Source organism: Phalacrocorax aristotelis, chromosome 8, assembly GCF_949628215.1.
Source record: "Phalacrocorax aristotelis chromosome 8, bGulAri2.1, whole genome shotgun sequence".
In the NCBI taxonomy this organism is placed as follows: domain Eukaryota; kingdom Metazoa; phylum Chordata; class Aves; order Suliformes; family Phalacrocoracidae; genus Phalacrocorax; species Phalacrocorax aristotelis.
This window is the reverse complement of record NC_134283.1, coordinates 20,445,703-20,550,175: the sequence shown is the minus strand read 5'-3', so window position 1 is coordinate 20,550,175 and position 104,473 is coordinate 20,445,703. Positions and strand designations below refer to the sequence as shown.

General features: G+C 38.2%; 1 protein-coding gene across 4 annotated transcripts; it reads right to left on the bottom strand.

The window, feature by feature from the left end:
• Positions 1 to 18,714: 18,714 nt before the first annotated feature.
• NFATC3 (nuclear factor of activated T cells 3) lies at positions 18,715 to 93,591 on the bottom strand. Of its 4 annotated transcripts, XM_075101661.1 has the most exons (12): positions 93,344 to 93,591; positions 75,672 to 76,803; positions 64,319 to 64,481; positions 48,660 to 48,859; positions 47,318 to 47,490; positions 46,466 to 46,606; positions 43,969 to 44,024; positions 43,241 to 43,367; positions 40,357 to 41,406; positions 31,307 to 31,408; positions 22,454 to 22,526; positions 19,911 to 22,244 (listed from the first exon to the last, which is right to left on the bottom strand). In XM_075101661.1, exons 1-12 carry the CDS (start codon positions 93,444 to 93,446, stop codon positions 22,238 to 22,240), a joined length of 3,327 nt encoding a protein of 1,108 aa, XP_074957762.1. In that variant the 5' UTR covers positions 93,447 to 93,591; the 3' UTR covers positions 19,911 to 22,237. The 4 variants fall into 4 exon arrangements, with proteins under 4 accessions (XP_074957761.1, XP_074957763.1, XP_074957762.1 ...); XM_075101660.1 differs by lacking the exon at positions 22,454 to 22,526 and having other exon boundaries at positions 18,715 to 22,244; XM_075101658.1 differs by lacking the exons at positions 19,911 to 22,244; positions 22,454 to 22,526 and adding an exon at positions 25,140 to 25,472.
• Between the last annotated feature and the right edge of the window lie 10,882 nt (positions 93,592 to 104,473).

Sequence of the window (104,473 nt, the reverse complement as noted above, 5' to 3'; positions counted from 1 at the left end):
GTTGCTGTGGGGTTTATGTGGCTCAGCTGTGAGGGGCAGCCTGCCCTGAGGCCAGGAGGAGGGGTTGCTGTGAGGCAGAAGTATTTTGAATATTGGAGACTTCAGGTGTGGCAGGTAGTTTCTGGACGTTAAGGTGTGCTTACAAATCACACCTTAGGTGGGTTCCTGGAAGCTGTGTGCACCAGAAAGGATGTCAATTCGGAGCTGCTTACCTCCTGTTTGGCAGCAGAGGCTGTATAGCTGATGGGCTGCCTTTCAAACTCAAGAGTTCTCTTTCACAAATGGAATGTGAATGCTTGCATCACACCTCTTTGAATGATGGCTTACATCACTGGAGAAGGCTGGTAACTTGTGGTAAGGCATAAAGGTTTGGTTTTTTTTCCTCTTTGATGTATGCGTTTATTTATTGCAATTGAATTTTTAGACCGTGCTGTGCTGTGGAAGCCTTATCAAAGGGATTGCTGTCTTTATATGTATGTGGTTTAATGGAATAAGAAAAATAAATATAGAAAGCATTAGGCTTTTATTGTTTCACTGAAGAAATGAAGTTTGGGAAAGAACAGTGATGTGGCTGTTACTGTTGTTGAAGAACACTCATCAGCCACGAAACTTGTTTCTCAAAAAGAAGCTTATTCTGTGCTCACAATCAGTAAAATGCTTCACCTGCACTTGTGTTGCTGTATTATATAATTGAAGAACAGAATTAGCGTTGTTTGTATTTCATCTCATAGTTTCATGCTTCTGATGGTGCTAGTTTGGAGATGATACCTTTAATCATGTATTTCGGCTCTAATTCTCTTGATACTGATAGATTTACCTAGAAATTTTTTATATGTTGGTCATCCATGGGTTGTTCCTCCCCAGTTTAGAGAGAAGATAGCTTATTCTTACTACTTTGTTTGAGATAAGGTGAGAGTGAGGAGTTTGAAATGGCCATTCTCTTTTTCAATAGTTGCAGCTGTGCTTTCAGATCAGGTGTTCTGTGTTGGGATTTCTTCATCTGCAGAGTAGACTTGCACTAGACAGTCTAGTGGGTTTTGCTAGTTTATATGAATTAAGATATTTTCAACAAAATTTATTGATGAAACTCAATTACTGATTTTTTTAAAGAAAAAAAAGCCTTTCAACACCTTCCTTTTTAAAATAGTATTTGTTTCATTTCAGTTAGTTAAAACTAATCACAAGGCTCGCTGTTTAACCAGTTGCATCCTGTTTTGTATAGATCTGTGTTTGACAAAGTCCATGGTAATGAGTTTTAAGTCTACAACTTACAGTATCTTCTAAAACATGATGAGATCTCAAGATAACCTGAAATGCTCTAAAGCATAAAACTCTCCTGATCTGTGCCAAGGTTTGCCTGTAGTCAATTCAAAAATTTGCCTTTTTAAATCCACTTATTATATGGGTTTTTAAACAGCAAACACAAAACAAACCAGAGGCCTCCTGAATTATTTTTTCTTTTTATATAATTAGGGGAGGTCCACTATATTATTGAACTGGATATGCAGTTGGAAATGTAAATATTCAAATAAAGATAATGGTATATTAATCTAGACCTGCCAGTTGCCATTCCTTATACTAGTGTGTTGTTATACTCCTTTCTTATTTTATTTTATATATTTGATGATTCTTTTTAAAATCTAGCTATTTGCTGTTGTTTTCTGTGTGCTTGCTGATAATAAAAAGTAGAGTTTAAATAAAATGCTTTCCATTCTGTAAATATTATTAAAGTACTGTTCAAATTCTGGCTATTTAATGTTAGCTGTGTCTTTGAAAGAATGTGTTTTGCTGTAGTTTTTTTGTTTGGGTTTTTTTTTTGTGTTTTTTTTTTTTTTTAAATAATCTTTACATAGTGGCAGGAGTAGGAGCTTTTGGATTTGTCAGGAGCATCAGTGGATTTTTATTTCGGTATTGTAATTCTGTTAAACTTTTGGTTTGGCATTTACTGCCTACACTAATCTCTGCTACCAGTAGATGTCCCCTTTCGATCACTGTTTGCAAGCGGTGTGCTTGCAGTACAAACGTCTGAAGGCCTGTGAGTTTTGTTGTTAGCAGCTGCAGTGGAAGCTTCTGACTACTAATGCCAGTGAATAATGACATCCATTAACCTTAAAATCGGAGGTCACTATGCTTCCATTAAACAGTTGATTTAAAAAAAAAAAAAGTTCTTTTTTTTTTTTGTATTTTCAATGTCTTCCATGTAGAATGATGTGTTCGTTGATACTTGATAGGGTTATTTTGAAATGTACAAATTTATTTCAAATTGTGAAAATTACAGTAGTATCTGACTTTATTCAGTTGGAATAAAAATTGCTCTACAACAAGAAATCCTTAAAATATCTGACAGAAATCCAGTGGAAGAGGAGTGCTTTAAGTGTGACCCAAATGTAAACGTAATGCTTTAGAACATAAGAAACTGTGGGACCAAGAAATGAAAGCAAAATGACTCTTTAGTCTTCTAGCTGTAAGAAAGAAAAAAAATATATATCCATAGCATAAAGTTAAGGGTTTACAACCAATTAAATTTCACAGCAAAAAAATAATTGCAGCTTAAGTTGTCCATGCATTTGGTTGCGATGGCGCTCTGCTCCCAGTTGGTAGATCTGAGCATGGTGTTTATGCTTTGCCGATTGATTTACGTGCTCTTGGCCTTGTGGCTGGTTCTTGGTTTCCTTGTGCGGTATAATGGCCTCAATATTGACAGGGTTTCTCTTTGAGAGGTGGTGACTTTCTCAAGCTGCTTGCTCAGCTTCTCATTGCTGGGGGTTTAAACTACTCCTGGCAGAGAGCAAATTTACTGTTCTTGCTGGTTTGAATCCTGTTCCCACCCAACTCCAGATCCACGGCTGCTGGATATCCTGGCACGGTAGCCAGCTATACAGGGATGCCAATACTTGCCCTCTTCCTGATGGTGCCTTTGCAGAGCAGGCTGTGCATATGCTCAGAGGGAGCCAGAGCTCAGAGTGAGGAAAACCAGACTTGACACTTACTTTGCCCCTCCATCTAAGGCCCATGTCTGATGTTCTGAATTGCCCCATATGTGTTAATTGCCCCTTGTAAAGAAAAAGCTGATGATGTAGGCTTGGTTTCATTTTCAGCCTTTCCCCCACCCCTCAGGTCATTTCCCTTGGTCGTGTTGAACACTATGAATTGACAATCTTCTGAAATTCTTTTTGTAGAGTATCTCATGCATGTTAATCAGATTACAGTGCATACGTAGTATGGAAAGAGGTATCATAAAAAAGGGGAGGGTTTTCTAATGTTTAGTGTTAGATCTTCTTGTTGCTCTAGCACTTGCCACGTTTTAGGACTGCCTCATTTGTTCCAGAGAGAATTCTGTGGAGTTAGGAATGATTGAGGGGGCAGAGTTTGTATACTAATAGTTCCGCTATTTAAAAAATTAAACAAACACTCTGTCTCATAACCCTTAACCTTCAAACACGTGAGTTGTCTTTGAAGATTTTTGTTGCTTTGAAGCATTCCCTGTATTGAGTGTCATGACATTTCCCACACAGTTCAAGAATAAGTGAGGTATTTTTAACTCCTTTAAAATGTGAATGTAGCAATAGATCTATAAGGAAAAGATCATTAGCTCTCAAAGTGAGGAGCTGATAAAATAAACTTGTGTTTAATTAAAAAAAATACAATAAGCTCATTTTCAACATGTTTTTAAGAGAAAGCATGTAAAACCCTAATTTTTGATGTTAGAAATTCTAGTTTTAAAATGCTGGGGTGTTTTTCCTTTCCTTTTTTTCTTTTCCTTCTTCCTGTAAGTGTAATGAGTATTTATTTTACTCAGACATCTGACCCTGCACTGAGAATGTTGAGGTAGCAGAATGTACAAAGGAAAGGTCAGAAACAAGGGAGTGTTTAGAGAAAAGTTAGCAAGGTTTGAGCCAATATGATAAAAAAATTTAGACTTCTGAGAATGCAACCCGCCTTGTGTCAAAAGCCTGTGAACTTTCAACAGGGCCTTTTACTGCTTGTAGACCTTCAAGGACATTCTTCCCTTGTTGAGCAATAAGTAAAAATGTGAACAACATCATGTTGTGTTGCTTTTATTTTGGGAAAGCGGCTTTTACAATAGACCTGATAAGCATACAATTGTTTTGGTTTATATCAATCTCTTGTGCTGGTCCCTACCTTCTGGCTTGGCTGTTACAGCATTGTAGCTTTTGAAAGTTCTGTTGTTGTGGCTGTTTGGTTTTTTTGGTTAATTGTCACCTGTTACCAGCACTTAATTTTCTGCTTGCTAGAGGTGGGAGAAAAGCTAATGTGCTACTGTCTTGGAAGTGACCCTTTTAAAGTAACTTAGGATGCTGGAAGTTCATGCAAATGTAGCTTTTTAAAATATATATCCATGTCCAAAAACCTTCAAATTCTTTACTCTGGGTGCTTTCAAACGGATAAGACTAAAGTATGCAAGACCAAAATGAAGGAAACATCGTTATATTTCTTCCTGCCATCGTCCACAAGAACAGAATAGCGGTGGAAGGAAGCCACATCAGAATAACTGAGGAGAGGAAGAGTGAAATGTATGATGGTATTTTGGGGAGGGGGAAACTTACAGAAATTTTCTTCTAGAAGCTCTGAAAAGCTGTGAATAGGTTTGTTGGAAAAATCTCTCTGATATGTGCAATGTAGTATCAGTAGAATTTAGCTTTCTTTGCTGCATTGAAAGATAGCACTTATGGGCTCATCAAGAAGAGTAAGATCTTTTCTTGCCATTTTGTCTACTATTTTGTTGTTAGAGATCTGTCTTTATAGGTCCAGGTGTGTACTGCCTTCATCGTGGATGGCAGATACACAGAGACCTGCTGTGGGAGGAAAGTAAAGGTGTGCTGCAACAGAACAGCAGAAAAGCAGGCAAGGAACAAGTGCTTCCTCATCTCTAGTCAAGGCATGAGAGATTAAGTGAGGAAAGGACAGTTTGAGTCTCATCTTGAGTGTAACTTTTGTTGCTACAACTTAATCCAATGAATTCTTATTTAAACATGCTCTGAAAATAAGGATCTTGTTCCTGCTGTGTCTGTCTTTTGTTTGATGCAATGCAGTCCTTGCGCAATCATGAATTTTACTGTGAAAATCCACGCAAACTACACTGAATATTAGCTGCAGTAATAGCATTAATTTAAAATGTCTTTGAAAAGGTAAGGACTTCCTTTTTTGAAAATCAATGCAGAAACTTAAAAATACGATCAATTTTGCTTTTTACTGACACTGAAGTAATCTATGCCTGAGGAATATAAGGTGTAAGATCACTTACCATGCTGTATGTTTTGTGTGTGGTATTTACCTCTTAAATCCTTCTAAAATGACTTGCCAGAAGTCAAATACATTGTATTCCTGATGGGATCTGGAGTGTGGGTTAGGTGATGATCTGCAGGCCATAAGTAGATATGTCCTAAACAAGCAGTAAAAAATTGGAATTATACATGTTAGTGCTCCTGTGAATAACAGACAGTTTCTCTCACTTGTGGGGAGGAAAAGACTTATAAGGATGGCAGCTTCCATTTTTTTCCAATGAAATGTGACTTCTGCTTGTCTCCGAAATTTAAGCTTTTTGCTCAGTTAAAAGGTATTTGTGACTGAGAGATAACAGCATGTCAGTGTTTTTTATTAGAGTAACCTGAACTTACTTTGTAAGAAGCAAGTCCCCAGAAAATAAAGGATTCTGAATTTCAGAATTTTCAGGTTGTGGGGACAGTTTTGGAGCTGGTCTGGGAAAGAAAGTGAATTTTAATGCCCTGGGCCTTAGCGCTGATGATGGCATCAAAGAGAGTCAGTGCACTAACAACAGAGGAAACTGAATGCAGTGAAGGCAATGTTTTGGGGTTGGTGTCCTCCCGCCATTCTGTTCACTGGCACCAGGACATCATCCAATTGTGTTTTTGTTGGTGTTTGTTTGGGTTTTTTTTGTTTTTTATGTTTGGGTTGTTGGGTTTTTGTGTGTGTGGTTTATTTTTTTGGGGGGGTGGGAGGCATGTTGTTTGGGGGTTTTTTGTGTGTGTTTTATTTGTTTGTTTTTTAAAATGTAGCCACTCTGAGGAAACAGCACAGTGATGATTTAGTGTAGTAACTTGCAACTAAAGTGGGCCTGAAGACCTTCCAACTACAGGGCAAGTTCAGTTTTGGATATTGTGGCTTTCAGAGGGTTTGTAATGACTAGACTATTTTGGCTAGTAGCATAGAGATTAACATTGCCCTTCTAAGGATTATGATTTTCTGACCTGTTTTGAACAGGAAAAGCAGGTTGGAAATATGCTGAGGAGGCAGCCTGCAGTATTAGCCAATGCTGTGGATAGGATGGGATGAGCTGGAGGCAGAGAGTATTACTGCTGGTGAACTGTTCTTGGGATAATTCTGGATGGACCAGAGAAGGAGCAGTGAAGGTGGGGGAAAAAAAAAAACCAACAATCAAAGCTCTTTGTAGATTTAACTAAACAAGTTGAGAGCTGGGTAGCTCTGGAACTGCCAGCAACACAGCCTCAGCAGCACTGAGTGCAGTTATGTGAAAAAGCTGGACAAGTAGGGCTGCAGTTAACAGCCCAGAGGTCTTTCTGCTCATGTTGCTAGTCTCACAAAATCACAACTGATTATAAAATGATGGACTCTAAATTTCTTGAAACTATTAAGATAAAAAGCAGGAGAAAGGTTGCTGGTTACAATTGCAGTTTGTTCATTGCACATCTGTCTTTGAGCATAAATGGAGGTTTAGCCTCTAGATGTAGAATAGAAAATTGGATTTGAAATTGGAACAAAGAGCCAAGGTGCAGCTTTTCTTATGCCAGCACCTCAGTTTTCATCCCTGCAGAACAAGGCCTATTTAGCAAGAGGGAATATATAATATTTGTATTGATGTCACTGTAAAAAACACATAACTTTGAGGTGCAATTATGGAACTGGTAATGAAGCAGATACCCTTGGATCTTCGAACCCTTGAATTTGTAGCTCTGGCATTTGAGTCAGAAATTCTTCAGAAAAGCTATTACTGATTCAATTAGTAACTTCTGAATTCTATTTAGCAAGCACAGTATGTCTCCAGAAATTCTTCTCATTCCTATGTATTGTAAACAATTTCAGAAATATTCAGTTTCATATTAGCTATAGGCGTAAAATTTGTGAAGTATACAGGAAAAATATGGTTGCTGTTTAACAGACTATGCCACTAAAAATTGAACTCCACAAACTCTTTGTGTAAGAGGGCTTGCATTTTTTCTTGAATGCTCAAAACCACTGCCCTCCCTGCCCTCACTTGAATGTTTTTCTCTATTGTTCAGAGTACCCATGGAAAATAAGACTCCGTGGTTTATAATTCATTTTTATTTTTTACCCACATAAACCATAGGGGGTTTTGTGAATTTTCATATTAAAAACACTCCATCCTTAGTCCCCCAAATCAACAGCGGACCACTGATACCCAAGAGATCAGTTTTTCAGTACCTTTCTTGATGCAAGTAGCACACAGCGCTTTGCAGACCCATGTTGTTGAAGTAGTAGTGTGAGTGAGTAGGCATGCTGTGCAGGATGGTAACTAGTATGGCAGTCTGCTTCACTGGAAGATACAATGTTGGAGAGAATACCACTTATCCCCTCTCCTCTCTTAAATAGGTTCTGCTATTGTGCTTTAGAAATTATATAAAGTTTCATGCTTGCTGCCCTTCAATCACTCCAAATTTCATAGATTTACAACAAGATGTTTTTCATGAATGACAAATAAAATCTAAGATCTGAAACTCAACCATCACTGCTTCTTCACCAATGGCAAGGTTTGCAAATAGGTGACCATGTATAATATGGAAAATAATCCAAAATATTGCCTTTCATTGTGGTGGCTTTGCAGTGCTAAAAGGAGTGAAGCATGGTAGGTTTGTTTGGGTTTTTGAATATGAAAAACAAAGTGGCAATGTATACCAAGGGTGATATAATAATATTAGTGTGAAAGGAAGGCTTTTGTCTGACCTTTCGATGCTCATGAGTAACTCCTCAAATTCTGTTTCCAGAATGCCTTGTGGCACAGCCTAGACTGTGTTTCAGATCTAAGGGTCTTTTCTCTGGCCTGTTCTTTGTATATTCCCTCTTCCAAATGTACACCACTTCTGCATGGTGGACACTTTGCAACCTCTTCATAGCAGGGATTTAGATTGAGTTCTCTTGTGTGATTTCCTGGAACCTTTCTCTGACTGGATTGCACAAGTAGTCTCGGCCAGCAATCTGCCCAAAGCAACAGCCATCGCTGTCCCGGTATCCTCTGATATTCCCTTCATTTGTGAAAGGAACTCATCTAGTTTTGGCTACATTTGGGTATATTTGAAGCATGATGTTAACATTTAGTTTAAAATTATCTTTGTTTATATACTTTATTTTCACATAGTATTTCAACACTGAATAAGATCGGTCGGTAGTATGATTTTTTTTTTTAATCCCCTCTTTTCCCACAATTGTTCATCCTGTCATTTAGAGCACAAAGAAATAACCTTTTATTTTTTTAAAAAAAGTTATTTTTCCAGTTGAATGCAGTAAATGCAGTCCATTTCAGGCCAGTAGTCAAACCACACATATAGCCTTTTGATTCAAATGTATTAAAGTATTGAAGATAATGTTCTCTTGATAATGCTTCATGATGGGAAAGCATTCCTCTGTCTTAAAAAGTGGCTCTGCATTTATCTCACTGCAGTGTTTCCTAAAAGATTGCTAATGTGCGGCTTTATAAATAAGCCTTTCTGCACTGGTGTAAGAGTAATTTAATGGACACTTCTGGGAGGACATGCTGATGGGAAGATATTTATAGGAAGTATCAAGGGGTGTCTGACAAACTGAGGTGCATGTCTTGGCTTTTAAGTCAGAGCTCAGAGCAGAGAGGAGGGCGTTGATGCTGGTGAATATAGAGTTTGCTGCTGTGCAGTGTGAGCACACTTTGTGCCTACTGTTCCCAGCCCACCCACCATGTTCTGAGAAAAGCTCAGCTCTTCAACTGTTGTAAACACTGCTCCAGCTGTGTGAGGCCAGTGGAGTGGCTACAGTAGTTGCTGGAAGGCCAACCAAGGCCAGCCTTCATTATGCAGTCTTTTTAGAGAAAATTTAAAAATGTTCCCAACACTGAGTAAACAGATTTCCTTTTAACCCTACTGTAGCAGGAAGCCCTTTTCCTAAAGGACAAGTCTTTTAACTTGTGGAATGGCTTCTCTTCTGAAAAGTCCTTGTGGAATCATCAGTCTTACCTCCCCAAGCCTATGAATCCAGTCCCATTGGCCAAGTATCTTGTCTCTTACAGAGGGAGATTTCTCCATGCCAAATTCTGCAATATTGTTTAGACAAATAAGGCTGTAGAGGGGTTGTTTTTCCCCACTTAATTTTGAGACATGCACTGTGGTAAATTTTGGGATACCAGGAATCTGTTCTGTAAGATTTAATGCTGCCTTTTATAAATACACCTTCATCTGTCCTCCTCTTTAATTGTGTGTTTTGTGAAAACAACCAGTTCTGTAATACTATCTTTCAGGTAGTACCTTTTGTGACGGGGGAGACTGAAGACTCTTAGCAGTTGTTTAGCATGGCTGGTGTTTGAGGCAATTGTTTCATGTGGTTTGGATGGTCTGTACTGTTGTAGGAACAAGAGAGGGACACTGAATTAACTATTTGTATATAAATTATAGATTACTTTTAAATTAATGAAACTGAGAAGAGAAGCATGTGCTAAAAGTTCCTAGGATTCATCAACCACCATCTGTTACTTAAATGATTTTGATGTTGGGGCATAAATAAGGCACTAGGTGAACCACAGTATCCTTCAGTAATAGCAGAATTTTGGAGCTGAAAAGGAATACTGTAAATATGAAATAATAGGAACAGAAAGGAGTGAGATAACACAAACAGCCCTAGCCAAAGAGCTGGCAGGAGGCATTACTGCCATTGCAGATGTACGTCACAGATAAGACAAGCACTTGACTAGCAGTATCCTGTCCCCCTCCCCCCATGTTTGCTGCTTAGCAGCTTACTTTCTTCATGAGTACAGTGAGAGCTGGGGACCTGTTTTGAGTGCATCATCTGAACCTGTCTAATCATGGCTTTTGAACTGGGGCTCCTAACTAGGAAGATCTGTATCACTAGGCCCTTCTCTTCTCCTCCCAAGTGGAATCTATTATGGATTCCCTAAGTGGCATGGAGGGCAATTATCCTTCCATCAGCACCCTAAATTTCCTCTGGTTTGGGACTGACTTTAAATGGTAAATCTCTCTGGGAGTGGGGAGGGAAATCATTGATAAAGCTGTGAATAGTGAAAAGTTTGAGTTATGGGAAAGATCAGTGATTGATATGTGGTATGTTGCGAAATACTGAGACTAAAAAGTGCATATCATAACTGAAAGACTCTAAAATGCTTTACATACATGACCTGAAATGTGAACCAAAATGTGTACCAAGATCTGGGAACTGGGAATCACAGTACTTAACAGAGGTTTTATGTTATCTCTGTGGGACATAGTGGAAAATAACTTGATGGAATTCAAATGATGATTGCTTAAGAAAAGATTTACCTTAGTGACCTGCACAAGCTCAGACAATTATGTAGTACCTACTTGAAACTCATCTGTATTTCAGCTAGCTATGATATTTATTTCTTGACTTCCTATGATTAATATTAACTACTTGCTGCATTCCAGCTGAGTGGAGGTTGTCTTCTTGGCCACTAACATGGATTTTTGGCATTTAACTATCTCGTAATAGAAAGTGAGTTAAAACCAAAATTATAGCACAAATTGTCTGTGATACAGTGATACTGAAAAATTAGTATGCCCTAAGACATGTTTGTCTATTTTACCAATGCTTAATCAATGCTGTGATGTTCTGCCCCCTGTGAGCCTTGGGTTTCAAGCATGTACCCAAAAACTGATTGCCCAGCAGAATGCCTCCAGTATGGCCAACACTTACCAGAAGTTATTTCTGCTTGTCTGGCAAGTGTGCTGCCAGCTCTTCCCCGAGCCGTGCCTTTGGAGTTGGGAGCCTGCTCTGTTACTCTTTCAACTGAGTCGGTGAAGTACTGGGTAGCTGGGTCATTTGCTAAAGTGTCTTGACCTCTCAGTTTAAAGATTCGCCAGGTGTTAGGGTAAGGAATGCCTTGCTGTTACCCAGATTACTTTAACTAGCATGATTTAAGTGTGATTTAGATTGTGAATACAGCATTCAGTTGTATTGCTCAGAGCAAGCAGGTTTGTCGTTGGGGTGTGTTTTGTTGTTTTTTTTTTTTTTTTTTAAGTAAAAGACATAGGTGTAGAAATAAATAAACAACCCATCCTGTGTTTAATTTAGTTGTGTTTATACTATGTGAGAAAGGTATCCTTTTGTGCAGTAAACAGCTTTGCTCTTTCCCCTTCTGATAAGAGGTACTTAAGGGTCTTCAACCTTTTTGGTGGGGCATCTTTAGCTTTTATAGCCATTATTCCCTTTCAAGTCTTCTTGAGGACTTATACCAGTTTAACTTCTCCTGCTGCTCCCCCTTCTTCCAGATCTTAGTTGTTTCTTGAGTAGGAGACACTTGGGCCACCCTCTTAGTTAGAATAAAGGCTGTTTCCCTTCCATATCTATGTAAATTTTTCCACATATTAAGCATCAGTCCTTTTACTAAACTGCTTAGGTTTTGTCTTAGTGAGGTGTTATAGTCTCTCCTCACCCTTGGATGGGTACTGCCCCTTGCTGCAGAACACAGTTTCACTGAGGCCCTGTGTTCTGTGCCAGTCTGCACACTGAAAACAGCACGCTGTAGTTACACAGAGATTATTACTGACTCTTGATAGAGACCAGCCACCACTCAACACACAGGGGTAGCAGGTTTCCAACCTTTTTCCTCTTTGTAGGCTTCCTAGCACTTTCTCATTTTAAAAGCAAGTCTCGACTGAACTCTTCTGCTTTGTTCTCCTCAGCCCTGTGATTACGCATATGTGACTGCCATACTAGGTGTGGTAACAGAAATTTGGATTTTGCTTTCAGTTGGAGACATTGTGTCTTGTTTAGCTGTCGTTCCATTAGCATCTTCTGGGAAGGGCCATTTTCTATTGCTGGTTATAGTCAGAAAAAGGTATAAGGTAGTCCAGTCCTTAGTTAAATAAAGTAGAAGCAGCAGTGGCTTTACTGGAGCATGGTACAGAGGGACACTATAGAAGCTGTGAACCTCCTGATTAGCTCTGTTTTGTTCAGCTGTTTTCCTCATTGACCTTTCTGCATGTGAGATTTAATCTCCCATTCTTGCTTGCTTATGTTTATTTTGTGGGAGTCATGCTGAGAACAAAGTGACTCAAAATAGACAACGGGGAGAGATAATTCAAACTGGGTATGATCCTAAACCGCCTTTCCCATTGCAAATAAAAAACTAAAGCTGGTGTGCCGTTACATTTATGCCCAATGTCTGTGCCTGTGGAAAGCTCACAAAGTATAAGCTGGAATCAGGTATGTGTTTCATGAGTGCTCACACCTCATTGCTAGACAAAAGAGGCTCCAGAGAAGTGTCCTGAAAACTAAAAAGATGAGTAGTGTCTAACAGCTTGTGAACTTCTTACTCTTGACTTTTCTTGGAAGGAATTAAAGTAGCAGGCATAAAGATGGGATTTGTACATTGATTAAATGTTGTAGCAACCTGACCCCTGCTCCAGCTGCCATTTGCCTTCAAAACAAATAAACAAAAAAAACCCAAAACCCAAAGTAATCCTAAAAAAGTCAGTATACTGTTGAGAATAGACAACTTGATTGTATCTATCTGACTCAACAGAGTGCCAGCAAAACCAAATGAAGGTTTGAAGGTGGATGCTGGTTTTAACCAATTTGAGAAACACTTCCAGAACAGCTCAAACGAGCTCCACATATTTCAATAATGAGATTTCTTTGTTCTTTTTTTCCTCCCCTTCTTTCCCCTTATCACCACTGAGCATTTTTTATGTTGCATGATATCCAGTTCTGATTCTGCTTGCCTGCACCCATCCACAGCAGACTCCCACTACCTGCAAAGTGGCCTTCAGTGATGCATGAGCTACCCAAGTGTATTTTGGATGGAAGAAACACAATGTAGCTTAAAAATGATCTTACAAGCTGAGTGGAAAGATAGAATTGCCCTTTTCATATTTGCTACTTTGTTTATGAAAGGCTTAGTCACTGTTTCAATATTTAATGTCACTCTGTATTGTGCTGTATTTAAGCCCTGTCCTTCCAACTAAATGGGATTTTTTGTTACAGTTGATAGAATTCCATTTTACTTAGCTAGTGCCATCTTTGAACTGCTAAGAGTTCATGTACTGTTGCAAAAAGTCTTGAGCATAGTGTAATATATGTGCAAGTGATATAAAGCAACGAAGGCAGAGACCCTGGAGGGGGGAATCCAGGAGGGAAGGCAAAAATGGCACAGAAAAATTGAACAATAAACACTAGTACACACCCTGCTTAGCCAGTGGTATGTTTAACTCTTGCTTATCTAAAGGGTGTTTTACACAGCTGAACTGCTAACTAAAAAGTATTGCTAAGAATTTTGTGAGACATTTCTGCTTTCTGCTATGAAGTAGGAGGTGAGGTTACACTTTTGTAGTAGCAGAAGGCTGCAGTTGGAGACAGACCTGCTCGGTAACCGAAATATTTTTTTTTCTTCTGTATTCCTCTTTCTAACTAAGGAAACCTTATTGGTCTGCAGTGTCATTTCAGCAGCTGGATTACTTCCAAAGGGTGTTTAGGCTCAGGCAATCAGCGTTTTAGATTCTCAGTGACACTCTGCTGACAGCCACAAAATGTATGTGTCTCTGTCTCTCCAAACCACGATGTCATTTAGCCCAGTATTTGGCCAGGGCTGGATTGCTTGTTTCCTTCATTGTTTGTGCAACTTTTCCATTATAATTTCTATCAGTGATGAGGTCAGATGGCAATGATGACATTCTTGGCATAGCTTCTTTTTTTTCATATCCTTAAAAAATAATCCCATAGTAGCACTTAATTTGGTTTCAGTATTGCCTTATTTGTCCTATTGGCTTGATGACTTGTACTCCTCATCCAGCTACTGTGACTACAGCCAGGCAAATGTCACAGGGCGGTATTTGCTGTTACTTGAATAAAGTGATCCTTGACCTCTCCTATTCGCTTTCTGTTGAAGATTTTATAAGCAAATTTTTATTCCTGGTAAGGGAAGAAGCGGTGGGAACATGGGATTGCACAAATGTATGTATCAGCAAAACAGTAAGTGTCCCAATTTGTGCAGCTAGAGACAGGAACAGTTACTACAAGAACTCAGGACAATCACCCAGCACAGGCCTGAACAGCAACTGTTCTAAGTAGCAGGCAGGTGTAAGGATTAATGTCTTATGAGCAACAAGTATGGACGGAGACACTGCATAAAAAGCACAGAGTATACATGTTGACTTAATGGCAGTTAAACTGGAAATCTGCGCATTTGTTGTTTCTGATTTCTGAATGGTTGCACCTTTATTATGATGCTTTCCTTACAGTGCCAGACCTTAAAACTACAACATAATCCATTAAATCACAGAAAACCAGTGCTTTGGAGAAAGCTGTGCAGCAGCTTTGAAGGCACTTACTCAAATGACAGAAGACAGGAAAAATCTGTTCTTACAGCATACTCGCAGAATCTCCTACTTGAAAACAGTGACATCCTGACTTCTGAAAGTTTGTCTTGTCCTTTTCCAGCACATTGTAAGAAAGACTTGGCTGGTGGATGCACCAGGGAGTTCATGGAATATTTACAAACAGATCCTTTTATTGCAGCGAGGAGAAATTTATGATGCATGTAAGAGGACTGGGTGAATGCTCTGCTATTCTGCATTGTGCGTGTTTCTTGCAGTGCTGTTACCACCTTGCAGAGAATCCATCGTGCCTTTTGTACCAAGCTATATTAAATTTAGGAAGGCAACCCTGACCTTTCATGTCTGGTCCTGAAAAAAAAAAGACTCAATACCAGATGAAATCCTGAAAGCTGATGTCAGCATTCAAGCCAGTGCTATGCTAGCTTTACTCTTGCTACTTGCAGAAGATCTAGTAGGTTAAGAAGTTTGGTTTAGGAACTTGTATATTTGGTACTAGATGCTACAGTTAAGGTGTTGAGGTGCTTATTGTTTTTTAAAACTACCTGTTTTCTTACAAACACTCGCCTTCCCAGCTGACAAGACTTTCAAGTCTGTTTCTCTGCTTTTTATTAAAGGACAGAAGACCTTTCCAAGTCATCAGTCATTTCTCATTCCACTGACAAAAGAACTTCTAAAAGTAGTTGCTCCCTTTTCCCTCCAACTTATTTCATGTGATAGCACTGATTATCCAACACTGCATTCCCAAGCAATATTTTCATGAATGTCTGAGTCCTGTTTAGATGCATCGCTTTTCTTTGAAAATTGACACATTGATCACAAATTACAGAAAAGAGCAGACTGGCTAGAGGTCAGGTGGATAGGAAAGAGTATGGGTGGGTGGGAGGATAGAACTGCGTCAGTACTAGAAACAAAAGCAGAGTCTGATTATTAAGACTGGCGGGGGACTAAACCTCAATCAAACACTCAAAAGTAGCATCTGGGGTTCAAATACTCACTGTCAATTCTGTGCATTATGAACTATGAGACTTATTTGTTGGCATGGAACTTTTTGATGCAAGGGGCAGAACCTCTTTGATCACAGCTGCTCTTCATTACTCTCAGACTGTCTTGCCTATATGATTTTCAGGCCCTTCAGCCCACATTCCCCACCCTCTTACCAAGAGAATCAGTTTGTCCAACTTTCAGGAATTTTCCATCTTTTTGATTTCTTCCAGACCCAACTTCCATTTGTTGCCTTTCATCTTTGTGGATAACACAGATCCTACATGTATAAGTGTTTATTGTCAATATATTTGTCTTTATTTGCTTTGTCACAGTGAACCTTTCTGTAAGAAATGTTGAATGGCAACATCGTCTCTTGAAATAAAGCTGCAAGGGCTGCAGTCTGCAGGCATCAAATGAGATTTGAGAAAGATTTGAGAAAGATCTGTATCTGTGTTTTCTAGATGTCACAAAACCTACTTTTAACAATATTGGGTTTGTTAATTAATGACCTTGCACCAGAAGGTGGCCTTGCTGGAAAAAAAACCAAACAGTGACTCTCTAAGGCTGTTTGTTCTTTGCTTATTTGCTCTGCTCACTCAGTTTTATTATTTTCCTCTTAAATGCTTGTGTTTTGTTATCACCATGTATATGCAACTGGGTTTCTGAGAGATGCTCCAAGTGTTTCTTTATGGAAGGGTTACCTCTTTCTGCAGTGTATTAAGAGGTCAGGGCTAAATTATGAACTGTGCACAGAAGGTAACAGGCTAAGCTATGCACAGGCAGCTTGATGTGACTTCTGCTTGGCTTATTTAGGCATGAGCTATCGAAGTTTTCTTGTATCTTTGACTGTATGCATTTCTTTGTGGTATACATCTATTGCACCAACACTTAACTAGGTATTTTTATGAATAAAGGTGTCAAATGAGAGATGTTGTACAAGGGCTTGCTTTTTTTTTTTTTTTTTTTGAGGGAGAGCCCTCATAATGGAAGCACAGACTGAAAACACGCTCCCAGCTTTTACCAGCAGATGTCACAACAGTGACAGTAAGGAAGAGGTAAAGGGTTTTTTGGGGTAGTGTTTTCAGTTTCCAGACAATATTTAAAGCTAATAAACAGTAATTAATAAACCAACAAAAAATCTTCATTCTGAATTTGCAGAAACAGCTCAGAGACCTTGTATAGCTTGAATTTTCTAGCAGATCAATCTTTTCTAGAACAAAAATTCATGGTACATACAAGCCTTTGCAAAGCAAGTATACTATATCTATTGCTTCACTGGTAACGAAGGTAACAATATGTTATTGTAAAATAATAGAGAAGCTTCATTTCTTAGAGAATATTGGCAAATGACAATGTGTTTTGTGTGCTAAGAATGACTGATAAACATCCTTTTTAGGAGGCAGAATAAAGTTCAGTGGTAACTTCCATCAACAGAGAAGTCTGTATACAAAACTAGGCATGAATTTAAATATATTAGAAGCCCTTCTTTTCCATGTTGGACTGAGTCTATGCTTTTAATGGCCTTTCACATACCTTCGTACTTTAATCACTACAGCAGTGGCTAGTTATTGAATATTATTCTTGTGAACTAATTAAAGCCAAGGCTGGGGGGAAGGGGAGACCATTTGTAAAAGATCTCAATCCTCACCTAATTCACTACAGTGGAGCAAGTGCTGGATTCAAAGCATGGAGTGGTATTTTCAGTTAGGCTGGGGGAGATGGCAGGGAGAGGAACACAAGTCTGGAAACAAGCTGAGGGAAGCAGATAGCACAAGTAATGCTGTGGAATATTGTAAGGATATACTAGCTACAATAATAGAATTAAAAGGCCTTGATTTCTGCCAGCACTTCCGTTGGGTTTGGGTCCTTAAATGAACAGAAACCTCTGACTGCTTTTCTAAAGGAACTGACTCTAGCAAGACATTTCTGCTCTCTGATTACCTGAAATTATAAGACAGTGTTTTGTGAGGTAGCAGTGATGTTTTCACAATGCCTGGAATAAAGTCTCCTCTCTGCTGTATACAGCAGATGCGGGTGTCAGTGTGAGTGCTGAGGGTTAGCCACGCGCAGACTGAAATGGCTGGGCGTGAGTGCATCTCCTGTTGTCTCTCCCATCCTAGCAATCTTAGTGAATCAGCCTTCAGCCTGTTTGCATCAGAAAGGAGACCTGACAGTAAAGTATACGCAGTCAATCCATGGATTATTACTAGTGTTGGCATATACTGGGTAATCATACTAGAAGACATGCGGAACAGCTTTCAAACTCTTTGTACTATTTTTAGTAGAACTCGGATATAATTACTTTGCATTCAGTTACTGGCACTGTAGCTACCCCTTTCTGCTATATTTATAGATAAAAACATTGGCCAAGACATGTGCTCTAAATAAGAGGCTAATCCTGAACTGCCCCATGTTCTCACCATGCAGTGTGAGCAGAGCAGGGGATCACTGTGTGATTGCTGCTCCTGTTCTCCCTCAGGCAGGCGTGCATTGCTAGCCACAGGCCAGAGCTTTTGCTTCAGCATTGAGTTTGGAATGCTTGTGTACCTTAATACACCTACGGATTCCTGTAACAAAACTGTAAGGGAGATAAAAATTTGTATTTCATCTCTGTGATATTAGTGCTACTGAAAATATTTTTAAGTCCTGAATCTACTGTACTGTTCCCAATGGCATTTCCCTCAGTACTACTTGATCAGCCAAGATTTGGAAAATACTTCAGGCTGTAGGAATTTTACACCTATTTCTAAAAGAGTTTAACTTGCATCTTGCCTATGATAGTATCCTTTCAGGAATGGTTACAGTTTATTATGTACTCCCTGAATAATAATTTCTGTTACAACTTCTCAAAATAATCTTGTGATTGTCTAACTGAAACAATAATACTTGCAAACAGGAAATCACTAGTTATTGTGCAAACTGATACTCTGTCGGCACTGCTGATCATTCATTACGTATGTACAGGCTCACTGCTGCTGGATTAAAGTTGAGCCCCAAGCTTCTATCACGTCGCTTCAAAATCACTGCTCTTCTAGGGGGAATATTAGAAGCCCCTCACTTCATATCTCACAACTGAGCGTAGCTGTTTACCACTGCATTGCAAGTAGGGAGTTTCTTCCCGCTCTCATTTGGGTCTGTGATTTAAATAAATGACAACACATTTGCGTTCTTTTTATTTATTTGAACACTACGATTTAAGAGCCTAAATACAAGTTCTTCCCTTTATTTCTGCAAGTAGCACTGCAACCATAACTTACAAAAATGTTTAAAATACAAAATGTACATGAAATTACAATACAAGGCTCTGTAAACATCTAGAACTTAATCTTTTTATGCCCCACGTTTTTAAATATAAAACTTCAATTTGAATGATTATCTGAACCTCAAGGAATGACATCCATTATGAGTATCAAAAATAGAGTTTCAAAGCTTTGTATCAGAACAAAACTGTCATGTTATTTTCATTCTTTGGTTTAAAAAGGATGGCAGTTCTCCTGATAACATGAAAGTTTTACTACAGAAATTCAGATTTCTAGTTTATGGTAATTTCAGAAATCACGCACACACCCCAACACGCCCCGCGCCCGCCCAACCCCCCCCCCCACCCCGGATTAATATACTACCCCTTAATCTTTTGTTTTTAACATTGATCTTTGACCCTCCTTATAGAAAAGCTACCTCATCATTAAGGCTTTCCTTCAGGATAATCTAAATTATTAAAAAGTTTTGGGAAAAGTACTCGGGAAGGAGAAAGGACTGAAGGGCAAGGAAGTGGATGCCAACAGAAGATCAACAGTTGTTGGGTTCTGTTTAATTAAATTTGCATAGTCCAATAGAGATTGTGTGCTTTTTCTATCCTAAAATTATAAAAGATTAACAGTCTTTACCTACGTTATCACACAAGCTAAAATAAAATTAAGACCCCTGTATTGAAGCTTTTACAAGGCAAATACAAAACTGCTTTAGTATCCAAAGCTATATTTTTTTAATTTCATTTTTAAATAGGAAAGCGTCTCTATGTCTACAGGCATCAAGGTATTTAAAGGCATCAGAAAATTTAGTGCATAGCAACTCTGGATTGTTTGGGCTCCTATATTTTAGGTACAGTGTGAATTCCAGCTACTTGGAGAACTTGCAAGGAGAGTCTGTACCAGTAGGATAAAGGAGCATAAATCTCATACAGTATGAAAAGCTTTCAAGTCAGAATTCTCCTACAAACAACAGTTAAAGCAAAAGACCCAATACATGAATGGAAACTGGAACATGCCCTGCCACCAGCACACAGTCTGAAGACAATTACATAGTTTGTAGTTTTTGTTGGGGGTTTTTTGTTTGGGTGGTTTTTTTTTTGTTTTTCTAAGTGTTAAAAATGTGAGTAGATGTACTTCTGAGCATGTGAATCCTTTTCTAGGGTCTTGAATGTAAAGGAGTAGAGGACAGAGTAAAGCACCATCGCTGAGGGCGAATTACGATATCACACTTTTCAGATTACAGCCCTGCCAATTTTCTTTTGCAAATTTAAAGATTTGTGCCATTGAACGATACATTCACAAAAAGGATGCTTAAGACTCCAGCATGCACATAGTGGCCTTGCATTACGTTGTTTGAAATAACTATGAAACATCAAGACAGTAGCCTTAGGCTGTACTCTTAAAAGGAAGTACATGATAAAGAGTTATGATTTCACCCGCTTAACGTATGGTCTCTTTAAAACGTTCATGATTCAGCTCTTACAAAGATGCGATTATAGCTACTTTCATTGTATTGCTTGGGCGCTGACTTAAATTCAGATGTTATATTTTGCCTGCAAAAGGCTCAATGGAAAGTTTTCCCCATGGTTGTCTGCCAAAATGCAACATCAGTAGACTCTCTTTACTCTTACAGGTATTATAATTCAGAAATGGTATCCTCTTTAAGATCATTTAATTGTGATTTTAGGAGTTTGTAGTAATTTTCTACAGAAAGAGGCACATTCTCCACATGTATTAAACCATTGAAATGTCCACAATTGTCTTAATTGTCTTGTTTCAGCGCAAATACACTGTCTGTATTTAAGATCTTTTGAGTGTATTTCCTCTTAAGTTTCATTAGAGTATCATGGCTCACCCAAATGAGGAACTAAAACCAACATCTTAAACATTTTGAGGTTCTGATTTCTGAACTTATTTTGCTGACTGTTGTACCCTGTATGTTCCATATCAGAAAGCTTTGTAAACGACAGTGTCTTCTGCGGGAGGGAAATGTTTGCGGCCTAAGCAGGCAGTTTCAGATCCTCTCCTAGACTTCTAATCATAGAGGCCTGAGGTTTTTAATAACTATGTAAACAGATTGTTTCAAACATATCAGATTATGTGGGTAAGGGAAACGCATCCTTTGAGCAGAGCATAAGGTTTACTGCTGCTATGAATCTTCTGTATTTCTTTGGTAGCATCTGCTTCAAAGGTTTACAATTAAATATGGGCAAATTATACTACCTAATTACTAATTTTAGCAAACTGATGTTTATAAGGAGCCTAAATTTAAGGACCGGTAATTATCATCTCCTTAGGACTTCCAAGTGGCATGGTCACGTGTACAGATACAGATGTGATTAAATGATTTATTGCATGGAAAACTTGAATGCCACTGAACTGGTGATTTCAAAACCATATTCTGTAGGGATAACAGGAACACTTAGATCCTCAGCACATACTAAAATTTCTCCTGTATTTAACATGGCTTTGATGTTGCTGTTCTTTAATTTAAAATCCTACTGCTCAAATTTGATTACAAATATAACTTTCTAAGAAAAAGCGATTTCAAGAGGAGCCTGTGCTAATAAAGAACAGGAAGATTATCCACAAAGTTATAAAAGTTAAATTTTGGAATGTCATTTTTATCCCAACACTTTCATGATGGAATGGTCTTTTTGCAGCCTATCAAGTAACATTTTCAGTTTATAAACAAGTGCAGATCTATATTTGGCTTTGCTTCCTATGAATCTAAGAAAGAAAACACTACAGTATTTGTATACACAATGGCTTCCATGGCATTGGCTTCAGACGACAGGTATGATTTGCCACTGGAAGATCATATTAAAAAAAATTAAACAATAGAAGCTTTAAAGGCTTTCCAAAATGACCAAAAGGTGTTACAAATCGTCAGTTACAAACTATACTATCTCTAAGGGAAAGCAGCACACTGAAGATGTGTATTAAATCTTTTTCCACATTCAGTACTGTGAATATTATAAGAGCAAACTAACATCTCCACACATCTGAAGCACTTACAATATAAAAGTATTCTATTTAAATGCAAAAAGCAAAGCTTGTTTGTAACTTTAAAACAGTTAAAATATCTGGTGTAGGTTTTGTGTGTCCATTTTATGAAGTCTCTTTACACCATCTGAGGAACTATAATTAAAATTGCTCTGTCTCTACATCAAAAATGTAACCCACTAAAAGGGCTTTGCAAGGATCCACTGTTCCAGTTCATAAAGGCCACAGAGTTGGAAGCACAGTAGAGTCTAAAGAGAAAGAGGATGAAGAAATAAGTTTTCATGGATGTTGAGTTGTAAGCTTATCTGTTACTGGATTCCATCAGGTATTCTTGTCTCCAGAGAACCAGGACACGTAGGTGCTGACTGGCTGGCCACTGCTGTTCCATGTGACACCGAGATCTGTGACATATCTCTTCCTATGATCTCATTCACTAAAAAAAAAAAAAAAAAAAAGTGACTGTTCTTATGCTTTCCAAAAGGCAGAACTCATCAGGGTATCTCTTTTTAAAAGAAACATTTCAGTGCTAAGCCTTGATGCAGTTAAGTAACAGAGGATGAATGAGGAACCTAACTCAACTAACAGTTAAGCAAGGGAAAATAAAAAGTCCTAGTTTCTCTTATTATTACACTTTGCACTTACCATAATCCATGTTGGAGAATCCCAAAAACACTTGGAGAAAATAAGCACGTACATATTCCTGACAACCAGGTAACTGAAAGGCACGGCATAGGTCAGTTTAGTCCAGATCTCCCCACAGAACTCCTGTTCAAGAGTGTTACAGGCCCAACAAACAACTCTAATAATGCTTGGCTCTTTCAAGCTACTTGCAGAACTTTCTCAGAACTTCGATCTGGGTTAATACAATATTCTTTTTAGTACTAGACACCCCTTTAATCGGCAAGTTTTCTGAATACTTGCATTTCTGAAACTGCAGTAACAAAATATTCCTTAGCTGTCAATCAACTTTTCTGTAGTGAAGAATTAACACTGACTGACATGCAGGTCATGTCAGTTTGTGTGTCAAATTCAGCAAAGATTAGTCAACTAATACTGCTTCCAAGTGAGGGGCACCACTGTGAATGTGATGAAGTAGCAGTTAATTGATAAACAAATGACAATTTTTGAGTGTTACTCTAAAGCGTAGATAACTGATTGCAGTACTGCTGAGTTTGGAAGATGACAAAAATAATTATTTTAATGGATAAGCATAAATGCAGTGATAGAAATGTCTCTTTTACAAAATGAGCAATGGTAAGTTTAAGAAAATTCAATAATATTCTAAGTGGAGAAGAAAAACGTCACATTAAATAGTAACAGCAAGTTTTAGATAAACATTAGATCATTACCAAAATATAAATTCTTATTTAATAATTAGAAGAGGCAGTCAATTGTGTTGTTTCCCATGATGGAGTGGCAGTAGGTATATGGTATCTCTTATTCAGCAAGACTTTGATTATGCTGAATCATAGTAATAAAAGAAAAGCCTCTGACATTAGTTTGTTTTGGACCTGCTATAAACAGGCATTTCCTGGGATCCTTTTGCTGAGTAAGGACTGTTCCAGTAACAATAAGAACTTCTTGTCTTGCTAGTAAGCTGCTTCTGTTGAAGATCTTAACAGATTTGGAACCTAGGCTTTTGTTCTTTCGTTCTCCGTTGCGTAACTACACAACAATATTGATAAACTTCACCACCCTTAATGCTTCCTTAGTTTTCCGTAGTAGGATTTAGCGTCCTACTAACCATTCCTGTCTGGTACAAGTATAACAAAATCAATCTACAGGTAGTGTAAATTGCTCTTCACAGAGTATGCAACAGTCTGAGCTTTGCCTTTTGCTGCAGCAGTAGCATAAGTGGGTCTGAAAGAAAATGTAATATTGTGAATGCTCTGAAGTATGTATAATGTATATAAAATCCAAATCTGAAAACAATTTTTGTCTATATTCTTTCAGTCTACTTAGGAAAGCTTTACAATCACCTTTTGTCACATACCTATATGTAACCATGGAGGAGGTATTTGTTATCTGGAATTCAATCAATGGCAATGGTATTCCCTTGCATCGACTGTGTGGAAAAATACACATTATGGCAGCCCAAAGGTTAAAACAGATCAGATGAGCTATGTAATAACCAATTACCTTGAGCACTGCAAGACTTGCAATTTATTTGGCTTCAAAAAAATATTTAATTCAGGGAATTTAACTGGCACTATGACACTGAAACTGTGACTGCAGGTGGGATACTTTTTCAAGTACTTTTATTATGCCAACAGAATGCATAATTAAACAGCTAAGAATACTTTTTTTAAAACAAAATGTAGGTGTTCACTTATAAGCACTCTGCTCCATTGGATTCCATCAGGGCACTATTTGCTTGCTTTACCTACAGGCCCTGTAACAGCTATTATCTATTGTATGCTACTGAACAGTTGCTTTGTGCAAATCCAATATTGCAGTTGTTCAGTACTACTAAAACTTTGAGCAGTACAACAAAAAGCAACATAGCTAATACCTTTTACATTGTGAAATGATTAGATGGGTACTTTAAGTTTTGATAGCTGACATGTATCTGTACTGGCAACATCAGAACAAACTGGTCTACACTGTTGCACCGGTTCGTAATTCTCACAGGCTGTGTTGAGCACGCATGCAGCCACATGGCACTAAATTTTCCTTAAATCGCATTACACTGAATACAGTAGCTGGTCATGTGGTGTTTTATTTGCCAAAGTTCTGCATAATTCAGTATGTAGAATAATATTAAATTAAAGCTACAGGTTAGCGGTTTGTTTGTTTGTTTGTTTTTTAAATAATCATCAGTTTGTTTAAAAGAGGCTGTTTTATGGCCCTGTTGTACCTTCCATTTTGCTGTTGGAGAACTTGTTTGGCAACATTTTTAGCATGTGATCAATATGGATTTATCTGGTTTATACGGACTTACATTAGAAACACCTACCATTTCTAAGGGAAATACAGTACCTTGTCTTTTTCCCAACAGAAAATTCTAGTGAAGTTGTTTTATTTGCCACAGTGATTTTGTTAGGATTGGTAATTTTTAAACCCAACCAGTATTCAAGTGAGTGTGGTTGGTTTTTCATTTGTTTGTTTTGTTTAAATAAGAAATATCTAAATCAGTGTTTTGTCAGAATGCCATGCAGGCCTAAATAAAAGGCCAGAATCCTTTTTACGCTGTGTCTGGCAAAGGTGTTCTTTCATTTTTTTGCAGACCACAGCCTCCCAACTAACACATTTTCCTATTTTATACTTTGCAAGAGTGCCTGTTTCAGCCGTCTGGAAATCTGTAAGCAGCAAATGGATGGGGGAAGCCTGCAGACTCTGGAATGTTGATTTAGATTATGTACAGATGATGGTAAAAATGCTTCAAAGAAAGCACAGCCTCCAGCAGCCAGCAGCTGAGATCAAAGTGCTCTAACCTTTTGTGGTGCAGTGGTCTGGTTGCCAGGTTTGAGAAAACTGGGCCAGTAACAGGCTAAGCGAGGCAGGCCTGCTGCCTGACCAGCTCTGCCCACCATGCTTGTGAGCGCCAGAAGAGGTGATGGGGACAGTGGGGAGTACCGATCCAGTATGCAGGCTAGTAGATGGAGGAACAGGCATTTAAACCAGGAAAGCAGTTTTCTAGAGAAGGCTGGTCTTTTAAAGCCTGAAAAAAACATTGTAAAGAAGCAACAATGACTATTTACCAACATTAGGTAGCCTGGAAGTCCTTTGGAACAGCTCTCTGAAGAGATGTACAACTTAACTTTAAGGCAGCAAATGAGATGCCTGCACATATCTAAATTAGGAAGCATTGGAGCTTTATATGAAGGTGGCGTGGTATAAATTAAAGAAGTTTAAAATGTAAATCATATACTCAGTAAGAAGAGTTAAAATCCTGTGTAGAAATGTACAAGACTGAAGGTGAAAGCATATGGTGTTTTCCTTTTTGTATTAATTTGTGATGGAGAAAATTGTATTCGTTTAAAGGTAAAAACAGAAATCCAAAGGTTAGTATGTTACTTTCCTCCACACAGGGTCAATCACAGAACATTTAGTGGTCTGTGATTAAAACTAAAAACTTATTTTGTGAGCATAAATAGAAGTTTTTCTATAACGTTGTTGAGCAAAATCCAAGTTTTTAAGTGACAAATTGGGTAAGGAAGTCAATTATCAACAGTCCTGAGAAAGGACAGAGCTCAGGCTACACTGATGATGCTGTACAAACAAAAAAAAACTTTACTTCCAGAAGAATGCTTTACCCCGCCTTTCCTATTTTTGACTATGGGGTGCATGGGCTATATGCTGTCCTAGAAATACAGCTAGAAAGATTTCATGTACTGTTTAGCTTAACCTTAAAAGCCAACCAGTTAGCAACTAGATACTGGGAAGCCAAGATGCATGGCTTTTTTAGTTACATACACTTGTGTTTTAATACAATTTCCTTTCTTCAGCAAAAGTTGCTAAGGGTAGGCTGCAGAGCTTGCTCCGGGTTGAGTTAATACAGATCTCAAGTTTGTTTTTAAGGTTCTCTATATCTGCCAGGTTAATTTGTGTCGTGTAGTTTATGCTGCTGTTGTCTCTTTGAACGGAGCCAATCCCATGAGACTTAAGGTGGAAGTAAACAGTTATGTGAATGGGACCTTGACTCTTTCAGTCTACTACCTCCTTCCCCCCGCCCCCCATATTAAATCACTACCTGTTTGGTGCCAGGTGTTTTGACTGCTAATCCCATACCTCTACTGTCAAGAGAGGTAGTGTAGACAGAGGTACTGTCAACTGGACCTCTACTGTCAAGAGACAAGGAACCAGAAATATTTTACATACTGAATAATTGCAGAGATCCAGCCAATGTATAGAAATGTGGCGGATTCCTCCACTACAAAAATGATAACTGCATTTTGAAAACTTGTTTGTCAGGTATGGCGTGGATCAAAATGCAGTACAGCCTTATTTATTTACTTGTTTTTTAAAATCATTTCTATTTCACAGCCTGATTTAACACCCTTCCCCTGTCTATTTAATGGACCTATTTGGCAGTTATCCCAGATTTCAGAATTTCAGCTGTTACTTTATTTGCAATTGTTTCACCTTTTTCTTCCCTAGTATTTATCCATAGTGTAATCCATCTGGAAAATTTATACTAATAGTGCAGAACAGAATTTAATATTTTAGACAGAAAGTCTTCTGCTACAAACAGATTAGACTGGACCTGTCAACAGCGGTAACGCTGCAGTACTGTATGGCAAACTTGTGTGGTGGCTTTTTTTGTTGTTGGGGTGGGTGGTTTTTTTGTTTTTGTTCTTCACCCTCTGTGCGGCATCGAAAAAAGATGAACATGCTGCATTGAAAAAGCACTGAAAGGCAGCTGGAGACTCAAGACCCTATAACCTTTCAAAAAATAAATGAAGCAGCATACTAACATCAATACCAGTGGAACAGAGTAGCAGATAACTAGCTCTGACTTTTGGATCTGCTGTCAAGCTCGTGAAACAAGAGCAACCACATATTCTGTTTTACTGCATTGTTCCCACTGTTTTAATTTCACATAGTGTTCTGTTTGCTTTTTAAGTCCCTTCTGACTGCACACATGAAAGATAGCTGAACCACTGAGAGTGGCAGAACACTGGGCCACAGTCCCTTCCCCCCTCCCCTGCCCTTATCCTTTAGGCTGAAGGTCACTATCCTTTAGGCCTCTGGGTCACTGAAGCCTGGCACTGCAACAGCTGATAAAGTCATTGCTCCAGCTGTTGGCTCCATGAAGAGCCAGACTGTTCATGAAGATCTCCTCAAACTGTTGCAATCTGCAATGCAGAGTTTTAAGATAAACTAAAATTAGGTTGAACAGCTCAGCCATTTGTGCAGGGGTAGCAATCTTATCAGCTGTTCCAACAGAGATGCATCCTGTGAGCAGGTATTGTCCAACCTCTCAGGAGAAATTCTCACGTACAAAAAGTTATCCATGTTAGTCAACTTGAACAGAACAAAGATCTTGTGTTATAAAGCATGACAACATCATGAAAGCTGGTGCTTTTAATAATTGCTGAGTGTTTTGGATAAACTAAAAAAAGAAATTTACAAACTGAGAGTAACAAGCTCTTAAGAGGACGTTGTGCTTTGGTGTATTTCTAAGATCTATGCTTTTCCCCCCACTGGTTTGTTTAACCAATTCTACAATGTCACCATAACATTCTCTCACTGTGAGACAGGTCCATAATTTGTCAACCTGTACCACCTTACTGAATATTTTATCTAGAATAAAAACATTTACATGTAGCATGATCTCCAAAATAGACGTTTGAAGTTGTAACATCAGAAATAAAGGCATTATCTTTTCAAATTGAATGCCAACCAAATACTAGTGTGCTTCTAAATTGCTCTGTACTTAATCCCTGATCTCTGTGAATGCTGAGGCAAGTCCACATTATTCCAAGACAGTAAGTTCCAAAACTTAACTACATATAGCTGTGGCAATCCTTTTTACGTGTGTTAAACTCACTACATGATTACTTGGTGGACACTTTTAAAATTTTCTCTCTCAAGAAGTATTTTCCATTAGCTCTTTGGGTGGCACCATTCATTTTATTATTCTTAGTACATGCTCCTCATTCATTTTTCTGGCTGGACAGTCCGAGCTGATTCAACATAACTGCTGTTCCATATCTTTGCTCATGCTAGCTGTCCTTAAGCAAAACACCCCACAAAATATATGTGCATCTAATTCTCTTGTGACATCAGGGACAAGATGTGGGCACATAACAGATCTGTCCAGTAGCATTTGTTCATTCTCTGCTGGTTTCTTAAATATTCCTAGCATTTACTCAACCATTTAAGACGACTTTTAACAGTACTGAGCAAGTTCTCATAGAATTATCCATTCTAAATTCAAGATGGCTTTAAATGAGAATTGACGCTGTATGTATGGAATTAGGGCAGGCTTTTTTTTACTTCCCTTACCCTAATTTCCACTTCTTTAACTAACTGATTTTCTTTAATCACAAGGTCTTCCTGTAGAGGTTTCTAGACAGTTTTCATTTTTCACTACTCAGAACAGCTGAGCAGCAGCACCACATTTGCCAACTTCCAGTCCTTGGCTCCAAATCAGATTTTAGCAAGGGGTTATACATTACAGTTCAACTGTTGCTTACTCTTTCGGAGCTGTTGCCTGGCATGTCATCTAGTCAAGATGAATTGTCACTGTCTGTTCATCTGTTTGTTCTGAAACCTTTTTACTGACACTTCAACCTGAGACAGGTCCTGCAACAACTTCCTTTTTCAAAGCACTTTATTCCTCAACTGTGAACATTAACACATAATTTTTCTGAGTTCATTTATCTGACTTTAACTGAATTCCGGACTTGTCATCTGTTGGCCAGGTTTCACATTTACCCTAATAATTTTTCATGTTCTTTTGTTGTCTGCATTTGGAAGCAGCTTGTAGTCTCTCTCACTGCAGAGTAGTTGTACACTTAACCTGAACCTTCCTAAATAGTTTGCACGCTGTTGGCAACTACTTTACCCTTCTGACCACCTCTTTTTTCTTAAGTAAGTTTTATTGTTTTCCTATAGTTCCTCATTAGAAGTTTGTCACTGCCTGTAATGCTGAAACTGCTACAAAATAGATTTCTTAATTTTCTTCTTTTTTTTTTTTAAGCAGTTCCTGTACTCTCCTCTGGACCAAATAAAGAGATATTTGCCCTTGTGGGTTCTTCTCATGACTTAGTGCTCCATGAAGCAGTCATCACACTTACCCGTTCTGTAAAGCATGACTCAAGTATTCCATTAGTGTATTTCCTGCCTTTGCAGATTGTCTGATCTCCTGCAGCACACTATAGTTATGGTTGCTCTCCTGTTCAGTGGTATAATTTAGAGACTATACTCTTCCTAATTTAAGCCTGAAAATTAAATCTGTAAGCAGTCTGTACTACTGTTTGATACAGTTAGCTTGGCTGATTTGACACTAAGCAGTCTTCAAGGTACAGAACCATTCTGCTAACTTTCCTGCATCTCTTGCATTAGTACCACACTATCTTTCTTATAGCAAATACATAAAATACCCATTATTTTAATTAAAACAAAACAAAACAGAACGAAACGCACTGGGCTTCCCAATGGTACTTCTCAGATGCTGGCATTTGTGTGTAAGCATATTTCTCTCTGGGTCTGGTTTTCTGTTTGTGTGCCCTTTTTAAAACAGCCCTGTTTGCATACATTTCTCAATTCTAAGTTTGGGGTTTGCCAACCTGTGTGTCACTCTTTTAGGTGATGATACTGATATTTGGGGGTTATTTTGTTTTTTAAATTGAGTTTTCATTTTTCTAGAACTCCTGCTCTTCAACAATTATTCTGTACCTACCGGATTCTGAGTTGCACAGGATATAGTCTAGAACATCTAAATAATCTAAGCCATAACTGGAATTTTACCAATCAATTCACTGTTTCAAAGTACAGAAATGTCAACTTAGCATACAGCGTCCTTCCCCCAGTTTTGCCATTCTCAGTAGTACCTACTTACCTTACAAATAACATTTTGATATGTAAGGAAAGCAGAACTAAGTCAGTTTTTTGAAAGACCAACATTGTGATTTATTTTAGTTTCATGGGCAAACTTAAGATCAGTCTACCCAATAATTGTGTGGGAGTTTTACTGAGGCTAAACACAGAGCTTGGTTCCTTTGCTGTTGACAATCCCAGATCTACTGTACACTGACAGGTATTCCCTTTTAAAAATCTATGGGAAAGTAAAACATGTCATATACGTGTGTGGCTGTATATATATATAGTGTGTCTGTATTTATATATATATATAAATAAAAAAGGGACAGTATAGTTCTTTGGCATTTTAGACACATTTGTAATAAAGTGAAAAACACTGAAGAATGAGTATAAAAATAAACAGGACCAACATACCATGTGTCAATTTCTAACATTGTTACTATTTAAGAGTCATAGTGCATAATTATCTTGTTTATATGTGAAATAAAAAAGCTGAAAGCACCTTAAAGTAAATCGAGACAATCTTTCCCAATTATAGTGTACATTCAGCTAGAATCTATTTATGAATCTGTATTCCTAATGCTTAGACTGGCAGTGTCTGCCACTATATTCCATCTACTTACATTGATATTGCTTCATCTTTTTTAAAAAAAGGAGAAACATTCTAAATTTCTCATAGTTAACTCATCTGGCCACTCTACAGCCTTGACTGTATTTGGCTCAAGATTTTTACATCCTTTTCTGCTGTTTTACTAGATCCTACAGCACTCAGGAAGTTCTGTGGCAGCTATATATACTTTAAGTGGAGGTTTTCACTGAATGAGTGCACACCTGGTTCACAACTTCTGAACCTCCAACTATTTCAGAATACGCAGGTGTCCAAATACAGCAATATTAAGTATTACATAGTGCTTTTCACTTGTCATGTTAAGACTATTAAAACACTTTCCCCTTTCCTTCGTGCTCCAATTTCAAACATTGAAGCATTTCAGTACGCAGACTCACCCTCTAGATTTTCCACATAGGAGTTGGACATGAGTGCTGAATGTTGAGTCCATTTCTCTGTTGAACCTGATGGCTGGTATTCCAGGTCAGAGATAAAACTGTCTGTGTCAGAGAAGAAGACAGACATAACTACTGACTGGACTAAACCAAAAAGTTACAGTTCACTCAACCAGGAAGTGACTTCCAGTTTTCTTTTAACAGCGCTAAATTTAAATACCCAGTTTCATTCACAACTACTACATAGGTTGACATAAGTAACTATTTATAAATTATCAGAGTGCCTACTAAAACCAGTATCACTTATCTTGTATATTTAGTTACTTTTCAGTTAGCAGCCAGAGCCATAAAGGTAACGGTTAATATTTTTGCATGTCTGCCTAGCTGTATCATCATGAATTTTATACCCCATAAACTTTACTTTAGTATTCGTGTTAGTTTAGAACATTCCTCCTGCAATTTTCTGACTCTGCTTTACTTACTGAATTCAAATTAGAAGTGCTTATGCCCTTGACAGCTCCTCTGCTGAGCAAGGTAGGCAAAAGAGTACTAGTGAATAAAAGCTTTATTTTTTTCCCCTGTCCTTTAAACAAAGCAGACTGTTGCTGTGAACAGCTGTTAGCTTCTCCTTAGCTCATCAGACTATCTGAACGTTTTGCCCAAGGTGCTGATCTGCAAGTCAGGCCACACACAGTTTCAAGTGCCAGAAAACTAAGTATTATCTTGGTATATGTGGCTCCATCAGACCAAGGCAACGTGAGAAACCAAGGAGGAAGTAGAGAAATGTATTCCACTGAACTGTTTTTCCTGGAGGAAAAATGAATGTAGAACAGCGTATTTACTACTTAACCAACAAGCGCCTGTTTATTCAGTTGTGATTAGCAACTATGCTGAGCTTACAACAGTATACTGGGTTGGGTTCGGTTTTTTCTGCTCAAGACATTGTTGCAAGTTTAGTAAATTAGGCTTTAATACAATTAGCAAAATTAGTCTGGAAATGGCTAATTTGCGCCTTCTGGATAGAGCCACACATTTGCTTTGCCAGCATGATTTCTAAGCCCTGCTTAGGGATGATTCCTGGGAAAATGAAAGAGTCTATTCTTATTTCCTCCTGAAATTCAAGCAGTTCAAATTACTTCTTTGGATGACTACTTATTCTTAATTGTCTAAGTGTAAAGTTACATATATTTAACCAGGAAGTGGAAAGCATTATCTGGGTTTCAATGAAAACATCCACGGCCATTTTCAAGGAAAGAAGTAGATGAAGGACAAATTCCTGTCAAATAATCTTTTCTTAATCAAGAAAAGAACACTTCTCCCACCAACTATGGTAGAACCAGCAAGAAAGTGACATTTAAATAAAGTTCTAATGAATCCAGAGAGATGGGCAGAAAACCACCTTGGGAATAAACAAATTAACTTTTACTAGCAATCCTCTTTAAAGCTCAGGCTTTCAAAGGAGTAGACAACACACACACTGACAAAAAGCCTTCAGAGACAGCAGTGGAGTTAAATAGCTCTTTTAAGCAACAGTCCACCATAAAGCCTGCATAGCTTATACAGTAAGGATTATCTGTCACTTTACCAGAGAAATATGATTCTGAGCAATTTTTCTAATTAGTTTCGTACATAGAGGGATTCTGAGGTTCTGGCATGTCCTAACAAAGCTGCTGCCAGTATTGAGTTTTTGCTTTTATAAATCCCCGACAAAATGTGTCATATGTAGCACATGTAACATGTCTCCAGCCAGCACCTTCTGGAGTGAAGCATGCACTCACCTCGGGCACACAATATTTGTTGTTTGTATTACGTGGTAAATAAACAACAGTCTTTGAAAGTGTGTAATATAGCATAAAGATTTTGTTCAATGCGCGCTGGAGGTTAGAGAAACTTGAGGTACCAGATGAACACACATTAAAAATACCTTTCTACCTCATAATTTCATAAATATTTCAGAAAGGGTTTTACTTCCTTAATACCAAAATGTGTTTTGTATCCAAATATTATAACATGAAAATGAAAACTACATTTAAATAGAAACCAAGAAAACTGACATCCTGTAGATCTATCTACTTAACTGATCAAAAATTCACACTTTTATGAACCGCCACCTTGTCTTGGCTCTTCTCTTAAGAAAAGCAAGGTTAAGAAAAATTTTATACCCTCAATTATCTTCACTAGATTTGGGTGAAAGCAGTAGGTCAACTTAAAATTAAAGTTCTATTAAGGATACAGGCAGACCAAAAAGCTACTGGCATTATACCATTTGGTTTTCAGGATCTCTTCCTACAGGAATGAGGCAATTTTGGTTTTTTGTAGCGCTATCTGATTAAGAGTTTAGCCTGTATATCCTTTTACTACTGTCAAATTAAGTAGGATGTGTGGGCCATGGGACTTGGACTAGATGATATACTGGATTTAGAAAAGTAGATCCCAAATGTTCTAGAAGGCATGATTGCTTGCAGCGATGCTAGAGTAAGAAGTGCAGAGTGGGGTTTTTTAATATGCTTCGCAAAAAGAAGTTTGATATAATTGTACGGCAGATGGTATCAACTGTCTAGGTTTGGTAGTATTGCTGCATCCACCTAGGAATTAATGTGTTTTAGAGGACAGGTGAGTGAATTGCTCTATTTACAGAGGTAATGAGGATCAGTAAATGTCAAAGAACATTATGGACAGACTGCAGCACACACTTACTCAGATGCAGGCCTTCTTTTGTCAACTCCAGACAGAACCCTGTCAGCTGTGTTTATGTGAAGAATCCCTGCAGCTACGTCACATTGGTTAGTGCAGTATATTTAGCCTGGTTTTGACTCCACATGACCAGCAAATAATACAGTGTCAACTTTCAAAAAAAAAAAAAAGCTGCAAGGCTATAATTAACTGTCAGCCTTCTCTGCTGTGGAGTGGCCAGCTGATTCTGTTGGTTTGTGATCAGAAACAGACATATTGCAGGCCATGTCTGCAGTAGCAAACTATCTTTTCAAGCCATTTCAAGCCATAAGACAGGCTTACTCTTAGTAATTTCAGATTCCATGCCAACTTTACTAAGAAGTACTACTTTAACTAATAAAATAAGACTGCATGAAACGTTAGGAGGATTATAGTTTTTTTTCTGTGTACATTATGTTTATAGCTATATAGGCAGACTGAGTGTGCCTGCAGAGTCACAGCACAAGCTCTGCGGTTACCTGGTACAGTAACAAATATCCCTGTTCATGTCATGGTTACAATGCCACACTCTGCACATATGTATCATAGTGAAACCAACTCATTTAAGTCTTATGTTTACCTTTCTCATGCAAGACAGATGAGTACATATGAAGCATGACCCTTGGAGCTAGAGGACACGTGCTGGGCAGTGGAAAGCAGTACAGATGTGTCCAAGCGTGTTTTTGCAAGCGTCACAAGGGCATGCCCAGCTCCTTCCAGTTCTGCTACTATTGCGAGGTCTGTGCCATGATGCCAAGTGCATTCACAGAATGCAAGTACATTCACAGAATAAGTTTCTAACCTCTTCTAATTCATGAATCTTTTTCAGTGGTGCAACTAGTTGAGCTTACTTTGCATTAGTTACAAGGTGTTCTGTAGCTCTCAGAAGCAAATAGGAAGCTTCATCCATTAGCTGGTCATTACCATACCTGAGGATTTATCTGAAGGGCTTTATATACCAGTGGTCTGTAACTGGTCATCTCAATAGACGCCTTGCTGGCACAAATTTTATGAACACAGTGAATGAATCCACTAGAAGATATGGCCATAGCATCCTTTAACTCTTCACAACCCCAGATGGCTAGTATTCTCTTCACCCTTCCTCACTGTTGTAACCTTTTCATCTACTGCTCAGTCTGAATCTTTCTCTGTTTCATTCATAACACCTGTTTCTAACAGTAGAGTCCCATTCTCTTCCAATACATTTCCGGTTCTACCTCTTCACCTTACCTAACCTCAGTATCTCACTGCAGGAGCCCATAAGCTTATGAGAAGAATTAGAGTTGTAAATTGCCTTTTATTGCCATCTCCATACTGGTTGACAATATACATTTGGTATACTAAGAAAGGAGGGGTCTGAACACAACCTTACTAAACAATTTATACCAGTATAATTTTTGGAATGCCTTTTATCAAGAGGAATATTCCGAGAGTTCCATGTACGATGCAGGCTAGAGTTCTCATCACACAAACCCACGTCAGGCATGCTTGCTGCAAGATGCAACGTTTCGTTCCATGCGTAGAAGACAGTAAAAAAAACCCATTAGTTTGAGATGTGCATGTCGGGAACATCTCATGTTTGAGTTGCACCAGCAAGAAGACAGGTTTTTGAGCCACTCTCCTCCATACTAAGCTAGACTCTAGCATTCAGTATTTTTTGAGTTTCTGTAGACCTTCAGCTCTCTGTTTGGCAGGACACTGCCTTAATGAAGAATGACCTGTTAGTGCGTAAGTTTTAAACATATAGAGAAATACAAAGTACAGTCATTCTCCAATACTTTCTTATTAGTTACTACTACTGTGATTCTCCAGAAGTCAAGCTGAAGCTACAGTAAAACGCTACCTGTAAAGATGTACAAATTTTCTAGCAAAGGTCAGAATAATATCTGAGCTCCCCAGCAAGAGAATTTATCAACTAGAGAGTTATCACAGAACTATTAAGATGAATGAATGCAATGGCTTAGAATTCTACATGGAACAAGTCTGACAAAGCAGACTTATTGCTTTATGTACATAAAACAGTTAGAGGATTTTTAGTTACAATTTAAAATAAAGCCACATACTGGACTTTCTAATCTCCAGCTTTATGTAATGGAAATGCAATGAGTAACAAAATGTGAGAGGATTAGTAGAAGGTCATCCTGCCTTGCTGAATACAGCCCAACATAATACCATAAAAATGGTTAAATACAGTTGTACATGTTAGATGTCTCATCACTGCAGAGAGCCAAGAAATCCAAGGTAAACTCACTCCTAAACTGCATATCACAAGAGATTAAATTTTAGATTAACAGTATTAGAACAGATGTAAATCTAGAACTTGGCAGTGGGATAGCATAGTGGTTTACCTAAGAGCACTTTTTAGAAACAGAGTGGGGGCAAAAAAAATGAACAAGGCCTCATAGAGTGAGTCTAACTTTGACTAGCTTTTTTTTCTCTCAAGTGGGGAAGAAATGGGTCTTTTATTAGAGGAGTATACGTCAGAGCACAGTATGGATGATGGATCCATATGGGAAATGAGAGAAATGACCAGTTGCTTATTTCTTGTCATTTTTCCTGCCTTGTTTTCACCTGTTTGGAGTCCTCAATATTCCACACTTGCCTGTACAGGGAAATGTTAGCCTGGGGAGTCAGATGGGCTTGCCTGCAAGGGGTTAAGGGAAAAACAAGGTCCAGCATAGTGGGGTGGGGGGGCAGTGCAAGTGACAAATAGAGGGCAAGGGCTGATTTTATGTGGTTCTAGTCCAAAAGTTTACCAGCTTGTACAGATGGACTACTGCAAAGACCTTAGCAGAAAAAAAGTACTGGTTTTCAGAACTCCTTTGTACAAATTACTTTGTATTATATCTCAAATGTTTCCTGCAGTATCATTTGAATTTCCTATCTAGGTGTCCTCATGCACTTTGAGCCTGTGTTTCTTCAAGTGAATTAGAAAGTGTTTCCTGTAGTGGAACAAGGATGGGAAGAGGGGAAGCCAAACAAGAGAACAAATTCAGGGTGGAGATTAGAAAAGCCTAAAGACATCAATCAGACCCTGCTGTTAGACAAGAAAACAAAGAGCCACGCAAACTTCAGTAGAGGGGAAAAACAAGGGGGCAGTGGGCGGGAAGTGTACCTTATGCAGACACCCAGTAGAAGATCTGCCTTTAAATTATGTAATCACTTTTCAGTCACAGTCTGAACAAAGCCCAGCCTGCTCTACCTAGCAAAGGGCAAAGGAATACAACAAAATTTAAAAAGAGACTCCGTTCTGGTCATTGGCTGGTATATTTGACTTTGCAGAGAAGCTATAAATGTGAACCCAGACGGGTTACACCTTCCAGGAGATGCTGTGTCAAGACTAAGCCAGGTGCTCTTGGTCTGAGCACCAATGGATGAAGTAGATTTGTAGTTCTATATTAAGTAACGAATTTGGGGTTTTTTTTTTTGGTGTGTTTTGAAGAAAAAGCCTGAATGTTGGCTGAAAAGGCAGTAAGGTTCAATTTTAGGAGTCTTGCTTAGACTACACCCAGACTGTCCCTTCTGTAGGTGGGGTTGTTTTTCTGTTGTTTTGTGTTTTGTTTTGTTATTTGTTTTTTTTTTTTTTCAAGAATCTTAAATCACACTCTGTCAAGCTAAACAGCTTAGTAATTCTAGGACTAATTTTGGCATGAGGTAGTACTTCTACACTACACTCAAATTTTGTTAAAATTTCTTCAAACATTTTATTTTCTTGGCAGGGAAAAATATTTACTATGCTAATGTCGAATCAGTGCAGGTTACTTGAAAGACAGACAACTATTTATGCTGTCAGGGTTTTTTTTTAGTTTTATTTTGTTTGCTTTAAGACTACTGAGTTAAATATTTAAGGTCAGTAATCCAGACATGATTTATAAAATTATCAATTTGGTTTGCCTTAGTGTTTTATTGTGAGATGTTTATTTGCCTTAATTGGTAACCCTTAAAAACCTATTTTCTAATTGAATATCACTTTCAAGTTTGATATATTAGCTGGGAGAACATAGTCTACCAACATTCATTTATGTATGTAACTATGTTTGGATTTTTTTCCCTAATTGTTATAACATTAATATAGAATAACTGCTTTGCTATTTGTGTCTAGCTCTATTTGTACAGAAACTAAAATTCAATTATACACAAAAGAAAAATTTTGAAATTATTTGTTAAGCCACGGTAATATGTTAGACACATTATAAAAAAAGTATTCCTGGCTAAACATGTTTTTTATTTCAAGCTGATTAAGCAGAGGAAGTATTTACTCATGTTGAGAGAATTCAGCAGCTTGTTTCTTGTCACTGTGCCCGTCAAGATTTTTGGAACAGCAGGTTTCAGGCTAGACATCTGATTTGTATTTGCAGATTGAAAAATGGAAAAAAAGAACCCAACCCAACCCCAAACCCCCAAGCAATCATTGAATCGCTGTAATATGAAACTGAAATGAAGGCACTCTCTATGCTTGCAAAGGTATTGTTGCTGCCAAGTGCTAGCTTAGCATTTAAAAACATGTTCAATTTTCTGATAGGAAGTGTATAGTTTAATCACTAGTTATCAGGCCTTCTTTTGCATGCTATCGCAAACCGTATTTTAAAAAAAATTAATAAAGCTGTAGCCATTGGCCTCACATATATTGATTATACTTTTCTAAACTATTAGCAAATGGCCATGCTTTAAGCGTGGCTCTTGCAGCTTTTCCTGGGATTTGATGTGTTTCTCAGAACAGAAACAACCAGGTAATTTCACTGTGTTGAGCAATGGAAACAGTTTCTGAAAGCAACTAATAATTGTCATGTACGGGGAAAAGTTGGCTTTCTTTTTACTGTGCACTCATTTTCGTTTCTGAACAAGTATAAACAAACTGCCAAGATGCTCCTAAATGCTAAACACTTTTGCTCGTAATGTGAAAAACTTAACTACAGTATTTAGGTGTATTTTATTTATTTCTACATCTTTTTGGTGGGTGTGGAAGAAAGAAGGATGAGAAAAAGGTAGGTTCCAACATGAACGTGACAATTCCTGAAATATTAGATTTCTTCCTCACTCCTCTAGTACAGAAGTAGAAAATGCCATTTTTTTGGTGCATGCTGTTTCATAAAGCCTTGCTCTTTTCCTCCCCTCTCAGGAAGTCCGTGACAGAATCAGTCTCTTGCTTTCTAATTAAAGTTAAGCTGATTGATAAACAGTGTTTCTAAAAAGAGAGCTTTGTTTAATTAGGGTGGCCGTTTAACTGAAAGCCCAACTATAGTACCAGTTTCTCTGATTTTTTACTTACTATGCTCTGTCATTAAAGGCATTTCTTACTAAATTCTCTTACTACTGACTGGAGATAACAATAGCAAAGCTCCATTTGTGCAAGGAACTGGAACTGACATGGATATTTAGCAGATGGCCTACACTTAAGTCTTTATGCTACTGCTGATGCAATTATGTAATTGCTAGGGATGATAAAACAAAACAAGAACCAAAACCACACCACAACAGTTAAGGTTATTGTAGAAAAGAGATACTGGTAAGATTCCCATCATCAATACCAAACACCTTTTACACACCTTTTAAGGCCAAGCCTTCTGTTCTTCCACTCTTATTAATATGACATTTTCTTCAAACTGCTTTGCATCTATGCTTCAAGTAGTATGACGTTTAAGATCTGATACCTCTTTCTTTTCACTTGGTTGGACAAGTTTTGTAAATTAACACTGTCCAAGTATTTAGAGAACTTTATAGCCTGGCCTTTAGCACTAGAACATCCTTGTTCTGTTTATGTTAAACAAGTGAATTTCTCAAAAAGGTAGCCAGTGGTAAGGAGAAAGCAAAGAGCCACTGTGAGCGGAGGTGCTGAATGATGACAGTGTATCTACAGAATAGCTGTGAAGATACTAAGCTGGTGCCAAAATGCATGCGATATATTTTCAAAAAAACTAGCCTGCATGTCAGAACTAGGACAGCTCCAAGAAACAAGACTCCAAACTACATACATGCAACTTAGATATAGCATTATGACTTTCACTGAAACGTACCGGCAAGACCATCAGAAAGGGCTTCAAATTAACTCCTTGTATATAAGGAGTCAACATGTAGGAGTTAATCCTCAAGCCCTGTTTTATGACAAAAACAAAGTCTAGGGCAAATTAGACTAAAGTACTTGAACTACAAATTTACAGCTGATACCATTAGTTTTAAATAAGTCATTGCTTTGGACACAAAAAATACAACTCCGTTTTGATGATACAAATTTACTTCTGTGAAGGGGAGTCTGTTCTACACAAAACAAAACAACCCTCCCACACCCACTTTGTAGTTTAATGTGGCTGATATCCCAGTATTAAAAGATCATATCCACTTACCGTCATCTAGCGTGATGTCTTGTAGTCCTATTGTTTGAAAACTCAATTCTCGATCTTCAGGTTCTGGTTTAATGTTAATAGCTGCCCCATCTGCTGAAAATGGAGATGAATCGCATACGGTATGGTGTACTAGGGATGGCGCTGCATTAAGACCTCCCAGTGCTGGACTGTGTGCTTGAGGGGAGTGCTGTCCCGAGTGACTTACAGTGGCTGGCGGGGGAGATGAGGCAGGTCCTGAGCTAGGAGACTGATAAGGCATAGGTTGTAGCTGAGGTGAAGAAGGTCCAGATAGTGGTGAATGGACCAAAGGGTGGGAAGCTGTTGGGGATGGGGATGAAACGGATGCTGGGTTTGTAGAATGGTATGGGACTTGCTGCAGCTGGGGAGAAGACTGCCCAAGGGACCGACTCATTGCAGAAGAGATGGAGCCCTGCCCAGTGCTTGGGCAGTGGTATCCTATTGACGGCAGGTGAGAAGACTGTCCTGAATGCGCTGGGTGTGCTAGTGGGTGCCCTGCTGTACTCGATGTTGACACAGTACCTGGATTTGAAGAATGAAACTGCATTGGTGGAAGAGCTTGGCAGCTAAGATTTATCAAATGAGGTACAGCTGTGTCTTGCTGAAACGAAAGCGTATCAAATCCTTGGCTGGAGGCAGAGTTCATAGGAAGACCAGACTGTCCATTGTATACATCGTTAGACTGCATAGGCTGGTAAGAAGGCCTCACAGGAGGCGCTGATGTTACCTGAAAAGACTGAACCACAGCAGGAGACAAGACGTGACACTCTTCACTGGGACTAAGGTTTCTACCTTGCATAGGTGGCAGGTGGGATACTGCTGAGGTCACCATTGCTGGGTATGGTGGTTGAACTGGACACACAAGGCTCCTGGGTGATGTAGACAGTAAATTCTCATGTGGATGCCCTTGCTCTGGTGAAGGCAATTGAGTTCGGATAGAATGCAGGCCCTGGACATTGCTTGTGTGAGGCAGGGCCAGAGATGGAACAGCAGACAAATCCACCTCATCTCTGTGCTCTTGCTTCATTATAACTAGAAAAAGTAAAACAGTATTACAATTTGAACCCCTTTGTATAATGTGATAAATACATGCTATCTGCTGTTTAACAGCCGCAACAATATTGTTAATGTCCTTGCTCTAATTTCCCTTATTTTGCTCTTCTTTTTTTTTTAATTTATGCCTGCTCTATTAACCCTTAAAAGCCAGAATAACTCTCCTAGCATTTATTCAAAGGCAATTATCTTCCCTTCTAAAATACCCTCCTGTGCAATGTATGTTTTCAGAGACATCTGCAACCCAGCTAGAGAAAGTCCACCACATCTAAAGGATACAGTTCAGAGATGTGCGGGGCAGGGGGGAGCACTGCTGGGCTCCACTGAAAATAGGCAGACAACAGTTCAGTATCAGGCACTAGGAAAAGGGGAATGAAATTTTTAGCTGGCTTCAAACTTTCCTTAGCTTCTGATCAAGACAACAGCTGAACTTTGGCAACACAGTTAAAGTAGTCTGAGTAGCACATGTTACTTAAATTACAGCAGCTCTTTCAGCGTATCCCCTAATTTCAGTGATGGCAACAATTGTTCTTATAATACAGAGAGTTACAAATCAACACACTTCCAGTTATAGGTTTTGTTTTGTTTTTTTTTTTTAAAACCTACTGTTAAGGCTCATGTAAAGACTCTGATTTTAAGTACAAATAGTAGAAAAATGCTAACAGTTGTCTCCTCAATTACTACCTTATAAAATATACTGTTAAAGAAATTGTTATATAATTGTATATATATAACGGATTTTAAAACATTTGTGCAGTAACAGCTGCACTTATTAAACTTGTTTCTTATTTAAGCAGTAAGTGCCATTACTTCACTATTTAAATAATTTAAATATGGATTTCTCAGACAAAGAAGTATTTTAAGATGTGTCTTGTAACTATCTTAGGAGCTGATATTCTTAAGAATGGTTGAAAAATATCACATAAATCTGGTAACACAATTAAGATATACTTAGTGTGCCAAATACCTAGGAAACATTGCTTGAATTGCATGTGAAGGGATGAAATAGGTAATTTTAGAGCACAAGGGAACATAACTTATTTTAGATAAACTAATGGTAGTTGGCTTTGTCAGCATACACATTAGCTCTATGAAGTCTGTATTAGTATCCATATCAGATGTTCAAGACTTCTTCAGTGACTTCAAGTCCTCCAAAGAGTACTAAAAGGTCTAACACCATCACGGGTACCTTGTGAATTCTGACTACTCTGAATGGGTATAGATTTCTTAAAAGAAAAGCAAGTAAGTGGCAGGCAAAGGAGTAGGCATTGCATATCTAGTACTAACCACTTCCTCATACCAAATGGAAGGGATTAAGATCTTTTAACTACACATACAGTTACACATGTACAGTTTTCACTTCTGGCTAAGTTACAAACTATTTTCTCTCAACATTCTGCAATGTGTCCAGAGCAGGGTAAAAAAAAAAATTTTTTAATCTTCCTTGTATCTAAGCCTGTTTTGGGTTTTTTTTTGACATTTGGAGGCAGGGGGAAATGCGTAAAAACCTGTTCTTCTATGATCTCACTACCCTCTATGTCATCACCAGGGTTATTTAGAAGAGCAGCTTCTGGGATTCACCATCATTCTCAAAAAGTAGAATGCAAATTACTCTGTGAAAAGTGTAACAAAGAAATACCTAGCTGTAATTGTAGCACTGTAGCTTGTTACTCTGTCAGCCTTTTAATTAGCTAAGCTTAAGTAAGTTGTTTTATAAAAAATTCAAAGCTAGTCTTATCTACCATCTCCATTACTTTCAAATATCTACTTTAAAAAACAAAATAAAATGCAACTTTTTTTGTTTCTTTAATACCTGGTGTGTAAGTAAAACGTTGGGACTGGCTTTTTTTCCTCTTGCCATTGCAGAGATAAAACTGCACCTGAACTGCAGCTGTAATGGTTTTGTTATGGTATGGAGGAACTTCAAGTATGATGTTTGCCTATATGAAAGTTGAAACAAAAAAGTGAACAAATGAAACTGCTCTTACATACTTATTTTACTGCAAAACTAAATCAAACTGGTATTTCAAAAATAGGTAAACTTCAGATTTATGCATATTACATAGTAAAACAGTACTATAAGTAAACTTTTATTTGGAGACGACTTCTTTTAAACACAAGCGTTTTGAAGGTAGTGCTTTAAAATGAATAGACACATCATCTAAAGGTTGCTTTGTTTATCTGCCAGAGCATAAAAAACCCCAACCTCTAGCAGTCAAAGAATTGCAGTTTGGATCATTAAGATTTTAATAAAAATTTTAATACACTGAAGATTGTTTGTCATCTTAGCAAAATTATGTTCAGTTTTCTTGTTACATTGCTTTCACAACAAGCATCCTGTTTCCAGTTTCTTCAAAGCATCATCTTAATGGCTACTTTATAGTATTAAGCCAATTTAGAAGTCTCCAGTTGTCCGGCTGAATCAGCCCAGTGATCTACTTAAGTTACTAAAAAGTCTAAGTTTCAGAACAACAATGAAGATGCCTAGTTTCTCATTTTAAAACAGAAAGCTTTCTGAAATAAGAAAAAATTGTTTCTCACCCCTTGACACTTCTCCCTAATTATTTTCCCTTCTACCTCCCACTGAGGTCGTCCATCTGTTGAGAGAAATGTAAAATAATTCAAGCAAAAAGCATTTTCTAACACACTTAAATACTTAAAAATACTTCAATACTTAATATAAAATGGCATTTATTTTCAGACATCAAGAGGCCATTCAACTAACAAAGATATATTGTAAACGAAGTGTAAAGTGTAGAGATGCTTTAGGAGTTCCAACACTACCGGCATTGTCTGTACATTGGCGGTTGTGCAGGATTCTGCATTTTAACAGAACCTGCTGATTACATGTGGTTAGATTTAATTCCAAAGACGGCAGTGTGTACTGCAGGCGTACAGAGGGATTTTTTTCCCCCTTTTTCTAAAACCATTTTTGAAAAGTAGTTAAATTACTACTAATACCTGTGATTACTCAAACAAATGTGCTGATGACTTAACCTATAAGTCACCATATGCTATATCTTCATGCACATACCCACAGGTTATACATTTAAAACACACACCCTTCCCAGAGCCAAAAGACACAGTAGTTCAAACACTGGCAACTTGTCTGTGTTGTGAGGGAAGTAAAGAGCCTTGGTGAACCTCTCTCTACTCTGACCTAGCATAACCCATTATCCTTAATCTAGCAGTCGCTTCTCAGGTATTGGGTTTTGTAGAGGTTATCAGAGAATCTATTGTCTAGCAGCAGTACTTCTCTAAAAGGCATTCAAATTGTGTGTCAAAATACATTGTTACATAAAACCCCCACTTATGTTGCATTTGCTAGTAACACCCACTTATTAAATTTCTTAAATTTAATTATTAGAATTAGATTAAATTGTTAATTTTATTACATTAAATTCTAAATTTTTTAGGAAATAATAAGATGTAGAAGAATGGGATTTGGTTGTAAACTTTTAATTTTAATGATTTACTTTTGCTACTGCTTTCCCAAAAGTTCAAATCAGGTATTAAAGTCACAGCAATGATAAAATTTGAACAACTTAAATTATGCTCTCTATATTAAAGGGACAACCAGGGAAGAAAAGGACCTCTATGTATTAACACAGACAGCTAATCCTAAATTTCCCCTACTTTTCATGCATTTCAGTCTAAGTAAGAAACATTAAGATCAAATGTATATCCAGTAGAGCTACAGAACCAGGAAAGAATGCTGACTAACTAAACATCGTTGAGTAATACGTAAGTACGAACCCGAGTGTGTGTGCGCGTGTGTATGCACACCTGTGTATAATACAGAACAAAACCAAAGAAAACTTGCAAAACATTCATTATATCCAGTTGTAGTAAACTAAAAATGAAAAAAGTATTTGATAGGGTTTTTTAAATTCTCTAGTTTAGGCAGTTGAACATGGGGTGGGGCAACACAACACAACAAAACACCACAAAACCAAAATCCAAATGAAAACCAGCTTTCAAACCTGGACTTACATTTAAAGAAAGATGTTCTAAGAAATATTCAACCAAAATCTGAAAGTTTCTTGCTTACATTGAGATCCTATTTCCTGTGTATTAGGCTGAAAAAATTTAGTTTACTACCCTCCCAAAGAATAATTTGTTTCATTTCATGAGATGAGTAGGAAGCAGTTAAGTTTTTCTACAGATTTCACTGCATGAAGGAAACACTATGTCTTTAGTATACCTTAACTGAAATGCATGCCTGCAATGTAATTTTTAACTCTGCTAACATACAAGCGTAAGCCTGCTGTAGTTCTCACCCATGACTACGTGATGCCTAAAAGGCTGACCTTGGATCCTAGAGAATGAGAATCATGTAATACAACTGACTGTATAGCATTTCTCATTTCTTGGCAATTATATACTTGCCCAGCTTGTCAAGCACACAAATGTTTAATACGCATACAAAAGGTCACTGTTGTTCGCATTGATGCTTATTGCCAGTATTTTACCCTTATGCACACTTGCCTGTTTACAGATCCAAGTAACGCATAGACACAGCTGAAGCATACACTGCACACCAAGTCTGAGCCAGATCTTGAGATTTTTTTAAAAAATGCATCCCTTAAAAGTAACTTCTATCGAAAATCTTAGGCAAATATATGGAAAAAGGTCAGTAGTGTTCTAACTAATATTTATTTCATTAGCTTAGGAGTAAGTCAGTTCCTATGCAATGATTAAATCAGATGTAACATTACCTCAATGCCAAACAGTGCATTTCCATTAGTTCCCATTTTCATTTTTTCATAAGAAGGAGAGAATACATGGTATGATCTTTCAAAAACACGCAATTCAAAGTTAGTTAGCCTATAATTGTCTCCCTGAATCACAAGTACTATTTCATTAATAACTGCAAACCAGTGTATAGATCAGTGCCCAAACTGAAGCTTCAGATTACTACTTGTGACTTAACTTCCCCCCTCCTCTCCTTTTTAAAAGAACACCCTTACTTCCTAAAAATCAAACTCAGGTAGTGTTTTGGTTTTGTTTTCAAGAAAAAGAAAAAGATAGTATTTACCTTGCCCTTTTTCAAAAAATATGATTTTAGATTCTGGGAGAAAATTGGATCCTGTCACCACCATTTCATGGCCTCCATTTACTGAGCAACTATTGATACTGTACTTCTCAATCTGAGGAAGTTCTTGAGCAGATCGCTGAGCTTTAAAAAAAGAGAATTAAGGGAAAATTCTTATTCACGATTTTAATCAGTGAAATTTCTTTATGATACTAACTTGAAATACCAGGGGTGAAACTAAAACGACCATCTATTTACATATGTAGATTGTATCTGTGTATGATTTATCTTTGCTGAAATTATATAATTATAGAAAAGAAGCACCAAGAAGCCATGAATTCCAACAGTCTCTACTGTTACAGCAAATGAAATTGTTAGTTTAGGAATATTGGTTAAAAATTACATTAGCATTTTATAGACAGAATGAATTCCAGGAGAAATTCAGATTGTTTAAGGTCATGTCTTGATTCCTTAGTGCCAACATTTAACAAATGAACTCTCTAGAAGTTCAGCTGTTTGTTAGACAAATAATGGTATAGACCCTTGTAAATGAAATTAGGTATCAGCTGCCTCTGCTAATAGACGGGAACCATGGAAGCTGCTAGCTGTATGACTGCAGTATTAGGTTTAAAGCCTAAAACATTGTTTTTCCTCCAAACCTTGAGGCTGCCACTTGGCAAGTACCATCTTTCAATAAAGAGAAATTAATTTTTGGTAATTTAGCTCTTTACACATAACAGTTTTTACACACACTTGTTATATATAATTCTGACAATAAATATTGTCAGACTGACAATACTACTGGCACATGCAGAAAACATGAGTATAAATTATGTATAGTTAAAGCAATCTTACAGCATTCAACAGGTATGGAAGCAGTCTGCAGAGATAAGACTTTTCCACTAGGTTGTGGGATGTGAACACGGAACACAAGTCGCACTCTGGTATTCTTTCTTCCAATATCTGTCTCTCCTTTACGGAGCTCTATATCTGAATTGCGAAGTTTCAAAATACCAGCACAATCGATACTGGAGATAGGTGAGGACGGATGGATCAGAAGAGAAATGGAAGAAAATGAATCAAACTATTGCCAAAGTATACTCTGTAAGCCTTTCTCTTGTTAAAGAATGAAGAGCGTTTTATTTTTTTCCCATGTTACGCTATTTTAAATGTTATTTTAAATATCTGAGATTAACAGACCTGTTAGCATCAAAAACGGCAGCAAGCACTCTTTTGAAACGTTTTGTCTTGTAAATGTCTAGCTACTGCTTTTTTGAACTTTTAAAAGATTATGTGTTATTGCACATTGTTTACCCTTTGAAGTAAGTTATTTAACATAGTAAACATCATTTACAAGGAGCAAGAGACCTAGCCATCAAATCCCAGCTACATTCCACATAAGTATCAATTAGTTATGAGACACATATGTACTTTAATCAAGTAACACATAAACATAAACTTGTGAGGAGTGTAATCTTGCACATCACCATGGGTTCATTTGTTTCGATGGAAGTAGCATGAAGTCTGCAGCTAGAAATATTTAAGCTGACTTTAGAAGTCTCCATAAGAAATGAATGTGCTACATAAAGAAATAATTGTGCTTTACCTTGTTCACTGACCCTCCAGCTAGAACAGAGCCGTCTAACTGCTGCTCTAGCTAACCATTAAAGTACTATTTAGCACACTCTATGTGGCAAGACCTGAAAAGTCAGAATAATGCAACTGCTAAAAATAATAATTAAAAAAAAAAAAATCAAAACAAGGCCTACCAAGATACCAGAAGTTAAATCACCGCATTCAATCAAGAAAAAACAACTAAACTGTATGACTGTATCTTCATAGAAAGAAGTCTCATGTCTGTGTAAAATCAAACAAAAACTCTACCAGACAGTAGCCCACGTGCAATCCTACAACTGTGGAGTCACATATAGGTATGGATTTTTTGGGGAAGTATAATCCCAGAAGCACTCATCCGTCTCCCCATCAATCTTATAAGCTTCCCTGTCTCTCTATGCTTTCTGACTACCTAAACATTGGCGTGTTGAAAGAGATGCGTCTGTCTTAATCATGAGTGGTATTTGTGGAAAATATGCCATTCTACAAGATTTTTCTTTCACCTTGGCACAAATCAAAAAAAAAAAAAAAAAAAAAAAAAAGACACATAGCAACTAAATAGGTAACTTATGCTGTGATGTACCTGGCTGACATATTATTTTCAGGAAGAAGTGGTATTTCCAGAACTTTTGTGCTGGCAATTATTATCTCTTGACTAGCTGTTGCAACTGTTTTTCCAGTGATTCGGTGCACCTGGTAGAAAGCATGAGGTCTTAAGTAGCGATCATCTGCTGTTCCGATGAACATCTGTAGGTTTACTGGCTTTTCGCTGTAGCCCAGGAGCTGAGGGAAAAGCAGATGTAATATTAAAATATTAGTTGACCTTTACTGCGTTTGTGTGTGCATAACAAATATACAACTAGTACAAAGACTCAAGAGTCAAAAGAGTAGTACTGAACTATAAACTTCAATCCCTTCAAAAGTCAGAAACCTGAGTACAGGTATCTGTCCCCCAAAATATAAATATCAGCAACAACATTTACCAGAAAAGCAGATACCAAAATATCTTTATTACTTTTGAATCTCTCAAAGAGAAAAGAATAATTTTATCTACAGAATTTCTACATCAAGCTATGTGATGTTATAGGTGTGTTTCTGACATTGCTTTTAATCAAACCCAAATTCTCAGTTTTACCAAGATACACCTAGTTTCTAGAAATACTAAAATATTTTAGTTTTTCTACTATGAAATGCAATAGTGAGTTTTATTAAACTTAAGAGGTGTTGTGAATGCAAATATATCATGTTAGGAAAAACAAAATTTGATTAATCGCTAGAAAGTAAAGTACAGTTTATTTTTGGCAAAGAAAATATTTTAAAAACCAAGATTTGATAAGTTATATTTAAGAAAAGGAAAGATGCATGAATTAAGACTACCCACCAATGCACTCAGTTGTCATAAAAGCACCTGTTGCTTGAGCTAACAGTAGTACTTCTAGGCACAAAACACATTGAAACATCAGGGAAAAAATGAACAAACTCTAAAAGAAAAAGCTAGTTTTACAATAGTACATTGGTAACATATGACCCAGAAAATTTAAGGAAACTAATTTAACCAACAGTAACACGTAAGTTTCCTTTAGCCGCTGCAATTTTAAATCTGAAGTGTATAAAATAGGTCTTATAAATCCATGAAGCTTCCTTCACCTTCTTGCCATTGGCAGATTGATGCACACTGCAAGTTATATAATTTCTTAAAAGCAGTAGAACAAATTTACATTTCATCAACTTCAACATCAACCTATGTTTAAACTGGAGGGAAGGCCAGACAACAGTCATTCTTTAAATGTGGTTTTGTCATGTCAATATTTTTGTCTCTAGGGAGAGTTATTTGGTCACACAACAATATTATCCAAGCTCTTTACGAACTAACACTTCAAACCCAAACAAAACCAATTTAACCTATTTACAAGAGTAATTTAACACCAGTAGTCGGCAGTACAAAAACCCAAAGCACACTCACTCCCAGAAATCAGAGCATTGCTGTAGATTCCTTGTATCTTGATGCAGTAAGTTTTATGTACACCAAATGAATGTTTTAACGTTCAAGTTACAGGTATGGCAGCACCTACCAGTCTGGTCATCTATATTAGAAATTCCTCAGTCAAGAACTGAAATTTGGTTTCTGATGGAAGGCTGGAACTTTAAAGAGCCATTCTCAAAGCTTTCAGCCTTACGTGAATGCTTCTGTCCAAGATGTAATACTCTGCTTCACCCATCTAGATATAACAGCATTGTTGTATTTCCTTTCCACTATTTTTGGTTTGTGTTCTTCCCATTTGCCTAATGAGGTTAAATGTGATCAAGAAGCAGAACAGCAAAGCTCTAGACCCACTTAAGACAAACAAAACTGAGATTACTCAAATAAACCCAGCACAACAACAACTGAGGCTTGTCCTTCACCAAGAAGGACACATACACACACAATCTAAAATAATTCCTGAATCATTCTGCAGACAAAAATCTCAGACAAGCTAGAGCATATAACTGTTATTGAGCAACAACATGCATATCTTGAGCAGCTGACACAAAAGCTTGATAGAATGAATACATTATTTGGATTATGAGATTGCTGTCAGAAAATGTCACCTCTACCTTTTTTTTTTTCAGTGAATGGAGAGGAAAGAAAGGAAACAGTTCTGAATTACTGCTTCTGTTGCTTTTCTGGGCTGGGAGATCTCAAGATAATTACTGCACTAAGGAGACTGTGCTGCTTCTCATGCTCATAGTCAAAGAATTCTGAAGTCTGCTGTCCTCAAATCTCCTTGTACCTTTCTTGGGAGATGTACATCTCCCAGCTGTAGTGCATTTAAGAGGCCAGTCCAGTTCAACTTTTACCACAAAACGTAACTACATTTGTACTGCATTGTACATAGTCAACAAACAAGGTTGCACTAGAGCAGACTGGTTTCTGCCCTTAAACTCAAGGGATTCTCATCAGTCTCCCCACCTGATTCCAGCTAACATCAAGAAGTCATGCGTGCAGTCAAGCAGAACAAACTGACTTCATAACATTAAATCAAAAAGTCGCATCTCCTCACAGGCTTCACAATCCTTACCCCTTCAGACCCTAATTATAATGAAGGAAAAAATATCTGCCACAAAAATCCAAGCATCTTTAAAAATCATGGCAGATTTTATCAAATAGAATGTCCTGTCTTTTAACTGACATATTTCCAATTCATTTCTTACATGGTCTCATTTTTTGAATTTATATATGTATGTCTGTTATTTGCAGACTTTTGTTCTGTCAAATATATAAAATGTTTTTGTTCTCCCTGGAGTTCTCAGTACAAACAGAGCTAAATCCAGAAAAAAAAAAAAAAAAACAACAAGCCAAACCAACCAGCCAACCCACCCAAAAAGAAAAAAAACAACACACAAACCCACAAAACACACCTCAGCCACTGAGTACACTGAGTAGAGACAGTCTGGACTACCAGAGCTGCTTCTCATGTAAAGAAATGTGATATTCAAGCATTTATAAATGTTACAGCAGAAAAAAAGAACCTCCCGTGACAGTGTACTGACAGGTTTCTCCCCCTTCATCTGTCACAAGTCACCTGTAAACTACAGGAACACAACTGAACCACAATGAACTTTACTCTTAGCTATTGTCGTGTTGATAGTGGAGCATAACAGGGACATCAATTATGTACATAAACACATAAGTTCCTTTCTATACTTGATGCAGGACTCCAGCATCTTTCAAGGAGATTTCTTTTTATTACCAAATACGTATTTTCTAGGAGTCTGAATTATTTTACGAGTTTAAAGAAAATTAAGGACATGGATTAGTTTAGCATTTACAGCACCCATCTTGTCCCAAGTTCTCAACACCGGGACTCCACCATCCATTTTCCTCAAAGTTAAATCTTAACACAATGGAATACAGCCTAAACATGACATTCGTTAAATGTGTTCACTCTCATACTGGGAATTACATAAATTATAAGCCAGACCTATACAAAAATTTGTGTAACTTCCAAATGGGGTCACTGTGACAAAGCTAATTGCCAAATAAAGCTATCTCCCCCTTCCTTAACAACCAAGTGTATGTATTTCTATACTAGTGATCCCAGAGAAGAAAGCAGGGGTGGGGTGGGGGAAGGGTGGGCAGGGAGGAATACTTTTAGAACTAAGCTTGTCTATCTACAGTCAGTGGAGAAACAGTCCTCTACAGAAGCTACACAGAGCAGGAACTTAATTTAGTGTAGCAAAATATGCCCCCTGCCAGCAGTTGCAGTGATATTGCCTATAAGACTATGGCCATATGCTACATTTGAGTTGCTCAAAGACATGTCTAACACTAGTTTTGCTTCCATGATTCTTGAGCAAAGTTCACCTTCTATGCTTGCCCAGATAGACTATTAAGGAAGACAAAGAGGGCCTGCAAAGCATGTTGGAGGAAAGTGGGGGAAAGTCTGTCAAACCTGCCTACCCCAGCAACAGATTAGATATCTCTATAGGTTATCAAGTGCATTTTCTGTATGATGGCCTTGTGATACAAGCTTGTGTGCTCTTTCACAGCCTTGCATTGCTATGGTACATTAGCTATACCAAAGGAGAAATTTGAAACTGTGTTACCACAGCTTCAGAAGAAATAACAGAACCCTCACAATGAGAACCCACACAGTAGTACCACCTTTAGTCACCCTCCTTCTGGTTTATATATTAAATTAAATGAAAACAAACAAGAAATCCAGTGCTCCAAGGAAGCTACAAGGAAAAATGATAATGCAACACAAGATACTTTTATAGTAATTTAGAAGAAACCTATGCATTTTATAATAAAGAAACTTATAAATAAGAGTTCTCCTAATTAAAAACAATCTGTAATAATATCAGGACACAACCCTGAAAATCTCATACATACTTAAAAGCGATGCTAGTGTAAACCAGTCTCAAACTAAACAGGTCAACAAGGCTGCCCCCCCGAATTATGTCAACTGGATGCTTACACTATAGCTCTGCCTCAAAAGGAATTGCTGTCAAGGATCTGCAACAAAGTCCTGTTAAAGGTACCGGAATATTGTTATATCTGATTAGGCAGAGTAGTAACATATTGGCAAGGTAGCAGAGACTTCATAAATTTATAATTTGCATTACAGGTTATTTATTGCATTTTTTTTTCAAGGCTTAAAATAAAGAGAACAGTGTAAAAGAAGAACGATGTAAAGCCATAAATATAGCCAATGCGTGCAAGTAAGCATTGCAAGTAAGCAAGCTGAGGAGTGGGGAAGAAAAGCATAACCCCATCTCGCATATTAGTGTAATTCAGGGCCTGATTACAGTAATGGGAGCCACATGAAAAGGAAACTTATCATGGTCCTAAGCAAGCAACAAGCAGGTTGCACAGCGTCCTCATGTTTCCAACAGCTGTATTTACAGCAAAAAAGACAGTAAGCTTAATAGGCTATGGGTGCTAATGCAGCAGCCTTATGCACTAGCTAAAACCTTGAGGCAGCTGGGGACATCAAAAGCAACAGGTTGATACAAAAAAATCCCAACAATTGACAAAAAACCCAACCTTTATTACATAAACATGTGCTTTGGAATTAACATTTTCTCCTTCAGCCTTCTCTAGTAAGTGAGCTGACAACTTGAGGCATAACATGGATTCTGCCGGAGTTAAATTGAAAATTTACAGTGTCTGTAATCAAAGAGAAGAGTCTGGGGGGGCCAGTGAGCCAAGGGTAGGTACAAAATGATCCGATAGCTGGTTGAGAGGCTGTCTAATTTCTATTACATAATCATTCAAGGCCATCAGTGAAACCACCACACTGTACCTAGCACCACATAACTGAAGACAACCTAGGTCATACCATTCCTGAGAACAAAGCACAATGATGGATTGCTTTGTTAATTCACCTGAAAGTACTCCTACCTTATTTAACTGCAGGTGCATTCAGCAGTTCACTGAAGAGTGTAGAAGTATTCTGAAGTTCATTATATGACTAATCCTGATGAGAGTAAGCCTGGGATCTCTCCCTACACAAAATCTTTTACACAGTAAGCAAAGCTGAACTTTCTGCCCACCCCGCTTAGTCCTAACTGGAGACTGAATTATCGCAGAATCTGAACTACTTTCCATCTCCTAGGAATGGTGTCACCTCTTCCCCAAAAGAATGATGATATTTGGAGTGTGAATTGACATTACTGATGCAATATGTGTCTTGTGATTAATGAAAAAGACTTACTACCCCAAATCAACTTCAAATGAGGAAAAAAATGACATATTTTGAAGTTTAAAATGCATTCATTTTAAATAAAGTTTTGTTCTCATTAAAAAAAAATTTTTTGTTCTTCGTTTCATTGACAGTGGGGTGACGCTTTCTTACTACCTCATCTGCTTTATGCACAATTCTGTATGTTGAACAGACCAAACATTTAAGTCAGTAAAAAAACATTGCTAATTGTTCTTCAATGAAAGTACCTACATAATTATCTTGAAAGAACAGATACTACTTTTTGTTCAAATACCTAGTGAAGCCATAGTATCTGTACTTTTAGTTCACCTTAGTAAATGATACACAATATATAAAAGTAAGAACACAGTGTCTCTATATAGACCACAGGTATTAAAATTATCAGCATTTTACAAAACTACTGGTACATGCTGCAGAATCACCACAACGAAGACGCGTTACAATAAATGGCTACAATATCAGCCTGCCCAAGATCCACTTGTAGGTAACTTACAGAAAGACCATAACTTAAAACTACTGGTTGAGCACTACGCATATTTTCAAGTATACCCTCCAGCATTTACTCTGTTAATGTACAATCCTAAAGCTGCACACTATGAAAAAAGTTACTAATTTTACTTCAAAAAACAGATATACCGCTTTCCCAGGAGCAGCAAATAGTGTGCTGTAGACAACGAGTAAGTTACTGCGTGCTGTCACTACCAACCTCTGGAAACCCTCCTCTGTAACAGAATACTGATACACCACCCACCGCTTCGCAGAGGAAACTCAGCCAAGTTGTTTTTCTGTTTCTATATCGTTTCCATAGCAAAGGTCAGTGCATGCGTAAGTTAAACTAAAGCTGGAAGGCTAAAGACTGAAGGTCATTACAGGATAAGCCAGAAGAGCTTCACGCCAAAGCAGTTCCAGCCGTATTACTATACAGCACACAGTAAACTCATGCATGCGTGTCAATACTTAGTTTACAATTTTTACTAAGTAACTACAAAGGCAGTAAGTTAAAGAGAGAATTTTTGGATCATCAAGAAGTTATATTTTATATTACAAAAGCATTCATACGTTCTTAATGCACATATGGAAAATCCTTAAAAATGTGTAACACTAGAGACTAAATGGCTAAGTTTGATCAGCACCATTTAAACTTGGAATTTTGTGGCTGCGGCGAGAACCTTTTCCTTGCTAAGGAAAGCAATTAGGTCACATCAAATAAGAGGCATCAACCTGGAAAGAAGCAGCTAGCATTTTTCCAGATTACATGCAGGTTATATTGGGGTCACTTCTGGCTCACATATCAGCTCCATGCTGACCTAAAGGAAAGCTTGCAACAGTCAACAAGCTTGTGAGAAAACTTTTTTTTAGTCTCTAATATTTAGAAGTTTTACCTCCGCTCCCTGCCCCCCCCCCCTTTTTTTTTTTAAATTACAGAAGGTCCTGTCTATGTTTTCTATTTATTGTTGCAGGCCAAGTATTACCAATCTCTATTCAAATGTAACTGATATTTATCCACAAGATATATTTTTCTCAGGTCTTAAGAAATCATACACCGCACAGTAAACAGGTACTTATCAGATAATACTAGTACACTTCGAAATAGTCTGTTTTTCTGAACCAAACCCCCCCTTTATTTACAAAAACCCCAATACCTAATAGTGTCACTAAATCCAGAAGTGATGTCAGGGTTTCACATGCCTACTCTTTCAGACTAAGAGCTAGAGGAAAAAAAAAAAAAAAAAAGGAAATAAACTGGGGGGCGGGGTATGTGTGGAGATTACAAAAATAATTTCATTAGCTAAATTTTATGCTCAGCAACCACGCAATACTATGATACTAATTACATTCAGACAATGCCAAAACCCATCTGATTGTTTAAAAAAATACAATTTCCCTGCAGAACTTTCTAGAATTTATTAGGAAATTGCCATGTTTAATCAAACCTTCACTGGGGTCTAATACTCATGTTTTATCTTTTATGTGCCTTTTCTTTGCTTGCTAATTAAAGATGAAGATTCTATCAACAATTTAGTGCTGCTTCGTCTTTGCACAGTTAATTCACTGCTTATGGCATTACTGAATTGGTAAAGTAGGCTGATTAGAAAGAAAGCTTTTACATACAAATAGGCCTCCCTAAAAATAGGGCATAGTCTTGAAATACAAGACACGTCAGGGGAAAAAACTGGAATTAACGTCAGAGAACAAAAGACTCGATTAACAACTCCAGCTTCACCAAGTGCACCAGTGTCCCTATAAAAATCCTCAGTTCAAACCTGAAGAATGGGGAAGGAAATACCCAGCTGTGTAAAGAACTATAAGCACTTACTAAGCATTTACTTCACATGGAGATGTGCTAGGGTTTTCAGTGCCTCGATATGAAAAGCATGTTGTAACTAGTTATTTACTCCTTAATAGTCTCATGGCAGCTGGATGCATTTCAGTGATTTCTGTATTCCTTAGAACACCCCCCAATTCTAAGGGTGTAAGGCAAGGAGGGCAAAGGAGGAGAACGAAGGCCCCATTATATGGAGGTGATAGGAAAGATATAGCTGTTCTCTTGAATTAGGTATTTTTACTTTGGAAGACTGTATGAGTAAAGATAGAATGGAATATATATAGTATATAATAGAATATATATAAGAACCTTCACTGATTAAATTTTAGTCCACTTCTAAAGTAAAATAATATTTTAAATGTTCATTTAAAGGAGAAAAGCAAACCAGGCCTTTGAAATGTTTTGCCCTCTGAGGCAACAGAGATGTGACCCACAAGCTTGGAAGCTTTTGGACAACAATATCAGAGGCACTGATGCATGTCTCAGAAGAACCAAACTTTTTTCAGACATTTCTCCGCTTTTCACTTCCGAGTGCTGTGCAGCTGTTTTCCTAAAGAACTATGAAGACTATTGCTTTAAAAGCTGAAGGGCTACTCTGCCAAGTGAATAGCACACTTATTAACCATGACCTGGGAGTAAAAGTAAGGGATGACAGAGATCCAAAGGCATGAAGATGAACATAATTTGAAACACAGAGTGACTAACACCAGTAGTACAATTTACCATGAATGTATCAAGAGTTGCATTTTGAAAAGCTTGAAACAAGCCATATATATGAAACCACTAAATTAGAGTTTAGGGAAGTTACCAAAAGTCAGACTGACCACAGTCAACCCTTGTGGCTTTGCAGAGGTGCACTGACTGCTGCCCTATAATCTTCAACGGACAGTTAAAAAGAAACTGGAGAAAATAATGGAAGAAACTCCATTCAGACCTATTACACAATACCCCAACCACTGGCTCAGAAAGTCTTAACAGCACATGGGATTTTTTTTTTATTTCATTCTGATTCTGCAAAGGTTATAATGTTATAAAGAGTTACATTTCTGATTTTGAAATTAAATATGTTAAACCAAAATAACATCTACTTCCCCTTCCTGAAGTGCAGTACTATTTTCTATCACTTGATTGTTTGAGGTACCTTTCCATCAACTGTGAAACAAAAGCATGCACATCAAAAAAGCATCCTCCTTCCTCTTTTGCTAAATAAACCTATGGAGTGGATTGACTTGAAGGCTTTAATATAGTACAGACTTTTGCAATTCTGACAAAGGATAGTGACACATAAAAGGAACAAACTTTAATAAACTATTAGTGGCACAAGTCCAATTTTAAAAATGTTTTAAAGCTCATCACAAAAACAAACTGGTCCTGCAAAGGACTAAAGCAAACAAGTCACTGCAAATATCAGTGCATTACTGGTCATAATATCATATGTTTACACAATGTACAGAACATCCTTCAAGGTTTAAAAACTTGGATTTCTATCTCTGAAATCTTGCACTCTTAAACACTCACTCACTACTTGCAGACAGGATTGAAAGTATTATAAATACTAATTTCAGGCATATTTTGAAGAGTGTTTTAGCTTGGACTCCTGTCCCATTCTATGCTACCCAAAAAAAGATCAATTCATAGCTAAAATAGTGTTTGACTAATAGTACAACTTCACACAGTGCAGAATTGCCAGTCACAACACACTAGCCATCACAACACACCAGCCACCTGCAGTTAGCTCTACACTGTAGAAAAAAAATTTGCTATTCCTGAAATACTAACTCCCAGTGCCAAATTATGCTATGGACAGTTTCTGGACAAGCATTTCCAGGAAAGAAATAGGTTATTCCCACATAACGTGTAGAAAAAAACCGTCATAAATTAGTTTTACTTTGGAAAAAAATTACTACTTCACATTTTAGTAAACATGATACAAAAAGCAGATGAATGTGTCATCCCATGTGCAGTTTTAAATGTTTTTCCACTTTAATTACTGCATTTTCTAGACTGAATATTCAAATATATAGTAGATGAATCAACATGGCTTTTACCATCCATTTTGGGGATTCTGGAGCAGAAGATGCCTGTGTAGTCATCAAACTGTGATTGAAAGATATGTATTTTTAGAGTCTTATCCAGAGGTCAATGTTTTTCCCAATATAGCCCATCACGTGGTTCACAGAGGCTGAGACCTACCTTCTGCCTTCTAGATTTCTTTGCGGGTTGTTATCCCCAAACAACAGTAGGCAGTTGGAGCTGGGATACAGCCCGGTGATATACAAAATGGGGAAGAATTCAAGTCAAAATTAAGAATAGAAAAGTGAAAGGTAGGAGGAATGGGAAGGGTTACAAAACACAGAAAAATCGTGCTGTTTACTGGGCTCAGAGACCAGGGAGAACTCTGATATTACACCTGTTATTCAAGTAGTTACATGAGTTGGCCACACAGAGCACCTGCGAGAAGGTGACAGCCACAGAATTACAGGCCAGGAAGCTTTGTGCGTTTATTTTTCTCAGATCATCTCTGGCATTGCTTGGTTAGATTCTCTCTTGTAGGTTATAGATTCTTCCACCAGAACTCAGGCAGAGTTTTTGAGGACACATTCACATTTCAGAATTTTCAAAGTAGTTCAATATTAGTTTACTTTAGCTCAATTAGTTTACTTTTTCTTCTGTTGCAGCTCTTCAGTCATGACTTCAAGCTCTGCAATCACTTTAAACAGAGCTGACATTCAGTCCCTCTTTCACAGATCTCCATTAGACCCCACACAGGAGGTTACTGTTTACTTGTCGGTGACTAGAAGCATAACACCATTTAAACAAACTAGTTTTTATTTTGCTTATGGCAGAGGAATTGATGAATGATTTTACCCTTAAGCCCTTCATAGTATGGCAAAAAGAACCTTCTGGTACAGGCAAATTCTTAATAGCTACCACTGTCCCAAATTTGTCCTGTGTGCATGCACAAGTCGATTCTGTACAGTGTCTTTTGCAGATACACCATCAGTTTTAGAATAAATTACCCTTATCATAGTTCACATCTAGAACAGATTCCCTCTGTGGTAAACAGCCCCAGGACAGATCTCCTTGGACACAAAAGGGTGCTAAAATGTAACTGTTAGCTCAGCAGTCCCTCAGTACATCACATTGTACAGTTATCGAGAAGAATATCATGTAGATCACCCTCATTAGTAACAGGACAAAAGATAAAAAGGAAATGCTTCTTGTTGAGCACAAACACAGCTTATGGAATTTACTACCAAAAGAGATCATTAAGTTTAAAATACTTAAACTCAGAAAATTGCAGAAGTTGACATGAGAGAAGGAACACAATATACAAAACAAGTTTGTTTTAAAAAGGAAAGTAATTTCAGATCAGAAAGCTAAAATACAAAAATAAAAAAGTTCCTGAGAGATCCTCGTCATGTGCCCTCCTGCTCTGTTTTTGATCATTAGCATTACTCAAGTGAAGTCTCATGAAGAGACTAACTGTTATAGATAACGGTAAAATCTCATTCTAGCAAATTTTAAGCGTAAACATTATTTTTATCATGTACAACTTGACCTATGGGAAGGGTGGGAAATTCAAGCAGTGACAATCATTCCTTTAGAGTTAGATGAAACGTGGCAGCTATTTGTTTAACAGGCTTCACAGATGGGTAAGTACGTACTCCAACCTATTGATTTAGAATGGTAAAGGTCGACAGTACTCAGAGGCTTTCTTTTTATGTCTTCTGACAATGCAATACAAAATTTCCACGCAATTTGGTTGACAGAAGCTCAGCATGCCACCTTTCTTCCTGCTAACCATTCCTCCAAGTTATTTATTCCTTCCCTGTGAAAATTGTCAGTGTTTTATCTTGCAGAGTCTCTCCCAAGATAAAATATTGTTCCTGATCACATGGATTAGCTGGAACATACTCCCATGAAAGCTGAAATCAAGATGGCAAGTATCTGCTATTTATTTTGCATTAATAAAAACTGAAAACAAGAGAATTTCGTTACAGAATCTGCTTCCTTAAAGTCAATGGTTGTACAAAGCAAAGCATGATGTTCCAGTCATTTCATTTCCTCACATTTGGAAATAAGCTGATTAAACGTACTCACAGATGATGCCAAATTTGTCAGAAGCTTAGTCTCCTAGCAACAGGTATGGTACAGTATTAGTAATAGATTAATGACATGCAGTAATAGATTAATGGTTTGAAGCTATGTCCTATCTTAAAATCATTAAATACATCAAAACTGTACATACAGAACTACAGAGGTTTCACAATTCAGAAATTAAATGCATTAGCTTTCTATAAAGTAACGTTCAAGAGCAAAATAAATTTTGTAGCAAGCAAAAGCATACAGGCCTCCAGGTACCCAAAGACATGGCAGTTGGACTTGATGGTCATCATAGGTCCCTTCCAACTGAAATATTCTATTCTAGTCACTCACTTTCTCATCTCTGACCCTGGTTAACATACAGTTATTTCACACAAGGAAATGCTGAGTACTTTATTGCAATGATCACGCACATGGAAGTGACTAGTGTAAAACTACGAGCACCAAAAAGAGATGTTAAGTCTGTAACAAATAGTAATGCATATCATGAACTGGATTTGGATAACAAGCTTCTGGAAGTGCTGGAAAAGATTTCACTTTTCTATTTAAATAAAGCAATTTTCATCTGCTCATAGCTATTCAGCATTTACCTTTTACCAAACTCAGCCCTTAGCAAACTGTTTTTTTGCAGCAGTAAGTAAAAAGTTAATACATGTCAATGTTTTGTTTTGTAACAACTTCCTCTCTCTCATCAAGCACAACAATTAATTTCCTCTACAGCTGGAAGAGACCAAATTGCAAAATAAAATATTGATTTCCATTTGTATTCATTTTAATTTAGAGACACATAGTATAATCCATGTGTTTAAGCATGAGGCTGTCAGACACAAATAGTCTCCCCATTTTTAAAACAGCATTCTTCTAATGCAAATAAATAGCTTTTAAAATCATTGGTGTAAATCACATAGATTACAGATCTGCTTTTTTTCTAACTTGCAGCTAGTACTGCAGCTTAGAAGCATCTAGTCCTGTAAGCAAAAGAAAGCCTACATATATTTGTCAAATCTTATAAATGTCAGCAAAACAAGTTCCTTTAACGCAAACATAAGTGCAAGATACAAACACACAGGGGAAGAAAAAAAAGTAAATAATTTTAATGCAGTCCGTAAAAGCTCAGCAGAGACTTATTTTGTCAGCTAAAATCTCTCAAGTTTCTCTCCTTATTAATGATGTGTTAAATTCCAGTGCCAGCACCTTTGCATGTGAAAGTTGTGTTTACTTGTTCTGCACCACTAAACCAATGCAATGCTCCATATGAAGAAACGTGCCCAGACGACTTTCAGATTCCAGCCTAGTTCAGGCATCCTCAATTTTCCCTAGTTTGCAGCACAGACTTCCCTGATAAGCCCTAGACCTTTGCCTCTACTGCGCAAAGAAATCTGGTGGGTCTGACAACAGCAGAAAGTTGGAGCTGGTTAGGCCATGGTATTGTGATGAGAAGGAAAACATTGAGCAACTGTGTAGGGAACATGAAAGTTGGATGAATAGCTCAGACTGAGAACGAAAATGGAAGGATAAGGAAAGACATACAAGAAAGAAGACAGGGTGCAGACAACCAGCCCTTTTTTGGAGGGAGAGAAAGAAAGACACAAAGTCTTAAGAGGAAAAAGGGAAGAATTAAGAAGTTCATGGTAAGCTATCAGAGAAGAAACAGTTTGATAAATAGCCCAAAGAATATGAATACGTGTCAGGTTGAGAGAAGAAATTAATCAGATGAAGAGCTTGGAGGGAGGAGATTGCTTAGGCAAGGAAAAAAGGAGCAGATAGTCCAAGACACATAAAGACGTACTAGCAGAATTTAAATAGGTGTAACATTAGAGCTGTTCCAAAAATGACGTAGTTACAAAGCATGACAGAATTTGCTTGCCAGGGAGAAGGAATAAACTATAAGGAGAAAAGGCAATAACATGTTTATACTACAGTATGAGTAGGAGAAAGAGAACGGGGACTGATTATGCAAATCCCATTAGCGCTTTGCATCTAGTCCCAAATAGTGATAAGTTCCTTCCAACTATTGGAATAGGATAAATAGATCAAACACATTTTTAGTGTATAGACTGCAACGGTGATAAAGACTAAGGACTGAAACTGTGACTGCTAATTTGCTGGAAAAGAACAGGAAATAACTTGGATGGGGGGGAGGGAAGACAAACCCTGCTGTAACCTTAATGTAATCAGGTTAATTCCTCCCCTCCCCCCCATTTGTCTTATAAAGATTTTATAGCTGTTGTCCGATTTGACTTATAAATGAACAGTAACATTTTATCTTAACCTGGTTTGGGATTAAGATAAAGACCATTAAGCAAGATTAAGGTGAATAAGTAGAGAGACATTGCTTTCATCCAAGGATGTGGCGAACTGATAAAGCAAGACATCTTAAGTCCCACAGTTCCTCAGCACAGTCTTCCCCATGTCCAGTGAATGAGAGGGTGGGTTCCCTTTCAAGCTGCATGAGCCAGCTGACACCACAGATGTTAGAGGAGACATCAGTGACTAGCCCTAACTAATCCAGTAGTCTTCCCAGCATAGAGTAAGATGTTTGTGTACCTACCTGTACTCTGAGCATCAGAGACAAGCATATCACATCTTGTGCACACAGTTGTAGCAAACCTGCACATCTTTCCCTTCAAAGAGAATATGATGGCAAAGCTTTCTCAGGAATGCCAAGCCTAATCTAGCAGGACCTTACATCTAATTCTGAGCTCAACAATAACTGGATGGTGTTTGCAAAGAATTTAAATAATACGTTTTAGATGCCATTAGCATTTGGCATATTTAGCATTAGCAAAAGAACCTGGCCAAAGCAACTGTTAATGGCAGGTACCAATTATCAAAACAGTCAGTGTGTCACCACCCTCTCTTAGCCAGATGAGGACTGCTGCCTGCACTACCGCATCTTCTTGAAACTGATCAAAAATATTCTAAGAGACAACAAAGCTTGCATGATTCTGTTAAGATAATGGCAATTATGTCAAAAAAAGAAAGCAAGAAACAAGTCTTACTCGCCTTTACAGATAACCCGTCTAAGTCTAGTGAAACTAGGTGATGTCTTATTTTTAAAGGAGATCGCTACCATTAACCTGTGAGTAATAACCTTTGGTTCATGCTGAAGAAAGAGAGTCAAGTTTAATTTACGCCAAACATTTAAGTGAAGGTTAACAGAATTTACGGTTACCATTTCACAGAAATATCTTAATAAAACCATGAACAAGGGGCATTTACAGCATTCAAAAGCTGTCTCAACACCAAAAGAGAGACGATTTCTGATTCAAATGAAGCTGTATCATATTTCAGTATAGCTCCAGCCAATCTATTATTGTGACTTTTCTTACCTGCACCCATGCACACTCCTTCCTCCTTAAAGTTCATGTTGAATCCATTCAAACATAAAACTGCGTCATGTTTTTATGTTGTACATGTGCTGTAAGAAACTAAATTTTTTTAACATCTAAAACTAACTTTGGTATTGAACAAGTTACATTTAAAGGAGAAAATCTTACCCAGGAAGGACTGTAAGCTTCACACAAGGTAACAATTCACAGCATTGTAAATACCTATATAGTTAAATTATCTTCTATTCAGGAAAGCCAGACTTCCTACCTTCACTACAGGGTGTCCTCCAGTAGATGCTTTTACTGCTCCTCTGCTTCCTTCTGTTTCATAGTGAGCTCTGTGATGAGTTTTAGGCTGGACTTCTATTTTCAGTTCACACTGCCCGTAATGGCTTGGTAAAGGCCAGTCAAGAGGAGGCAATGAAGAAGTGCTGCAATCAAGACGGGCACACTGTGGTTAAATGAACTGTGCCATTTGGCCACAGTAGAAACAGAGTAACTGTAAAATACAGACAATGATGTCATTTCCCTAGCAAATGATGACCAAATAAGAATAGCTATTATCCTAAAACTGTTACTTGAAAATTCAAAAATTTTGCTGGTGCATTAAAATCTTCAATTAACTATTTCTTCTGGGGTTGTTAAAGTGGAATTTCTTCCTTCCAATATCTGATTAAAAGAAAGGTACTGTATGACCCTCCGGCCCCACATTACCAGTGCTACTCTATAATGCCTTTATATTAATTTTTTATCTTCAAGTATATCAGCAAGCAAGTTCAAATGGGAACAGTCTAAGTTCAATATGTAAGTCATTAAGTTTCAGCTCTCTGCATTATGATCTTCCAGCTTGTTGGGTTTGTTTTTCTCAGACCAAAAAGCACTGCACTTAGCTAACTATCATCAAAATGAACTCCATATGATGACCCTAACTTTTAAAGCTAGTAGTCCTATCTAAGTGTAAACGCTTACTGCAACAATGACACCTGAACTACACGCTTAGCTTATCTGCAGATTATACATACACCCTTAAACACAGCAGCAAAACTACTCCAGGGAAGAAGGATAACAAAATGCAGTACAGATACAAATAGAATATGCAAAATAGAAGTAAAATGGAAGAACCTCAAAGGGAAATAAGCCACATAATATCACCAATGTTTTCATACCTACCCATTTACCTGCACAGATTTATAGACTTATGATTTTAATAAGGTGAACAGTCAAATTCAAGTCAGTAATTACCTGGTAGAGCAAATTAATTTACAAATATTTAAAAGTGAACCTTTACAGCATTGTGTACCAACACGAGCATTTACAATAAAAACAAGTTTCTATTAAAATAGTTTTGTCCTACCTTACTTGGACCAACAGGGAAAGCAAATTAGGTTTTAAAGAGATGGACAAGTATTGGTTTGTATCATCATCTGAGAAAGATCAATTCCATTTCTTTCTGCTTTACAGGAAGACAGGAAAAACCCCACCACCCATGCAAAGCCACGCAAATTTCCACAAACATGAACAGCCACAGGTCCAAGAAAGACAACTTATACCTTCAGGAGAATTTAGCTAAGACCTATAAAACCTATCCACAGTTGAGAAAGAAGATAATGTTTGGACTGAACAAAAAAGAAAGCTCTGTCTTTAGCAAGTATCTGGATGGACTTGGGCTCAGCCTGCAGCACCATACATCTACCTTTTACTACAAAAATCACTGTCCGTAAGCATGGAAGAGGGAGAGGAAACGGCACCACTTGCTATAGGAGAGCAACCTACAAGCCTGCTGACCTGATGCTTTGTGGAGTGCCTCTACTGTGCAGTTCAGGAGAGAGCTCAGGTTATAATAGAAGCCTCATCTCCTGAAGCACCTTTCTGAGAGCAATGGGAGGAACAAGAATGCTTCCCTTTCTTCATACTGAAAGGAAGAAATGTGAGCAATAAATCATCTCCAAAACATTCAGTGTACAGCAAAGTCTCCTCTTCCCCTAGTAACGAGGTCTGATCACTGGTCCTTCCACAGCAATAGTATTTACTGGGTAGGAGAGGACTGGTGATGTCGGCAATTAGAGGAAACTGACTGGAGTGCAGTATAAGCCCAATCCTTCCAGCTACTTACCACAGGCCAAAGCATACTGCCTAAATGCTACTATTGGCTATCAACTAGACCTTGCCATTCACTTTTATAGCTACTGAAGGAAAAGAGGACTCAAGTCTTCAGTCTGAAAAAGGAAAGAAAACATCAGGATTAGAAGATACTAAAAAGAGTTTAAAAAGGAATGTAGCATGTGAGAATTTTTTCTTTAGTATTTCTGGAAACCTTTTTCCCTCCATATAACCAAATATTCCAAGTCAAAATGGTTGGTATACACAGTGAACAGATACCATCCCTAAGAGAATTTGATGTAACATGCACACCACAGGCTATATACCAATTACTGGCAGGTATTACTGAAAGTTTAGTATTAAACTCAGTTGAGAAAAACGTATTTGTTGCTTGTGAACACTCTCCATGTAGCCTCTCAGAGAGGTTTACTCCTTCTACAATTAACTAATAATAACGTGGCACAAGCTGTATCAGACTCCCATTATCTCCTGAAAAAATATTTGGAATACAAAACCAAACAGACAGGAAAATAACCAAGTCTCAAGATTTTGTCATTCTTTGAAAACAAATAGAAAACATCAGCATGAGAGAGCAAGAAAGCACACAACGCATGCGCAGATACCTAAAACATCTAAACATTGGAAAGCTTTCAAAACACAATTTTCCAAATAAATTACATAGCCTTTGAGGCTGTGCTGCAAACTGATGTCTTCTAGATATAGTAAGCTAGAGAGTTACAGCTGCTTCCCTTTGGAGTGAGATGTTGGAAACCCAAACTGTTGTTTCTCTCTGAAACTTTTTCTTGCTGTCTCCATCACCCTCAACTTCACAGCAGCAGTGGAATCTTAAGTAGTTTTAGGGCACACCATCATGCATCATTCTGCCCTGTGAGGATATCAGTTTAACATATTTCTCCTTCCATTTCATCCTTTCACTTTTTTTTTTTTTTTTTTTTTTTTTTGAGACAAATGCTGTAGAGAAACACATGAAGCTGGATCAGTGATCTAACTGTTTTATTTTGAAAGGTAAATTTTTGAATCCTGTTAATTTACCAGAGCCCCAGTTGTTTATACAGCTTCTTCAAACAGAACTAGTGGGAGAGAGGCAGAGTGGGAAATCCATAGCCAGCACCGTCACCTTCTGAAAGTGACATGAACCCACAAGCTTGAACACTAAATAAATTAAAAGAATATCTGAATACAGTCTACAAGCTCTTGGGGTTTTTTTACATGATGTAGAAATCAATACCAAAACAGAAGAATCATGTCAGTGTTTGGGGGGGCAGGAGGTAACAAGTTTGTATATATTAAACACTTTACAATATGAAGCAATGCTATTTTTGTACCAGATGCTTCATATGTGAAAGTCAGCCTGAGGCTGCTAGCTTTACTGTATTTAAGGATCCGTTCTCAAGAAAATATTGCGCAGTCTACACCATTAGGTGACAATCAGCAGTAAAACTGCTAGACTTCTAACTCACCACAGTTTATCAGTTGTAAACTGTGCATTGAACTCCAGTGATCTCTGATAGTCCAGAACTTAAATAAGTTCAAAATTTACTGTTGCATTACTCTTAAAATACCTGGAACATGTTTAAGAATAAGAGCCTCAGTTGCTTCAGAAAAGAGCAAAAATTTGGTGTTTCAAAAACGTTTCTGTCTCCCCAAGCTTACACACAGCACTATAGCATTCCCATTATTGATAAAGCCACTTAACTTTGCATTCAGAACCCAGCAGCTGATCTGGATTCTAACTGTGTGGTTTTTTAAAGTCATTTTAGCTCAAAAGATTAACAGAAGTAATAACCTTCATTATTTAAAACACCTCAGTATTCAGACTTGATGGGAGAGGAACACATCTGTAGACATTTCCATGTTTCATGCAAAATTCTACCTGCTTCCTCGTTGAATTACTGTTACAATAGCTTGTGACTCAGTCTTTTAAAGAAGTTTCCCTAATTTTTTGTTTTCTTTAAATGAGTAGAAACCTTATTAGCAATGCAGTAACCAAAGCAAAGCACCAAATGACACGTCAGGAAACAGAAATAATGAGTGACAGTCATTCTAAAACTTTCATTAAATCAAATCTTAGCATGTTGTTGAAACAGCACTAATCTGTAAACCTACAAATGTTCTTCCAGTAATAACGAGTTTTATAGCCTGATTAATGCAAGCCTCCAAAAGCTTATACTCCTATCACATTGAGATTAAAGGCTTTGGAGAAGAGCAGCTATTAAAGGAAACTCAGAGGTAAAGAAGGATCCCTTCAGTAGTATCCTCAGCAGAAGCCACTGCATTTAAAATTATCACTGAAGTAATAATTTTATCAGTATTAATTTAACAGATACCTTCTTCCTGTGCAACAATTATCTCTAAAACAGAACTGACTCAGGATGCACAAACTGATAAGGAAACACCTAATGTTCATCATAAGAACAGCCAAATGCATCCATATGGACTTCAGTAGCCAGACCTGCAGAAGTCAGGGCCCAGCTCACAGCCTGACTGAGCCTCTCTCACACAGGAAGAGACAAACCCCAGAAACAAGATTGCTTGTTTGCATTTCACTGTGGCCCCACAGCAGTACATGTGGGACAGAAGGAAGAACAAAGCTTATGAGAGCCACTGAAAATAATCCAGGTAAAACCTTAGAACAGTTACCTTCCATTTGTAGCACTCTAGGTAATTCACTGGACAAACAGCTAGGGCTCTGTGCAGACAAACTGCTAACACTGGTAAGTCAGCTGAAGCACTTGTGCTATTAGCTCAGTTTTAGGAAGCACTTGTGCTATTAGCTCAGTTTTAGCCTAATGATCTCCTGGACTCATTGCTCAGAAAGATTTTTAACAAAGGTGGAACTGATATAAGAACTTATTTTAGCCATGCTGTATGAACGTGTTCCTCTTTGTAGCCACTAATCCCAGTAATAACCTTTTAAAGATATCCCCTAGGATCTCCAGATGCTTGTGAAAGTTCTTACTTCTTTCGCTGGTTGATATTCACAGATCCCCTAGAGTAAGTTTTTCATTATTTCTTAGTTGCAGCAAAGATATCGTTTTCTACTTGCAGCTCCTCCCAACACATCAAAATCTGTCACTGTGTGGAAAAAGCCCACTAACCATACAATGGGCTGAGGAAAAGATGTGGAATAGCCAAGTTTTTGCAGAGATTAATCAACAGCATATCCTGTGACAAGTCAATGTTGCAACACAGCAAACCCCCGAGAATCTCAAATCATAACTACAATTCGATACTACCGTCCTTTTCCAGAATGCTTGTAGAGCCAAAATACTGCTGTGGCTGCTCCCCCCTACTAGAACAGAGCAACATTTTCCCTGGTGGAATAATTTTGGAGCTAAGAATTTTGGGGCCATTCCAGTTGCCACAGTGGCTTATCAACAGACTTTTAAAATACTGTTTACATTCAAACTATGACTATTCTATTACTAGCAGACCCACAGTTAACTATGCTGTCAAAGTATCAATACAATATACTGCCAAGTAAAATCTATGCTTTATCATTTCAGAACAAAGTGGAGAGCTGAATCACATGTAGAACACAAAGGTCCTGCATTAAACCTACCTGAATTTCTCTGGATTCACTAATGGTTTGTAAACACTACAGCAATAGCCTAGCTTATTAAAAATTCAAGAGGTTCAAAGTCCTCTTGCTTGTCTCAAGTGTGTCCTTATCTTCAAAGGCAGCGATTTGCAAATATTTTCACTAAAAGTTCTGCTAACATAGCATAGCTGGTATTATTTCTATTTATCAAAATAAGATGATAACTACTTAGCAGAGTAAGCTTGCCTATAGCCCACTCGCATTGAAAGATTTATTCTTCTTAAAATTAAGACCAAAGTCCCACTAGTTATGTTAAAAATAGACCATAGTTCTGTTCTTCTCTACTCCCCAAACTTCCAAGAGGATTCAGACAAGAGAAGCAACTTGTCCAAGTATTCAGACATCTACCACGATATTTATGCTATTTTTTTTCTGAGAGGGTAAACAATATTTTCAGCAATACTAGTTTCTTGCAGTAACTGCCTGATAATTGCAGGTAAAATACTCTCAAGCTGCCATTACGTATCCATCACTGAAGAGATTCCTGAACTGTAAATACATCTATCAAAGCCTGTTTTTCATTACCACTGAAACAAACTACTTGATATCTCGTCAATCCTCAGTGCTCTAGATTAAATGTGACACAGTAGTCCAAAGACAAACATCAGTTTATATAGTAGTTTTTAAAAATCAATGTATAAGTCTAAGAACTCCATGAGAGAAGACACAGTAAAAGAAACTAGGTTTACTTCAAGATTTTTGCCAATTAATGAATATTGCCTGGTTACCTACCAGATACAAACCCACTGTTTGTTCCCATCAATACTTCAGGGGTTAAAGAAAAAAATGAATGACTCATTAAGTTTACTACCCTACAAAGTGCCTATTTTCTTGAAATTAGATTCTCAACATCTACTTTACAGAACCTAGAACTTACTGTTCCACTAGGCATTCTTGTTAAGTCGTAAAGTTTAAAGCAAAAGAAAATGAAATGAGAAACATAAAAGCAAAATTAACAGAACCCCCACCATTTTCAATTGCATCATCATTGACCACACTTCTAAGGAAGTGCCCCACGTTACCTACATCCCTACTGGCCATGTCTGTGATGGTTGTTAACGCCAGAACACTGTAACCATGGTTGTTAACACATAAATGTTGCTGAGCTCTTATGAATTGCACTTTTAGTCCCAAGTCCTCACCAAAAGTATTTCTGTTATATTATACTGATTGCTCAATAGAGCTTTCTGGGTCAGCCCTATATTCTTCTTATTCCCCTTGATCAAGTTTTTAAAAAGTATTGTAAAACAGACTATCTACTACTTTGGTTTTTTTTCACTTCCTGGAAATCTTACAACTGTGAACCTGTTTCAGGGGAGATGGATCAGATACAGAAGAACTATATACATTGTAACCAAGAACATTGATTTATGTAAAACAAGTATACATATCACTTCAAAATATTATTTGCTACTCATCTTTCTAATACAGCAGCTTTGTACTCAAGGAGGCTGACTGGAATCTAAACAAGAAAATTTTATTGAAAGGGGTCAGTTTTGAAGTGCCTCCCAATATTAAATGATTTCATAAATACCTACTAAATAGAAATTTCAAAGTTTCAAAGGCTTAAGGACTCTCTTAAGATAATTCACATGAGCATACTAAACCATTTCAGATGGTGGTGCAGTGTGAGCAAGCAGATCACATTTAGATACCTGAATACGAAGAGACTCTAGGAAGAAACACTTTCTCTAGACTATTTATAACCTATACTGACATACACTATCGAAATAAGAAAGTGAACTTGAAGCATCTAAGTTTCCCTTCCAACAGCCAATTTGGGAAAGGAGTTAAAGAAAAAGAGAATCTAATTAACAAAAGAATCTGAAGTAACTTTATGCAAAAGCCTACAAATAGGTCTTTTAAAGAGATTTAGTGGAAAAAACCAAACCAAAAATCCCCAAAAACCTAAAATTTCGGGGTTTTTCTGTCAGTAAAACTCAAGCTCTAAGAGTAGACGTACAAGAAGAAGCCATAAAACCATTGTCTTCATGAAATGTTGTGGTATTAAGCAAACGGGGAGGCCAGATCTACTATCACTACCTTAGGATCCCAAAAAGAAAGGTATTTTCCAAGTGCAGGGGAGGGAAAAGTGAGACATACAGATAAAGCTATTTCCTATCCATCATCCTGGGGGTAGGCTGGGGGCGTGGAAGAAAGAGCTATCTTAAGTAACAGTAACAAGAGTAGAAATGTAATAAATAAGATGATCAAATAACATCATTGCTGAATATTCTGTAAAATGACCATTTAATCTGCCATCAAAAGAGTGCTCATCTGCCAAGGTACTTGGTTAATGACATCACTGACTTCATTATTCCTAGATACAGAAGACACTACTTAGTTCCTTTTTACCTATTTGAAAGAAATTGTTGCACTGGCTCTGTCTATTGTCACTTGTCCAGACTTATCCTTGACAAGGAAGCAGAAATGTGACTCGAGGCACATAACACACACACATTTTTCATGTGCTATGCACTGGCAGATGAGGGTTTCTCTGACCAAATACAAGCTGTCATCTGACAAAATTCTTTGGTTGGCACCTGAAATTCGATTAAATTGCTCAGCAGCACGTTGCACATTTTTTAGTTTTGTTCAGTATTACACACTTACTGAACATCGAAGAAAGAAGGAAAACAGTCAGGACTCAATAGATAAACTAGATTACAGATTTACAAAGCTTTAGATAGCAGTCAGAGGGGAAGGTGCTATCTGCCCATTTCACACCACGTCACATGTGAGGTAAGTTATCCCCACTTCTACCAGGGGTCAGTTTATTGCAGCTGAGCGTGCACACTTGTCTGAGTCACTTAATACACTTGGACACCCCGCTGCACTACTTTGTAATTAACAATACAACCAAGACATTTAAAAAGTATATTAACTGTAATATATTACAGTTAATATATTACTATATGTAATGAAGATATAAATTGCAATTAGTATCTAACTATGGCAACAGAGGTGCTTACTTTTGGTCACTGTCATAAACTATTTAAGAAACAGTGGATCTTCTTGCATTTCATTTTTATTCATAAAGCATAAGAGTAAACTTAGCTCCCCTACTTTATAAGCATCAAAATTATAAAATATTATATGACAAAATGAAATGTTTTAACATACTGAAGATGCATACTCTCCTAGCACCTGTGGACCAGCCTATAACTGTTAAGTAATTCACCATTTCACTGAGGTTACAGCTGCCAATGCAGCCATTTCCACTAATTCAATAGTCAGACTATATTTTTGGCAGCAAATGTATACAGCTCAATAGTTTTACATAGTTTACTTGTGAATAGGTGTAGTTTTTATTGTCTTCTGCATGTTTGCCCATTTTATATTTAGAGAAGTTCTTCAGTGCCAGCTTCTACATAAATTCTGACATTTGAAAAAATATTTTTACTTCTTAATGAAAGCAGTAAAATTGATTTTTATTCAGTTCTGCTCAGTTCTGCCCACAAGAGGAAGCAGGTTTAACTGAGTATCTACTTTTGTAACTATTTTGGTCATCCCACAAAAAAACCTAGATCCACACCCCATCTTGCCACACGCCTATAGGTTCACGTGCTTTTATCTTTCAGTAGTGCTCACCTTTTGTGAGCTATGTTAGTCTGAGCTAAGAAAAATGCCATGTAAGGACTGCTGAGTATCCTACCTAAGTATAATACAATTCCAAAATACAGAATTAAGGAAAAATAATTATTGGTGTTTTAGTTAGAATGAAAAGATTCTAGTAACAGAGTGAACACCTGTCATTAACAGATGAGCAGTCTGCAACAGAATTTAAAAAACCAAACACCAAAAAAACCAACCCCCAAACTTCAAGACAGTTAACGTATCTGTCAACAAAGTAGTTTCAGACCTTGTAAAACAGAACTTTCCAGCTTGCAGCTTTACATCTTTACTGTTAAACTTCACATTCATAAGCAGTTATGCGGAAAGATATTAAAGAAAAAAAAAAGACAAAAAATCACTTCTGTTCACTAAAATTAATACCTTTCTGAGGAGAGGGAAAAAAAGAAAAATCTGTGGTTACACAATTACACAAAAATGACAAAATGGCTGAATAAGCATTTTTGAAATATATTTAGATATTAACTAAGCTAGTTGACCACTTCTAAAGAATTTAGACAAAACTTAAGATGACTGGGTGCTTTTATATTCCATAAGACGGACACCCCTGAAAATACTCATGTACCCAAAAGATAATGAGAACATGTATTCTAAAACATTTTTTTCATCGGATAAGTCATCAGGAAATAATACATGAAGACATTAAAATGATGCAAGAATGATGCCTGAAGTTGGAAAAAGCCACTAGAAAGGGGAGTTACATAGAAACTAGCATGTTGCCATGAAAGCCAGCATCCACTTTTCAGTAAGTTGTGCTTTTGAGGGAGGTCCCTGAAAAGAATACCACTTCAGTAAACCTGGCTTACTGGGCAATAGTTAACTCTAGGTTTTCTGCTAAGAATTTAAAACTCTAGGAAAAAAGTCTCCTATAGGGCATCTATTAAGATTGGTCAGAAACATTTACCTCTTTATTTTGCTTCACTTACTTGGTGAGGGGTGGGGGTAGGGGAGAATGTTAAAGCCACAAATATTTTCTAGGCAATTCTTTCTAAAATTAAAAATACAAAGTGTGAAAATGAATCCTTCACAAAGATGGCTTTGCAATGAAAAGAACACTGTCTTTTGTCATTTAAGGATTTAAGCTTAGCCTTTTTCAATATAAAGCATATATGTGGAGAATCCTACCCTATCTTCCTCACCCCTGAATCTAAGAAAGAGGAATTGCTTCATTCACTACATCCTTGAAGAGCAAATCTTAAGCCCTGCCTGTGGACAGAATGATACTATTTTAATCAGTTATTTTAAAATCAATACAGGCTAGCACGGAAGCACTGATATTTAAGCCTATGACTTTTATATGGATAATTGTGCTTAACAGATATTAATCTAATGTACCTTTCTTACAAATGTCCACACAAAAAATGTCTGCAGTTCCTTCCTCCCAGTACCCCCCTACCCCGTATTTTTAAAACCTAGTACAAGGTGGTGGTTCAGGAACCCAATGGATAACTTGCATCATCTATCTGTCCATCCAGCAGCAATGCTTCTTAAGTTCTCACTTCTATTCCAGCCACTGCACTGTGCTGGTGAAGTGATTCCAGAAGCTATATGGTTGGAAAGGTCACAGAACTGCTCTATCTAAAAGCTAACAGAATGGCAAGGAGGGTGAATTTTTCCCCCAACTGAACTAGTTCCTTCTCCTGAGCCTCCACAAATCATCCTGCTAGCACATGACAGGACTACAAAAGGAAAAGAGCTAGTTAACTTAGCACCACGATGGTGGAAATACCCTTAGAATGACAGCCCAGGCATCAATTCTTTCTGGACGATTTTCTGTATGGCATGCAAATTTATTTTCTCCAGTCTATTTCTAGAATTCTATCAGCCCAAAGAAGCAAGTAAAACCAGAAGCAAATAAAGCCCCCCACCTCTTTTGTGGTCTCCATTTTATAAAATCACGAGTCATGTTTCTTCAGCAATATTAAAATGTCAACTGCTCAGAATGGTATGGAACTGCAAAGCGTGCACAAAATCTGCAGACATTTGATTCAGCTGGGCTCTGAGCATATATGCAAAGAAACTTTATTTAAATAAACTGAATCCTTTGTTACAATGCATCTACTGTATTTTTAAAAGAAGAACAAGGTGGGTATTTGGTGTCTCAACTTGTTTTTTCCTAATTATATTATCTACCTGCCTACAAGAAGTTTTCTTTAAGAAGTCTTAATGCATTACTGAAATATAGGCACATTTATATGTCTATTTAAGGTGCTTAGGAGGGGAAAAATGGGAGGGAAGCATCCTGAAGGACTTTCTAATCACTTACCGAAATATAGGAGTATGACCAGGCTTTGGTTTGTTCCAAGTAAAGTGCGAAGGAACAGAAAGAAATTGGTCTCCGGGCAAGTCTTTTTTCAAGGTGTGTTGAGATCCAGAGCAGTCATCTACTGCAGTTTCAAGAGACGTCGATAAATTACCCTGCTCTTCAGAACAGATATCTATTTTTCCAGATAAAGTGACAGTCTGATCCTCTGAGGTCTTTCTTGTTTTTAGAGGAATATCAGTCTCTGTACAACACTGAAATGGTGAAAGGCCAGAATTAAGGCCTTGTACATTATGGATGGAAGTGTTTAGCCATGTGTCTTCTGTTATGCTTCCTCTGGGAGAATGGCCAGGTGATGGAGTTGGAGAATGGTGAGGAGAGAGAGAACCAGCATAGCAAATCTCAGCACTGGAGTGTCGTCGTTTCCCACAGGGGGATGTAGGTCTTGATGAGGGCCTTGATGTTGGCCTAGGGCTTAGCCAATTTTCGTCTGTAATACTAGTTCTCGGAGAATGACAGGGAGACTGTCTAGGTGACAAGGCATGTCCAAATCCATAAGGCTGCTGCCAAGATTCATCACTGGGACCTCTTGGAGAACCACCAGGAGATGCCAAAGGAGAGCCAAGAGTAAATCGAGCAGCTGCTTCATTTAGCTCTGAGTCTACATCATCATAGACATGGGAAATGGATTCACAAGAGGAAGCATCTGAAAACCAACTTCTGGACGAAATGCTGCTGGCTGGGCTTGGACTGAGTGATGATTCCCTATACGATGGCTCAAGAGGAAGATAGAGATGGTCCCGTGAAGGCCTTTCCATATACTCATTTTCTGTGCCATTTGTGTGCAATTCATCTTCATTGGCTTCAATCCCTTGGTGACAGTTAGGTGAAATAGATGTAATTTGAATACTAGGGCACTCAAAGGGTTTGGGTCCACCTAGTGGACTATATTTGGATTCTGGTACCTCACAAGTTCCTTCATAGTTCTTATGACTCTGAAGTCTTGTAGGTGGTGACAGAGGAGAGGAGTGAGACTGCAATCCATGGCGAGGAATACAAATCGGCTGATTTACAGAGGATGATGGTTGGTCTACATTAAAGATGTATATGGATGCACAGTCATCTGACTCAAGGTCTGAAAACAAAATTAAAAATAAAGAGGGACCAAGTCAGAATGCAATACTTGGAAAATGCCATAAAATAAATCCTTTGTTTCCCAGGTATGGCCCTGTTTTCAACATAATAGACGTTTCCCATTACACTAGCCACATAAAATAAAGCTCATTGTTTGTTTTAAGTCTTCCCCAGCCATATTTACAGCTAAATATGACTACATAATTTTCTGTTATAAATCTTGTTTTCAACCAGATTCCATAATCTATGCACATCTTCAGTGGTTGAAAATATAATACACACAGAAAATGGGTTTAAAATCTTGAAGGTATCTAAGCTGGAACCCTCAATTCAAACTATCCTTCATAACTACATTCCATTCATAATTAAACATTTTAATCATAAAATTAATCTTTTTGACATGACTAGGACTATGATACTTTCTGCAAGCCCACTAGTCAGTACTTAGATGCACCAGAATGTCACATACATAATATTTATCTCCTTTAACACTAGAAAGCATCTAATGGTGACTCAAACTTCAATGAAGATTATAAACAACTAAAATCATTCAATCAAAAGAGGCCTAACAAATAATATTATTAAAGATATTATGAAGAATCTTATTCCAAAGATCTTTTTTGGTTGCTTAGAAAACTCTCAAGTGTCCATCCCACAGAACAGCATTTTTCAGGTGCAGTCTCATGAAGTTTGAGCACAAATTGTTCACCATAAAGAAGTTAAAACAAAATATTCTCAGATCTCACTACTTATCCAAAACATAGAAAATATTCCGAAGAAAAACAAGCAATTGAGAGGGATGCAAGTCCAGTTAATAAAATTAGCAACTTTGTCTCACAGAACCGATGCAGATTTTCTTGCCCCACTTCTCAATACTGAATTAACTGCCAGTATGAGACGCTTGTCTGAAGAGTAGAAAACACAAGCTTTTTTCTTATTTTGTAACTTCTATGCTTACACCCTTGTTTCCTTCCCCTTGTAAAATAGAGCCCTCCCTCAACAATTACAGAAAGTAAGTATGCAGAGACCTCAAGCAGTTCACTATTCTATCATCTCCTAGCAGATGAAATCAGATATACTTGGACCATCTCCACTAGACACTGAAACTAGTCTCAAAATCTGTTCACAGTCTTTTCTCTACAACCTGAGTAATTTGTTTTAATGGTGAACTACTTTCAGAGCTTTTGACCCATCACTAACATTTAATGTCACCATTAAAATTATACAGTTTCTAATGCTTTGCGTGTGGGTTTGGTTTTTTTAAGTATTTTTTTCAATAGTAGGGGAGTATTATGCAGAAGCACAAACATTTCTGCAACTAAAATGCTCCTGTGTCAAACGTGAAAAGGAGACATCATGTTCATACAATTATTTTCCATAAATCCCTACTGGATGACATTAATTGCATCTCTGGGTATTAGCTTTTTTTTTTTTAATGGGTTTTGTCCTGAGTATCAGTAGATTATTAATACTTGTTTTAAAATAGATCTAGTCTCTCCCACAATCAGATAAAACATCCAGACAGGAAGCCATGTATTTTTGGCCTTTCCATGATGAAAAAACTTAGTATGTTAATGAAGTAATTCTATTATCAGTTTCACTAATAGCAATCAGCTTAAAATTAACAAAAACAAAACAAAACAGCATCTCCTCAGAGACAACAAGGAAACATTTTCAAATGGGGAGAAGGCATGCTGTTACCAAGGAATGGACTATCTTCCTCAGACTTTTTTTAAAGGAAAAAAAAAAAAAAAAAAGGCCTGAAAGTTCACAGACAGGAAGCAGCTCTATTAGTAATCTATTAAAGCAAGCATAAAATTACATTTAAGACTAGTAGTAAGTAGTTTTATAAGCACTGTGTGATTTTATATATATTACATAGTCAGGCATTACATTTCTAGAATTACATCATTAACTACTATCATGTGTGTTAAGAGCACAAAACATTGGTATAGGTTAATTTCTAAATATGTATACACTAAAAGGATCAAGAAGGACTATTTTGTATAACACACAACTAATTAACACAAGCTCACTACATGGAACACTGTCAAAACTGCATTACCCTATCCTTTCACTAGGATAACAAACATTTTTTAAAACTTTAATCAGGGTCTGTCTTTCTGCTGTTTCCCATCACAAAACACGAAATGCAGACAGTAGGGTCAGTGTATTCAGGTGCAAGATCACAGATGTCTTTGTTTCCTAACTCAGTATTAGAAGCGTAGGTCAAGAGAGGAAAAAGGCAATCCTAATAAAAGCAATTATCCAGCTGCTCAAAAAGCTTGGAAATAAAACAGTTACAGGTACAGAAATTTTAGAATAATAGTATCAACAACAAAAACATTATAGGAAAACAGTTGGAAGTCTTCAACTTCTGTGCGTAACCAATTACTATCATTAATGGCTTTAAGAACAGTAGCAGCATTTGTTTGTGCTAAAACTCTCACCATTGCAAAAAGCCATATTTCCCTTGCAGCAATAATCAAAAAAAATCTTGAAATATTTAAGACAATTTGTCCACTTCCAATGTTGCTGGGATTTACAAAAAGCAGATGTACATTCAAAATTTAAATTTCATGGAGCTGAGGTGGAGAGATGAGACTAGCACAGAATTATCAACACCAGCTGGGAAAAACTGGGGAAGAGATGGAGAAGGCAGGAGAGCACACTCAGGTTTCTTTGGTCCCCCTCCACAACAAACAACTTCTAATGAGTTTGGCACCGTGCTCTCCCATTATCCCTCCCCAGCAGCATATATGCACACACTCAAAAAACAGGAATCTAGAAAGCTAGAGTAAGAACTGTGCATCTAATGAACACCAAATCCCAAAAGCATGCTTAAGACTGTGGAAACAATGTATTTTGGAGTCTAAACCACACAAACCATTTTCAGACACCATTAATAAACAATTAGATTTATTTTAGTTTGAACATAGAAACCCTCCCCCTTACAGTCACATGCTAAAATAACCTGTTCCTTGCCCATACAAAGAACAACACTACCCACTAAGACCTTTACAGTTCGTGTCATTAGTTCTACTAGATGATTTACCAATAATTATTTTTGTCCTGTTAAAGACTGTAGAGAGAATCCAACCTGGAATAGCCCTCTAAGCAATTTGAAGGAACTAGTAAACACACAAAGATGAAGATAACTTGCGTGAAAAAAATGGGGAAAAAGAAAGGGCAAAAAACCCACAGCTGGCAACCCTTAAGATGGAAAGGAGTGAGAATAGCTGGAAAAAAAAAAAATTTAACACAGGGCTTAAGAAAGCAGCGGGTGAACAAACTCAGGAAATTCTCACAATAGGCAAGTGCAAGGCAAAAAAGCCCAAGGCAAAAAATGGTGTTATGGAAATCTGGTTACTTAATAGGAGAGCTGTTACATCTAAACAATCCTACTGGGGGAGGAAAGACAGTAAAAGTGAAGTCGGCCAAGTCATGACATCCTCACTGACCATAAACTATAAGCAAGAAGCATTCAAGGAACAGAAGCTAGGGCAGAGCATAAAAACCTACAACAAGCACATGGGGGCAAGATGCTAGACAGGATAGACACAGCAAAATACAAAGCGCAAGAGAAGCGGTGCCATTCACATCAAAAGCCTGCCATGACCCTGAAAAGCAGGTGTGTTAAATACTTTTCCTTTACTAAAAAGTCAACTGAGTAAATTGCTAACAAAGTTAACAGCAATGCAGACTAAAGAAAATTGGACTAAATAAAATGTTAAAAAGTACCGAAGAATTATGGACCAGTAAGTTTAACTTCAGTTTTAGAAGTAGTATTAATAGTTTATTTGTTCCAGTACACATTTAAAGGGAGACAGGAAAACAAAACAAGAAGTCAATGTTTGCTAAGCACAAAATCATGCCAAACAGATTTTGTTTTACAGTCAAAGGAGGTCTTCTGGATAGCTAGCATAGAAAGAAACTTGGCTTTGTTTTAATGTATTTAGATTTTTAACATCACCAGGCATGGAGAAGCCACTGAGTCTCTAGAAATTTAGTGAAGCCTTCTCCCCCATGCTGCTGAGCTTGGGTTTACTACTGAAGGATCACAAAAGTTAGCAGATGCTCTGTATTCACATAGTGCATATAAGCTATATAAAGCTGCAGACTTCCACTGCAACCTTACATCAGACATCTGTGTCATGATTTATCAATGAGAACCAGGTGGTCTGTTGTTCTGAATGTGCATTTGCTACTGTCTGCAAACAGACTATTCTACAGAAGCTCCTATTCTGTATTAAAACAATGCTGGCTCATCCCTTATTAAGCTGCTAACTACACTTCAAGATAAGCTGTCAAACTGGAGAATATAGTTAAATAATATCCAGAACAACTGCCCCCAAAGTACATTCTGCTTGCTGTTTGCCCTATCAGACTGCACATTCAGGACTAGTAATGCTTGCCCACCAGTTGTTCACTCCTCAGCGATGTACTGGCACATGCACATGTGCAGCTGTGCAGTGAGCCAGATTTCTCCACGGAAGGAAGGTCAATTACTATCAAATGTCTGAACACACGCCCTGTGCCAAAGATCTCAAAACCACTTTATTATTCTAGGTTTGTAAGCCCATAAACAAACAGGTTCAGACAATAGGAGTTGTTATAAGGCACTAAGAAAGTGCAACACAACCAAAGTCTTACAAAAATGCTACTGCGAAAACAGGATCAGTAATCGAGTCCTTTAAATAGCATGAGGGAAGACTTGAGCATTGCCACAGGCATCATGTGTGTTCTCAGGCAACTCATATAACCTGTCTCCACTCCCAAATGTTAAAAAGAACAACAGCCTCTTCTGTTTTTCAGTTCTGTCATGACAGTTACCATTATCTCTTTCTGAACATGATGGTATTATAAAGAATGCCACAGAAATACCTGTAAATAAGAACAAAAACCATATGCAGCTCCATTTTTGAATTCCATTATCCTACTGATTTGCAGCAGTTCATATATTTCTTGAGATGAAAGAGAGGTCTTAATCTTCACAAAGGAGCCAAAATACCCAATAGTCATAGTTCTCCTTTTGTGCGCTTAAAAAGACAATCAATCAGAGTTCTTGGTGGTACAATACCACACTAAAGTTTATAACTGGATATTTAACTCCAGTTTTCCACTGCAAGCTGTAAGTTCAACAGAAATGCCTCCTATAAGCTTAACCATCAACTTAAAAAACACATCCCAAAAAAACCCTTATAAACACAGCAATGCATTAGTTTAAGGAGTATAATGGAGTAGTAAGCCACCACACACTGTACTAAAAAAGTACAAATTGTGAAAACAATTAAGGTAGTAAGGTGGAGCAAGGGAAAGATGCACCCTTTCAGACCAGGTTTAGCAACACACAAAACAATAGTGCAAGTTTAAGCTTTCAGAAAAGGATGATTTACAACAACTGTCATTTTATGAAGCAGTTCTCCCTCTTCAATGATTTTGTGCTCTGTTTCTTGGTCATATCAGATTACTCAAAAAGGATAAAAATAAGTGTTACTTCTGTCAATCATGTACACTAGAGGCAGCTCTGCCATGCCCATCAGAATTTCAGTCATTTTGTTGTGTTAAGCAAGAATACTGGAAATGTACAAGAAAAACAATCTTCTCAACAGTGGGAGCTTATCACCGAGTCTTTTCCAAATTCTAGCCTGGATGAGAATTCATTATACTCCATAGAAATGCAGAAGAACAAGGAAGCTGCACTAGTTTAAGAAAGAGAATGCTACAGCATATCAAATATTTATAACTGACATTGAATAAAATAAGCACACACTGGCTCTCAGGGTGTAACTACACACAATGTTTTTTTCAGAAGCAACTACCCTCACATACACACTCACACACGAAGGGGGAGGGGGAAGTGAGAGGAAAGGTATTTTTAACCCAGATGATCTTGGCAATCAGACTTGCAGTCCACTAATGTAGACACCTGTATATATACAACTGGCAGGATGGCAAGCTTTAGAACATGGAGAGAAACATGCAGCCAGGACAGGAACTGCAGGTGTTTTACCTATCAAATAAAAAAGTAGCACGTAACTAAACCCTTAGGCCGTAGCCCGGTATGCATTTAAACTAGAATGGCGGTCTCAGTGTACATCCAGCTTCACTATGAAGTAACGGAATTAAGCTCCAAACAGGGAAATAACAGTCATGAAATTTTACTTGGCATGTAAGAAAAACAGACTAACCAAACATGAAAATCAAATGCAACTGCTTAAGCGAGAAGCACATTCCATAAAATGATGTACTTCTGTGGCAGCAAACGGAGTTAACCTCAACTGAGACTTTTTTCCTTTTTTTAAAAAAAAAACCACACATTCTCATAATATTTCAGACCAGAGTGCTTTGATATACATTGACAAAAAGTGACATACAAAACAGGTAAAGAATCCAGCTTGTAACTGTAAGGTTCAGCAAGAATTAGTCATTCTAAGTTCAGTTACAAGAACAGCAAATAGCAGCTGGAAGTGCTAGGCAGCATTTATACCTGTGCCTTCTCCAGCTCTCCTGGTATTGCTGGTTGATTATGAAGCATGTCTTTAAATGAACACTTCATAGAGATTGTGATTCAGTATTTAAGGATTATTCGTTAATACTCATAACAGGATAAAAAGTATTTACTTTTTTTCTGTTAAAATCTTAACTTCTACAGGCTCCTCTTCGCTTCTTTTTTTCCTCTATGGGTACGTCACACAAAAGGGCACAGTGTTTTACTGCATAATAGCCTTGTAGACAAAACGGAGGCCATTACCCTCCACTTTGATGAAGCATCACTTGTCATTCAGTGTTAAACAGAAAGTCAGCTTAACAGGACCCAGTAGTTCAGAGATATTAAGAAATAGACTGTGGCCTTTGGGGAGATCCTTAAAATGACACAATACATACATGCAACAGTTACTAACACATACTATTAACAGCCTATTTCTCACTGCTATTCTGAAGATGAAGTACATTATTCTATATAATCAGTTGTTAGAATTTATGAGAGGACTGCAGCCCTGCAACCCCAGAGCAGCTGGTACATCTAGACACAGGAACTGAGAGAAGACTGAGCACATCAAAACTGGTGTGTTGTGCGTAACCCACAGGAAGAAGACTGATTGTAAAGTTAAGTGAGGACATTAGGCAATACTGATTGAAGAGAATAAGGGAACTCTGTGCTGCAGTTGCCAGGCAAAGGTTTGTCTAGATTCTTGGTATCGCAGGCCACTTCATCATCCACAAGCTAACTGTTCCTTTGTGGGGGCAAAACTAACAGACTCCATAAAAGGCTCTCCAGTTATTCAAAGTTCTGGTTTATGCTGTACCTATAAACTGAAATCCTCACCTGACTACCTACATGGATGCCTTTACCAGTGATCAGCTTCTAAGACCAATGAGCTTGCTGCTAGCAACCTGCTGCTGTATACAGAAACACCTCCAGGTTTACAGTCTGCTCCAGCCCTGAACTAAGCACTGAGCAGAACCAAAGCTTCCAAGATCAGAATGTGGAAGTAGGGCCATAGCAAACAAAACATGACAGGAGTGTGCAGGATAACGGGTATTTTAGTTTATAGGAAAGTATGGTGACGTAGGCCAGGGTCTTCACAAATATTGGTAGAAAAGGAATGTAATAAGTCAAGGCAAGAAGTTTGAGCAGGGAGAGGTTACACAGCATGAGGATGTGAGACCAATTTGGGTGCATGCCTCTTTCTGTTTATCAAACAGGAGGCTGAAAACTGGTATTGATAGTATCTGAACAAACTAGTTTGGGTATGCTTTACACCTCAACAAAATTACACAGTACTTCTGCAACTGTCCTACAACATGACAGAGAGCAAAACATTCCACAGCAGGTAAGTCTACCATATAGTTACTCAGTATTTCAAATCATTAATATTACAGCTTTTCACCACTATATTTTATAACACAGCTTTAATATAGACTTCAGGTGCATGAAACTCAAAAGGCTCTGTACATCAAAGGAGTTAAATGAGCCAGAATGATAATCTGAAACTTTCCTGCTTTCCCAGCTGCTCACATCAATGTAGAAACAGAAACACCTTGAATTCACTTTTCTAAGATTGACACAGTCAGTGTAACAGGAATCAAACAGCCACATGAGAAAAGGGAGGCTGAAGCTGAGCACAAATGCCATTTTTTCAGCAGTTGTCAGAATGATCCCCAAAATACAAGGGAGACCACATTAGCATGCCTCACAACTGTGCCACATGCAAGACCTGAAACTTTGCATCTCTTCAAAGTCCTGGAATAGCTCATGTTTATTCCAGCAGAAATGGAGGTTTCACCACATACAGTACCAAATCAACCTAACCTCCCACCCCCAACCAAAAAAAGGTAGGCAATTTGAAAGACAGTCACATTTGCTCTTAAAAGCCTAAATTTGATGAATTACACAGATAATTACAATTTATCAGTGAGATTCTAACCTAATTTAAAGAAGGAATGCAAAATACAAAATATTGACAGATTTTCTTAGTGGTTCTTCAGATTAAACCACACATTCTCTTGTGGCCTTGCCACTTGAGAACAGTTATCCCAAATGACATCGTTAAAGCCTTTTGTAATCACACAGTTACTCCACCTCCTCATCTCCTTTGTGTTCTTGATTTAGGGAACAGCTACTGGAAAGCACCTAAGATACACACGAGTAGCTATAAATCATTGTAGGCATTATCACAGCCCATTATGCAGCATCAAAAGCAGTGAATTGTTGTCACTAATGATTAATAAATGCACCATGACTGTGTTATCAGCACATCTTTCTGTTTATAGAGTATGCTTTCATTTTGGGTATGATGATACAAAGGGTTACTCTGTACAGCTTCAACTGGAATGTTACAGTTTCTCCCCTGGCCCAACCACAATCAGTCACAATTCCATTCTTTCTCCAGCATAATACAAATGCTGCTTCTCACTGAGTTTATGTTTAAGTGGTCTTCCCATCTTTTTCTATTTACCAAAGCCATTTAAAAAAAATTTGAAATCTGGGATTAAAAAACATTTCTCCCAGCATTTTTTCCTAAAAAGCAAATTTAGTAGCCACTAAAACATGAAGACTCTCATTAAGCAGTGAATTCAAAGTGATTTGCCTCCTGCAATCTTGAATAGCGTCATACATAAGAAAATAGAACGATCTCAGTTTGAAAGGACTTAAGAGTAAGTCCAAAGAGGAATATTTACAAGATTTCAAAAACAACCCTCTCCACCAACCTGTTAACAAAAAAAAAAAAACCACAAAAATCCAACTCCATCCAGCAATTTCGCTGTATTAAAAATATTTCTCATTTTTAGATGTGATGACTGATCTTCAAAATGCAGTCTGAGAAGCCATTCTTTTAAACAAGCAATTGCTATTAATCTAAATATTAATAATTATAATATGATTCTGAATTTCTGGGAATAATAAATTAGCTGTAAGTACCTGCTCATGTTTCTACCTACAATTGTCTTTTATGCAGCCTCAAATTAAGTTTTTGTTTCTGCTTTAAAAAAAAAAAAGGCAAAACAAAACCACAACAACAAAAGACATCCCACCAACCCAAACACACACACACACAAAAAAAAACCAGAACAAAAATGCAACACAACACAAACACACACTAAACCCAGAGTTCTGTTTTCATTATTTTATTGCTGAACAATCATGGGTCAGATCGCCAGAGAGTTGATTCTTCTCTCCTTCCCCCAGGTACATAAAAATGAGGACTGGGCCTCCCAAAGAAAACTAACAGAAGTATCTTCTATCACACCTACCCTCCTTTGTCTGAAAAGTAACCATAAGAATTCAATGCCACCAAGACATTTAATCAGAAGAGCCATGTAAATGATTAAGTTCAGCTGTTCCCTTAACTCATGAGATGTGCAGGCCACACCACAGTCCAAAAGCCTGCTCATCAACCAGTTCTGCAGTTCTTCAGATTTAAAATCTTCTCTGAATGACTTTGAACAGTTCAACCCTTTTTTCTAATGTTCTATTTTGCCAGTATTTCACAAGAATACTTGCAGATGGTGTACTTAAGGTAGACCAGAACATTGGCTTGTTAAGCTTGCAATTTTACTTCACCCTACTGATCATTTCACTCATCTTAAATTCCACTGTCATTCGAACCCCACATGGCATGCCTGGACAAATGCAAGGACTCAGATGATGTTTTACAGGCTGGGCTTATTGCCAAGTCTGCTTCACATACTTTGCTGGCCCACTAGGGCAGCTTTAGGCAACAACTCCCATATTTACATTATTGCTGTTAACAGCCAAACTGCTGCTTACTATTGACCCAGGCCCAATCTACTCTCACTTCTCACTCATTCACAGCAACATTACTTATTTGGCTACTCTTCAGGTGAGATATGATGAACTGTTAGCAGTTGTACAACACAAAAGAAAAGAGACCACCGTGTTTTAAGCAGAGGGATACTTTTTCTTTGACAAAAGAGCTTATATCCAATTTTCAGATATATGCAAGATAAAAGCATTAGCACAAATGCTTTTGTACCCTGCCCATCTCCCACATCCCAACTCTCAGGACTTCATTTGCACCATGCCCATAAGTCATACAGGAGGGAAGGGGACAGAGCGTGAAGTGCTACTATGAATTCACACACAAAATAAGCAACATTTTGTCAAACTAGGGATGTTTTTCAAATTCCTGCACTACATAGTGACTCACTACATAGTGATTCTCAGTGCACTATGTAGTGATCCAAGAACCATATGCCAAACTATAAATTACGAAATTAGATCAGGTGCGACTACAACTGCTTTGCAACAGCACACAAGACAGTTTGGTATTTTTCCAAATGGTCTCATCCTAGTCAAGCTTTATCCAAACAGACAAGTCTTCATTCAGCCTACATATTGTGAAAAAAACACAACATAATCAAACACGTCAGCTTCCCAGGATTACCATCTTAATCTGTTACTCTTAACAGCCAAACAACTCTGACTCCATTGATACCAGATTTGACCTTAATACACATTTTCCTTTGGTTCCTCCTCAGCATCTAAGTTATCTTGAAGTCACCAGGTTCTTGTCACAGACCCTCTATTTTTAGTCAGATGCAGCTGTTTGGTTTTCCCTCCTCCCCTCCATCAGCAGATTATATAACCACAGCCCATGACTGATTTGCATTGTGTCCTGTGTGTCAATCTTTCACATGCACAGATAGCAGCACCCACTAGCCTGTAAAGTAAAATAGTAACTAAATTTCCCGCAAGTGGTGGTTCCTATTGCAATACATTTAATGCTCAATATCTAATAAACAATGTCTAAGGGAGAAAAAAGAAACAAATTCAAGCAACTTGTCCCTTCATCCCTTTCTTGAAGTTGCACCAGTTGATCCTAGTCTTAATCCACATGAGCACTATTTTGTATGGCAAATGTTTACAGACCAGCACAGACAGCTCAATTTATACAGATGGCTCAGTTATACATAATAACCACAGAGTTACCATCTTGTGTAAAGACTTTCTCTCCTATCCATTCATATAGGCAACCAAATCTAAACAGAATAAAAAGACTTTAAAAAGGAATAAAACCTCAGATGAACCATATGAGTGTGCAATGCAGTCTCTTAAAAAGACTTAAGAAGATCATGTCTTGCGAGTTTCTCTTACTCAGATAAGGAAAGCAAACTTTGTAGCTGTTCTGGGTCAGAAGTATGTCATCACAAAAATGAATTTCACCAAGAGCAACTCTCAGTCAGCTCACACCTCAAGTTCACAATTATCACCAGCATCCAGCCCTTAATTTTCCACTCAGTCTAATTATGAGACTACTCTCTTTCCTACCACAGCTCGACTTTCTCAGTATTGCTTACCTTAATCACCATCTTAGGGAAAGAACAGAAAGTTCAAGCATGCTGCAAACTTCTGTAAACAGCTTGGGCTCTTTTCTCCTCTCTACCAACAATCCCTGACAACAATACCTGCCATATATACACACTTAAGAAGTGAAGAAGAATACTTTACATATTAATGAATAAGGCAAAGCTATAAAGACTAGCATTGTGGTACTGTTTCAGGACAAATAATGGGTTTTAAGAGTTTTACCACCTATCTAAATTAAATTACATATACATAGTGCCAGTTTTTGCTACAGAGAACTCTGCCTAGCTACCGAGGAAACACCCAGTGCCCATCATCCCTTCAAAGCACTTAACACAGGGGCAGGAGGTAACTGCTGAGCAGCTCAAGGAGCTCACAGATGCTCATAGAGAAAGAAGGTCAGACACAAACCTTCAGAAGAAAAGATCAGGTATTACCTTTGACAAAAGGTGTGTTTCAGTCTTGATATTCAGTCACAGACTCAAACCAATAAGCTATTAGCTCTAAGCTAGAGGAAAAAAAAAAATTAAAATGCAAAGGAGAACAAGTGTGTAGAAGACTTCAAATAAACTAAGATCCACATCCAGATACACTGTCCTTACCCAGAGCAAGGCTCCAGCTTGCAAAGATGTTTTGAATTGTCGCTACATTCGTCACAGAACTAGGATATTTTTCATACTTTTCATACCATACTTTTCAGGAGAAAAGTAAGAGAAATTGTGAGATTCATCTGTAACAAGATTACTAAATAGTATTACTTAACCAATTATTAAGTCACAGGAAACATGGAGAGCCTCTTTTCAGCTTGTTTCAGTTTCCAAGAAAATACAACAGATACTATGAACCTGAAGTCCAAGGAGGGTACTTTTATCAGTACTCTTAAAGCACTCATATTTTGGGAAAACAAATAAAGAAGATCAACCACAGATAATTACTTATATTGGAAGATAATATGAATTTGTCCTCTTCTCCTTTTTAACCCAAGAACAAGAGGTGGGTGTTAGGGTGAAATTCCACGTTTTCCTCTGTTTTACTGGGCAACAAAACCTTAGCCCATCTTTCGCTCTTAGAAGACTTCATCAGATATAACAGGAACGTTTTAGACATGATTCTAAACAGAAATATCAATAACTCATCTGTCAGAATTTCCTAAGTAATTAAACAAGTAATTTTTTGGATATTTAAGTTTGCAGCCTCTAATTTTAAGTCAGACCCCATTTCACATACCAACGAGAAATCCTTTTGAATGTTAGAGAACCTTACAAGATCCTGAATTCCCAGCTTAGTACTCCATTCCACAAATTCTTTAAAGGCCTTCACCTTGTAAAAACTCCTTCTTTAAAATAGAAGATGAATGCTTAAAATAAAAATTCAGCTAAAGAAATAATCATGGCAACTTGTATTTGTTCCCTTTTTGCACAGTTTGGCATTTAAACAGCACACTGCATCCTCAACAGAGTTTTTAACAGTAGTGTGAAGATTTTAATGCCGCTTATTTTCTTAACGCTGAATAAACTCTAGGCAACCTTCCCAAAATTATACTGAATAGTATTGCAAAACTGGGGGGGTGACAGGGATAGGGGCATAATTGGAAAAGTATTCAAGTGAAATTCAGAGTGCTCTATAGCATTACCTTTGGGCACTGGAGGCCTGAATTATTTTATCAGAAGAAGACAAAGCTCATTAGTACCTACAACTATACCACCTGTTTTGAGCACTGAATACTACAAAATCAAAGTGATAATTTCTTTTGGACAAGGACACTAAACTTAGCAGAGAAAAAGAGAGCAAGATTTTGCAGACGGTGTTTAGGACCTAACTTCCACTTAAAAGCAGCTGAAGAGCTCTGGACTACTCTTATTTAGCAACCATCTGAGCAAATTTCCACTTCAGTTCACAAGCTGTATGAAATGGGCTATCCCTTTCATTTCAAGTGAAGTATGCTGCAAAGACTGCAGTGTTAGTCTACAGACTTTCAAGCATCTTTAAACCATCTTTCTGCAGCAGGAACTACAATTTTCAGATCAAGCACACAATCACTACTGCAGAACATTAGTCTTAATTCCTGCCACTTAGCACAACACTAAGTATGTAAGTTGTACTACCGTGCAAAAACCTGAAATTGTTCTGTACAGCTACTCAGAATCCTGTTTGGTTTAATTTCTCTTACTGTCCTTTTAATGTCATAAAAAGGACAAGCTAATGCCTGGAACTAGCATTTTCTTAGTAGTTTGGAAATCAAAAGTATATTAAATGAAATGAAATAATAGTTCCATTTTCTTACTTTTGGTTAAAGATACACTTGAAGATAAGATATATAAGTATATATGCACATATATGAAAGAAAAAAATCCTCACAACACTACAGTAGTCTCAGCATAAAAGAAAGCATTAATGTAGACTTCCATGTTATTTACACAAGAACTTAGTACTAGACACTTCTTTCACAAGGATGCCAATCCCAAACATATAGCATGAAGCATGAGAAGATGTTTTCAAGTGTTCTCCATGATCAGGGAAGACTTTGGAATTTTAATATTATTTATTTCAAATCAACCAACCGTCCCTGTGACCTATGTGTGTTATTATTAGCACACATTAGAAGAAAAATACCCTTATGCTTTCTTTGCTGCACAACGGACAACATCACCGAAGCAATGATATGGGACCATGGAATACATGCTTTGGGGAGATCTAAGAACTTTTGTTCATCTAATTAATATACTTGGAAGACGGGGAAGGGAAAAATATAACATTTCCAATATGGATCCTCTCTTATACGAAACCTAGTTCTTCGTATGTAAAATACATGGGCAAAATTAACAGCTAAACTCTGGCAATCCTTTTAAGAGAATACTGGAAGGCAGAGACCTATTCTAACCCTTTCCCCTGAAGGTCACATCTGTGCACAGCAGGCAAAATCATCTCCAGGATTTCACAAAACAGTGAAATTACTGAATTATGGGTGTAGATGCAGGATTTCTTACTGAAACCTACAGCAAACAAATCAGTTCATGGTCCGAATATCACATTTTCAAATTTGCCTTAAAAATAGTTTTAACTTATCAAGCATGGAAAATTCTATATTCAGAGTAATATCTGAACCGCTCATTAACGAATGTTACCAAAATACAAGCATTATAAAAGTGATTATAGAAGTATTTCCAGTCTTCTGAGCAGCTCGTTTTCTCATTCTCATCTGTCATTGATAGAGGAGCATAGTTCAGACTACTAGTTTTATGTGAAAAGAATAGTAATCGGGGTGCCATAATTATTTTTGGTTTAAGACGTTAACATTCCCCATTGTTTTCATATAGTACCATAATGCTTTTCATATGTTGTCTTCATATGGTACCGTAACCATACGGTACCATTTTCATATGGTACTATAATTTATTTGGCTAGCAGAACTCAGACCCTCTTCCCAAAAGCACCATCTGCTATTCCACCAAGTTGGAAAATAAGCAAAGAAAATCTCCCCTTATCTGAAGCAATCTGTAAACTAAATCTCAGCATCAAGAAAGTTAGAGATTTTGTAAGAAATTAATCCCAAGCGTTGACGCTAGATTATATGCAGACTATATCAAACAATCTTTCTTCTAATCAACCTATGCAGACAACCAAGCCAGAGAACAAAACAACATGGCTGCATCATTTAGCCTGGACACAGTCATGTTTCAGAGCTATTTTATCACCTAACCAGCTAGACTAAGACACTGCATTACCAATTAATACTTATTTCAAGTAGGTCAGGGAAAAAAAAGGCACGCAGCCACCGATCTCTGGTATGGCTGCATACCACACAGCTGGCTCTTACTGATTCCGCACATCATGATTTACAGGGAATACTTTATTTTCTGAGGTTTAATGAAATACGAGAGGTTTTTAAACGGCGTCTTCAGGCTCGAACACCACAAAACGGACTAAAACGCAAGCACTCTGGAACGCGCGTAGAGAACCGTCCGTGCGGACCCGAACGCCCATGACACCGCCACCCGCAGTGTTTTGCCCACCCACACGTATATACGCGCACGTACAAAAAGCCTGTGAGAACCGACTGGAGTAACTACGATGCTTCACACGCGGGGAAGAGTTCAGCTGAAACTTTTCACAACAGGAGCCCCACACAAGCCCGAGGGCCGGCCCCACGAAGGTTTTGTTGCTCGCTCGCTGCCCTGCGCCCGGTTTCAGGGCCCGTTGTGCGCCCCCGGGACCCCCGCCCGCCCCGAGCTCGGCGCCGGCAGCCCGGAGAGGGCGGGGGGGGGGGGGAGGGGGGCCGGGCCCAGCGGACCCCTCCCGGCCCCTGCCCAGCCAGCCCCTCCCCCCCCCGCCCCGAGCCGCCGCGCCCCGGCCGAGGCTCCTCCCGCTCGACGCGGCTGCTCGGATTTCTTTTCCCAGTGAAAGTTGTAACGGCGGCGGTGAGGGGCCCGGCGAGCCCCGGCCCGGCCCCGCCGGCAGCATCGTCCTCCCTCAGCCCCCGGGGCGCCTCCGCCTCCCGCGGGGAGGGAAGGAGAGAGGGAGGGGAACGGCGCCGTGAGGCGGCGGCAGGCTGAGGAAGGAGGGACGGCGAGGCGCCCCGCCACTCCCCACCGGACTCCCGCCTCCCACGGCGGCGGGGCAGGCGGCAGCCCCCCCTCCCCGTCTTCGCCTTGCTAGGAGGAAAACAGGAAGCCGCCCCCCCCCCCGGCCCGGCGGCGGAGGAGCGCACCTGCAGGCCCCAGCGGCGGCCCGGGGCCGGGCTGCCCGTCCTCCCCGAAGATCAGCCTGAAATCGAACTCGTCGGTGGTGGCGCCGCAGTTTGCCGTAGTCATGGGTTTGGCGGGCGAGGCGATGCGAGAATCTGTCGCCCTGCCGGGCCGGGCCGGGCCGGGCCGGGCCGCGCCACTCCTCCTCCTCCTCCTCCCCACCACCGCCCCTCAGGGCCGCCGCATAACACCGGATGGCGCCGCGGCCGGGGGGGGGAGGAGGGAGGGAGGGAGGAAGGGGAGCGCGCGGGGAGGCGACGGCGCGAGAAGCGACTGCGGCCCCAGCGCGAGCTCCTGTGCCCGGGCGTCTTCTGTCACTCAGGAGGGGAGGGCGCCCGCTACGGGCCGCGGCTGGCCACGCCCCCGCGCCGTGCCCCCGGGCGGCCACGCCCCTGCCACGCCCCCGCCGGCCTTTCCCACAGTTGGTCTCGTTTACGCCGTGACGTCGGCGGCACCGACAGCGCCTCGTGACCTGCAACGGTGCCGCTTGAGGGAGGCCTCGCGGCAGGTCACGTGGGGCGGGGGAGGTGCCTACCGCGTCGCACTGCGAGGTCCGCCGGGGGTTGTAGTTGGTTGTCGGGCTGGGAGCGGACGTCCAATCGGCTGGAGCCAGCTGGACACAAGGGGGCGGAGCAGCCCCAAAGGGGCGGAGCAGCCGGGCGTGCCACGTGTCGCCCCGCCCCGGTGCCTGTCTGCCGTGAGGCGAGGTGGCGTGAGGTGGCTGGCGCCCCGTTTCTCGCGGGCGAGAGACGGCGGCTTCGGGAGGCCGTCTGTCCGGGAATGAGCCCTCCTGCAAGGCGCCTGTTGCCGTGTGCGAGAGCGAAGAAGCAAAATTCTTTGGGGGATGCGGTTTTCCTGTTAGAGCTTTATAACAAAATGGGGTGTAAACAGGTGGCGTTCTCGGTGCCAGCTAACGACTCGGTAATCAGGCAGGTAGGTTGGTGTAAGCCGAGGAATGTAGCTTAAATAAATGCTGGCTGGAGAACTCCGAGCTGTTAGCCACTTACCTTCCAGGCTCCTTGGAAACAGTGGAGATGAAGCAGCTGTAAGGAGACTAATTAAAATACTTTTTAGCAATGTATGCCATTAGTAACGGGAGCCAAGTACTCATGGGGAAGAGCACAGAAATTTTGGAGCACTCTGCCTGCATAATAATACACCGTCACCTATTGTTCTGCCTTGTGTTAAGGTTGAAAGACAAATAAAAGGGCAAAAGAAAATGTGGAATTTAAGTTGCTCCCATGGCAGAAGCATCTGCTCCCAACAGCAGCTGGCAGTGCAGAAGCCATAATTGGCCTGATGTGTTTGGGATTTGCAGTGCTAGAAATCCCAGAGCAACTTAATGAAACTGTCACAGGGTGCTTTGGAAATAGTAAAGCATTCACTCTCGATATCTGTGATCTAGGAAGATTTTAAGTTTGTGCTGAAACTTGGGCATTGATGAGAATAACTCCTACTCACAGGTGGACATGTTTGCTTATAGATAGTTAGGTGACATTTACAGTTTCATTTGTGATAGGCTGTGAAACTCATATTAACCAGGAACACCATTGCTATATCTTTAAAACACTAAAGGACCAGATTTCATTACCTAGTAGAAAAGTTAACTGAACTAGGGTTAGTGTGTCATGACTCTATAGCCATGAGGAAATTGTAGGTTTACCCGTTAAAACCTTATGAATCATATTGTTTGCGTTGTAAATGACTAATTCAAATTGTTTATATGCGCAGGGTCTTTTTGTGTTTGTTGCTGTTTAGACAGATCCAAGCAGGCATAATGTAATCCCATGCATTTGTATCTAGGTGTCCTCTTTACAGACTGTGAATGAACGTGGGAAAAGAAGGCTAATGTGAAGAGCAATGGGCCACAGTGCAGAATTCGCAGTGCAGCAGGTTTTTAGCAGAGTTCAGTTCATTCCATTCCATCTTACCTATGCACTCATAGGGAAGAACAGTAATCTGTGCTAAAGAAAGCAAGCCTAAATGAAAAACTACTTTGTAACCTTGCAATTCTAGTGGAAATAAAAACCATCATGTTAAAAAACATACTATGTAGAACTTGGGACAGGAGGAGTTTGCCCAAGTGAAAACAGGAAGCTGCTTCTAGTGCCCAGAATACAAAGCAGTCATATGTTTATCTTTTACTTAATCTTCTAATGCACTGTCCTTTTTATTGACACCTCCCACACACCACTAGCTATTTCTTTACCTAAAAAACATAAGTGACTACAGCTACTGTTCCTACAACAGTTAAACCAAAGGTTGATGTTCACATTAGGGTAGCCAACTCCTGCTCCTGAAGGATGCCCGAACCTTTATAAGAAGCTCACTCCCAGTTGGCCTGTAGCCTCTTTTTACCTCTAAATCCAAGGTCACATAGCAAGACAAACTGGAAAAGAATGTGTAATTGGATTAACCATGGTTAAGAAAAACCCTCCTGCATTCTTGAACAAAAACAGGTCTACAATGACCACTTCAGTAAAATATATATAAAATGTCTCTTAGGAGCTAATTTTTGTCTGAAAACTTTTGAATAGTCTTTCACATTTTCAAAGCAGATATATTAGAATTTTTTGTATTGTTAAATAATTGTTGTGTCAGATTACAGCACATGGAGTAACCATAGCGGTTTCCTGTTCTGCTATACCAGTAGATTATCCATTATGCATGTCCCTGGAGAAAAATAGAACCAGACTTGCTCTCTCCGTAAGGGGAAATTTGAACACAATCAAGTATTTGATCTATGTTCTTTGATGAGATGCTTAAAGTCATTCCTAATGAGTATGCTGAATTAAAAATAGATGTATTATTGTCTTGTTTCTTTCCCTTAACTGTCAAACAAATCTTTTCTCCCCTGTTTGAGACAGTATTAATTCAGAAAACTGTAATCTATGCAGGTCATTAGGCAGTGCTTTTAGTCCTACCTACAGCTGTCCATTAAAAAGAAAAAGGACTATATATCCTAAAATAAAATAGAGAATAATTGGTTACATCATGACCATCTAGCTAACAAGATGTACAGAAGGTAAGGTGGGATTGTAAGCAATTAATCTTTATAAAGCTTTTTGCATCAAAATCAGCTATATCTGTCTTTGAGTTCAGAACTTCCATTTCTTGCCAGCAGTGTCCTTTTTTTGTCTTGTCTTCACCATATTTTTCGTTTTACTCTCTCTGTCCTACTGCACCAAAATGTGTGTCCTTTCTGCACTTGAATTCGCAAAAAGAAAACACCTTCAAACCCTTTCTATACAGCTAAAGAGTAATTGGGGCGTGACTGAGAGCGAGTTGGCAGAAGCCCTAAAACAACTGACGTGGACTTACATCAATTTCCAGGGACTTATGTCAACCTCTGTGCCTGAGGTCCAGGGCATGGATGGCTGATTTGGCTTTTGCTTGCTATTGAGAGATGAAACGGTGGCAGTAACGAGGGCAACTTTATTTCACTTGTGGTTTTGTTAGGAGGGGGTGCTTTTATTTATTCATTTATATGCTATGCATAGGGGGTTTCTGTCCTTGCTGCTTTTAAGCTGTCTTATCATCCAGATGGGGATATACCTTGATCTGGTCAGAAGCTGGAGTTATTGCATGTGCCTCCAGAAGGAAGGAACGTGCTTCCTGCAGTATTTGAATCCTTTCCAAACTGAGGCTATTTTCTAGGCATGTTGTGACTTTCGGCTCCAAAAACCTGAGGGCTGCATTGCGCTGTTTTATTTTCCACACATCATCCTATGCTGGATAGCTAGGAATTCTGGATCTGCAGCCACATCCCAGATCTGTATTTGTCTTGGAGTAATAGGGATTCCTACCCCCTTCCTATGGGCAGCAAATCAAACCCAGCTGAGCAATTGTAGCCAGGATAGGCTTTGGAAGAAGCATGGTCAGGCATTCGTTCTGCATGATTCAATAAACCAAACAGCCTCAAATTAAGAATATAACACATAAGGTTATATTTCATGTGCTTGATCTCATTCCTGTCTGTGGTTGAATCTGGACGTGTTTAGAAGCCACACACACCAGCGTGGCATAGAAAGAGCAGATGAGAAAGCGCAGAGAAAGACTCCTGGAATCAGCAGATAGTGTTCCTTGGCTGCATTTATGATTATGCCTTTTACAACTACGATTGAAAAAAGCATGAGTACAACAAGGGAAATTTTTTTACCAGTGTGAATGTTTCCTTACACACTTAAACGCATTTGCAAATGGCATACAAACAAAATTATCACAGCCTTTATGCCTCTCACAGTTAACAAGGCACATCCATTTTTTAAGCATGCGGAATGGTGTTATGTAGGAGAAAGATACTATTTCAGTATAGAGGCTATGTTCAAGAAAGTTGAGTTCAGCAGTCATATAGGAAAGGGGCTTGCATTCTGCACACAAGGTCATAGGTTATTTATATTTAATATGTGACATCTGGCATTCTAAATAATTTCCTTGGCTAATTACCAGTTCATGGGTGAAATGTGAAACTTCTTCCATTGGGGAATTAAAAGGAAAACAAAAACAAAAGTAGATTGCATAGCATTGGAAAGTTTTGTAGGAAAATTAGGAGTTGTCCTAATTCAAGCATTAGAACACATTGTAACAGAAGACAGAGTAAAAGGGGGGAATTTGACTGAAATTTGATAAATTGTAAGTTTTCAGTGAAAATCTGCAGTCATCTTTTTAAGACTCCCTATGCCATGACTTAATTACAACACTCCTATCTAGATCTTATGCTCAGCGTTTGGTCAATGGGGCATTTGTAATAGCAAGATTACAAGGTTTAAAAAAAAAAAAGATTGTCTACAAGGTGTATGTTGACAAAAACATACTTACATAAAAATGAGGGCACAGTCTCATTTAACTATTTTACATTTTTCCCCAAAAAATTTAATCGCTCCTCTAAACTTACTGCAGTCATAATAGCACGCTTTAATATATTTTTTTCAGTGTATTTTTACATTAAACAATCATTGCTTTGCTTTACTGCTTAACATTCTGCTATGTAAAGCAGACAGTACTTCATAAAATTTGTGCAGCTTTCTATTTCTGTAGTTTTATGGAGCAGGTTGAAATTGTCCCGTTTGGAGGTTACCATCACACACATTAAAAAGGCTGGAGGCTCTAGAACACTGGCACTTAACTGCGTGGCTGTCTTCACAGCCTTTATATTCATCTTATTTTGCTCTCAGATCATCAAGTGAAAGCAAAGTAAAATTATCAGCTGCATTATTACTGATATCAGTATGTAAGGCCAGGCCAGGCATGAGGATTTTCTTCTGAAATTATTGCCTTTACAGATACCTTAGAGTCTTATTACAAAGCCTTAAGTGGCTTGTGAGTGAAATCAGATGACAACAGAGATTGCTACCGGAACAAGAACAAACTCCTTTAATACACAGTGATGTTTGCATAAGATAAATATTTGTGGAAACTCAGATGAGGTTTCCTAAAACCTCTTTAGGCTTGATACAAAGACTAAGGTGGCATTGTACTTTTTCATATTTTGACTTTCCTTTTTGGCTGTTCATTAGCCAGCAGATAGTCCTTTTTTACAGAACTGGGATATAGAAAATACAGGTTCTGATCCAAGCTTCCAATTTCTTCTAGTCTATATTTCAGACTTCTCAAAGCAGCACGAATAATTTACTATTTATATGGACACTTAAAACACTTCCTTAGTTTCCTTCTGAGGTGAGGATCATACCTCTTATGTTGTCAGTCTTTTTACTTAGATTGCAAATGCCTCGGAGTAAGGACTCTCAAGTCTGGAGGATTTCTTACACACTGTGTTTGAACAGTCAAGCAGCCTGGCTAGACGATTTGGGCTAATATTTCTCTTTGCACTGGAAAAGAAGCAGCATCACACAACGGTTATAGCAAAATGGAAGCCCAGTCTCTGAGCCTTTAGCTCTGCTATTCTAGGCTCTATATGTACTATGATACTCCTATGATATGGTTCTGTTTTGTTCAAGTGTAATGCACATACAGTTTGAGATGCACCAGTTTTTCTGTGTTCTCTATATACACAGAATCACAGAATCACAGGTCCAAAGGGACCTCAGGGATCATCTAGTCCAACCTTTCTAGGAAGAGCAGAGTCTAAACAAGATGGCCCAGCTCCCTGTCCAGATGACTCTTGAAGGTGTCCAACGTGGCCGAGTCAACCACTTCCCTGGGGAGATTATTCCAATGGTTGACTGTCCTCACTGTGAAAAATTCCCCCCTGGTGTCCAATCGGAACCTCCCCAAGAGCAACTTATGTCCGTTCCCCCTTGTCCTCTCCATGTGACTCCGTGTACAAAGGGAGTCTCCATCTTCTTCGTAGCTACCCCTTAAGTACTGGTACATGGTGATGAGATCCCCTCTGAGCCTCCTTTTCTTAAGGCTGAACAAACCCAGTTCTCCCAGCCTACCCTCATATGGCAGGCTTCCCAGTCCTTTGATCATCTTGGTGGCCCTTCTCTGGACCCCTGCCAGCCTGTCCACATCCTTTTTGTACAGCGGGGACCAGAACTGTACACAGTGCTCCAGGTGTGGCCTGGCAAGCACTGAGTACATTTGATGTCTTTCGATTAGCTTAGGTATAAGCACACGCTCATGTGCTTAAGACGTTCCTCCTTATGTATTATTTAATAAATGATACATAGCCTTTGTTTATCATATATTAGAGGTTTCTTTATCAGTATATTAATTGTCTTCAGGAATAGCAAAAGAATATTTCCCCTCATTATAGCTTTTCACCATAATTCATTATAAGCAATCAGAATAAATGTATTATTAATCCTTTCTTGATACACATATTCCTGGGTTTCTGTATGAAGCCTGATGGGCTCACTCTTCAGTGAGAAGGACTGTCAGCCTTGTGCAAATCACTCTTTTGTCCTTAACTCAGGTCAGACTAAGCCAACATAAAACAATAGGTTCTAATGCTGCGGAAAACTTTAAAGGCTCCCTGGTAGCTTGGATCTTTTGCAGTCGTTAGATCACATATGCTCACACCACTTGCTTAGTCTGTGCCTAATAAGGTTTCTGACCCAGCATCTTCATTTGGATACATCAGGTTTCAGCTGAGAGGCAACAGGTGTTGAACACAATTGCCATATCCCAGCTGTGGCAGGTGCTTGTCTGTCCTTCTTGCTGTAATCCATTCCACTAAAAAGTCAAACAGGCCAGCCAGGTGATTTACATTTATTTTTGCCTTTGTACTGGAATAGGGGCAGTAGTTTTCATTAGCAGCCCTTGCCTCTCAGTATTTTAGTTGACTCAGTTTCTGCCTGGCTTGCTGTCCAGATTGCATGTAAGAGGGTTGATTCTTCTTTGACAGAGCGAGGGCTGGGAGGTTTAACTATTCGATTTGGTCACAGAATCAATCCTCACTACAGTCAGTCAACTGATACTATGCTGCTTGGTCCTGGTCCTGATCTTTGTCTTTCTACCCTAACCCCTTCCCTGGAATCAGCTTAGCTGCCTCCTCTGGCTCCTTTTATGTCAGACTGTATTGGGATAAAGGTACTCCTGTATATTAAAAATTTACGGAAAGTAGAAAAAACAAAACACAGAAAGCAATAACTGATTAAATACTATCTCAGTATTCTTCCAAGCTGGAGAATAAATTACTGAGTTAATGAACCGATCCCAGTCAGCTCTGGTAAAATATTACTCAGTAAAGGTTCACCCATTTAAAATTAATTTATTTTTGCTGTATTTGCAGATCCTATAAATTAATGAGATATGTATAAAGAATGGTTTAGCTGTTAATTTATATTGAACAAAACAACAGTTTCAATGAATGCTCACATAAAATGGATTTTTTTCAAATAATCGAAGAAATCTTATCCCAAGGATTCACGTCACCTAGTCAGCGAACAAAAACAAAGCATACAACCAGTCCTTTTGCTTTTGTTATCACAAAGGCCACAGATGTCTGAATATGCACAAATCATCTGTCTACAAATGCAAAATAAAATGTTTGACCTGCTGCTTACTCCTCTGGAGACCAGGGCCTGGTGTTCCCATATGGTAAGGAGAAATAATACCAATAAACCACAAGGATAAGCTACAGAACAAATATTTTCAGATTAAAAAAAACCTCTAAGACCAAAGGCTAAACTTGGTAAATTCAACATTATGACATTCTTTGATCAGTAAATAAATCCATGGGGTCCTTCCCAAACTTAAATAGATTATCTTCCCATAAAAAAATGAAATTTATCTGAAACAATTGTATAAACCATGACATTGACAGTGATTCATGTTAAAATAAAGAATACGTCCATTCTAAAGCATGATACAGACTTCTGAGTGGTAAAAAAATCTTTTTTCCCCCTCATTTACTTCATTGCATAATGTTCTTTGGAGGCATTAAAATTGCTTGGGTTTGACAGACTGAAGTTATGATTATGTGTACAATACATTAGGTGCCTTTATCACTTAAAATGTTATCTAGTTTACACTTAAACTGTTCAAGACTGCAGTGGTTACTGGTGAAAAATTTAACTATTAATTTTGATTCTTATTTAGTTTGATTTTTTTTTATAAAGCATTTGCTGATATCATGGTTCACACTCTGTTGATTGATCAGAAAGCAGCCAACAATTGCAAACTGTTCCATTAGAAAATAGCTCAGCATGCAGGCTATGCTCTAATCTTGTAAATTACATCTAGTTTCTGTCATTGTTAGGCAAAAATGTCCTAGTGGTTACATCCAGACTGGTAGTAACAGTTGGGAGGCAAAGAATATAAGGTAATGGAAACTGGTCACCTCCGTGATAAAGGTAAGTGATCGGTAACAAGTAGTTTAATATCCATAAATGAAAGGCACTATATCAAAGTTAAAAGCTATTTAGGGAGTAAGTAGATGGAAGACAAAAAATAATTAGAAAACCTCTATATGCTATATATGTAACATCCACAAAATAGCAGAAACACCGAAAAATTATGTTTTGTCCTTCAAAAATTAAGTTCCTTAAGAGGAAGACAAGGTTTGTAAAAGATGCTGGATTGACAACACTGAAGGAAAGTAATTACTACAAAACCCACGGTTCAGGCAGCAAATTATAAACAAACCCGAGCCCTACATTGTGAACTCCAGGGAGTACACTTCAGTGACCTTTACTCCATAGTGGGAAGACTGACATTTGCAATAAAGATACCAGAGATGAAGATGCCTTTGTTGTATTGACACCTGCAGACTAACACTGCTAAACTACTGCTTGGAAACAGATTCTGGTCAGAACTGGTTTGGTATGCCTTCAACCAATATCCTGAAGATTAAAAGATGCCATATATTTCTGCAAACCATCTTCAAGGCCTTTTCCACAGATGGATGACTAAAACAAACCAGAGTTTTAGCAATGACTGATATAAAAGAAATATCTGGATAAAAAAGAATGCAAAACCCCTGAAGATCTAAAAAAAGTCAGAACTATTGCATGTCAGAGAGTAAAGTGTTCTTTCATAGGGGTATAATGAGGTCTTAAAGATATATTTTGAATAAAGATAATACAATGGGAGAGAATTCAGAAAAGAGGTTTGATGACCATTTGAGGAAAAAAAAATCAAGAAAACAGCAAGAAAGATTCCAACTGGGAATTCATCAAATTGCAAGGAAAAAAATCTTGAAGGCTACTGTTTTGACTATTTTGTTTCCCTTTACTGTTTCTATTTTTATAGACTAAAAGCCAAGCAAAACATTATCAAAAAGGTGGATAATGGTGTGCATAGTAGTAACATGCATTTGGTTAAGTTCCTCTTACAGCAGGAGGCTCTGGGTCGAAGCAGTTACAGTGAAAATACCTCACAAATACAGCTGACAAAAAGGAATGAATTAACCCATAAACCCACCAAAATGACAGGTTTCTAAACAAAAGGATGGAACTAAGTTTGGTGGTTTTTAAAAAACTAATATTCATAAACTAACAAAATTATAAAATACAGGGAGGCACTAGTACTTTCAAGAAAATTTCTCCATTAACTTAAGAAACCCTTTTGCTGAACTAAACATACTCACAGACAAGAAAAGGTAAGGTCTCTGGAATCTGCTACTTCGTTTTCCGTTTGAATTAAAACATATACATCTTCTCCCATTTTGCTTAATTAAAAAAGAAGAAACAATCAATTGGCCATGAAGTGGTTTCAGCTGGGCAGGGATTCAGCAGGACTTTATGTACCAACAGTCACAATAATGCATTACTTTTTTAGCATGTAGTAGCATTAAGCTGTCCTGATGGCTTTGACATGCTTTTGCTTTTGCTCAGCAAAAAAATGCTGACGAGAACAACAGCTGCCCTTCTTGGTGCTCTCCTGCAGGCAGACTGTTATCCTCTGGGTTTATACAGTTGTTCAAGAAACATTAAAAGGAAAAACCTTCTGAAGCACCAGAGGCACCAAGTGGGAAACTGCTGGCTCAAAGTTTTACCTATATTAAGAAAAAGTGTATTTTATGCTTTTAAAATTTTTACAGTAGCGCCTTCCAAAGACAGTCAATATATTAAAGATCCATATCACAGAATACTGTTTCATATTTATTATCACAAAGGGAGGGGTGTGTCTGCTACAGTATGACCACAAACTGGAAGTGAATCTTTTCCAGTCAAGACAGTACATGAAAGTTATTCGTCTAGCAGCTTCCAAAGTTGTAAACCCAGTTCAGCTGGCTACCAGGCTCTGACTGCGCTTGGTACAAAACAGTTGGTATGTACCAGTGAATCAGACAAAAGATCAAACTAAAAATAGTTTCAACATCGGTATTTATATACCTTCAGAGTATTAAAAATAGTCTTACTGGATTTCTTGGAGAACTTTCTGTCATTGGGAGTGCCCTAACATATTACACCAAGGCTGTTATAAAATTGATTGTAAAAGTTTAAAATTAAGCTTTAAAATTAGAGTAGAAAACAATTGTAAGCCAAGAAATGTTAGAGTAAAACCTGAAAGAAATCCAAACTTGTTCAGGCATAGAACTTCACATAGTATAGCCAAGCAATGTTAACTCCTTCCTATAGCAGTCCTTTAGTTGGAAAATAGATTTGATCCATCTTTTAATACCATTTTATCTGGGATTACAATCTCTTATTACAGTAAATGATATAAAACATTTGGTATTAATG

Excerpts from the sequence above, each read along its gene's own strand:
- NFATC3 (XM_075101658.1), bottom strand. The coding sequence starts at position 93,446 with ATGACTACGGCAAACTGCGGCGCCACCACCGACGAGTTCGATTTCAGG. Across the intron at positions 48,860-64,318 it reads GAGGACACCCTGTAGTGAAG|CTCCTGGGCTACAGCGAAAA; the intron begins GTAGGAAGTCTG and ends CTTTTCCCTCAG. Across the intron at positions 41,407-43,240 it reads ACGTTTTACTTACACACCAG|TTATAATGAAGCAAGAGCAC; the intron begins GTATTAAAGAAA and ends TACTTTTTCTAG.